The sequence below is a fragment of the Pipra filicauda genome, unplaced genomic scaffold, assembly GCF_003945595.2.
Source record: "Pipra filicauda isolate LSUMZ 115617 unplaced genomic scaffold, ASM394559v2 scaffold193_size2426894_pilon, whole genome shotgun sequence".
NCBI classification, from domain to species: domain Eukaryota; kingdom Metazoa; phylum Chordata; class Aves; order Passeriformes; family Pipridae; genus Pipra; species Pipra filicauda.
This window is the reverse complement of record NW_024104302.1, coordinates 78,929-200,795: the sequence shown is the minus strand read 5'-3', so window position 1 is coordinate 200,795 and position 121,867 is coordinate 78,929. Positions and strand designations below refer to the sequence as shown.

The following is a 121,867-nucleotide window of genomic DNA, read 5'->3' as shown; positions in this document are numbered from 1 at the left end:
TGTGAAAAGGAACCTCCAAAGTCTGAGGAGCAATAAGACACTGAAGGAGGTTTGTGCCTCTGCCACATCCCTGTGCTGGGCTGGGGCTGGAAGGTCGATGGATTGACTGGAAAATCACGGCTGGTTTGGGCTGGACTGAGAGTTCCAGCTCTCCCCCCCTTCCTGTGGCTGCAGCTGCTGGGGGTGATTCCCCTTCCTGCAGAGTCTTCCCCGAGGAGGGCTCAGGTTTCCTGAGGGGCACCTGTGGCACAGCTCGGAGTTCCCTGTGTCTCTCCTGGGCTGGTTTTCCCACCCAGCCGCAGCTTCCCAGCACATCCCTGGCAGGGAGGAGTCCGAGCAGCACCTCAGTAAGGTCTGGAGGCAGCACTTGTGGAGTGCCACTAATTAATGTGTTAATGGGCTTCCTTTTGGTTCCCAGCAGGTTTTCCAAAGCAGGAGGAAGCAGGTGCTATTCCCTTGTCCATAACCAATGCTGGTGTTTAGGTGGGGACCAGAGATCCAGGAATCTAAATGGCTTTTTCCTTTCTGTTTCCTAAAAAAATGAAGTAAAAGTTCCAACCCTCTGGAAAAAGCTCTTAATTGAGCTGGGATCTGACGAGGACATTCACATTACCTGCAGGATTTAACACATAAAACCATCCCTGGCTTTCCATGTACATCATACCTGGAAGGGATTTTCCTTTTTTCCCCAAGAATCCCAAGTCACATTTAGCCCTCGCTGCTATTTTACCTTCTAAGGAGAATCACAAGATTATTATTGAATGACTAAAATTTGGCTCTTTGAGGAGGGACAGGGAGGAAGAGTCCGAGCATGGAGGCACTGGCAGCCAGGTGAGAGCAAGTGTCCACTGAAAAGAATTAGGGAACTGTCATTTTCTTACAACAAAACTATGGAAAAAAAATGCAAAGTGTGGGTGTGGTGTTACTATTTGCATTGAAACAATGTAATTTGTCCTTTTTTTTTTTTTTTGGCTTTTCTTGACTTTTTATTTCAAAAATTGTACAGTCTTAGGGGGGAAAAAAAAAGTCTTTTCTGTTAATATATTTGCGATTCATTAAAGGATGTGGAAAATCCAAATAAACTACTTTTAAAAGCAGGTTTGGCCCCAGGTGCTTTGGGACGGGGGTGGGATTTGTCCTTCAGGAGGTGGAGAAGTGTGGCAGAGGTTGGGAAGGGTTTGAGGACACACCTCGGGGCACACGGGGGCTGGTTTCTGTCCTGTGGTACCTGGGGATCCACCTGTCACCTGGATCTGCCACAGGCTTCCAGTCAACTGGGCTGGGGTGGAATTTGGGGTGAGGGTGGGGGGGTTACACCTGAGGGAAGGACGTGGAGCTGCTGGAGAGAGTCCAGAGGAGGCCCCGGAGATGCTCCAAGGGCTGGATCTGGAGCCAGGCTGGGAGAGCTGGGGGGGTTCCCCTGGAGAAGGGAAGGCTCCAGGGAGAGCTGAGAGCCCCTTCCAGGGCCTAAAGGGGCTCCAGGAGAGCTGGAGAGGGACTGGGAACAAGGGGAATGGCTTCAAACTGCCAGAGGGCAGGGTTAGATGGGATATAGGGAAGGAATCTGAGGGTGGTGAGGCCCTGGCACAGCTGTGGCTGCCCCATCCCTGGAATTGTTGCTGCTTCCATCCTGCAGCGACAGGAGATTCAATAACCTGGGTAAGGAGCAGGTTATTTTTATTTTCACTTTCTCCTGCCTTCCGTAGCAGCTCCCGACACTGTGGCTGCAACTGCTGTCAGTCAGCAGAGGAGTCATTCCTCTCTTGTACTTCCAGAGCTTCCCAGGAAGGCTCGTGGCTCTGCAGGAATTCCTCCTGCTGCAAACAATCATCTCGGATTAAACCTCTCACCGCTCGTTTTCCCCCACGGTATCAACCTAATCCAGTGGGTTTTGAGCGCCGAGTTTGGCTGGAAAAGCGCCTCTGAACTAAACCCTTTCCCAGCTGCCTCCCGCTGTTTTCTCCCGCGTTTCGTTTGATCCCGGACATTTATTATTGTGTCTCACAGTTAAATTCTCCGGAGCCAACTTCCCGCCCGGCAGCAGGAGCCGAGTTGTTCTTCCTGTGTCTCGGTCGCAGCGTCCCCGTGTCGGCTGGAATTCGGGTGATATCGGCTGGAATTCGGGTGATGTCGGCTGGAATTCGGGTGATGTCGGCTGGAATTGGGGTGATGGAGCCGCGCGGAGCCGTTCGGAGCCGGACTCGTCCTGGCGGTGACCCGGAGCTTTGTTAAGCTGAGCTTGAGGTGCCTCCAGAGAAAGGCAAAGCGTTACTGGGATTGATTTATGAGCTGCAATACATCGTTCCGGGGCTGAATCCCAGCCATGCAGGGAACACCGGGAGTTGTTTGTACCTCAGGATTTCCAGCTCGGGGATGTTTTTGGGACCTTTATGGACACCCACAGCTTAGTGGGGCAGCACACTCTGTTCTGTTGTTCATCTCTAACTTTGCTGCTGCAGCATCTTCCTGCTTTCTGTCCCTCTGTCCAAGTCTGTGACTTTATTTGAGCATGAGCTGATCCAGGAGCAGGAACTGCTTCATCTCCATTTTTAATGGAGCAGAAGAACAGGGTTTCTAAGGCAGGGAGCTCTGTATTCCTGATCCTCCGAGGATCAGGGTTTAAACTTCTGTTAACACAGAAAATAAAACTTTCTCTGCTTCTTTTGCTGACCCGTTTTTCAAATCAGTGTTTGTGGAGCACTGGATTTGTCTGCTGGTTTGGGTCCAGCTGCTGTAGAAACCCTGGGAGATGCTTCTGGGTGAGCAGGGACAGGAGGGGACCCTGCCCCTTCCTTGGGGTCACAGCACTGGACCCCGACAGCAAACGCCTCTCCAGCCTCTGTGTCCTCCCTCCAGCTGGGCAGTCACAGAGCAAATCCATGATTTGGGAATGCCAGACCCAGAAAAGCCTGTGGAGGTGGAAACAGGACAGAGGAGGGTGAAGGACACTGAGGAGCTGCTGCAGCAGAGACGTGAGACTGATGAGAAGTGGGGGAGTGGGCACAGCAGTGACATGTGGGACCTGGCCTGGGGGAATGTCCCCTCTCCAGAGCCAGCTGGGCTGGTTTGAGGCTTTCCTGGGTTTCTCAGCACTTCAGCAGGAGCTGGGTCACCCCCAGTGCCTCTGCAGCCTCGTGAACATGGGCACCAACACCTTCCACGGCTCTGGCTGCATTTCTGGTCCATCCCTCAGGGTTCTGGGGTCCTGCCAGCCCCTCGTGTCATGTTCTGACCTGTTTCCATCTGGGATCTGCTCTCCTGGCCCAGACTGTTTGACTCAGCCTTAAATGATGGAAGGATTTCAAAAATCCTGATGGCACAATAAGGGAAAGTGTCAGAAACACCTCCCAGATCAGAAGAAAACCCCCCACAACATTCTCAAAGGTCATTCCATCAAAACTACCACAGAAAATCACATCCAGAAAAGAGCCACATGTTCCTTTCTGACATCCTTTGTTCAGTTAAAAATCTCCTGTTCCCAAATCCAGCAGTTCATATCCACCTATGTGTGGAACAACAGAAATCCTCTGTTGCCAGGACGTTTGGAAAACGAGCTGAGGGAGACAAGAGGATTAGTTGCTACTTTCTGCCTCTTTTGGATTCTCATGTGTCTCAACAGATTTAGAGAAGTCTCTCTGGCAGGTGTTTCTCCTCAGTCCCATCGCTCTGTGGGAGCAGTTCATCCACTCACCTGCTTTTAAACACTTTGTCACCTGCAGAATATCGTCATATTCTGGATTTTCCCGGATAACCAGGAAAAACCAACCTGGTTGCAGCCACCTTCTCTGGGGAGGGAGGGCAAGGACAGTGTGTGGGGATGGTGGATGAGGCTGTTCTGTGTGGGGCATCCACAACTTTAATTTAAATAGAGGAGTTCGGTCGCTACATTGAGTGGGGCCACAAGTTCCCCGTGTCCCCCCTGCACCAGAATTGGTGTGGAAAGTTCCTTTTGGCCCTGAAACAGAAAAGACTCTATCTAAGAACAAGTGTGATAAATCCTCTGCCAGGGAAGGAATTTTCCTGCCTCCCTACACCGGGTGAGTTCCCCACGTCCAACCCATCCCTTGTAAAGTCTCCAGGTGTGTTGGTGTCTCCCTCTCCATCATCACTGTCCAGTGGATGGACAGACCTGGACTTTGGGGAGGTTTGGGGGCAAGAAATCAGAGCTAAAACCTGACGCAGCTTGGCTTCCCAAGGAGACAAAAATGGGAATTTTCTCCTTTGGTCCACCCAGCAGAACTCTCCTCAGCTCAGTGCTGGGGATATTTTATGATGGTACAAACCATCCCAGGGATTCCTGAGCAGGGCTTTGAGGATCAGGGTGTCATCTGTAGAAATGTATTCAGAGCATCTCAAACATCCTTCTGGTCCTTAAATGGGCCTTACAAAAAGGAGGGAGAGTGATTTTTACACAGGCAGGCAGTGACAGGATAAGGTGGAACTGTTCTAAACTGAGATAGATTTAGATTAAACTTCATGAGGCAATTCTTTACTCCGAGTTTGGTGAGGCCCTGGCACAGGTTGCCCAGAGAAGTTGTGGCTGCTCCATCTCTGGAAGTGTCCAAGGCCAGGTTGGACAAGGCTTGGAGCAACCTGGGCTGGTGTCCCTGCCCGTGGCAGGGGGTGGAATGAGATGGGCTTTGAGGTCCCTTCCAAGCCAAACCATTCCATGATTCTCTGATCCTCCTCCCAGCTCTGCTGTCCCAAAGGGAAACAGCAACTCTGTTCTCACAGAAGGACCATCAGCGAAATGTGAAGGAGCTGAGCTGGTTTTCAGCCTGCAGGACGTGGAGTTGGGCCTTTAATTTCAGTTAAACCCTGCCTGTGACTTGGATAAAAACTAAAAGGCAATTGAAAAAATCAACAGTGGAAACAGATGAAGAGCTGCACCGCTGTGTCCCCCCGGCCATGGGCAGGAGGAGAAGCCATGGCAGGTTTTCCATGTCTGAGAGAAGAAGGTGACACTGAGATGATCCGGAATTCAGCAGCGTCTGGCTCACGAGGGACCGAGGGGCTGCTGGTGGGTGGTGTGGGTCGGATTCCGAGGGGCCCATGGCACAGTTTGGGGACAGCCTGGCACAGCCAGGGTGGGGGGCACACGGGGCAGTGGTCCACTGGTGTCCCCGCGGGGCAGAGGGGGGGACGGGGCGCTGCTGTCACCCACGGATGTCACACCTGCGTGACACCCGCCCGGTGTGATGTGTGGGACGGCGGGACACGGGGCACCCGCGGGACACGGGCCCGGTGCCACCGGCGGGACACGGGCCCGGTGCCACCGGCGGGACAGGACCCCCCGCGCCCCGGGGTCACCCCCGGCCCCTCCGCAGGTCCCTCCGGTGCTGCGGGACCCTCGCCCCGCACGGGGCGCGAGTGGCCTGCGGCCCGCGGGACACCCCGCGCGGCCCCCCGGCCCCGACCCGCTGCCACCCGCGGGACACCCCCCGCCCCGCGCCCCCCCCGCCGCCCCCACACCCGCACCCCTTCGCCCCCCGCCCCGCCGCTCCCGCGGCCCGGCCGGACCCTCGGCTGCCCCGGGGGGGCTGCGCAGCGCCCGGACCCCCCGGCGCGGCCTGTGCGGGTGCGCTCGGGGCTGGGGGGGGGTCCCGGCCGGGGGGGGGCCCGGGGCGGGGGGGGGGGCGCGGGGCAGGGGCCGAGCGGCGGCACCGCATCAATCACCGCCCGCCCCGCCCCCCCGGCCGTGATTGACGGGGCGGCGGCCAATGGGGCGCGCCCATGCCCCGCGCGCAGCCAATGGGCGCGCGGGGGGGGCGGAAGGTGCCCGCTTGAAGGCGGCGGAGCGGCGCAGGTACGGGCGGGCGCGGCGCGGGCGGGGGGCGCCGGGCGCCGGGCACGGCCCGGGGGTCGCCGCCCCCTCCCCACCCCGGGCAGAGCCGCCCCCGGACCCGCGGCCCCACCGTCCCGCAACTTGGCTGCGGGGGGCCGGGCCGCGGAGGGGCTGGGGAAAGGCGGGGAGGGAGGGAGGAAGGAGGTGGGGGGGGCGGGTCCCCCCTCCCCACGCAAGGGAGTTGCGGGTCGGGGGTCGCGGGGGGCGCAGGGCCCGGGGTGCGGGGGGAGCTCCGCCCCGCCGCGCTGCCCCCGGGGGGCCGGGCCCGGCCGGCTCCGTGCGGAGCGGGGACCCCCCCCCGCCCGCCCCGCGCCTCCATTTTAGCCCCGGGAAGCGAGGCCGGGCCCGGGGGGCTCCCAGGAGGAGCAGAGGGAGTGGGGGGCTCTCCCCCGGTGCCCCGCGCCCCCGGGCCGGCCTGCGAGCGCTGCCGGGCCCGGCCCCGCCGGCCGGCCCGGGGCGGGATGGAGGTAGCGGGGGAGAGGGGCTGCGGGGCCCCCCCGTGACAGCCCTTTCTCTCCCGCAGGTCCCGGGTTTTCCCACCCCCCGGAGTACAGAAATAAGGAACTTGTCCCCCGCTGCCCGGCGGAGGCTGGAAGGACCCCGAGGCCGCCCGTGTGCTGCCCACCTGGAGCGCAGGTGTGAGGATGGGCCCGGCCGCGATGCCCACCCAGGTACGTCCCGCCCGTGCCGGGCCCAGCTCGGCGCTGCCCGGACCCCGCTCCGGCCGGGCCGGGGGTGCCGGGGGGTGTCGGCAGGAGGGGATTTGGCTTCTGACCGTGCAGGATGAGCCTGGAGCCCTGCACGTAGTTTCTTGGGGGATGCAGAACTTTAAAATGGAGGTTTTGGGGTTTTGGCTGAGGGTGTGGATTCATCCCGTGGGGGTTTCTCTCTCCAAAACCATTTCAGTGCCCACATGTAGTGGAGAGATGTGTAGGCTCCTCTTGGGAGCTTGTGTGTGTGTGTTTACAGGTGTTACCTGTCCTTGTGTGCAGGAGTGTCGAGACATCAAGGTGTGACCTGCCCAGAAAAAGAAATATCTCCTACTTTTTTTCCTCCCTTTATTGTGTGCATCCTTAAACCCCAGGTTTACTTTGATCAGATCTCTTTAATTTGCTGATATTCTCTGGCTTACGTAGGTATTTATGGTGTCAAAAGAGTTTTTTGTGTGCACCTGTCAGAGGGGTCTTGCCTTTGTCCCATGAAAACCAAAGGTCTAAATGTGGGTTTTCCTCCTCACATTTCCATGTCTCTGGTTTCCTCATGTATGAGGCACCTGTAGGGCTTCTGGGTCTGGAGTGGAGCGTGGCGAGGGTTTGCTGATGCTTCTCTTGAAAAGTCACCTCTTGCCTTGCTGATGTTACAGGTTGAACTGTGTGTCCTAAACACTCAATCTAGTTCTGTGCAGCTGAATAAAACCTGAAGGGAAGTGCTGAAGGGAAGGATATTTCCCTCTTTTCGTAAATCTACAAGCCAAAGCAGCCTGACTTTAGGTCAATTATGGAGGCTGAATTTAGACAAATTCTCTTGTAATGGGAAAACCAAAAATATTTTCTCAATCCCTTCACACTGACCTTAGACAAATCTGCTGTGGTATCTGATCTCCTGTTGGCCAACACAGCAGCAAAGGCTCTTAGCCTTTGTACACAGAGTAACAGTGAGTTGTTCTGTGGGCTTTGAGAAAGGAATTAAACCCCTGTGTTGTGGGTTTTGGAGGTTATCAGTAAACATCTTGGAAATCTGTGTTCCTGCAGCCCCTGCCGACGCCGGTGGGAATCGTGAGAGAACTAATCTGGAGCCTGGTCCTGGTTTCCAGAGTGCCACAGGCTGCTGGGGTTTGGCTCGTGGCTGAGTGGAGCCTGGTACCCGTGTGGGTGCTCGTGTAGCCTGGGGTGAGTCCCGTGTGTGCCCAGCCAAGGAGGGGCACACGGCCCACAGCTCTGCCTGGCAGAATGTTCTGGTTCCCAGTGTGGCTCCTTGGCCTCTTACTGCAGCCTGGAAAACTCGGGAGGAGTAGAAAAGCAAGATGTAAGGGCGCTGAAGCCCTGGTGGAGTGGAGAGATGGTGCCAGTGGCCGGGGAGGCCGCGGGTGGTGCCTCTGTGTGCAGCCTGGGCACTGCAGAGAGACCCCAGCTTGGGGTTTGGGAGGCCCTGGAGGGTGTCTCTGATGGAGCAGATGAGGGAAGGGGACATGAGAGGATCACACCAGTCCTTTTTGCTTCGGCAGGAGCCGAGGGGAAAGAGCTGTGCCTGTGGGGGTGCTGAGGGGGGTCGTGTTGGGCTGTTGTGTCCACTCAGCATCTCCACTTAAGAGGCTTCTGCTTCTTGTGGTGAGGGTCTAGTTGGACCTTGATTTTTGGAGTGTGTGACTGTGTCATCTGTTCCTGTGCCAATTGCTTTACCTGTGTGATTAGGAGCTGTTTGAGGGCTGTCCTGGCCTTGAGTTGTGCTCAAGATCTACCACCCAATATTATTGTCAGAATTTATGATGCTTTATTATTACAGAAGAGACTGACTCCATTATAGCCCTTGAGTTTTGTAAAGCCTGTTACCTGCAGCTCCTCAAAGGGGAGGGAGGTTTCTGGGAGCAGAGGAGCAGGAAGGTCTGCCTGGTCCTTCCCAGGAACGTGCAGACTGTGCTGCTCCAGGGCTGGCTCTGCCATGGCCACAGGAACGGGGACTCCCTGCCTTCTCCTCAGCGTTGCCATTTCCCCGTGGTTGCCTGGGCACCGATTCTCCCGTGCTGGACCTGTGATAGGAAGTGCTGTTGGTAAGAAGAGCCTGTAGGGACGTGAGTTTTTCACCCGTGAGCTTTGATTTCTGGCTGTGTTGCTGAGGGTGTGAAGGCAGGTGGATTTGTCCGGGGCTGAGGAATTTGTGTGAAGCCCTGAAACTCAGGGCTCAGACTTGCAGGTTGTGTTATCTCTGGAACAGGAGGTCTCAGAGCACAGCCCTGATGTCAAGGGCTGGTTGATTCTTCAGCAAGACCAAAGGAATAAATAATCTAATACCCTGCTTATCAGCTCTGATTCAGTCTGGTGAAACTGCTGCTCCAGTTTAGGATTAAACTGAATCAGGAGCAGCTACCAACAGAGTGGTAATTTTCTCCCCCAAGTCTAGAAATCCAAACAGCAGTAGAAATGTTCCAAGTGCCCTACAGCAGAATTAGAAATTAATTCTGTTAGTGGATCTGAGGAAAGCCGTGTGAAAAAGATGACTGTGACATGAACCAACAAACAGACCCAAAACTGGTGTCAGTGTTGGTCGTGGCAGAGGGAGAGTTGTCACCTCCCGGGGTCAGCAGCGACTGGAGGCTGGATTTGGGAGTTTTGGGTTTGCTGTTGGCTCACTCAGGGAGCTTGAGGTGCAAGATTTGGTGCAGGTTGAATCCCTGGCGATGTTCTGTGAGCTTCAGCCATGGCTTGTGGATAGAGGAGAGTGGATCAGGACTTTCCAACTGGGAGAGGGAGAGAGGGTTGAGTTGTGCAGCAGGAATAAACCCAGTCTCCCTCTCAGCCCTGTGCTGGTAGCACACCAGTGCTTGTTAACCAGTTGCTGGGGTTTTGCCCAATTCTTCTAACTTTTATTTACATGAAAGCTTACTCTATTTGTCTATCACGTGGTGGACCCAAATATTACCCCAGCAGTGGGAACACAGTGTGAAATGTCTCTGCTGTAAATACACAAACCCATCAGGATTATTTCAGTGTTCAGGTTTGAAAGGGCTGTCCCCTAAAACTCCATTAGCCTCTGTCTCATGGTTTTATAAGACATGGGCTTTAAATGGTCAGTGCAAGTTAGATCACATTGCCCTTTCCTCTCCCATGATACAACTACCTGAAATGGGAGGAATGCAGCTTTTAAAGGTGAGCTGTCACCTTACTTACTCTGCTCTTCATTTCTGTTTAATGTTACTGCTTGCATCATTAAATGTCTGGGGTCACAGAGTGTGTTCTGCACAAATCATCCATAAAGTATTACCTCAGTTCCTGCCATCACAGTGTTTCCTGAGCAAATATCCATCAAACCTGGGATCTGAGGCTTATCCTTGCCCTTCTTGTGCAGTTTCATACCTGTGTTTTGGATGGATGGAAGCCAACATGTTAATATTTATGGCAGGTCACGGGCACCTACGTGATACATGATTGCAATTAAATGTAGATTTGGATGCTTTTCCCTCTGCAAGTTGATAAAACCCAGCTATCACTCCCCAGCTGGAGTAACAGCTTGAAAATTCTGGGTGTTTTATTGTGGGTACTCAGCCAGATGTTCTTCTTCAGGAAGTGTTTCTCTGTGTTCCCCAAACTGGAACAAATAGAAATTCCCATGAGGACTCTGTGAAGCCTCTTCTGCCCAATGTGCCTTGGTCTGATGCAACAGTGGGGAGTATTCCAGTGCTTTTTGGCAGGAGGAGACCAACGCCTTTGGCAGGGACTCAAACACACAGTGGTGAGGTTTGTTACCTTCATTAAACAGCCTGACATTCCCAGCCACTCATCCCTATGGAAACCATGGGAATACATTTCACAGCACAAACCATACATAGAAACATGCATGGAAACCTTCACTGGTTTAGAGTATCTCATTGGGGTATCACAGGAACAAATGCCCCTCGAGTTCACTGCAGTTTAAATAATTTCCCCCTCATCTGCTTATCCTGAAGTGACCTGGGTGACCTTGAGAGGTGCTGATGGTCTGGAGAGTAAATACTCCAATATGAAAACAAGCACTGAGTGACAGGACAAGAGGGAATGGCTTCCCACTGCCAGAGGGCAGGGATAGATGGGATATTGGGAAGGAATCCTTCCCTGGGAGGGTGGGGAGGCCCTGGCACAGGTTGCCCAGAGAAGCTGTGGCTGCCCCTGGATCCCTGGAAGTGTCCAAGGCCAGGTTGGACAAGGCTTGGAGCAACCTGGGCTGGTGGGAGGTGTCCCTGCCCGTGGCAGGGGGTGGAACTGGGTGGTGTTTAAGGTCCCTTCCAACCCAAACCATTCTGGGATTCTGTGTTGTCCTTGGAATTCTGTATCAAATCTAAATCATCAAGGGGGTTTTCAACAAGCAGTTTAACTTAGATCAATCACTCAGCTTTTTTGGCTGCATAGTAGTATACTCATTTCCTGTTCTTATCAAGGAAACTAAAATTCCATTGATCCAGAAGTCCCCAAGGAAGATCCAGGTTTGTAGCTCACCTTAGGATATGTTACTTGAACAGATACCTGCCTGATCAGGGAGGGGTTGCTGAGCTCTGCCAGCCTCTGTTTGCCTTCGGGTGCCTCCACTTTCTGTTTTTTAAGGACTTTGCCCTTTTTCTTTCCCTTTTAGTGAGCATTTTCAGAATGGGTGGCTGGCACATGCTAGGGAATGTCTTCCTTACCATGATTCTGGGGAAGGAGAATATCAGGAGAGCAGTGATCACTGCAAAGGTCTCTTGTTGCTGCAGCTTATCTATATTTAGCTTTAAACCAGGCAAGTCTTGCATCTTCTGAAGCCTCTGTGGCCACTGACATTTGAGCTTGCTTTTTGTTAGGATGAGGTTGCAAGTGAAGATGCAGAAGTTGTGGTGGTACCTGCAGGGTCTCATCGCTCTGTTCTTCGGTGGCCATCACCTTTTCCACCTCCAGGGTGTTTCCCAAACTGATTTAGCATCTCTGCAGGCTCAAAAGTCTTAAATATTATCACTTAAAAGTGTTAATATAGCTTTATGTACAACTGTGCACGTACTTATTGTGCAGAGACTGTTAAATTTCTGAGGCAGGTGCAATCGAAGCAAGTCATGAGGATTAATAGGTGGGAGAGATGAGGCAGCAATCAGGTTAGAGGAGCTGGGTACACAACTCTCACCAGATGTTGTGGTTTGTGTGTTCTGGATAGAGGGTGATTCATAGGAGGACTTAAAGGATGATGCAGTAAAAATGTGGATTCACTGGGGAGAGCTGTTCTTGTTCATGTGGAGCATCTCAAGAGCAGGAACAACCTGTGTGAGGGACTTGTGGGTGGGGGTGCCTGGTCCAGGAGTTGCCAGGTGACCTGGAGATGTTGTGGCACAATTTCGAGTGGGAAATGGAGCCTGGAAGGGCTGAAGGAAGGTACTTGTCAGAGGCCAAAGCTGTATAATTTTGGGCTGCACAGCAATTTTTGCTACATCATCTCCAGATCAGGCTGGACAACGGAAGCTGCAGCTGTGTCTGTGCTGCAGGAAGATCCAGACCTGTGCTGGACTGTCAGGCAGGAGATCTGGGCTCTTGGTCAGGTGCCTCAGCAGAAAACTCTGCACTGCAGAGTCAACAAAAGATCAGAAACTTTATTGCACAGGAAGTCCTTTTTAACTTCCTCCACAACAGATTGTCCCCTCTCTTCTGCTCCAGTATATAAAACCACATTTGCTGCTACTTCTGCTTTTTAGCTGAGCTGAATTCAAGGTACATAAAAAAAAAAAAAATCAGAAGTTTGCATGCCATTGTAGGGTCCTGTGTCCTGTGTTCCTAAAGAGCTCTGCAAGTGTGGTGAGCAGATCAGGAGGGTGTGTGGAGCTGCTTCTGAGTTCATCATGCAACTGTCTGTCAGAAATGGCATTTTTTTACCCTTAAGAATAGATTACATTCTCCATGTGACCCTGTTCTGTGCTGGATGTGGGGTTGCTGATAACACACTGCCCTGCTGCCCTCCTTGGCACTGTTTCATCACTGACTTAAAGCCCAGTTCAAGGTCCACACACTCTTTTTTTTTTTTTTTTTTTTTTTTTTTTTTAAGGTTCTGCATGAAAGTGCTGAGAATGGGGTAACTGCTGTGTTGGGATGGGGAATGGCCACGAGGGAGGGGACAACTGGGACTGCAAGGGACAGCACAGGAGTGGAGCTGGCTGTCTGTAGCTCCCTGCCAGGGCATAAAACCCAGCATTGGTCTTGCTGCTGTCCTTAGTTGGACATTTTTCTTAGAAAAAACACTTAGGTGTGAGCTGAGTTTTGAGCATTTGTATGGTGAGCAGTCACCTCTGGGGTGGTTCTGGCTGTGAGCCCAGGTGGCCACACAGGCCCGTAGAAAAATGATGAAATATGTTGCCTGTGCATTTCCTGACCCAAAAAAACCAGTGGTAGTGATGGTTCTGTGGTGATTTGTTAAGCAATGTGTTGGATTTTAAAGAGCAGCAGCAGTGTCTCGACCCTGTATCTCCAAATGCTTTTTAGAGGGGAGTGTTCAGGCACAGGGTGGGATTGTTGGGGTGTCCTGTGCAGGGCCTGGAGCTGGACTGGATGTTCCCTGTGGGTCCCTTCCTGCTCAAGATATTCTGTGGTTGCTTTTCCCCTTGAGTGGTGGTGGGATGTGAAGCAAGAGGAGGAAATAAATTTGCCTCTGTGTGCTGCATAATCCAGACCAGGATTGGCTGTACTGGCTATGGAGACAGGATTCATCCTTACCTAATCCTGCAGCCGAGCAGGACAGGTTTTGTTCTTCTCTTTAAACCCAACTCCCCGGGGCAGGTTCTCCTCTGTGACAGAGCACGGAGCTGGCACTGCTGGAGCTTTTTCCCTTTGCAGGCAAACGATGGTATAAAGCACTTTTTTTTATTGGCAGAGCTGCATTCCTGCTGTAGAGGCAGCACAGCTCTAGCGAGGGGAGAGCTGGGCGAGATCTCAAATCAAAACCGACGCCGGAGCAGGGGGAGGGCCTTTGCCTTTCCTGGCAGGAATATCGAGCGGGATGGTGGCACCCCGAGTGTGAGGGTGAAGGGCTTTGTCTGTGCTGGGGGACACTCGGTGTGACCCTCCTGCAGGCGGCCAGACCGAAGGTCAAAGCGGTGAAATGGTTGCTGCAGTCCCAAACTAATCGTTCGCTGCTCGTGGCGTGTCCTGCGTGTGGCCAGACGGAGTTTGGAGAGGAGGGGGGGCGGGAGGAACCCTCTTTGCTGGGCTGCAGACGTGCTCCTGAGGCTTCCAACCCCGCGTCTCCTCAGGACATTGGCCCAAAATCCTGTTTGTAGCATGGGGGGCGGCAGGTTTGGGGCTGTGGGAGCAGGGACAGCTCCGTCCGGAGCCCTTGTCCTGCGGGGACACCCCCAAATCCGGGCTGGATCGGGGTGTCGGGGAGCTTTGGAATTGCCATGGAATCTTTAGGCAGATTTTCTGGGAATAAAGCTGATATTCCCAGAACGGGAACGCGAGACGAGCCGGCAGAGATGTCCCGGTGCAGCGGGTGGAGACGGGAAGAGCACGGTGTGCTATTTTGGTGGGGGGGGGGGGAGAAACACTTGAAACAGTGCAAGTCGCTTTTTAAATTCTTCTTCCAGAGAGCGGCTTTTCGGTGAAAAACCCCACCCCGTGCAGTCTGTGTTTCGGGGAGGGGATGGTTATCCCGGCGAGGTCCCGGCCGGGCCGGGGTCTGTGTGTGCCGTGTGTGTCCCCCGGCAGGGGAGAGCCCGCACTACAACTCCCGGCGTGCCCCGCGCGGCGCCGCGCCGGCGGGCGCCCCCTGGCGGGCTCCGGCGGCAGGCGCAGCCTCCCGCAGCGGCGGGCGGACAAAAGGCGGCGGGTCCGCCCCTTCCCCTCCCTCCCCTCCCCTCCCCGGCGGCGGCGGCGCCCGATGCCCGCCCCTCCCTCTCCCTCTCCCCTCCCTCTCCCCCTCCCCTCCCTCTCCCCCTCCCCTCCCGCACTGCAGCTCCTCCGCGCGGCCGCGGCGGGCGCTCGGCGGGGCCCCCCGGGCTGCGGGCGGGCGGCGGGTTGCGCTGCGCGGCGCGGCCGCCGGGGGCGCTGCGGCGGCTCTTCCCCTCCCTCCCCCCCCCCCTTTACCCCCCCGCCTCCTCCCCGTCCTCCTCCTCCTCCTTCCCCCCGGTGCATTCTCCGGCTGACGGGAGGGGGAGGGCAGGGAAGGAGCCCGGCCGCCATTTTCGAGCCGCGCCGCCGCCGCCGCGCTCGCCCCGGAGCGCAGGGGGGGGAAAACCGGGGCGCGCCGACGAGAAGCGCCGCAGCGCCCGCTCCGCCCAGCGCTCCGACCCGGGGGCGGGGGGGCCCCGCTCCCCCCCTCCCCCCCCATCCCCCCCCCTCTCCACCAGCACTGCGGCCGCCGAGCGAGGAGAGCCGGGCGAGCCCATCCCCCGTTCCGCCGGGGCGGGCGGGGGGGGCCGCCGGGGGGTGGCGGCGGCGGCGCCGCGGCTGCCGCCCCTCGTCCCCGGAGAGGCGGGGGAAGCCCCGCTCGGGTTTGTTTTGCGAACTGCGCCCGTTTCGCCGCGGCCGAGCCCGCCCGGACCGCGCTCGCCGCTCGTCACGTGGTAAGTGCCGCTTTCGCCCCGCGCCCGCTTCGCCCCGCGCCCGCCGCGCCTCCCCCGCCGCCCCTTTGTTAGAGCCGCCGCGCCCCGCCGGGCCCCGCCGGCGCCGCGCCCCAACTTCTCCGCACCCCCTGCCTCCCTTTCCCCTCCCCCGGTGCGGCGGAAAGTGCGGGGGTCGCCGCGGGAGAACCACCCCCGCCCCCCCGCACCCCCCCCCTTACCCGCACACCCGCACCCCCCCCGCCCCGGGGAACCGCAGCACCGGGGGCGGCGGCGCCGCTTTAAATTGAAAATTCCACCCCCGGGGGTCCCGCAGGGTCGGGTCGGGGCCTCTCACGTGGCCGCGCTGCCCCCGGGGAGGGGAAGGGACGGGAGGGAGGGGAAGGTTGGGGGGGGGGGGGCACCGTTCCCTAACCTGGGGGAAAGGGGTTGGAGGGGAGGGTGGGGGGACACACACACACGCACACGCGAAGTTTTAAAAGTAAACAGAAAAAAAAAATTAAATTGCATAACCTCAAATCTTGCAAAACGCGTGGAAGGGAGCGGGTCCTCCCGCGGCCCCAAATCCGGCTGGAAAATAGGAGCGGAGCGGTGCCGGTAATCCCGGTGGGCTGTCACCGGCGGGAGCCGTGTCACCCGGGCGCTCTCCCTGCTCCCGGGGTGCACAATAGCGTCATTTTCCAGGTGGCTTCGAGCTCCAAAACCATTTCCCTCTATTTACTTTCCGGCCGCGTATTTTGTATTTTATTTATTTCGCACCGATCCAGAATTATTTTCCCCCAAACGAGCTGGAAGAGTCCGGCTATCCTGAAATGCTTGCTGTGATCCCTACGTGTGTTTACTTCCATCATGGGATTAGCATCTTCTAGTGCTTGATTACGGAGAAATTTCCGTCATTTGGGGTATAAATGGGGGTCATGTAGAAGGAAAAAGAAAGCGGTAATTATATCGGGAACTAACCTCGTTTTCTCCCCAAAGATCAGACCCTCCTTCCAAACGGAGGTGTCATCCCTTCGCTCCTTAAATTTGTGTCCAGGTGGAGCAGAAGGCAGGCACTCCATAGATTATATTCCCTGTTATGTAAAATGCACTTGAATGACAAACTGTAGTTTTCCATGAAACCGGTCAGGATATGGGAGGAACTGCAGGTTTTTTATTTGTTTTGACTGACCATTATATTTTGAACTGGTTTGGGCCACGGCCGTGGTGGTGGTTACATCATGTCATGTGTTGTGTACAGGGCGCTTTGTGCCTCTAAAAATAAGGTGAGGACAAGGCCCGTTTCTCCGGGGTGGGAAAGTCGGGAAGGACTTCTGTGTGGGTCGGTCCCGCTGCCAGCGGGGGGGATAAAACATTTTGGGGGGGGTGGTTGAGGTGTGACGTGTGTCCGTGCGTGAGACCGAACCTCTGCCGTGGGGAGGAATCCGGGGCTCTGTTTGTACAGAAGCGTTTTCGCTTTAAAACCATATTTGTCCTTTTTATAGCCTTTGTTTTCATGGAGGAACCTCCGATGCTCTTCCCTGCTTTAGCGTAGTCCTCTTGGATTTCCATTCTGGCACGGGAACAGCGACGCTGCTCAATCTGATTATATATATATATATATATATATTTTCTTTAATTGAGAAGTCAGCAGCCTTTTTAAACCAGCGAAGGGGGAAGTGCAACAGAGTTGACCTGGGGGCGGTGAAGGAGAAGCTGGGGGAACCCCCAGGTTGCTGCTGGGACCAGGATCCCGGGAGCTCAGTTTCCCTCCCCTTGGTGTCGGCCTTCGCCCGCCCTCGGAGACCAGATATGGGCGGCGTGTTTTTTGGCGCGGGAGGGACGGGGATGGTGGTTTTTTTTTTTTTTTTTCCCTGTAGCCACACTGCCAAGGTAGCACAGCTGTGTAGGGCTTAATGGATTGATATGCTGCAGGAGCAGTTAATTGTGGAACTTGGTTGTGGTCCTGTTATAGCTGATTTGTAATGATTTAGCAATGAGGATGACTTGTGTTCGTCGTCAGAGGTGATAAAGCAGCAGATGACCAGGCAGATGTGGCTGTGTGTGTTTCTCTTACGCCTTTTTTCCCCCCCTCTTTTGCCTTGTATTTGTTTTTTTTTTATGCTGTATTTCAGTCTCATTTGCTCTCGGAGATCATCCGGTAACCGGAGAGCTGGGGAGGTTCTGACATCACGCAAGGCAGGGGTGAAAACCGAGCAGTTCTGTGACCAAAGTCACTTCCTTTTGCCCTGTTTATAACTTGTGTTTTGGTGAAGGCCACTGCCATTATCTAAGGAACGCTTGGAACAAAGACTTGTCTCTGGAGTTCCAGCACTCCACCCTTCCCTGCTTGGGCTCCACTCGCCGCCTGTCCTTAGGAACCTCTAAAGGCTTTTCCAGGGAAGATGAGACTCAGTGTGCAGTGAGGTAAAGATAAGGCCTGAGGGTTCTTAGGCCCAGCCCAGGGGAAAGGCTAAAGCTTGGGGAGTGGGAGGAAAGGGCAAGCAGCACATATTTTGATTTATGGGCCTCCCCCCCACCCCCTTTCCGTATAATTTTCCTTTTCTGGAAAATTATATCTTTCTGTTTTTTGAGAATGGGTCAGTGCTATCTCTGCCCATCCTCATTTAGCCTGATCTTTTGCATTTTTTCTTTTTTTTTTACTGGACTGTGAGGGAAACAGGTGGGCCAACTTAGGCCTGAATGGGAATTTAATTCCTGGAAGGGTCTCAGGTGGATCACATAGCAATCAGACCAAATAATAAGTAAGTTCTGCACGCCTGCCTCTCTTCACAGTGTTTATCCTTCCATTAAAAAGAGCCTCTGGAATGGCAGGTGATCTGAGAAGCACCGTTTCCGCTGCTGCATTTTATAAATACCATGTCCCAGCTCATGACTTCCAGGAATACAATGTCTATCTGGAATGAAAAGCAGCAAAGGCTTGGTTTGAGAATCCTTCCCTGTAAACAGCGGTTTAACTGTGTCTTTGAGGATGCAGTTTTTCTGTGACAAATCGTTTAAATTGGAATAAAAGCTTTCTGTTCTTTCTCAGCTGGGCCAGGAGTTGTCATACCCAAATCACCAAGAGTCTGGGTGATGCAGGCCTTGAGTAAACATAATTCCATTAAACCCTGTGCGTGTCCTCATCAGCCCGAGTTCAGAGCCGTGTTTTTGGAAGAGGAGAGTTTGGATAAGGTCCCGTTCAGGTTTTTTTCAAAGAAGGTTAGAAAATCAGTCTGTATCTGCCCTGCCCCTGCTGTCAGCAGGTGACTGCCAAAGGAGAACTCGGTCTAGAGAGTGAGACAAATGGAGAAATGGGATATGTTAATAGCTGGGAGGACTGGAGAGCAGAGTTTTGCCAGCGCAGTGTCAGAATTTAGCAATGAAAGTGTGCTGTTTATCTGCTAAAACGAGGAAAAATGGTAACAAAATCGCTTCTCAGGAGGGGAAATGGGAGCAGCTGTCAGCCCAAACAGGCCTCATCCTCATCTGTGCCTGAGTTAATCTCTTGCTGCAAACTTATTATTTTTTTTAAGATTTGGTGGAAAGGAAAGTTTAATCGAAATACATATTTCTGTATCGGGAGCTGCTTCGGGCCTTAGCAGAAGGTGGGCCTGAAAGATTTCTCATTTTCAGCTCTATCAAACGTTGGGAAAGGTCTGTCTGAAATCTTTATAACTTCCTGTCGAGGTCTGCAGCGACAGAGGATGCGATGGGAAGGTGACTGGGAAGTCACCTCGCACTAAACAGCCAGCCAGGCTCAGCTGTAATTACGGCTGTGAGAAGGAACCTGGGAGGGGTGAGGGAACATCACCTTCTGTCAAACGAGTGCCTCGGTTCTGCAGCTCATCTTGTTTTTAGCTGCTGCCATGGCAGTCGTGGTGGGCTGGGAGCTGCAGTCAGCTGAGCTGTGTCGTGTCCTGGGGACCGGGAGCTGAACTCCAGGCAGAATGAAGTATTGAAACTCGGCTGGATTGGGCAGGGATCTGGTGATTTGGGACACTTAATTCTGCTGCTCTCTGGGCTGTTATTTCCTCTCCAGGACCTGGTCAGTTATCCCAAGGCACTCCAAAGGACTTTTTCTACTGACAGTCTATGCCCTGTTCTAAAGCATTAAGTATAAAATATGAAGTATGAAGTTGGTGCCACTTAGGAGGCGGGGAGGGGTGTTAAAAGTTTTGGGAACAATCATATGCTTTTGAGCAAAGGTTGGTATGGCTGCACCTACTGAATGAAAATGTGTCTTTAAATTTAAAAGGCAATTCTGTTTTTTGTTTAACTTGCTCCCTGAGTCCTGAGTTCAGTTTTTCATATTTCCTGGGCAACTTGCCCAGATTATGCGAAAGAAAAACAAAATCTCTCTGATACTGGATGGGGGAGACCCAGATTCCACAATTCAAGCTTTTTTATTTTATTTTTTATTTTTGACTCTTGACAGGCTGCTGCTTTCTGCAAATGTCCCATTGTTTTTAAAACCACATTCCTTTTGATTTGACTCTTAACAGCAACTTTGTTCTGTAGAGTAACTTAACAGCGATGGAGATTTTTATCTCCAGCTGCTTTGTTTTCCAGGTGAAGGTGTTTGTGCCTGTAATTATTCACCTTTCCAGACTCTTGTTTGGGGAGATGACAGTTAATGTTGTGTTGTGGCTTTTGTTTTTCTTTCTGACATCATATTGATGAAACCTCCTTTACCTCAGATGATGCAATTGATTTGGTTTATTTATATCCAGTGAGAATTCACAGGCATAAGAGGGAATTATTCTTGCAGAAGGAGACCTCAGTTGCTGCTCAGAGCTGACCAAACCCTGCCACTTGTGTGGACCAGCAAGTGGAAACAGCAGGTTTTAGTTTAATTTTGAGGGCTTCTGGTTGGAAACAAAATAAAGTGGAGCTCAGTAGCATTTCTTATTATTTCTGGCATGTTCTTACTATTAAAACTCTTATTGTCCCAGGGAGATTAGGTGCAAGTCTCTGGTGTTAATAGATATAGAAGGTACTCATGTTTATGTTGTAAAAATCTGTGGTTCTTGTGTATGTTCTTCACCTTTTTTTTAATTAATATTCAGAAAAAAAGCCTGTTTCTCAAATGTGGGTCACTGTAAGCACACAGTCTGCACGTGATAACTGGCTTATCAATAAGGTGATCGTCCTGTACTTGCCTGTCACGTTTCCTTAATTAAAGCTTTTGAGAGTTGCCTCTCATGTAAATCTCTTTCTAAATGGGTAAACATCTGTCCTGCAACTATAAAATGTTGGAAGGTGGTAACAAAAGGCAGGTAGAAGATCTGCTGTGTAGAATAGCTGTAACTTTTGGTGGGTGGACGTTGTGGATGTGGAAAATACTTGCAGGGCTCGGGGAGTGAGTTGTTGTGTGTTGTTACCTGCTGAGGTTAGAAGCACAAATGATGTGTTTTACTTGCAAAATGAAGTGTAGAGGGATTTTATTTCAGCAGGTTTGGGGTTTTTTTTGTGTTGTTTTTTTTTTTTTTTTTTTTACCGCTGAAACATCTTTGTAACCACACGAATTGAAGAGCTGGCTGCGCTCTCGGTTTGCAGTGGGGGAGGAGAGGGGAAGTGGGAATTGGTATAATACTCACTTCCTTCAGGGTAACTTTGCTTTTATTTGCTTTTAACAGCACCTTTGTGTACTTTGTACAGGAAATGGGTGTTGGGGAGGGCAGAGCTTTGGGGGTGAAGGGGTTTGAGGGTGTTGTGACCTGGGGGAGACTGGCACTGAACACGGAGGTTCTTTGTCCTTGTGTGTGTGTGTGTGTGTGTGTGTGTAAGTCCTCCCCACGACCATCCATAACCTCCTCTGCCTTCCTTTCTCGTGCCAGTTTTAGGAGAAGGAGAATGTGCCCAGGTGGGTTTGAGGGAGGGCCTGGCAGGAGGAGACCTGGGGAAGCAGAGAGGCCTGGCAGCAGCTCCGAGGAGCAGACCCAGTGTGGCTGGAAACTAGGCAGTAGGGACAGGAATTTGGGTATGATATCAGGGATTTAGGCTGTAATTCAGGGAATATAGGTACATTTTTGTGTGTCACCAGGCAGTGGAGGGGGGGGCTCGAAGGCAGAGGTGGGTGCAGAGCCCAGTGGTGGCCATGGTGGGATTGATGTCTGGGAGGAGACCTGCTGGTGGGAGAGCATGGAGAGCCCTTCCAGAGGGAAACTGGAGTGACTCTTGAGACTACTCAGAGCTCCCTGATCTTCTCATGAGCCTCACTGGAAGCACCAGGTGCCGGGTTTCTCCCCAAGAAACTCTGGGCACAAAGATTTCAGCAGGCCTAAACTTCCTATATTCGTTTCGGGCTTATTTTCTGAGGTATTGCACAAAATCATGTGCTTGGAAAGCCAGTTCTCCTTTCAAGGTCTAATTGTAAAATTGAGTTTTAAAAGCAGAGAGTCTTGAATAAGTCAGCACAGGGAAGGATTGTTTTCAGGGGTGTCATGACCCGGGGTATAGTGTGACTGGGCGTGCTCCTCGTGCCTCCTTCAGCATCCCATCGTTGCCTCGACCTTATTCCCAGTCTTCCCTCTGCTCTGTCTTGAAAAAGTTTGAATATTGGTGTAGTTGACGTGGAGTTGTGGGTGAAGCCTCCTGAGTAGTCCTGGTGCCTTTCCTCCCTCAGTGGCCTCCCGTGCACTCCTTGGGAAGCGAGGGAAGATGGGCTACCCTGGTTTTACCTGCTTTCTGGAGCCTTTCATCTCTGCTCTGTTAATTACTGCTAACTGCTCTGGCAGTGCTCTAGTTTTAAAGGGAAAATGAAGAACATTCATTCAGTATTATCCAAAGACACACCGTAAACACCGCGTTGGCCTTCCAGAAGCAGCTCCTCTTGGATCTTCCCAAGTGAAGTCCAGCACAAGGGTTGTGCCGTGGCTGCAGAAGGCAGGGCTGGAGTTGTACCATGGCAGATGTGGGGGTGGAACTGGAGCAGTATCCAGGTACTCTGGCAGTTGTCTCCCAGCAGGAATTGTGGCAGAGGAGAAGCCTCTTGGTCCTGCACGTGTCCCCTCGAGTGCTGGGAATTGTCCACCCTTGGCAGGGAAACACTGAAAAAAAGGGACCTGTGGGTGCTTACATTGATCTGCTGGTACTGATGGGTGGCAACAGTTTGGGTAGAACTTGCCCACAGGGTTTGGGTCCCAGAGGCGGACAAAAAATCTGGGAGAATTCCTGGAATTACTGTCAGAATTATCAGAAGGCTCTGAAAGGCCCTCAGACTGTGTGAATGGCCTTCTCTTTCCATTCTATAACCTTTCCAACTTCTTTTTGTTCTTCTTTCCTCAGAGATACCTCACCTCCCTCTCCAATTCCCTGTTAGGAAATTCCTGATAAGTGTAATATGGCTTTAATAACAACCCAAACTTATAAACAGAGGGAGGGAATGCGCTTACAAATGTTCCTTAATGTTTTTTCCAGGGGTTGCTCGTGAAAGTAGAGATTTAATTCAGTGTTAGAGAAGCCAGTGCTGTCCAGCACGCAGAGAGTTTATAAGGACCTAAATAAAATAAAAAAAATAGAGCCAATAACTTTTGGAGGTCATCTTTAAGCTACTAGAACAAAGCCTTATTCTTAGGGGAGGCTTTCCAGGCTTCCAAAGTATTTTAAATGCTGTCCACCCAACGAAAAGTGGAGCCAAGGAGGTTTGGAGTAGCTTAGCAGGAGGATTTTCTGTTTTCCAGTGAGTTTGGTAACCCGGAGGAAGAGGCATTGTCGAAGTTTTGCTTCCGTTTTCTACTTCTCTTAATTTAACTGAGCCGATGACCTGCAAATTTAGGTCATCGCCTAAAACTCTCCTCAGCCTGGGCAAACTCCTGAGTGACTGCAGTCCATGTGTGTGTGTTCAGAAAGAATCATTTAGCACCAAGTGGAGGATTTTCTGCACTTTTTGCAGTTGGGTGTTTCCAGAGCTGCTGTGGTGAAGAGCCCTGGTCCCGAGTTTCCTCTGGGAGGGAAACCCACGTGTTTCTGTGGAACTGGGAGAGCCCGTTAGGGACAGTCACTCCCAGTGTGTGTGTGTGTGTGTGTCTAGTGAAGGCCTTGGAAGGAGGCTGGAGTGGAGGAAGTCTTTATTCTGTCAGTCTTCCTCTCTGCTCTCCCAGGGGCGTCATAGCTACAAGTGGAAAGTTCCCTGCAAGTTCCTTTTTCTTCTTTTCTCCCTGAATAGTCATGTTCAGTTTTTACTTGTGGACCCAAGTGGTACCTAAGAGCCATTTTCACTGAGTGTGGCCTGAACTTTTAGGCAATGCAGACCCTTTCTCAGATCCAGAGCGTGGGCAGCAGGTGAAGGGGGTGAGGCTGCTCAGGTGAGACCCCCCTGCAGAGCTGCTCCAGCTCTGGGGGCCCAGCACAGGGAGGACATGGAGCTGCTGGAGAGAGTCCAGAGGAGGCATCAGGATGGTCAGAGGGCTGGAGCAGCTCTGCTGGGAGGAAAGGCTGGGAGAGCTGGGATTGTTCAGCCTGGGGAAGAGAAGCTTTGGGGTGACCTGATTGTGGCCTTCCAGGACCTGAAGGGGCTACAAGAAAGATGGAGAGAGACTGTTTCCAAGGGATGGAGGGACAGGACAAGGGGGAATGGCTTCAAACTGCCAGAGGGCAGGGTTAGATGGGATACTGGGAAGGAATCCTTCCCTGGGAGGGTGGGGAGGCCCTGGCACAGGTTGGGCAGAGAAGCTGGGGCTGCCCCTGGATCCCTGGAAGTGTCCAAGGCCAGGTTGGACGGGGCTTGGAGCAACCTGGGCTGGTGGAAGGTGTCCCTGCCCATGGCAGGGGGTGGCACTGGATGAGCTTTGAGGTCCCTCCCAACCCAAACCATTCTGGGATTCTCTGACTGTGGAAGGCCTGAGTTTTGGACCTGGTGAGGAGCCAGCCAGCTGGCCAACGTACACAATCATTGGAAGCCACACAGAGCAAATAATTTTGGGCATGTGCTGTGAGCCTTCCCCCCATGGGAACGTGGGTTTGTTTCTCTAACTCATCTCTGACTTTTCACAAAAATTGAGGGTTTAGTACTTAGTGTTTTTCAGCTCTAATGTCTTGCCTGTGGTCCCTGTTGTGGGGAAGCACCTGGGTCTGACGCTGGGGAGCAACTGTGGTGCAGCTGGATGAGGCTGGAAACAAAACTGGCTGGGAAATTTTCCTTGCTCAACATATTAAAACTTGAGATAGTCCTCGCTTTTCCTGTAAAGTGGTGTATTAATTTGGTCATTGGGATGTGTTAATGAACAGCTACAACAAGCTTATGCAAATTTATGTGAAATTAGAGAATTGGCATATCAGGCAGGAGATCAGGGCAACTTTTTATTATTAAATTGACATTGAAGTATCTTATGAAGATGCTAAATAACTTCAGCAGTAAAAAGAAAATAAAATAACTGTTGCTCTGGCAGCACAGCCTGTGCTGAGGGTTATTTGAATGCTATTTAAAAAGGCATTTAAAAACACTGACACCTTCAGTGGTAAAGAAAGAGGGTGAATGACCAGAAACTTGAAGGTGGGTGGAAGGTGGTTGCAGTGTACAGGAATGAAGTGTCTTGGGTTATTTCTCTTAATTTGTTTGCTCTAGTTGAGCTAAGCCCTGGTTTGCTCTGACAGTCAGTGTAGAACTGCTCTGTGTGTGGGTTAATTTTTATCCATGCTCTCGAAAGGGAAATGGGAATTGCTAACACTGGAAATCACCTGGCTCACTCGGAAATGTACTTCTGGGAAAGTAGGTTTCATATACGCCAGGGAAGCGCCTTTCTTCAAATCCAAGGTTTTCAGGGAAGCAGTGGGGTTTCTTTAGCTACTGGGAGTTTTAGCATATGGAGATTTGTTCCCATCAAGCCCTGTCTGTGTTCCATGTTATAGTTCTAATTTGTCATTTTTAACACCCCTGAGCTGGCAGTAGAAGCAATAAAAACTGTTTCATAGGTGTAGCTCGGGGATTGTAATGATGAAGTTGGTGAGCTGCTGGCACTGAGGAATAGGTGTTTTCAGGGCCAGGCCTTTCATGGAGGCCTGAAAGGATTCTGGTGTGCTCGTGGATATATTGAAAGATGGGAACAGCTGTTACAAACAGGCATTATAAGAAAGATATTAAGCTATTAGAGAGTGCCCAAAGGAGGGCAGTGAAGATGGTGAAGGGTCTTGAGGGGAAGCCGTGTGAGAAGTGGCTGAGGGCACTTTGTCTGGTCAGCTGGAGAAGAGGAGACTGAGGGGAGACCTCACTGCAGTTCCAGCTTCCTCAGGAGGGGCAGAGGAGGGGCAGGCCCTGAACTCTGCTCTGGGGAGACCAGGGACGGGACCCAGGGAATGGCTGGAGCTATGTCAGGGCAGGGTTAGGTTGGATCTCAGGGAAAGGTTCTTCCCCCAGAGGGTGGTTGGGCACTGAACAGGCTCCCCAGGGCAGTGAGCACAGCATCAAGGCTGCCAGAGCTCCAGGAGTGTTTGGAGGATCCTCTGGGGCACAGGGTGTGGCTCCTGGGGATGGTCCTGTGCAGGGCCAGGAGTTGGACTGGATGATCCTTTTGGGTCCCTTCCAACTTGGCATGTCCTGTGATTAACTTCAGGAGATCCTGAAGACCAGCTTGTGTGCTGCTGCTTCTGTTCCCACCCTCCTGGTGCCCGAGTGGCTCCACGGAGCTCCAGCCCGGGGCTCCCAGAGGAAGGCAGGGATCGCGTCCATAAGCCTCGCTGCCGTTGCCTGTCTTGTTCGGTTTATTTTCTCTCAAGTACAATTCCTAACTGTGTCTTTTCCCCTTCCCTCGTGCAGGCTGCCCTCGGGAGAGGCAGTGGGAGGCAGTGGAGCTGGCCTCGGCACCGGGAGAGGCTGGACTTCCCGTCTCTCTGTGCTGAATGGCTGCGATGGCGCCCGCTCTCACTGACGCAGCAGCCGAAGCTCACCACATCCGATTCAAGCTGGCTCCCCCGTCCTCCACCTTGTCGCCTGGCAGTGCCGAGAGCAACGGCAACGCCAACAACATCCTCCTGGCTGCCAACGGCACCAAAAGGAAAGCCATTGCTCCGGAGGATCCCAGTCTAGATTTCCGAAACAACCCAACGAAGGAAGAGCTGGGCAAGCTGCAGCCGCTGGTGGCCTCTTATCTCTGCTCGGATGTAACATCTGTCTCTTCAAAAGAGCCTCTGAAGCTGCAAGGAGTCTTCAACAAGCAGACAGTCCTTAAATCTCACTCTCTCTTATCTCAGTCCTTCTTGAAAACAAGTGATCTGTTGGGGAGGCAACCGGTGTTGGAATTCACTTTGGAGAATCTAAAAACAATGAGTACTAATAGCCAGCCACCTCTCCCACAAGCGCCTGTAAATGGCTTGGCCAAGAAATTGGCCAAAAGTACCAGTTCAGACCATGAAAACTCTAGTTCTCTGAATGGTGGGAAGTGTGCTCCTCCTTCTGCTGCCCTCCAGACTGTTGACTATAATACAGGAGGTTCCGAGTTGGGGGACTTGAAGACCGGGTTGACCAATTGCACTCTTCCACACAGAAGCCTTGATGCAGAGCACACGACTCCCTTTAGCAATAATAGCACTGCAAATAAATCTTCCCTTAATTCCACAGAGCAGCAGTGGGTGCTCGAGGGCGGCAGTGGAGAGACCCGGTTGCCCGGTGTCGCGAGTCGCTCCGACTTCGGGAGCAGCAAGTTGGAGGAGCAGAAACCTCTGTTGGCTGGTCACCACAGCGCCCTCGACTCCGAGATGAGGACGAGGGCGCTGCTCCGGCGGCAGGCAGACATCGAGAGCAGGGCCCGCAGGCTGCAGAAACGCTTGCAGGTGGTGCAGGCGAAGCAGGTGGAGAGACACATCCAGCAGCAGTTGGGTGGCTTCTTGGAGAAAACTCTGAGCAAGCTTCCAGCTTTGGACCCGCTGAGGCATCGGAGCCAGCTGATGTTGACCAGGAAAGCAGAAGCAGCCTTGAGGAAAGCTGCGAGCGAGACAGTTACTTCCGAAGGCCTGAGCAACTTCCTGAAGAGCGATTCGATCTCGGAGGAGCTGGAGAGATTCACGGCCAGTGGAATGGCCAACCTGAGGTGCAGCGAGCAGGCGTTTGACTCGGACGTCACCGAGAGCAGCTCGGGAGGAGAGTCGGACGTTGAGGAAGAGGAACTGACCAAAGCAGACCCAGAACAGCCCCACGTACCACTGTAAGTAGCGCTCGTGCTTGTTTACTTCTGCCGATGGGGAGCAAAGTAGATACATGGGGTTTGTAGGAACGCTGAATTTTGGATGGTCTCGGATCAAAGTATTGTTGGAGCTGGTGTGGTGTGATTTGCAGCACGTGCAGCACTGAAGATAAAATTCCTCGTGCATATTGGAAATAGCCTTTGGTGTTTGTGGAGCAGCAAGTCCTGGAAATACTGGCTGGCTGGGGTGGTGTGAGCTGCAGATACAAACCCAGAATGCCATAAACACATTCTCTCCAGGATGTGTTGGACCTGTCCTCTGAAATGAAATGTTTGCTGTTTTGCAGTGGGAATGTCTGTAGTAAATCTGTTGTGTAAAGTAAGGCCAGTCTGAATATCAGTACCTGGCAGCATATTTGTGACTGGGGAATTATTTTATTTGTTAAGTGAACTGGCTGGAAAAAAAAAAAAACAAACCTCTGAAAGGATTTGGCCCAAGTGCCAGGGGAAGTGTGAAGTGTGTTCTCCTCTTGAATGTGGGAAATTATTGCTGGGAATTTTCATCTTGTCTTGTGAGTTGCATTAAACGATGACAGCAGCTTCATAATTATGTTGTTAACTGGATGCTGTTTGCATAAGTATTAGGTGTCAGTTTGTGTGTGGAGGCGGAAGATCCTTGTCAAGGCAAAAGGTCTTGAGACAGGTCAAGGAAGAAGGGAAATTTTTCTTCCAAACCCCAGAATTTTCCAGTATTTCGCACAAATCTCTTAAAAGGCCGTATTCTGTGTGTAGTCTGTGTGAAATCTTGCTTGCATCAGTAGATGATCTCTTCCACCCTGATGGACCTATTGAACCGAGACCTCAGTCTGTGAAGTATCGCTACGGTCGACAAAAAGCTCCCTGCAGCAGGCACAGGGGTCCTGGTTGGAATGCTGATGGCTTTCCCATTGGGGCTGGAAATAGTCACCAGGGCTTTCACATTCCTGCTCTGCTCTGGGTTTGTTGAGGTCTCTGTGGAGAAATAACCGAGTGGATTCAGAGACCTGTTGTCCAGAGCGAGTTAATGGCTGCTCTGTGACACAGATTTTACTGAACTGGGGAGATGTGAACAGTGTGGGCACTTGGGAACTTCAGGGCCCTCTGAGCACACACTCATATGGATGAGTGCTGATAACCAGATGTTACAGCTCTTGGATATTAAATTCCCACTCAATGTCACATCGTGTTTTGGGATGGTGGCACAGGGTGAATTTCTGCATGTGAAGCCTTAGATGTGGTGTGAGTTCGGGTTTCTCCCGGTGCAAAGCTGGTAGCTGAACATGTGATCCCTCCTGGCTGGACATAAAGGGGTTCTTGTGCTGCTAGAAACAAGAGTTTAGTAACTTTATTCCTGATTTATAACATCCACAAACCTACCGTTGGGATTACTAGCAAAATTGCATTTATAAGTCTTGTAGTAGCTATTGGAGGAGACATTTGATTAAAAATCTGTTCAAAATAATATTGAATTTCCCCTATTTGTGGGTTTCACGGCTTCACGTGTTGTCTGGCAAAGTGAAATTTCTTTGCCACTCCTCTTAATCCCAAGAGGAAGTGTGGTATTCAGAGACACGATGCGTGAAATTCTTTGCTGACTTTTCCGCCCTCTGCGTTCGTCATGCCTTCACGTCCCCAGTACCCTTAAAAAGCCAAAGATTGGAAAGCTCATAAAAAGACTGATCCCTCTATTGTCTCTGGGTTCAGAAGCTGGTGTGTGTGCACGCTGGCATCTAGGCCAGGCCCACCAAACCTCGTTTAACGTTGGTGCCTGTGGGTATTTAGTAATTAGCAGCCCCGGCATTGACCGTCCTGTTGGATGAGTGCTGTGACACTGGGGCTCCAAGCTCTGCCACTGCCGGGGCTCAGTGCGTGTTGGTGCTTGTTAGAGACTCAGGTCGACCTTAAGAGCTGGTACAAGCCTCTGAGTGCATCTAAACCTCATTCTTTTCCAGTAGTGCTGAGAGGCAGGAAGGGGAAGAGCCGAGTTTTCCACTGGGAAGCCGCCCTGGGCCAGCTGATTGTACAGAGCCATTGTTGTCCATTGGTGTGAGTGCAAAGCCTGCTCAAGGAGGGCTGGATTTTGCATCTTGTAGAATTTACTTAGTAGAAGGAAGACTTGAACTCTGTTTTAATTTTGGTAGTGAGATGGAACATCTTAAGTGTGTAATGGAGATATTCCAAAGCACCTGGATGTGTTCCTGTGTAACCTAGGTTGGACTGGATGACCTCCAGAGGTCCCTTCCAACCCTGACTATTCTGTGATTCTGTAAACTTCTGTCTCATTCCACAGTCACCATCCCTTGGCTCTGTATTGCCTCTGGGTGCCTCTGCCTTCCCCCAAAAAACTGCTGCTTCCTCCTAGACCTTCAGTGACAGCTGTGCTGCAGTTTTCCAAGCCCACTGGCACTGAGGGGCCATGTCACCAACTGCCTCTGGGATTCCAGTAGGAGCAGGCAAAAGAAACAAAGACTGCTTACATCATGCTTAGATAAGAGCTGACCTTTGAGTTTTTCTGGCGTGGTGGCATTCCAGAATCAGTATCTGGTCAAGGACAGACTTTGAAGCCTTTGTACTGTTCTGACCTGCCTGATCTGGGCTATGGAGCAGCATCTCCCTGAGGAATTACATCTTCCCAGCAGCGTTAGGGGCGGATCAGAGCCTGGCAGGTCCTTTTAAAGCACTCCCAGATGTGCTGCCCAGGAAGGTGCATAACCAGGCCATCGTTAATGCATAAACAAAGCAGGGAGGTGTTTGTTACACCTTTGGGAAGCCCTGCCAGCCGTGGGCTGGGTTTAACAGGGTGCTGCTGGTTCTCAGGCAGCCGATGGGGAAGGCAGGTGTGTGCAGGCAGGGTTGGGCTGTGCTGTCCTTGGGTTTGTGTCCATCCAGCACCACCACGTTGCACTTCAGCTGCTCTGGGGTTGGTAACACAGCTCTGCCTCACGGCTGAGATCCTCCTCCATGCTGCTCCAACAGTGGGAGCGGTGCAGAGGAGGACTGGGAGGAGGCAGCTTTGCCTCTGCTCAGAGGTGAGGAGGGCAGGTTGGAGCCTTCCCTGTGGAGAATCCCAGCTTCTTTGGCTGGGTGTGACTGGAGGCAGGAGCTGTGACTGTGAAACCTGTGTGACTTTGAAAGGGCCCACGTGCCCTTTTGGGGTGGGCAGGCCCTGGCACAGGTTGCCCAGAGAAGCTGTGGCTGCCCCTGGATCCCTGCAAGTGTCCAAGGCCAGGTTGGATGGGGCTTGGAGCAACCTGGGCTAGTGGAAGGTGTCCCTGCCCGTGGCAGGGGGTGGGACTGGATGAGCTTTGAGGTCCCTTCCCACCCAAACCATTCCTTGGTTCTCTGCTGCTGTCAGTGTGGTGGGATCAGGAAGTGCTGTTTGTGAAAGGTGGCTTGGAGCAGGGCATGGAATTCCTCCCAGTGCCGGAGGGCTGCTGGCTGGAATCTGACTTGTGTGGCCAAGTGATGGTTTAGCAAGTCATCAGAGAGAGTCCTGGTGTTTCTGTGGCCCTGTGTTAATACATATAAGTAGGAAATATGTCATGGGACTGGTGCATCTTTACAGTAATTGGTTTTCTCAGGCTGGTTGTTTCTTTGGTGTTCTTGTGTTTGCCTGTAGACAAGTTTCATCAGAATTTGTCAGTTATTTTTGGCTGATTAGTTACCTGTGTCAAACAGCAACACAGGCATAAGCTGGTGAGAGGTGGGTGATTTAGTCTCTAATCCTCAACTTCAGTCTGTACCATGGAAAAATTTTCTGAAAAGGTAGTGAAACCAAATATTTAACTGGGACTTATCTTTTAGCTCAGGTTTCTTATCTGGAAAGTCACTGTTTGGTTGGCAGTTGCACCAGCCTGCTGAGAGGGAACTGAAGTTCCTGGTGACCAACTTCTCACACCTCTGACTTCCCACAGGACCTTTTCCAGGGGTCAGGCAGTACCTCCAGTGTTCACTTGTGGTTGTTACGATGCCTATGGCCACGATGCCTTTAATTATTCCCGTGCACTTTAATTATTCCCATTTACTGGTGGGAAATCCGAGCACCTTCTGCACTTTGGTGTTGCAGTGAATCATTTCACAGCCCATGTGTTGTCTCCTCCCTGTGCTGCGTCACGTTGTGCTGCCGGGATTTCAGAGTTGCTGGGCTTGGAGTAGTAATTAAGGTTTCTCACAAAGAAGTGCTTTTCCCAGCACTCATTTCCAAGGCCTGTGTTGGAGAGGGATGCACGTGGCGCTTGCATTGGGGGTTGTTTGAGGGGTGGTCACAGTTGGTGCATCAGCTGACTGAGAAATGGGGTTTAGAAATTCTGGGTTTTCTCCCTCAATTATGTTTTTGAAGCGAGAGCGTGATAATAAAGCCCATACCTCAAGGGCAATTAGATAGTATTTCTCAAATCTGTGACTTCATGGGACTGTAATTCAGATGGCAAATCCCACACTGTAATTCAGATGGCAAATCCCACGCCGTGGGGACTAAGGAAGCTTTTCCTGCTGGTCAGAACCACATTTTGCCGAATTATTTATGCAGAGCGATCCTAAAAGTTTACCTCTTACTCTTTATTTCTTTTTCAGTTACCTGCTTGATTTTTTGGGGGTGTTTTTCTTGTTTACTTCTATCTTTGCTCGTAGGTGCTGACGTCAGCACGGTGCTCAACTATATTTTTCAGCTGTTTATGAAAACTTGCATGTGCTGTCCCTGAATTGCTGTAATCCACGTGCTGGTCGGGAGAGATGTCCCTTAAGCCTCTTTCAGTTGGGAAGAGAGATGGAATCCTGAAGTGTTCTTGCTTTGCATTTGAAAGCAGAACAATAGAGCAGTTCATTGTTGAAAAATGCTTAATCAGGTATCAGGAAGTAGGACACTCCAAGTCCCTCTTGCTTTTAAGAAAAGAGGGCAAGTGAGGGTTGGTTATTTCTTGAAGAAGTGCTGGTCATAGTACACCTTTTATAGACATAGGGTGTCTGATAAGTTGTTCTGACTTTTATCAGAGCCTCGTGCAGCCCTCGCTGGAGCTGTGGCAGGGAGGTTCGGTGGGTTTGGGGTAGGTAGGTTGCTGTCCACAGAACTTTGGAAAAGGCAGTGTTGTTGTCTTTCATCCAAGAGAGAGTTTGATGGTTTGGTTTAAATTTATCTTTTTAGGCTGAAATCATATTTGTTTGTGGGAGAAGGGAACCATGTCCCAGCCCTGGAAGTGTTCCAGACCAGGTCAGACGGGGCTTGGAGCAACCTGGGCTAGTGAAAGGTGTCCCTGCCCATGGCAGGGGTGGAACTGGGTGGTCTTTAAAGTCCCTTCCCACCCAAACCAGTCTGTGATTCCGTGATCCATCACTCCATGTTGGGTCACACGTGCAAGGAGTAACGTTGGCTTTGGGTGCTGTGGTTCAAGAACACACTGGAATTTGGTGTGGGGGGTGTTGATGCAGACAGAGCATCTCTCTGGCAGATGCCCCTCGTGCTCTGGCAGGGTTTTGGGTCGTTCTGTTTGCAGTCAGGTCTTCTTTCCCTGTTTCTTGGGCTGTGCTGAGCTGGTGTATGGAAGATAATGTGGAGGACTGGGAATGATTTGGTGTCTGGCGCTGCCAATAAACTGCTCTTTGTCTCTGTAGCCCTCACCCAGTGGGGCAGCAAGTAAGAACAGGCTGTAGTTCAGATGTTTTTAGGACTTGTGGGTGACACTTTGGATAGGGTTGTATAAATATTTACTTTACTTTTCATTGGAAAAAGCCTGTCAGAGCATCTGAAGCAGCAGAAACAAATTTTTCTGTGAAGTTTGTGAATGTGAACTGACATTAAAAACCCGATGTGGTGCTTGTGTGTCTCCTGTGGAATTGGAGTTGGTGTTTGAGCGAGGGAAAGGGGCCCCGTTTAGAGCTGATCTCCAGTGTTGAAGGCTAATATACCACTGTGGGGGATGGGGAGAGACTTACATTGTGTTACACCAGGTCTGGGAGCAGCCACAGCTCAGAGCTGCGTTTTTATTCGTGCTAATACTACCACAAGACCAAAAATTACTGCATGGCTGAGATTAGAATTTCTGCGTGGCTGAGATTAAAACTCAAGCAATGGCAAACGTGGGATTCCTTAAAGAAGAGCTTGTAAGGGTACTCCCAGATGTCTTCCTGAAAGATTTGGGGTTCCATTCTGCAGTGAGATGGGCTTTCCCCCCCCTCCTTTGTTCTCTCCTCCAGCAGATCCGTTCTGGTTGCACTGGCTCGGCAGCACCAGGCTTCCAGCTGGGGGAAAATGTTTTCCTTGCTAAACTGGCACTACCCCAAGAGCTTTTTCCACGGAGCGTGTTTTGGGCACACCCTGGATGTGTGGGGCGTTCTGCAAGTGTCTTGTTTCAAAGGCTTGGAGAGCTTGGGTGGCTTTGCTGGGCCGTCCTCAGATAAAACGCTTTAGGTAGGAGAGAACTTGGAAAATTGACTTAGTTTTGCTTGCTGGATTTCAGAATGAAAGAAGGGACTTGAAAATGTAAATAGGTGAGGGCCTGTGTATTGACTGGGAATTCAGCTGGGAGATGGAAAGAGGAACATGAATTGCTGTCGGGTTTGCTGCAGTTGCCCTTCACATCTCTGGAGCCAAGTGGGGATGGTTCAGCTCCCCCCCTCACTCTGAGCTGTCTCTGGTTGTGGCTCTGCATTTGAAAGACTTGCTTTCACTTGAAGTACTGAAATGGTTTGCTTAAGTAACATCCAGCTCTTCTTTCTTCCTTTTAAATTTGTTTTCCCCCTATTTCTTCTCACCCCCCTCTGACCTTCCCTGTGATAGGGTTACTTTCTGGAATGCCTGCTCCAGCTTTGACCTCGGCACTGAGCGAGCTATTTATGGGCAGGGTACCTGGCACAGGCACTCCGAGTTAAGGATTTGCTCCTGGTGCCTGGGACTTTCCTGTAAACCTGTGATTTCCTTGCGTTGCATCAGCAGGCAGGGGGATGATGCTCTGGTGAGAGAGAATATTTAAAAGGGCACAGACAGTCAGAGTCTTGTGCTCTCGACACCTTCACTCTGCCGCTTTCACATCCACGTGATGATGACGGGGTGTCTCAAAAATTTCGCTGCAAATTGGTCGTGTCGAGGGTGGTTTCCCTGATTGCTGCCCCTCCCCAAAGCCAGCCTGCAGCTTTGTGCCCAGACCTGCCCGTCCCAGCCGCTGGCCGTGGCGGGGAGGTCACCCCGTGATGTGTTTCAAGCTCCTGTGTTGGTTGTGAGCCGCCAGGTTAGTGAAGGTGAACCCCTTGGCAGATGGCTGTTTGCTCCCTGATGCTCCTGTTGCAACCAGGATGTCTCAGCTGCAAAACGAGATGTTCCCCGTGATAGCGGTGGCAGAGCTGGGCTGGCACATCCCGTGACGCTCCCGCTTCGGAGGCACATTAATTTGTGCTGCCTTATGAATGAGCACAGGGTGCTCCCTCCACAAGTGTGTGATTCTCCAGGAGGCCCAGCCCATTTTAAAGAGTCAGAGCTCCCTTATCTCTTAAATCTGTGCGTCCTGACTGTAAAATACATTCACAGAGCCATAGAATGGTTTGGGTGGGAAGGGACCTTAAAGCTCATCCAATTCCACCCCCTGCCATGGACAGGGACACCTTCCACTAGCCCAGGTTGCTCCAAGCCCCGTCCAACCTGGCCTTGGACACTTGCAGGGATCCAGGGGCAGCCACAGCTTCTCTGGGCAACCTGTGCCAGGGCCTCCCCACCCTCACAGGGAAGAATTTTTTCCTAATCTCTAATCTAAACCTACTTTCTGTCAGTGTGAAGCCATTTCCCCTTGTCCCATCACTCCAGGCCCTTGGAAACAGTCTCTCTCCATCTTTCTTGTAGGCTCCTTCAGGTCCTGGAAGGCCACAGTCAGGTCACCCTGAACCTTCTCTTCTCCAGGCTGAACAATCCCAACTGTCCCAGCCTTTCCCCCCAGCAGAGCTGCTCCAGCCCTCTGACCATCTTGGTGCCTCCTCTGGACTTGCTCCAACAGCTCCATGTGCTGGGCTCCATGTGCTGTCCCCTGTGCTGGGGACCCAGAGCTGGAGCAGCTCTGCAGGGGGGTCTCACCTGAGCAGGGCAGAGGGGCAGAATCCCCCCTCCCCTGCTGCCTGTGCTGCTTTTGAGTTCTCTCCCACTTTTGCAGTGGAACAGTCAGAGGAGGGAGAGCAAAGGGGTAGTTTTGACACAGATTGGCTGCAGTTTCAGGTGTCTGCTCAGTCAGCACCGAGTTTCAGCGAGTTTTGAATGTCATTTCACTGCTTAAAAAGTGCCTCCTGGCTGGGTGGGTTTGTGAAAAACGACTTCATTTGGCTGCTGGCTTAATGAAACATTCAGTACTTTAAAACAGTGCAAAAGCTAAAATACACCTCCCACTATAATAGTGACCTTTTATTTATATTGGGCTCAAAACATTTGATCATCAAATTACCCAAATAGAGAACTAAGGAGGATCAGGGTTCTCCTTGTGCAGCAGAGCTTTAGGCTTTTGTGACATTTTAGCAGTTTCCATGGTAACACATAACGATGTTGTAAGAAATGTTGCAGGAATTTTATTTGTCTAAGGGAGGACTTTAAAATATTAATGGCAGGCAGTGTGAATCGGGGGGAAGTGAGCCTGATGTGAGGCAGAGGGAGGGGATTTGATGGAGTGCCCAGAGCGAGCAGCCGTCCGTGGATTGAATTGGTCTTGGCCAGCAAACAGGGGAAAAAAAGAGAGCTCTGGTCATCTCGGGAATATTTGCCACAATATTTCCTCTCTGCTGCTACAGGTGAAGCTTTGGGAATATTCTGCTGTTGTTTGTTCTTCGGGTCCAGGTAAAAAAATATTTTATCTCTGATAAAATCCAAAATGATTTGGAGTTGTTGCCCTGTTGACGTTCATGACGTTCTGAGCTTAGTTGAGATAAAATTGGATGTCTTCATTTAGAAGCCTTTGAGGCAGCTCACAGGCTCTACAGGCAATCTGCAATTCCTGAATTCCCTGGTGGTTCCCACTTAATGCCCGGTGTTGAGCTCGGGCTGATGATGTTGCATTGCATTAGCAAATTCAATCTGCTCTTGAGAGAGAACCAAAGGGGGTTTATGTAGAAGCAGTAGACCTAAATCACAAAAAAAAAAGAAAAAAAAAGAGAGGTTTTTTGGAGAAAAAGGGTTTAGAGAGGGATGTTTGTGTGCACATAATAAATATGTGGGTATATATTAAATATGAGTTGTGGGTCAGCAGCCGTGCTCCCAGCCCTGTATTCCCACCCTGTGACTGGAGGCCCTGGAGGGCAGTGAAAAGCACTGTGATTTAGATGACTTGGCAATTAAATCACCTGTAGAAACCCAGCAAGAAATTCCCACTTTCCAGACTGGCACGACTCTTACTTCCATATATCTTATCTGTGGTTTTTGGTTATTGAGATAGATACTTAATCTTTTTATTGTTAAGTTAGGAGTTAAGTCTTCTGAGCTTGTGGCAGCTCGTGACCAGGAAGCTGCCATGGGCCAGTCCCTGCCATGGACAGTGTCCTCTGGATGGAGCCCAGGGATGGCTGGAGGTCCAGAGGGTCCTGTGCCCTCTGGATGGAGCCCATGGATGGCTGGAATGTCCAGAGGGTCCTGTGCCCTCTGGATGGAGCCCAGGGATGGCTGGAGGTCCATAGGGTCTTGTGTCCTCTGGGGTGAACCCATGGATGGCCAGAGGGTGTGGAGGGTCCTGTGCCCTCTGGATGGAGCCCATGGATGGCCAGAGGGTGTGGAGGGTCCTGTGCCCTCTGGATGGAGCCCATGGATGGCTGGAGGGTGTGAGCAGTTGGGTGCTGGCTCTACACAGCTGTGCTCTGATTTTTCCCTGCCATAATTCCCAAGCTTGGGAGCAGTGACAGCCCATTCTGCCCTGCCCTTGTCCTCTGGCTGCTTCAGACCCTGACTAGTAGTTAACACATTTCTTGTGCCCATTTCACTTTGGAGAGGACCCCTTTTTTTTTCCTGCAGCAGTGGCTCCCAGTCCTGGCTCATTCCTGGGCCCAGAGATGTTGTTTTCCTGCTCCTCCCTCTCTGTGCTGGCACTGAGTGATGAGCAAGCTCCACTTCCAGGGATGTGTGTGCCTCAGGAAGTTGGTTCTCACTGGGTTGCAGGAGGAGTTATCAAATCATAAACTCAGTGCTTTGCACCCTGGATTTTTTTGGGATTCTGCATTCCAGGCGACCAAAGCCCAGTGTGCTGCTGTCCCCACAGTGCCTGAGCAGGAGGTTCCTGTGCTCAGAGGTGGCCCCTGTGTGCCTTGGGGACTTCCCTGAACCCTGGTAAGAAGCTGGAAAACAGGGCACATCCCTCTGTGTCCGCACAGGGAGCAGGGCAGGAGTGTGTCTGATGCAGAGGGGAGAGCTGAGCAGGGCACAGGTGGCTCTGAGGGTGCTTTGGTGCTCCAGGATCTTGGCTCTGCTCCGACAGAATTATTTCCTGTGGTCCCAGCTCGTGATCCGTGTGGTTTGATGTGGAGAGGTGATGGCTCTCCGTGTTCCTGGTGGCTTTTTTTCTGTGCTGGAATCCCACATCCCAGTGGCCAGGGGGAGATTATTTCTGTTCAGCAGCCGTTGCTATTCCTGGGCTGGGACAGTCGCAGGAATAAGAATTGCAGCAGCTAAATCTGCCCATTTTTGTGTGAATTGGAGCCCTTCTCCATGTGACTTCTGCTATTCCAGTGCTGGCTATTTCAAAAAAATGAGACAATCAGCCTTCTGTGGGTCTGCATTTTGAATGCAGAACACTTGCAGGGCTCTTGCTCCATGTATGCAACATTTTGTGGTGGTGGCTTTTTACTGCCTCAGACTAAAACAAGAAAATGATTCTCTCTCTGCTCCTTCCATGTTGTAGGGACCTCTCCTGCCATTAGCAGAGATTTCTCAAAGTCAAAGGCAAGGTGCTGTTTATACTGAGACAGCAGAAAATGTGAAGAAACCAACCACATTAGAAAATCTCTGAAGGCATTAACCACTTCTCCTGTGTCAGGGCGGATTAAATTGATACAGATTAATTTTCAAGCATTTTTCATTGTAATAGACACAGCTGAGTGTCATCTAATGACTTCTTCAAGGTTTGTTGTGCATATATTGGTCAAAACCTTCCCATTTTAAATCAAATAAATCTGTTTGAGTAGTAGCCAGCCACTTAAAGAAAATTCCTCAGTGTGATGATTCATATTGTGCCTAAAGACAGCTTTCCATATTCAGCCCTTGCTCACTCCCCCCCTACCATCCCCCTCTCCCTGCCTCTGGAAATGGGCAGGAAGCCCAAAACCAGCTTAACTCTTAGTTATTTAAACCTATTTTTAATAAGTGATACCTGTAGAAAAGTCTTACCTGAAGCCTTTAATTGACATGGTGTTGTGTATTAGATCTTAACTCGGTTTATGAAGTGTGTAACTGCTGGTTTTTCTTTTTTTATCTGCTTTTTTCTGAACATGAGCTGTTCTTTGAATTCTTACTAACGGGGTGAAATTACATCTGTCTCCAGTTACAGCAGTTCTGTGCTCCTTCACTCTTTTGTGTGAATCTCTGACTCCTCAGACGTGCCCTGGTGCCCCTCCTCTCCCTCTGCATCACCTCTCCTGTGTATTCATGGCCAGGCTTTTTAATAGAAAGAGTTCTAGTTCCTTTTGCAGCCAATTCTCCTGTGTGCTCACTGTTGAGGTAGTATTTATTTTCAAAACAGTATCCTCTGAGGATAGAGAGCTTTCATAACCCATCCCAGTTGTCATGGCACAGCTCTGCCTTTTTTTCCCCCCTCTTTTGCCCTCAGAACCAGCCGTGCTTTGGTTATGTTAAACTCCTGAAACCAAACGCCTTCCAGGCTGGGTACAGGTAAGCCCTGATCAGATTAACTGCTCTGCAAATTGAGTTGATTATTGCACAGATGTTTTCATGTGCTTGAGCAAGTGAATTTATGTACCAGGACAAGGTGCTCCTCTCTGATGAATTAAAGGGAAAATTACTTGATTCAGCCTTTCAGGGGCTTTGTGAGGAACAAGTGAAAACTGCCATAGAATCTCCTGAGTTGGAAGGAACCCACAAGGATCATCGAGTCCCAACCCCTGGCCTTACCCAGGACACCCCAACAATCCCACCCTGTCCCTCAGAGCGTTGTCCAAACCCTCCTGGAGCTCTGGCAGCCTTGGGGCCGTGCCCACTGCCCTGGGGAGCCTGGGCAGTGCCAACCACCCTCTGGGGGAAGAACCTTTCCCAAAATCCAGCCTAACCCTGCCCTGGCACAGCTCCAGCCATTTGTATCCCTGGGCACCAGAGAGCAGAGATCAGTGCTTGCCCCTCCACTGCCCTGAGGAGGAAGCTGCACACCCCAATGAGGTCTCCCCCCAGTCTTCTCTCAACTGGAATTTTGAACGTGCATATGAATTTTCTCCTGCTTATATCCAGAGTTTCTTTCCCCTTTGCTCCCTCCCTCTCCCCCAGGGGCAGTAGTTGTGTGTTTGCCTTCTCCTCTGCTCCATGTCCCGTGGGAATTCCTGCAGCAGGGCTGCTTCTGGACCAAGCTTTGCCCTCTGCTCGTGTTGATGGCTGGGGGGCACAGCAGCTCTAGTTGTCCTGCCCCCACTTCCCTTCCTTCCTTCCTTTTTCCATCCTTCCCACAACTTCAGAGGCTGCGATCCGAAAACTTGGTGGTGCCCAGCGATGCGGCTCCTGGAGAGGGGAAGATGAGTCGATTCTCAGAATTTTATGGGTGTTCCCTTCGTGGTTGTCACGTCTGGGAAGGCTCTGGTCATAAATTCCCAGCAGCTTTTAGCTGGGACACTTGGAGCAAGGGGTGAGTGCAGGACTCCAGAGGGGAGGGAACCTCTGCAGCCCTAATGAGGTGATCCCTGCTAATGAGGGGCTGGGGCTGGAGCTGAGTGTTACTGGTGAATCTGCTGGAGGAATCCTCCCTTTATTGTTTCCCTCTGATGTTGCAGCATTCCTCAAAACCCCTTTCATCTACTTCTTGTCTGCTTGTTAACAACCATCTGCATGCAGAGCACTTGGCTACTTTCAGTCTTTGCCTTATATAATTGAAACTTTTTCCCCTCCTCTTTTTGGAGCTTTCTAGTAGGATTTTTTTTTCCCTCTCTAATGTAGGTGTTTGAATTTTTCAGCCAGTCAAACTAGTACACAGAGTGAGCTTCCTGTTCTGGGCTTGCTGTAGTTGCCTTCCTGGAAAATAAAAATACTTAGTTTTACTTAGCTTTCTCCCTAACAGGCCTAATAAATTTTTCTTACCCTGAGAGGCTGTGGACTCTTCATCCCTGCAAGTGTCCAAGGCCAGGTTGGACAGGGCTTGGAGCAACCTGAACTAGTGGAAGGTGTCCCTGCCCATGGCAGGGGGTGGGACTGAAAGATCTTTATGTCCCTTCCAACCCAAGGCTGATGATCTTCAAGGTCCCTTCTGCAGTTCTATAAAACTCTGTAATTTTCCTTCCAGTTTGTGAGACTGCAACCAAAATTTTCAAGAAAACATATCCAGAAAATCCTCTTCTCCATTTTCCCCCCTTTTTTTTGTTGTTTGTGTTGGTGTGGGGTTTTTTTTTGGTTTTGTTTTTTTTTTTTACTCTCTGGTCCTACAGAGGTCAACTGGGAGTTTTAAAATGAGTTGGATGCTCGTGGCTCAGCAGTTGGGGATTTTTTCAGATGAGGAATAGTGGGATGTGTGTGCTCCTGTCCTCGTTGCCCTTGGGAACTGCTGACCTGGTACAAATGGGAGTATTAATTGAAGTAATGGAGCTCTCCTGGGTTTCACTTCATTTCTGAGAGTAACTTGTCCAAAAGCATCTTGGTTTATTTATTTAGCTGATGCTTGGTGAGATAAAGGAGGTTCTGAGAATCTGTGATTATCTACTTAGCCCTGGCTTATGCTGTTGTGTGAGTGCCTGGAGCAGACAGGTACCTCCCCTCCTCCTCCTCCCTGCCACGAGAGCAGCAGCTGCCCAGCTCCCCCCAGCATTAATCATCTCCATCGAACCCCTGAGCAGTTTTTAGGGCAGAGAGCTGAGTGGAAAAGTGTTGTCTTGCTTCACAGGGATGTCCTGGAGAATGTAGAAATCCATGCAGAAATCTCCCTTTTTCAAGCACTAGTTACCTGGTAAAGCTGTGTAGTGTCACTTTTAAAGTCCTGGCATCTAATGCAGGAGATTGTACAGTAATTTCAGAGGGATGTTTCCCCTTTGTACCAAGGTCTTTTTTTTTTTTATTCAGATTAAAACATCCCACCCTCTCTAGTACTCGTGAACTCCCTTCCAGCTGAGCTACAATGGCTGCATTATCATTCTAGTTCTTACCACAGCTTGTTCCAGCTCCTCTAATGAAAAAAATTTGTCATATCTCTTCCAAAGCTGGGAATCCTCGAGGTCTGGGGAGGTGCAAATGTGTCATAGTTTGGCTGCTGAGCCCACTTGGCCCCTCGGCCCCTCCGAGGCTGCGCGGGAATGGACTCGCGGCTCTTTGTTTCTGGTGCAGCTACTTTTGTGTTTGCTTTCGTTGTGAAACTCTTGGCTCCCGAGTTTTTGAATGTGTTTGAAAGCGTCCCATGTGTTCTGCTCTTCCTTCTGTCCCGTGCAAGTAAAGTTGGCACGAGGCAGGAAAGGTCCCAGAGCAGCAAAGTCTCCAGTGTAACTCGCTGGGATGAGGAACGATCCTCTCCGGGCTGTTTCTGTGCTTCATACCTTGGGTTGGTGAGTCCTGTCAGCCTGACAACGCTGTTTGCAGCAGATTTTAGAACTCTCAGTAGATTGAGAATCTCTATTCTGTTTTTTTGTGTGAACCTCTTTAAATTTTACTGAGCATTAAGGTCTGGAAGATGTCGCAACACTACGAACTGCTTCCATTTGCTGCCTTTGCTCAGGGATTGCTTGACTGGAAGTTACCCCAGCTCAGGTTTTTTTGGCTCTTGTCCTGGCTTTTAGACACACAAATATAATGTGCTTTGCTGCTGCTTGTAAATAAAAAATTAAATTATATATATATAAAAAAACCAGTCTAGTATTCGCTTCTCTAGAAAAGCCCAACTCCTGGAAAGTGGTGACTGCAGAGTGAGTAATGCTCCCTTCCCTCCCACTCCCTCTCCTCTAAAACAACAGGAAAACCCTCCTGAACACATCTGAGATTAAAAAATATTCCTCGTGAGGCTGATACCATGATATTTTGAGAGACTGAGGAGAGTTGGGATAATGATGGAAGCTCTGCCTCTTGGATGAGATGTCTCAATGCTGCCAATCAAAACATCTTCTAAAAATATCCCACCTTCTAGAAGAAACCATTCTTGTCAATCAAAGCCCAGTATTAAAGAGCATACTGTTGATTGCAAAAGGTCCAAATTAAAGAAGCAGGCCAATATTCCTCTGTTTTCTCCCTTCCCAACTCTGTATTAGATGGCTGGATATTTGTTGCAGGTTCACACAGGATGAAAATAAAATTAGTCTGAGCATGAGATCCTTCCAAAATGTGGTGCTTGAGCTGCAGGGGAGTTTACTCAGAAGGTGGAAACTGGCCTGATTTTCTCTGCAGATACTTTTATTTTGTCTCCTGCCTGGTGTCTTGGCATGAAGCAAACGTTATCTAGTCCTTGTGAAAAGTCCTGGAGTAGAGAGTGTGTCTTGGCTGAACCTCGTTGAAAGGGCTGGGGAAAATCTGTCCAAGAAAAATAAATTTCTGCTGGAGCAGCCAACAGTGTGTGTGTGTGTGACATGAACCACTTTTGGAGGGATGGGATTGGTACAAACAGGGGGCTTTGATTTGGCTCTGGGAAATCCAGATGAAATGGGAGGATAATGACCCTTTTTCTTACTGACACAGTTAAGATATAACCATCTCTGTTTATCCTAAAATAATTCAGTTCTTGATGTTTTCTCACCACTTCTTGTTCCCATGCCATTTCTTTCTACCTTTTACCCTGGACTTTCTGATCTTCTGTAGATCTTGCAGAAGAGCATCTCCCTTTCCTCCTTTGTGGATGCAGAGCTGGATATCTTGGATAAGTGTTGGCTTTCATCCAAGAGGGAGTTTGATGCACTGATTCATATTTCTCTTGCTAGGCTGAAGTCTCAGTTGGTTTTTTTGGGGGGCAGAAGGAAACTGTGCCCCATCCCTGGAAATGTTCAAGGCCAGGTCAGAATTATTTTAAACTAAAAGAGGAAAGATTGAGGTTGGATATATGGAAGAAATTCCTCCCTGGGAGGGTGGGGAGGCCCTGGCACAGGTTGCCCAGAGAAGCTGTGGATCCCTGGATTCCTGCAAGTGTCCAAGGCCAGGTTGGACGGGGCTTGGAGCAACCTGGGCTGGTGGAAGGTGTCCCTGCCCATGGCAGGGCATTGGAACAAGATGATTTTTAAGGTCCTTGCCCATCCCAACCATTCTGGGATTCCATATCTGCTGGCTCTGGTGTTTGGGATCGTTGTTCCTGTGGCAGTTCTGGCACCTGCCCCTGAAGGACTGAGTGTCCCAGAGCTCTGCTGGCGACACAAACCTCGTGGAGCTGCTGCTGTGGGTTCCTGAGGCTGTACAACCTCTGGGGTTATTAGTTTGCAGAGATACCTCATAGGGCTGTTTATTTAGGGAGGGAGAAGAGCTGAAAAACACACCTTGGTGACAGGGGGACATTTCCCTGGGTGCTCTCTGTCCTCTCTGCAGCCTGTGCAGAGTTGGAGTCGACTTTTCCAGCTTTGTGGTTGCTCCCTCTCCCCATCCAGCCCCTCTCTCCCAGTGTTGTGGTTCAGGAACTCCCCTGTTTGCACTTACAACAGGGAGGAGCTGTGTAGCAGTGGCAAACCTGCCACGTCTGCTTGATACAAACCCGCATTGTCCTTGACAAGGAAAGAGCCTTCCAGTAATTCACCTTGCCAGCAAGAAAGAGGATTTATTTTTTAATTTTTTTTTTTTTTTGTTATTAAGAGCAGCTGAGTTGCTTGGAATTAGTGCAGTGTTTAGTGACACCCAAGGAGGATGTACTTTTGTGAATAGAAAATGCTGCTTAATTGCTCGAGACGGCAGTTTATTCTTTCATATTAGGGAATTTCAGTCTGTGTGAACCCAGCAATGGGGCTGTGAACTCATTAGTTTGATTTCTTGCTCTCTGCCTCGACATAGTAGAAAGCATCTCTCCCTTGCAGAATGAAATACTGAATCTTTCTGTATCCAAATGAGATTAAATGAATACGGCATTCTGGGGAGCTCTTTTGTAAAGGATCAGCAGCATTCTGCTCTTTTGCAGGATTGTGTTAATCATCAGACACTTATGAGTTGAAGGACTGTGGCCACATAAAGCTGTGTAACAGGCCAGCCAAAAGCTGGGATGTGCTGTAGGATACCTCAGACAGGACTGGGATCAGGATCAGGCTGCAGGAACCCCCAGTCACAGAAATAAATGCAAGTGCTGCTGCATTTCCCAAACAGCAGCATAATCTGACTGCTCTGAAGTAAAAACGGGTTTGTTTTCCCTTTCACATGTGATGTGCAATCCTTTTTGAGCTGTTTGTGTGTTTTAAACTCCAGTGAATTGTGAATGACTTGTGTGAATATATGGTGAGTTTTGGAAGCATTTTGGAGGGTGTGTGTACACACTGTGTGCGTGGGGTACAACGTGCTTTTCTAAAAGAAGTCTCTGTGTTTACTGAGATCCAGCAGTTTGACTTAGAGGTTCTTGCTCTCATCTTTGTAGTTACAGATCTGGTTAAGTTTGTTGGCTGGGAGGAGGAATGCTGAAGTCTCTTTTTTTGATACAGTCTCAATATAATTTTATTAAAGCGGGGTTTAGGACGAGCAGGAGGTGAGGTTTGGGTCACTAAGTAAAAACAAGTGTGTTTTGAGGGTTTGAATGTGACATCTTGAGGCGTGTGACAAGTTTCTCATGGTACAGCTGAGTTACCAAAAATACCACTTGCTTTATTTCATGGAATCACAGAATAGTTTGGATTGGAAGGGACTTTAAAGCCCATCTAGTGCCACCCTCTGCCTCAGGCAGGGACACCTCCCACTAACCCAGGGTGCTCCAAGCCCCGTCCAACCTGGCCTTGGACACTTCCAGGGGCAGCCACAACTTCTCTGGGCAACCTGTGCCAGGGCCTCACCAGCCTCACAAGAAACTAGAATTTCTTCTTAATATCTGGTCTAAACCTGCCCAAACTCAGTCTGGCCCTTTCTTTGTGTGTCAGTAATTTTATTGCACAGAGATTTTGGTCTGGACCACATAACTCTGTTCCTGCAACAGCTTCTGTGTGCTTTAAAAGAAAACATAAAAAGTAAGTAGGAAGATCTGCTCTTTGTGGTAGGGTTCACTTGTGTTGGTTAGAGGTTGTTCTAAATTTTGAAACACAAGGTTTAACATCTCTTCTGAAGCTTGTTGTAACTTTATGTGGGTAACAGGATGCAAGGTACTTAACCATGGTTCAATTCTTGTAGCTTGGTGCCTTGTTTCTACCTCCTGCACCACCAGTGTTTTATCTTAGTGTTCCAACTTGCTGTGGCAAAGGCAGAGAGCTGTTAGTTAAGGAGCTTTAAAGATGAGACTTGTCAATAAGCAAAAGCCTGTAAGTTTGGCTTAGTCAGCCTTCAAATGGAATTTAGGGGTTGCAAGTTAATTTGTTCTTAATAACCTAAACTGAGTTCAGTTACCAGTTTGCCCAGGACTTTGTTTATAAGATCAGACAGACTTCTTGCAGCTTTCTTGTTGTTGTAAGTTCTGGTTGTATCTCCAAGGACATAAATCACGAGTTTGCTGCCTTATGAAGGTCAACGTCGGGATCCTCCTCTGTCAGTCTGGGCTGGTGACTCTGGGGAGGGAAGCTTTGCTCAAAACCAGTAACTGCAGCTTTTTAGCTCCCATGGGTTTTATTCTCCCCCCCTTTTTTTTTTTCTTCTAAACTGGAGACTCTGAAGGTATCTGCTGTCAGACTTTTAAATGGGATGGGATATTTTGCCTGTGCATGTTCTGTGTCTCAGGTTGCAGTTGTTACCAGCATTGCCTGTTGCCCAAGCTCTTCAAAGACGAGCCTTTTGCAGTCCCTTGGCAGGAATAATTGGCATAGTTTGCGTGCAGAGATTTGTTTTTGAAGTAAAAAAAAAAAAAAGCGTGTAGATAATCCTTGACCAAAGCCCAAGTGAGTTTTGCAGCATTTTGTGTTTTGCCTCAGAGAAATAAGGGGAAAGTGCTACTCTGGGAGGTAAGACTTTATCTATGGAATGTGGCTAAACATCCTCTTGCAGCTCTTCCCTGGTGAACACAAAGCATCTGTGCTGTCTCTGGAACTGTTGCCATCGAGTTGAGAAAGAGCAGGAGAGGGTTTGGATGAAAAAGAATCGTGGTGGCATCTGGAGCCTTGATCCCGGTGTCCTCCTCTTGCCTTGGCCTCCTGTAACTCTGGGGTTCACTGGGTCACTGTGGCCACCTCTGCTGTGCTCCATGAGCTCCTCTAGTCCTAACAGGTGTCTCCCTGAAAATATGTGCCAGTGTTTGCCGTCTGCTGGGGGAGAACAGTGTTCCTTTGTTGCTGTTTGGAGGGAGGAGGGAAGCCAGCCAAGTTCAGTGCTGCTCCATGGCAGAACACATCTCGCTGCTTTGAAGTTGGGTGCTTTTAAAAATAAGATCATCTAGACTGCAGCTCTGAAATTCTTTCTTGCAGTCACTGAAATATGTTCTTCTACTAAAATTTTTTTCTACTAAAATTCTGTCAATTTTTTAATTCTTTTTCTGTCACTGCTCTGATGTTTGGGAGAGAACTACTAGTTCTTCTCCATCCCTTTGGGAGACATACAGCAAACCCCAAATCCATCCAGTTAGTCGGATTCTTGGTCTCAGATGCCACTTCTGCCAAATACCTGGGCTCTAATTTTGGGCATAAAGACGTTTAAAGACTGGACATCCCTTTAATTCATAGGCGATAAAAGCAAATATCTTGATGCAAGAAATGTTGCCTGTCAAAATTGGAGTTAATAAAACTGTGGTATAGGTGGTATTTTCTGGAGGGTGTTCAGCTAAACTTGGTGATTTCCCCATTCCTTTCCTGGGAATCTCTGAATCTGGGTGCAGTTGGGAAGGACCAGGGTGTCCTGCGTGTGGCAGTGTCCTGTCAGTGGCAGTCGAGTGGTTTTTGTGAAGTTTTTTTGTGAAGTGGTTTTTCTTACAGGTCCTTGGAGACAGAATTCTTGGAAGATGCAGGAAAACATCTCCCTTTAGAGCAGCTGAGTTTCTCTGGGGGGATTTGTGCATCTCTCCATCCCCCTTTCTCAGGAGGAGCTTTGCTGTGGAGCCCAGCAGTACTTGGTGTGCTGGGCTGCTGGAGTTCAACAGCAGTGAATTTATTTTAACAAACCCCTCCCTGAGAGCCAAACCTCCTGAGAATTCCCAGCACAGATTGAGCTCCTTTCGCTCGATCCTTTCCCTTCTGCATCCGACTCTGGTCTAAATTCCCTCCTCCTGCAGGATGAGGAACTGCACCTTAGGGAGAGGCACTGAAGGCACGTGATGCTGGGTGTGAACACCCTTGTGGTGTCAAACCCTGTCAATCCCTGGGACTCCCTGTGTTTGCACTCCCACAGCTGTGCTCCCACTGACCTCCTTCTCAGGCCACTTGGTCACTGAAACAACTTTTGGTTCACTTACGAAATCTCGTCAGGTTTTGCCTTTTGAGGTGGTTTTTTTCAGCAGTGAGAGGTTTCACATGGGCTGCACAACAGCAGAGCTGAATGTACCAAAAGGCCCTTCTTTGAGCTTACATTGGAAATAAAAACCTTTGGAGGAAGGGGGGGTGTTAATGAGTTGTTTGATCAGGTGTTGGCTTCCTCCCCACCTTGGGCTGGAATCCTTTGGGTAAGAACAGCAGAGGGAGAAGGTTTAAACCCTCAGTGAACCTGTCCTGGTGCTGCTCTGACCCTCTGGTGGCCATGTGGGACTTCAAACAGCTGCTGCTTGTTCCTGAGGATGTCATGAACTCCATGGCTTTTCTTTTCCTTTAGGAAAACCTCTTGACTGAGTCTTAAATCACGTATATATGGTGAATTTAAACCACCCCTTAAACTCATATAATGTCTGTGTGGAAGAGTGTGCTCATGCATCCAGTGGGAATTTGTCTCCTGCAGGAAGCACGTGATTTGGATGCTGCCGTCGAGGGGATGATTTCTTATGGCTTAAAGTGCTTGTGATCACTCTTGAAATAAATTGCTTTTATTTCCTGCTCGTGTCTTGCCAAATATCCTAAAGCTGTATGTTCACCTCTCCCCAGCAGTGTTACTGAGAGCCAGTCCCCTGCTTCTGTTCCCGTTTCTCTGAAAGCTTTAATGGGTAGTTTTTAATTTCCTTATTAGACAGTTCAGGATCCATATGGGAGAAGAGCCTCTGTGATATCTGCATTCTTGCTGCGTGGGGAAGACTTCTTTACTTCACAGCTCTTCCCCTCTCAAATACCAAGGAGTCTGTAGTGAAGCTGGTTTTTAGGGAATGATGCTTAAGTGGTATCGTGAGCACTTGGATGCTCAGACTGTTACGTCTGCCTTGCACTTGGAAATGTCTAAAAGCTGTTATGTTCTTCACTGGTGCACACCTTCTCCAGGAAATCAGTGTTTAATATCTCAGTAATCTTGCAACTGTGGTTTGTGGCTTCAGCAACTATTTATTTTTGCTGTGATTGCAAATACTTGAACATCTCCTTGTTCTCATTAGGCCAAGGATGGCTCCTGCTGTCCACAGGGAGGGCTTGGATCGTGGACTTGGGATTCAAACATGCCAGACACTGGTGGTGAGATAACCTGGAGTGTGAGCTGCAGCCTGCCAGCTGCTGGGCTGTGCCCTGTTGCATTTTTGATGGAGGGATATAAGGCCTTGCTGTTGCTTTGGGACGAGGCAGGTGCTGTGTGTCACTGCCTGGGGCTTGGAGCAACCTGGGAGAGCGGAAGGTGTCCCTGCCCATGGCAGGGGGTGGGACTGGATGAGCTTTAAGGTCCCTTTAAGGGTCTGGAGGGGGTCAGTCCTATGAGGAGAGGCTGAGGGAACTGGGGGGGCTCAGCCTGGAGAAAAGGAGGCTCAGGGGGGACCTTCTGGCTCTGCAACCCCCTGACAGGAGGGGGGAGCCAGGGGGGGTCGGGCTCTGCTCCCAGGGAACAAGGGACAGGAGGAGAGGGAACGGCCTCCAGCTGTGCCAGGGGAGGGTCAGGTTGGACATCAGGAGGAATTTCTTCCTGGAAAGGGCTGTCAGGCACTGGAAGGGGCTGCCCAGGGAGGTGGTGGAGTCCCCATCCCTGGAGGTGTCCAAGGAAGGACTGGACATGGCACTGAGTGCTCTGGGCTGGGGGACAAGGTGGGGATGGAGCACAGGGTGGACTTGCAGGTTTTTTCCAACTTCAGTGTTTCTATGATTCCCACCCAGACTCTGTTCTGTGCTGAGCTGCTCAAGGGTCTGAGCTCCCCTGCTCCTCTGAGCAGTCCAGAGGCTCCAGCCTGAGCAGTGGAATTCCAAGGGTGAAAGTTGGCAAAGGGATGTGCAGGTACTGCTGATTCCTACTGTTAAATATAATCTTTCTCATGAACAGATTAATGCATAAAACCACTGGGCAGTTGCACACAGCACCTTCCTGTCTTCCTGGCACAGATAAATAAATCCTAATGGTGGATTTTGATCTCTTATTCCCAGAAAACTGCTCAGCTTGTGCTCGAGAGAGGTTGCTGCTGGATGGGGGCCTGGGCCACCCCTTGCTCTGCTCGTGAGCCCTTAGCAAGGGCTCAAACTGCTCCCAGCTGCCTCGCTGGCCTTTGTGTGGTGATTAGTTTATTTGAGAACTGGGAGTACGTTACAAAGCTTCTGTAATCAGCAAAATACTTGTCACTTAAAAACTGGACTTGTATTTTCTGTGTTATGATGTTCTAAGCTGAAAATTAAGGGACTAATGTTATTTTAGATATTTAGCTCCAGCAGAGCTTAATTTATATGTATCCCATATATATTAAAAATATCTGAGAAGAATATAGGAAAAATAAAGCATGGGGAAAGTAGTTGATTAACTTCCATCCCTGCTGGAACAGGAATGAAGTTAGGGCAGACTCTAGTTGATGGTGTTCAGTAAGAAGTTTTCTCTTTAAGGCCTCCTTTTTCTCTCCTGGATTTTCTCTGCTCCGGAGCCTGAAGTGTGTTCCAGGATGTGCTTGGCTCGTTCAGCACCTCCCTCCTCGTGCTCCCGCTCCGACTGTTGGACTCTGAGCCCAGGGTTGGTGTGGGTTTGATCGTGCCGGGTGTTATTTGGAGAGCTGGAGGTGCCAGGCGTGTCTCAGGGTGTGTTTGGCTTGTCAGTGTGCCGAGGATTCCTGCTCTCCAGCCGGACCTGCCCACGCTCACCTGCCTGTGCTGAGCTCCCTGTGCTCCCTGCCCCTGCCCACCCACACTCCAGGAGCTCCAGCGGTGCCCTTTGGAGTCCAGCTCGTCCCAGACTGCTCCTTGCTTCTCCAGCTGCTCATCATTAGTCAGCAAAGATTTTCATTCCGTGCTCCCCTGTGAGTCGGGCTGAGCTCGGCTCTGGCCACGGGAGTGTTTCCAGCCGGGCTGTGGCTGCAGTTCAGGCTCTGCTGCGGCCCATGGGGACAGAGCACAGGGAGAGAGGGAGCACAGGGAGAGAGGGAGCACAGGGAGAGAGGGGGAGTACAGGGAGAGAGAGGGAGCACAGGGAGAGAGGGGGAGCACAGGGAGAAAGGGGGGGGAGGAGAGGAGGGGGAGCACACAGGGGAGAGGGGGCGCACAGGGAGAGAGAGGGAGCACACGAGGGAGAGAGAGGGAGCACAGGGGGAGAGAGGGAGCACAGGGAGAGAGAGGGAGCACAGGGGGAGAGAGGGAGCACAGGGAGAGAGAGGGAGCACAGGGAGAGAGAGGGAGCACAGGGAGAGAGAGGGAGCACAGAGAGAGAGAGGGAGCACAGAGAGAGAGAGGGAGCACAGGGAGAGAGGCCCTTCGTGGTGGGCACCTTCTGGTAGAGACATTCCTTTCCTACTTTATTTCAAAAAAAAAAAGGGGGGAGCACTACACAGGACAGAACCCCTGTAAAACAGCAACCACCCTGATTCTTCCTTCCATGCCCAAAGCTCTTTGCCCCCTCCCACCCTCTTGCATTCGTGTTTGTTCCGGTGACAAACACATCCCTCCTGCTCTGTTGGTGTCTTGGCACGGGGTTTGTTTTACTCCCCTGCCCAAAATGCCCAGGAAAACAAGGGTGATGAAGTGCTGCTGCATGAGCTGGCTCAGCCCAGGCTCTGGTGCCAGGATGCTCCAGAGGGTTGGTCTGGCTGCAGGCACCGGGAGCAGCGATCCCGGATCCCCAGACTTGGAAATCACAGTAACAAGGACAATGTTCACAACTCCAACCAGGCTGTTTTTCATTAGGAGTAAGAAAAATGTGAAGCCTTAGGAATTTTGTCAAGGCTTTTGATATGTGAGTACTCAGTGTACTGCAAGAGGAAAATAAACTTCAATCAGAGACCAAACTCTGCTCCAGAAGCTCCCTGCACAATACTTTGGAGGCTTCTTCAGGTACAGGGAGTGAGACCTGGGCTTGGGTATTTAGTTGAAGCCACGTGCTGTGGTGTGCTGGTTTAAGAGTTAACCAGCAGGGGAAATGAACTCAACTCAAAGGAGAGATTATAAGTCAGAATAACAATTTACTAAAATAATACAGTAAGTACAATCATACAAACAAACAATTGGTCTTAACCCACAAAACCCAAATGTATAACCCAGTACCCTGGGGCATGAACAACGTGGTGTTCCTTGGGCCCCGCTTGAGTCCAAAGTAAAGGGAGAGGGGAAGAACCTGCTGGTGGGAGAGCTGTTGCAGTCTAGTCAAAAGTGGTGATTGCAGTGAGATGCTGGGGGGAGAGCTGTTGCAGTCTGGTCAAAGTGGTGATTGGAGTCCAGTATAGGGTGGTGGTCCACGTCTGTTTGAGAGCGATGAGCCGCAGTCCTTCTCTGGATCCCACAGAGTGGTTAAAAATGTTCCAAGACTCCAAGATTATATATCCTGCAGTTCAGGCAGGAATGCTCAGCACTTCCCTCAGGGCGGGGAGTTCCACAAAGGGTGTGAGGACAGGAGCATCCTCCTATCTCACAGGCCTCTTAACACCTAGTTTATAGCCTGAGGAGTCAGGCTCTATGGGCAGATGGTGTAAATGGTTCATTGATAACAGTTTCTGGGAAATGGCATGGAAGGCTATAGAATACACAGTTTTGGGTTACACCCATACCCTGATGAACTGGTCTCAGTTGTCCTAACTAGGACATTATCCACCCCTTATTCTATGCCATCCATGTCATGCCCAAATTAACCCCCTTTAAAAAAACTATATCCCTTTAAAACTATATACATCTATCTATCTATATATATATATACAATGAAACATTACAGACCATTCTCACTCAAAATTAGGTTCCCTTGTGGTACACAACGTGTCTCCCCATCTTTTTGCATTACCCACCAGGTGGAACCAGGTCCTTGAGCAAAAACAATCCCTCGGATGGGTTTGCCTTTGCTTGAGGTGGGACTAATCCATACAGTCTTCCCTAACATTCCTCTCATATGTACCACGGGGACTTTATCTCCATCTACAGTATGCAAAAGTTCTGATTGGGCAGGGCCAGCTCGATTGATGGAGCCTCGGGTGTTGACCAACCAGGTGGCCTTTGCTAAATGCAGCTCCCAGTGTTTGAGAGTCTCCCCACACAGTGCCTTCAGGGTGGTTTTCAGCAGTCCGTTGCACCGCTCAACTTTTCCAGCAGCTGGTGCATGGTAGGGGATATGATACACCCACTCAATGCCGTGCTCTTTGGCCCAGGTGTCTACGAGGCCATTCTTGAAATGGGTCCCATTATCAGACTCAATTCTCTCCGGGGTGCCGTGTCGCCACAGGACTTGTTTTTTCAAGGCCCAGGATGGTATTCCGGGCAGTGGCATGAGGCACGGGGTATGTCTCCAACCATCCAGTACTTCCTTCTACCATGGTCAGTACGTAGTGCTTGCCTTGGCGGGTTTTGGGGAGCGTGATGTAGTCAACTTGCCAGGCTTCCCCATACCTGTACTTTGACCACCGTCCACCATACCATAGAGGCTTCACCCGCTTGGCCTGCTTGATGGCAGCACACGTCTCGCAGTCATGGATGACCTGTGAGACAATGTCCTTGGTTAAGTCCACCCCTCGGTCACGAGCCCATCTGTATGTTGCATCTCTCCCCTGGTGACCAGAGGCGTCATGGGCCCATCGAGCCAGAAATAATTCTCCTTTGTGCTGCCAATCCAGATCTACCTGAGAGACTTTAATCCTGGCAGCTCGGTCCGCCTGCTCGTTGTTACGATGCTCCTCATTAGCCCGTTTCTTGCCTACATGAGCGTCTACGTGACGGACCTTCACACTCAGCTTCTCTACCCGGCCAGCGATGTCCTGCCACATCTCCGCCGCCCAGATGGGTTTCCCTTGGCGCTGCCAGTTGGCCTTTTTCCATCGCTCCAGCCATCCCCACAGAGCATTGGCCACCATCCATGAGTCGGTGTAGAGATAGAGTCTTGGCCACTTCTCTCGTTCAGCTATATCCAAAGCCAACTGAACGGCTTTAAGCTCTGCAAACTGACTTGACCCACCTTGTCCTTCGGTCGCTTCTGCAACTCGCCGTGTGGGACTCCATACAGCTGCCTTCCATTTTCGGTTTGTCCCTACAATGCGGCAGGAGCCATCCGTGAAGAGCACATATTGCCTTTCATCTGCTGGTAGCTTGTCATATGGTGGGGCCTCCTCAGCCCGTGTCACCTTCTCCTCCTCTTCTTCAGAGGATAGTCCGAAACTCTCACCTTCGGGCCAATTGGTGATAATTTCCAGAATCCCAGGGCGATTAGGGTTCCCTATCCGGGTTCGCTGCGTGATCAGAGCGATCCACTTACTCCACGTGGCATCGGTGGCGTGATGTGTGGAAGGAACTCTTCCCTTGAACATCCAGCCCAGCACTGGTAGTCGGGGTGCCAGGAGGAGCTGCGCTTCGGTGCCGATTACTTCTGAGGCAGCTCGAACTCCTTCATAGGCAGCCAGGATCTCTTTCTCAGTTGGTGTATAGCTGGCTTCAGATCCTTTGTATCCCCGACTCCAGAATCCCAGCGGTCGTCCTCGGGTCTCCCCAGGCACTTTCTGCCAGAGGCTCCAAGAAGGGCCATTCTCCCCGGCTGCGGTGTAGAGCACGTTCTTCACGTCCTGTCCTGTCCTTACTGGCCCAAGGGCTACCGCATGGGCAATCTCCTGTTTAATTTGTTCAAAGGCTTGTTGTTGTTCGGGGCCCCACTGGAAATCATTTTTCTTCCGTGTCACAAGGTAGAGAGGGCTTACAATCTGACTATACTCGGGGATATGCATCCTCCAAAAGCCCACAGCGCCTAGGAAAGCCTGTGTTTCCTTCTTGCTGGTTGGTGGGGACATGGCTGCTATTTTGTTAATCACCTCCATGGGAATTAGGCGGCGTCCATCTTGCCACTTCACTCCTAGGAACTGAATTTCCTGAGCAGGTCCCTTGACCTTACTCCGTTTAATGGCAAAACCGGCTCTTAGGAGAATCTGGATTATCTTCTCTCCTTTCTCGAAGACTTCGCCCGCCGTGTTCCCCCATACAATGATGTCGTCAATGTACTGTAGGTGCTCTGGAGCCTCACCCTTTTCCAGTGCAGTCTGGATCAGTCCATGGCAAATGCTGGGACTGTGTTTCCACCCCTGAGGCAGTCGATTCCAGGTGTACTGCACACCTCTCCAAGTGAAAGCAAATTGTGGCCTGCACTCAGCTGCCAAAGGAATGGAGAAAAAGGCATTGGCAATGTCAATGGTGGCATACCACTTGGCTTCCTTGGACTCCAGCTCGTACTGGAGCTCCAGCATGTCCGGCACAGCAGCACTCAGGGGTGGTGTGACTTCATTGAGTCCACGGTAATCCACCGTCAGCCTCCACTCCCCGCTGGACTTACGCACTGGCCATATAGGGCTATTAAAGGGTGAGCGAGTCTTGCTGACCACCCCCTGGGTCTCCAGTTCACGGATCATCTTATGTATAGGGGTCACAGAGTCTCGGTCGGTGCGGTATTGCCGACGGTGCACTGTTGCTGTGGCTATCGGTACCAATTGTTCTTCAACCTTCAGCAGTCCCACAGCAGAGGGGTCCTCTGAGAGACCAGGCAAGGTGTTCAACTGTCTAATTTCCTCCGTCTCCACAGCAGCTATGCCAAAAGCCCAACGAAGTCCTTTTGGGTCTTTGAAATACCCTCTCCTCAGGTAATCTATGCCAAGGATGCACGGGGCCTCTGGGCCAGTCACGATGGGGTGTCTGTGCCATTCCTTCCCAGTCAGGCTCACTTCAGCTTCCAGTACAGTCAGCTGTTGGGATCCCCCTGTCACCCCAGAAATGGAGATGGATTCTGCCCCTACGTATCTTGATGGCATTAAAGTACATTGTGCGCCGGTGTCCACTAAGGCCTTATACCTTTGTGGCTCTGATGTGCCAGGCCACCGAATCCACACTGTCCAATAAACTCGATTGTCCCTCTCCTCTACCTGGCTAGAGGCAGGGCACCCCTAGTCCTGGTCATGGTACTCATTGTGCTCTTCTTGTGGGTATGACCTGGAGGTCCCTTCAAGAGGATCAGACGTATCATCATTCCTGTACCGTCTGGAGTCTTGCCCACGAGAGACTGGAGCAACGTTTACCCTTGAAGAGTTCCTTGTGGTACTTGCAGCGTTTACCCTTGAAGAGTTCCTTGTGGTACTTGTTCCTCTTTTCAGTTCACGTACCCGGGCTGCTAAGGAAGGGGTGGGTTTCCCATCCCACTTCCTCATATCTTCTCCGTGCTCACGGAGGTAAAACCATAGATCGCCACGTGGAGTGTACCTTCTCTCCTTAGCTGGGGGACGCTGGCTCCTAATAGCAGAGACTCTTGTTTGTCCTGGTGAGATATGGAAGATCCCTTCCTTAATTTCCTCTCTTAGCTTCTGGTGTCCCTCTTCAATTTTCTCTTCCAGGCTTCTGACGTGTTCAGCCAGTTTGGTTTCCACAGATGAGACGTGGGCTCATAATGGGGCGGTGACAGTGTCTTCATACATCCTGAGTTTACTAACCAATGCTCCCACCTTGTCCTCTCCCTCCCTCCATTGCAGCGTTGCTAAGTAGCGGGAATACATTTCTGGCCCGAGTCGTGCAAACTTTAACCACATCTGGGAGGTGCACTGTACACCATCTGGGCTTTTAGGGAATCTTTCATCGTCTGAAAAGATTATCTCCAGTACAGCTAACTCCCTTAAGCACCGGATACCTTGTTCCATCGTGTTCCACTGTCCTTGCTGTACGTGGAGGTCCTCCTTGCCAAGGTATCTCTCCCTCACACTGCACAACAGTCGCCGCCAGAGGCTGAGAGTTTCCTGCCTCCTTCCAATCCCCTGATCAATGACTACATCTCGAGACAGGGACCCCAGCTGTCTGGCTTCACTCCCATCTAGGATTGTATCGTTAGCTGCGGCATCCCAGATTCGGAGCAGCCAGGTCAGAATGGACTCGTTCGCCTGTCGTGTGAACTCTCTCCGGAGCTCGCGTAGCTCACCCAGGGATAGGGACCGAGTGATTATTTCTGGCTCTGTCTCCTCCAGTGGATGTGAAGGTCCTGCCTCTCCGTCATCATTTGCTATACGGACTGATTTAGCCTTTGATTTCCTTTTCTGGACAGGGGCAACTGCTATTGGTTTTGGTTGTTCTTCTGGCTCCTCGATGGTTTGTGTGGACACGGTGCCGGTTGGTTTATTTCTTTCTCCCTCTGACTCAGCTGTGGTTTGGGTGGACGTGGTGCCTGCGGATTTGGTCCTTCTCTCCTCCCCCTGACACTGCTGTACCATGTCAAGTAGTGTCCGGTAGGCAGTGGCCAGGGCCCAGCAGGTTACTGTGAGCTGGCCATCTCTGGAGCTGCCAGAGCATTTTCCCTTCACCAGTCTTATCATGCTAACAGGATCCTGCAGTTGTTCAGGGGTGAATTTCCAGATCATTGGAGGAGAAAACTTCTCCAAATACTGGCCGATGTCCTCCCACTTCCCGTGCCACTCAGCATTATCTGCTCCCAGGGCAGGTGTCCAGACAACCTCCCTAGAAGGCCCTGTTCTGACCCTAAACATGGTGTAGACAGTACAGAGCAGACAGAGCAACACTAACAATAACATTATACTGTCCTTAACATCAAAAGGGAACTCAATATTTTCAAAAACTGTTGTAGCAGGTCTGAAGGGGAAGAAGGAGGTGAGAGGCTGGAAACAACCATCCCCCCTGTTCCCCCAAAGGGCTGGGTACGATTTTTAATGAAGCCCCAGAGGTAGCAACCCAAACCAGGACAGGCAAACAGGACTGAATACACATTTACAATGAAACTCATTGCTTCTGATGTTAGAATGACATAAACATAATATACTAATAAAGCAATTTGGATCCCTCTCCCTGGTCTTAAAGAGAGCATCAAAACAGGCAAATAGTGCCCCATCTGTGGAAATATGAACAGGCTCAAATACAACATCCATGTGAATGCATCAAACAACATGGTGATCAGGGAGTTTCTATATCCAAATAGACAAATGCTTAAAGTGAAATTGTGATTCTGACTTCTCTCTCTCTGCCCCACGTTGGGCGGCCAAAAAATGTGCTGGTTTAAGAGTTAACCAGCAGGGGAAATGAACTCAACTCAAAGGAGAGATTATAAGTCAGAATAACAATTTACTAAAATAATACAGTAAGTACAATCATACAAACAAACAATTGGTCTTAACCCACAAAACCCAAATGTATAACCCAGTACCCTGGGGCATGAACAACGTGGTGTTCCTTGGGCCCCGCTTGAGGCCAAAGTAAAGGGAGAGGGGAAGAACCTGCTGGTGGGAGAGCTGTTGCAGTCTAGTCAAAAGTGGTGATTGCAGTGAGATGCTGGGGGGAGAGCTGTTGCAGTCTGGTCAAAGTGGTGATTGGAGTCCAGTATAGGGTGGTGGTCCACGTCTGTTTGAGAGCGATGAGCCGCAGTCCTTCTCTGGATCCCACAGAGTGGTTAAAAATGTTCCAAGACTCCAAGATTATATATCCTGCAGTTCAGGCAGGAATGCTCAGCACTTCCCTCAGGGCGGGGAGTTCCACAAAGGGTGTGAGGACAGGAGCATCCTCCTATCTCACAGGCCTCTTAACACCTAGTTTATAGCCTGAGGAGTCAGGCTCTATGGGCAGATGGTGTAAATGGTTCATTGATAACAGTTTCTGGGAAATGGCATGGAAGGCTATAGAATACACAGTTTTGGGTTACACCCATACCCTGATGAACTGGTCTCAGTTGTCCTAACTAGGACATGTGGCTTTCCATGAGGTTGCCATGCTTTTTCTGGAAGCTTGGAAGCTTCTTTGCGTGTCGCCTGAGCCTCATTTTAGAACTTCCTACACGTAAATATTTATACAAACATGTAATGTAATTTATACAATAATTTGGTTGAACCTTTTAGAGCTTTTCTTTCACTGAAGTTTCTCGTGGAAGGGCTTTGCTGTCACACAGTTAAGGCCATAAAGTTGAGACTTCACAAGCTCTGTGGGTGTCCCATGACAAAAGCGAAGCTGCTTTTTTTTTCTTGTTTTAAGGATAATCATCTGCCATGCAGGAATAGGTGTCGATATTATTTAGTTTTAGGAACATGTCTGTGTGGATTTCCGTCCTGTGCCCCCAAAAACAGACATCTGGGGAGCTGTGTACTGACGAACAGAAAGACAAATTCGGAATGATCTGCTCTGGAAAGGATCCAAATGTTTTAATTTGTGTGTGTGTAATTCTAGTATCTCTCCTAGAGCCAAGTCTGCTCTCCTTAGACTTGATGATAATGCTTAGCAATGGAGTGTTTTCATCTTGAAAACACTACACAAACATGAACTAACCTGGCAGTTAAGCCTTAAACTTTCTTTTAGGTGACGTTTACTCGGGTCAGAGAGCTGACTGCCCTCTGCCTGGTCTGTAATGTTAAATATCTGCGTTGTCTGGAGTGTTAAACACAGCTCTGGGAGCACAGCACAGGCTCCCAGGCTCGGGCAAAGAGTGCTAAAAATAGAATCATAAAATCCCAGAATGATTTGGGTTGGAAGAGACCTGAAAGCCCATCCCATTCCACCCCCTGCCATGGGCAGGGATACCTCCCACTAAACCAGTTGTTCCAAACTCTGTCCGACCTGGCCTTGGACACTTCCAGGGATCCAGGGGCAGCCACAGCTTCTCTGGGAAACCTGGGCCAGGGCCTCCCCACCCTCCCAGGGAAGAATTTCTTCCTCATATTTCATCTAAACCTGCCCTCCTTCAGTTCAAGGCCATTTCCCGTTTATATATATACATATATATTTGTGTATGTGTGTGTGTATATATGTATATATATAAAATATAAATCCTCCTGTCTGATATATATAAATAGCTGATGATGGTTCCTCTGGGGGGGCGGAGGGAAACTCAAAAATCACTTTTGCATGTGAGTCACTTCACTGATCTGAGCAGAACCCCAGTGACCACACAGCACTGGATCGATGCTCCTGGCAGGAGGCTTTAAATTTTCATGGAGGGTGTAACTGATGTCATTGCTGTGCAAGGACCAGGCAGCAATGAGCTCTTGCTTCCACTTGCTCCACTCAGGGGCTGGATCTGAGTGCTTTTCCTGCATAATCCCGTGTTCCAGAGACCATGGAGCCGTCCTGCCGTGGTTACCATACTGCTGGTAATTATTTAATGGCAGTCAGCCAAAGGATGGAATTTGGTGAGCAAAGTAGTTGAAGGAAACACAATTACAGAATGAGATAAGGACAGGAAATGAATGTACCACTCACCAAAAAAGCTGAGTGATCGATAGGAGTTCCTGCTGCTTGTTGAAAACCCCCCTGATGATTTGGATCCATTTGATGCAGGCATTCGGAATTCCAAGGACAACACAGAATCCCAGAATGATTTGGGTTGGAAGGGACCTGAAAGCCCATCCAGTATCACCCCCTGCCATGGGCAGGGACACCTTCCACTAGCCCAGGTTGCTCCAAGCCCCGTCCAACCTGGCCTTGGACACTTCCAGGGATGAGACAGCCACAACTTTTAATTTTTATTACCTTTAAAATTATTCTTAAGTATTTTTTATTGCTTCTGTCAGGACCTCTGCAGGTCATACTGCTTTTTTTGTGCATGGGGGGGACTGGGTAGCTTAGAAATCTCTCATTCCCAGGGACAGGAGGCCACGTCACGGGGCGTTGAGTCCTTGAGAACCGTTCCTGGCTCGCTCGGATTGTGGTGCAGCTTTAAAAACCTTTATCTTTGTGCTTTTGCTGAGGGTTATTGTTGCTTCCTTTAGTTCCCTTAGCAGAACAGGTGGCCTTATTCTTTGGTGTCTTGGCAGATTTCCTCTTAAGTCTTATTTTAGCGAGTTGAAAGGGGAAGAGGGCACAGGGTGCTTTTTGAAGCCGTATTCACCGAGGATTTATTCCCACCAGCGTCGTGGAGTCTGGAATAGTTACTCCAGGATTCTTTGCTGTTTGGAAGCAATTACAGTTTCTTGGTTTCTTGATCTTGAAGTGGGAGATGTTGTCCTATAAAGGAAGAATATAACCAGGGGAAGCATTGAAACGTGGAAAGAAGGATCCCAGGTTTTATTCACTGCCCCAGGATTTACCCATTTTGTCTCAAGACATGCACAGGTTTTGCAGGAGCTTGTGAGGGGTTGGAAAGATGAAAACAAACGTGGCCAGCTCTTTTCTTCGTGGAATAGTAGGTGGTTGAAGAGAACTGCTGTGTGACGAGTTTAGACATTTATTAACCCCCTCATTCCTCCACCCTTGTCCCTCCTGTACCTTTGAGTGAAGCCTCACCCAAAGTACGTGGTGAGCAGATGTAGAGATGCTCCACTGCTGCAATTAAATAATGCTTTTCCTGCTTTTATGAATGTTTTCTGTAATAACAGCTGAAAATGGGTGCAGCCTGTTCCTTTCCTGCTCTGTGAAATCAATAGAAGCCTAATTTTTATTTTTTTTTTGTAATTTGGTTATTACTAAATACATTTAAAAAGCTTTGGGTTTTGTCACCAGTCTGAGCAGAAAGGGAGACAGCTGCTTGTGATGGGTCATTCTGTGTGTGTGCTGGAGCAAAAACTGAGCACTGCTGTTGCAGGTCTGGCTGTGTCACCTCTGTCACTCCGTGTCTCTGTTTCCATTAGCTGTGATCACATTCTCCAGTGACTCGGAGCTGGGACACTTTCCTTGTTTGCTCTTTTCTCGGTGTGTGATTCACTGAGTTTTGACTGGGGCTTTGGGAGGGTGACTGGAGCTGTGCTGAAGCCCTGGGATTGCTTATTAGGAGCAGCTGCAAGAAGACAAGAAGAGATGCTTGTTTCAAGTCTCTTCCACCTCCCTGTTTTCTAATTACGTGTTTGAATTTCTCCCTGCTCAACTCACCTATAATAAATCAGACACCCACAGGTTACATGACCCTGATCTCTGGCTCTTCTGATAAAGGTCTTTAAATGATGTTTCCATTAGTGTTTTTAGCAAACATCTGCTGGAGGATTGCTTTTAAAGGACCTGGCTGTGTTTGAACTTGGTTTTATTTCAAGTCTAACTCAGCCCAGGTATTTTAGGATGCCCTGTGCAGGTGCTGTAGGACTGTAACCCCGATCTCCTTGAAGCTCTCCTGGTAACACACTGGACATTGTGCTATAAATAACCAGTGACTTCCCAAACGTAATTAGTTTCCTTATTGTCCTCTGAATAATGTGTGAAGCAGGTGTGAGCTCCACATCCCCTTTCCAGCAGCATTTCCAGAGGCAGGTGGGCCTTGTGGCTGCACTGAGCTTTTCTTGCTTAAAGAGGGGAGGTATTTTGGGAGCAAACCCTCTTGCTGCCCCGGGGGTGAGGCTGGGGCAGAGCTGGGCTGGGCTGCCTTAGACAAGGCTTTGCCATCCCAGAGCACCACCCCTGCTCTGCAGTGCCTGCTGGGAATGGGTGATGGGGCAGGTTGCCACCAAGATGATCACAGGGATGGAGCACCTCCTACAAGAGAAGGCTGAGAGAACTGGGATTGTTCTGGAGAAGAGCAGGCACCAGGGAGACCTAATTGTGGCCTTCCAGTGCCTGAATTAGCCTACAAGAAACATGGAGAGAGACTGTTTATAAGGGCCTGGAGTGACAGGACAAGGGGGAATGGCTTCAAACTTCCAGAGATTAGATAGGATATTGGGAAGGAATCTTTGCTGTGAGGGTGGGGAGGCCCTGGCACAGGTTGCCCAGAGAAGCTGGGGCTGCCCCTGGATCCCTGGAAGTGTCCAAGCACAGGTTGGACGGAGCTTGGATCAACCTGCCCGTGGCAGGAGCTGGAACTGGAGGATCTCTAATGTCCCAACCCAAACTGGGATTTCCAGTCCTAAATTTTGGGATTCTGTGATTCTATGAATTGAGGAAAGTAGTAAATCCACATAAGGATTGGAGTCTTGCCTGCCAGTTCTCTTCCTTTCAGGCTTTCTTTGAAGGAGGTGGTGCAGGCTGGGTCGATGTCAGTGCTTTCTGCTGGATCTGCTCCACCTGGGGAGCTTTTATTTTCCATATGTGCCTTCAGGCAACCTGTAGTAACCAAAATTTGCTGTTCTTGATCCTCGTCCAGCCACCTTTCAAAGTCTCATTTCATTACTGGGCATGACTGTGAGTTGAGGGCATCTCAGCACTCTCTGCACCTTTTGGGGAGAATTTAATGAAAGCTGTAACTTGGATTATAATCCTTGGATTGAAGCCTGCACGATGGAACTGATTCCACGAAGGGATCCAAACACTTGGCTCTGTCTCTCAACCATGTCAAAATTAGCATGGCTGGGTGTTTGAATACTTGAAGTGCTTGGTGGGTGCTGGTGACGGGGACACATCGCTGGGACTGGAAATGTTTTCAGCTTGAATCCACCTGAACAAGCACCCGGCGTGTGGGGATGGTGCCCCTTCATCTTCCAGCTGCTGCCTGGAACGAGCAGGGCCAGACTGAGATGGATGGAGCAGTGCAGTGTGTTGGGCAGCGGGACAGAAAAGCTGCTGGAAGGAGACAAAATGATCCTGAGAGAACTGGCAGGAAAAAAAAGGCAAAGACAGCTCAGAGAAATGGTGTCAAGAATACTTGTTTTTGCCTTAGATCATGAGGCCAGATGAGATCATTTATGTAAGAGGAGATCACCGTGGAGGCCCTGTGGTTGAGCTGAGTAAAGTCTTGTTTGCTTGAGCTGGAATGAATTCTCAAAACCACTTTTCTTGCTTAGTTTGATCTTGTAGCCGTCAGTTCTTGTTTTCTCCCTCTCCTGTTAGTTGGGAAGCTGTGTTGCAAATACAAGTACTTGTGGATGTGATCTTGTTGCCTCTTGCCATCTGAAGAGAGCTCAGATTTGAACAGGAGATGTGATGGCTTTTCAAATCTGTTGTCATTTACTTAAAACTTTACTTAAGATTTTCTGGCTTGGGGATGCATCATTTACCCCCCCTCCCTTTTTTTTTAAACAAGGCTTCTTAGTGGTGTTCTAATTCCAACAGTGTCTTTCCTCAATGATCCGAAAGCATTTTTCTCTCTTTCTTTAAAAAAACCCCATAAGTCCCAATACTGTAATTCTGCCCTATATTCTTTTGTGTCTGCTCAATCTGGTCCAAGTGTGAAGTGTGTTTCCATGCTTCCCTTTGCTGTCAGTACCACTGAGCCATCTTGCTGTCACTGAGGCGTCTCACTACTTTTTGTTCCTTCAATCAAGGTTTATTTAGATTTTGGTTTCTGCAGAAACTGCTCAAAATGCCTCCTGTTCTTGGTGTGCCCTTTCAGTTGCTCATCATCTGGGACATGGTTTGTGTGCTCTGTGGGTGAGAACTGTGCTGATGGCTTGGTTTAAGAACCTGTTGAGTACCAAAGGTTTTTTCAAAAAGTTATCAATTTAAACACTAATTAAGTATTTAATTTTAATTTAGGCTTGGAAAAAACATAATATATACAGAAGATACTGAAGTGTATTGCAGTTCTGACATGCCTGACTCTGCCATGAGAGGGATTTATTGTGTCTTGCCCAGAGAAGCTGTGGCTGCCCCATGCCTGGAAGTGCTCAAGGCCAGGTTGGACGGGGCTTGGAGCAACCTGGGCTGGTGGAAGGTGTCCCTGCCCATGGCAGGGGGTGGCACTGGATGGGCTTTAAGGTCCCTTCCAACCCAGAGCAGTCTGTGGTTCTGTGATTCATTTGGGATTGTGTCAGCAGATGAGATGAGGTCTCCCTTTTTCAGACAGATCACTGAATGTGCTGGTAGAGTTCCCTTTGACCCACACAGGTGATATTTGTCTTGTGAAGTTTGCACAAAGGTTACGTTGATGCCAGTGGGAGTTCTGCTGAGATTGAAAGTGGTGTACCCTGAATTCGTGCTGTCCTTTAGACCCTAATTACCAGTGCACTTTGGCTCCATTCCCAGGAATGACACCTCTGAATTCGAGGTGCCAGAGGGTGAACAGCATCTTGTGCTTGGAGATGTGATTTCCACATAGGGGAGTCCTTGTCCAAAGTGAAATGGTCTTTCCATTTGTGTTTGCCTCTGGTAAACTTTGGAGCACGGGGCTGTGAAACCGAACTGGGATTTCATTGAAGGATTCCTTGGATGCCTCTTTCTTGGCTCAGATGCTCCTGCCCCTTCTTCCTTGTCTCCTTTCGCCGTGCCATCTGTCTGTCATCTGCTTTCTCGCTTCTCTGACCTATTTATGAAATATGTTTGCACAACCCCTTTCGCGGTGGCTGCAGAGGAGCGTTGGAATTGTGACCAGGCTCATTTCCTCTTCCTCTTTGTTCAGTTTGCCAGGTCTAGCCCATTGGATTCGGTGGGTATCTCTGCTCCTGTCCTAAATGCTGGTTTCAACCCGGGGCCATGCAGAGAATTTTCTGGTTGTGGCAGGGCAGGAAGGGGCAGCGGTGGAAGCGTCGGAGGTTGGGATTTGTCTGAGTCCTGGCGGGAGGTGGGGTCGGGTTTGGGTTGCAGCTCTTGCCTGTCGGAGTTCAACTCTCACAAAGAGGAACTTTATTTACGAAGCTTTGGACAGTGATTTCATTGTCCCAGGACTGCTGGGCATGAAGGGGAGCATTGAGGCTCTGTCACGGGGCCAGGTCTGAGTCCACACCTGTCGGTGGCAGCAGCAGCAACAACCACTCAGCTCTTGCAGTTGTGGTTCTCCCCTTTCTCACGTTGAAGGATTAAGGCTCAGCTCTGCTGCAGCTGGTCTTAAACTGAGCCCAGCAGCAGACTCTGGAAGCAGTAGGATCACTGTTAGCACACATGTTGTGGTGGGACACCACTGCAGCAGCAACCGGTGTGGGTGTGTTTGCTTTCATGGAATCACGGGATGGTTTGAGTTGAAAGGGACCTGAAAGCCCATCCAGTGCCACCCCCTGCCGTGGGCAGGGACACCTTCCACCAGCCCAGGTTGCTCCAAGCCCCGTCCAACCTGGCCTTGGACACTTGCAGGGATCCAGGGGCAGCCACAGCTTCTCTGGGCAACCTGTGCCAGGGCCCCCCACCCTCCCAGGGAAGGATTCCTTCCCAATATCTCATCTAACTCTGCCCTCCTTCAGCTTAAGGCCGTTTCTTCCTCTTCATATTCCAGAAAAATAGCAGTAAGTTGCCAACAGTCCCCCAGATCTCTCTGTAGTACATGTTCATGGTAAAGTAGGAGTTTAATAACTTGGCATGTTCCAGTCCAGGGCCCTGTGTCCCACCTGCCAACTCGTCTGGCAAGGAGGGAGTGCTTGAGCGGGGGGTATTTTCATGCCTTGTATAAATGGCTGAAAAGACCTTAATATAATTGGAGTTGGACGGTGCCATAGACCCAGGGAACAAAGCAGTAGGGTTGGATTTGTTCTGGAAAGGCTATTTTATTGTCCACGCTTTTCTGCTTGAGATAGCAGAGAAAAAAACCAGGGAGAGGGAGGAGGACGGAGCAGTGCTGATAAGGCGGCTCCCTTTTGGTTTCCTGCCTGCACAGTGGGAATGGATCTGTCCTGGCAGTGATGGATCTGAGGCTGAGGATCTCTGTTCACACATTTGTGTGCATTCAGTTCCAAATAATCATCAAATCTCAGGATGGTTTGGCTTGGAAGGGGCCTTAAAGCTCATCTCGTTCCACGCCCCTGCCGTGGGCAGGGACACCTTCCACTGGCCCAGGTTGCTCCAAGCCCCGTCCAACCTCATTTATTTTTGCCCTAATTGGATGTTCCATAGGCAGAGGAGGCTGTGAAGGAATGGCAGAATTTTCAGAACTTCCTGGATTTCCCTGCCCCCTCTGGGTAGGGGCTTTCTCAAACAAATATATCTGGGAAATTTTGCCATTTCCTTTGAAACTATTTCTCCAGTCTCAGATGCTGTGACATCAGAGCTTTGGGGGAATGGTGGATTAAAAAAACAAAACAACAAAAAGTCAAAAAAACCCCTTGATGCAGCCTGCTGTAGATCAGATCGTGTTTTCTTTTTTAACTCAGGCATGATAATAAATATATTCAGGATTACTAAAGGGGAGGAATAGCTGCAGCTTTTCGGGTTGTTTTGTTTGTGGGTTTTTTCTGGATTTTTTTATAGTTTTTTGAGACATTGAGGAAAGAAAAATGGAACACAAGGGGACAGAAAGATTTGCTGAACAAAGCACGTCCTTTGCCCAGCTTTAGGGAACAGCTGAAGTGTCTCTGGGAAGAACCTGAGCTGCAGGGAGGGGAGGAGGGAGCATCCAGGAGTGTGTAACCAGTTGTAACAGAGGGATGGCTGCACAGCCCTGCTCCCCAAATTCCCACAGAAGACACCTCGTGTAGCTGAACTAATAAAAAGCCCAAACAACAACTTGCCTATGAGTTACTACACGAGTGGATTGTTAACCTGTGGCTGACCCCGTTGCTTTTAATCTCAATAATTGAAATAAAGCCCATATAATCACTCCTAAACTTGTGTGTGTGCCTGTGACACAGATTTTGCTCCAGGAGAGCCTGGCAGTTGAGGTGGGGGGGAGGCAGCTGTAGGATCAGCAGTGCCACAGTGTGAAAACCCTCCCTTTATTCTGCTTTTCCTCACCCACCTCCCCTCTGCTCGGGAGGGAATGCTGGCCTGAGCAGAGGGAGCTTTTTTTGGCCTGTGTTAAATTAATTAAAAGAAAGAAGGTAGTAAATTGATGGTTACAGCAGAATGTCTTCTGTGATGCTGAAACCATTGCACTCTAAAGCCTGGGACAATAAATACACCCCAGATAACAGCTCCTCTTGACGGGGAGCCAGAACTCCGCTGGCCACGGGAGAGATGAGAAAAAGATGTCAAGCACCAGGGCCAGGATCAAATGGCACATCTGTGGTGGAGCAGGGAATTAGCAGATCTGGGACTGGAGGCCCAGCTTTTGGGCCTTTTAAACCACAAGAGCTGCTTCTTCCCCCCTTCCTGCTCTGCCACGTTACAGCAGGAGGATGGAGGCCCTCGCTCAGGGTTCCACACTGGTGGTGTCCTATTCCCTGAGGGAAGGAGTGGATAAATTCAAGGATTAGATTCCCACCATGGATACACAGACATGGACTCTGCTGTCAGCTTCTTGCCCTTCTTCCTTTTCTGTCTGTTCTTCACTTTTTTTCCTGGTCAGATGTGGATTTCCTTCTTGGAGCCTACCTGGAGTTAATCCCATATCTCTGCTCCCAGTGATAGCTCACATGTTCTATAAATCTCCTGGGCTGATGCTTTTTGTCTCTAGGAGAAGCTGCACACTTGTGATTTTATGCATTTGGACTCAGGAGTTCATCATTTATAGATACAAACGGGTCACAAGTCTGAGGAGTTTGAATCAAAATTACACATCAGCAAGGGGTTTGTACCCTGGTACCCCTTTGGGCTGTGACCTTAGTGGTGTAAGTGGTAACAAAATGGCAACAAAAATGAATATGGCATTTAGTGGGACACGGTGGGATGTTCATGTCTTGCCAGAAGAACTGGAGGGAAAACCCAGGAGCTGGTTCTCCAGCCTGGTAAGTTTTAAGCTGGTGTGTTCATCATCATGGCCGGGCTTCGCGAACGAAGGTTTGGGGAGGGCTCTGCCCACGTTTGTTGCAGGCGTGTTGGGGGCTAAAAAGGCCAATATGAGATAGGCATGTCCAGTTGCAAAAGGCACAGCAGAAAGACTCCTTAGGTGGTAAATTCTGCAAGGCACGATTCTTTCTGCGTTGTCTTTTCTCCTCAAGGGTGATCCTGCTGCGCTCTCAAAGGCATCAGCAGCGTTAGAGATGGGGTGTCTGCAGACCTCCCGATTGGAGGCCAGAGTAGACCAGTTATGGTGATCAATATGGCCAAGGCTGAGATGTTGTTTTAGGGAGTCCTTGTATCTCCTCTTCGGGGCTCCTCTCATGCGGCAGCCAGTGGCAAGTTCACCATAAAGCAGGATCTTAGGGAGGGGGTGGTTGGTCCTTCATCCTGGAGACGTGCCCTGCCCAGCACAGCTGTGTTCTCAGCAACATGGCCTCAATACCTGTGACTGCTGCCTGTTCTAGAACAGATGGATTGGTCACTTAATCTGACCAGTGGATGTTCAGGATTGTTCGGAGGCAGCGTTGATGGAAGCGCTCGAGGAGTCGCAGGTGGTGGCGGTGGATGACCCATGATTCAGACCCATATGAGAGAGTAGACAGCACAATGGCTCTGTAAACACTGACCTTGGTACTTTTCTTCAGGTGTTTATTCCGCCAAACTCTTTTATGAAGCTTTCCAAAGGCACTATATGCCTTTGCTAACCTGTTGTCTATCTCTCCATCAATCTCACCATCCGAGGAGATGAGGCTGCCCAGGTAATTAAACTGCTGGACTGATTTGAGCTCTGATTGGCCAATGGTGATGTGGGGATGATGGGGGACTTCCTGAGGTGCAGGTTGATGGAGAACTTCTGTCTTCTTTAGACTGACTTCCAGCCCAAAGAGCTCAGCAGCGTCTGCAAAGCAGGATGTTAAACACTGCAGAGCTGCTCCTGTGTGGGCAGCAAGGGCGGCGTCATCAGCATAAAGCAGCTCCTGGACAAGATGGTTTAAGGTCTTGGTGTGGGCCTTCAGCTGCCTCAGGTTGAAAAGGCTTCCATCAGTACGGTATCGAATGTGGATCCCGTCCTGATCCTCGAGGTCTGCTGTGGCCCTTTGGAGCATCCTGCTGGAAAAGACTGTGAATAGGGTAGGAGCGAGAACGCAGCCTTGTTTCACACCATTCTTTGTTAGAAAGGGCAACACATATATGGCAACACACTTTCTGAACCCTTTCTAATAAAGCTGGTGTGTGAAGCACTTGGAAATTACATCATTCATTTCTGTGCCCTTCCTAGCACCCCAGAGGGGCAGGGAGGTAAAGGTTAAATAAAAAAGGTTAAATGAAGGCTGTGTTTCATATGAAACTATTGTTATATACTAAGCTAAGGTCTCTGTGGCTCGTTTGTTAGTGTTGTCATGAAGAGCTGCAACCAGGCCAGGAGAAGCACAGGAATGTTTTGCTTTGTGTGGAGTTGGGGACGTGCTGGTGGGGCTGCTTTGCTCTGGCTGTGTGACCTCTATATGGTCCGAACAGAAGAGGAGGGAATATATTTTAATTTTAAACTGAAGCTCATATCATGGAATTCCTTTGTCTGAAGTACTGAAGTGAAACTTAAGTGGATTTTCTGAGGGAGGCAGGTTTGGGGAGAGAACAGGCAGCACTGAAGTGTCACATCTTAATGGTTGTTTCAGTGTTGAAGGTGCAAGCGTGCTGTAAATGGTGATTGTAGTCAAGAATTGTTTGTTTTCATGAAAATCTCTGGTTTCAAGAACCTGCTTCCTAACCCTTCCTTACCCTTCACATCTGATGATCTTGGAGGTCTTTTCCAACCTGGTTGATTCTGTGATTCTGTGATGTGAGCAAGGGGGGCCCTACAGGCTTTTGACTTTGTTTAAAGGAAAACTTGTGTCAGAAATTTGGTGCAACTTGGGGATGCTCAAGTGGAATAAACTCTTCATTTGAGGAGTCTTTGAGAACAGGGCACTGCACAGAGGTGGCAGGTTCTCCTTGGCACCTCTCACAGGAGTTCAGGGTCTCATGCACCAAACACAGTTTATTTGCAGCTTGAGTGGTTCCCATCAGAATGCCAGCATTCAGTTTTTGACCATCACCACCTCAGCTCTGCAGGCTCATCCAGATCCCGCTTCCTTCCCCCTCCAGGGCTCTCAGGGTTTGAATAACCCCGTGCTCTTTTTCAGGAGAGTAAATAGGGGATCTGTAAGTTCAGACATGAAGGCCTTTGTCAGCCCACAGCGAGTAGCAGAGGCCTCCTGTGGATCAAACTCTGTTTGGGGGAGGTCCTTGTTTCGCAGTGCATTGGGTTGTGCTGAAGGATGGAGGGTTGGCAGCCCAGGGCACAGGTGGAGCTCCGGCAAAGAGCCTGTTCCGCTTTTTCTCTCCCAGCCACTTGTGCTGAGAGTGTTTTGTCCTTGTCCCAAAGGGCAGTGCTTCAGCCAGGGTGGAGGGGAGGATGTGACCGACATGAGCAGCCCTCAGATGACTTGCCAAGTGGAGCCTTGGCTCCTTTTTGTCTCGACCATTTCCTAGTGGATCATCCAGATTCTGTTGTTCAGCTCCAGCATGTGCCACCTCTTACCTCTGCCGTGAGTTCAGGGAAATGTTCCTCCTTCTTGCTGTCCTGAACAGCTTGGCAGACCAAAATCAAAGTTTCTCCAGCACAGAGCACATATTCCTGGTTAGGTGCACAAACTGCCAACACCCCCTGCCCTCCTGAGCTCACCAGCTCCTGCTGGAGCTGGGGATGAACCTGCTTTGTAGTGACTTAAACGGAAAAGATGGATCACAGCTCAGCAGTGACACTTCTTCCCGAGGTATGGAACTGCATTGCCCTGCCAGGGGATGCACAAACAGCCACAGGGCACTGCCTGGCTCTGCTCTGGCTGGAAGCAGACTTTGTACCACTTAAATCAGCAATTTGTCGCAGACTTTAATTATTTCTGGCAAACACGTTCGGAAGATGGTAAGGGCTGAAATAGTGGTTCTTAAACAGTGCTCTGAGGGACCGTGCAGAGGGATTTGCAGACTCATTAAATGATCTTTTTGATGGAAAACTTGATAAAGGGGCCAGGAATGCCTGAGAAATTCATGGGTGTTGACAGACATCCTTGTGTGCGAAAGCTGTGGCGGGAGGAGGGAGGTGACACGATGTGTCGGTCGGTTGCATTCGGATGAGATGGGAAGCTCCCTGAAAACCCTTCATTAGTGACATTCATTAGTGGCCAGAGTTGCTCTTCTGGAAGATTCTTCGACCTGGTCAGAGCTCAGCCCTTTCTTGGAAAGCAGAGATGCTCTTTTGTGTCTCCCATTTGATGTTTGAATCCTGTGTTTCTTCAGTCCTTTGTACGCCCGAGCGTCGGCGATAAAAGGGGTTTCACGTGGCTGAACAATGCAGATTGTGCCTTTCTTCTCCTCATGGAAACAAAACTGGATTTTCACAGCCTCATTTTGTCCATCCTCAGCCACCCCCCGGGACAGCTCTGCCCAGAGCTCCTTCCTCCTGTGCCCCCCGTTCACCTGCCCCAAACCAGCAGCTTCCCCTGCATCCGCACAGGGATCCCGGTCTCAGCTTTGATCCAGTGCCATGAATCCTTTCTGCATCCTTCACTGTGGAACAGAATTGCTAAATTCATAATTTATCCCTTCTGATCTGCTGTCTCTGGTGCTGCCTGTCCGCAGTTCAGTAGCTGGGGGCAGCCACCCTTCTCCCTGTGCCATCCCGACGCTCCATGGCCGCGTCTCTGCCGTGTTTCTCTGTGGCTCCAGGCAAAACCCAGCATAGCGTGACTCACATCAGTCTCCTGTTGTTGTCCCTCTCCCTTTCCATTTCTCTCTGGACTTTTTCCACGCTCCTCTACTATATAGCAGCCCTTTAGCCAGGATTATTTCTTCCCATTTCTTAGATGAAGGGCTTGGAGGCCAGAAACGTGTTATTTCTGTGTTAACTGGAAGAGCTCTTTGGGTTGGGAGAGGAAACTTCTCTTGGATCGATGCCAGAAATAGCACGGCTGCCCCTTCCCTTGACTAAATGACCTTCAGATTTCATATTGATGTGTAGCTTTGTCGTTGCTCTATTTTAGACTAAAGAGGTGATCTTTGCTGGGGACCACGCTGGGAGAGGCCTGGGCAGGGACATGTGTTAGGGGCTGCAGAGGAACCAGGCATGGCACTACAAAGGGAATATCTGCAGCTCCAGTGGGTGTTCTCTTCCTCTAAAAGACCTGGTGTTCTTTTTACTTTGAGCAGGAATCACCTCCCTGCACTTCGAGCCCCCCCAAAAAAAAAAGCATTTTCATTTTTCCTTCAACTCTGAAACAGCTGGGATTGAAAGCCTGGAAATCAGGGCAAGCCCCTGAGTGAGTGGGCATGAGATGGGATGGCACCTGAGTGAGTGGGCATGAGATGGGATGGCACACGTGCACCTTGCTCCCGCTGCTCTCCTGGAAGGCTGGGAAGCAGATTGCTTCTCCCTGGAAGGCGGGAGCCTTGGGCTGCACCTGGTGGGTGAATGCAGTGCCACTGTGCTGTTGGCCATCGATGCTGCCCCTGCTGTTGCAGCATTCCATAAAATCCATCAGTTCTCCCCTGCTCCCTGCCCAGCCCAGCCCATCTCAGCCACGTTTGGCATTGAGGAGAACTTCTGCTTTGGCTGGAAATCCTCCTTGGCTACCTAATCCTACCTGGTTTGTCCTGATGTCACTGCGTGGTCCAAACAGTTGTATTTTTTAGAATCATAGAATGGTTTGGGTTGGAAGGGACCTTAAGGAGCACCCAGTTTCACCCCTCTGCCCCAGGCAGGGACACTTTGCACTAGACCAGGTTGCTCAGAGCTCCATCGAACCTGGCCTTGAACACTTCCAGGGATGAGGAGCCAAAACCTCTCTGGGCTTCTCGACTTTACCTGTGCATGAGCTTAAAATCCTCCTTTCTCTAATGAGCAGTGAAGAAGACTGGAAAAAAACTTTTTAAGAGATTTCTGTGAGGAGGGTTTAGGGCTTTGTTTGCCAGGTACAGAGCAGAGCCTGATTTTGGGATGCTCAGAGCTGTGTTTATAAGTGCAAACTTCGTGTTGGAATTCTGTGTTTGGAGATGTGTTTGCAAAGCTCCCTCCTCTTCCTCCCAGGACATGAAAGAGCAGATAAGGAGGGTGAGGTCATCCCAGTAGTGCAGAAATTTCCCAGGCCTTGAGCTGAGCCTGCTTCAGTGTAATCACTTATCCTGAAGCTTCATTTTGATCTTGGGCTGCAGAACCTGTGGAGTTAAACAAAAGCCCCCCCTTCCCTGTGAGCCATGACAGAACAGCCTTTGACCTCAGATCTTAACGGCTGCATAATGAGAAGTGAAGGGACTGAAGCTGCTTTTTCATCCCTGGAAGGATGGGAGTGTCCAGCACTGCTCCCTCCTGTCTGTTGGTACTCACTGGGTGCATTGGGTGGGGGAGAAGAGGAAGACTCCAAATCTCCTGTGAGCTGAACCAAGAGGGAAAGGAAAGCAGGTTTTATTTGTCCTGGATTGATGATGATGATCAGAACTTAGATGAAAACAATTTGGGCAGAAATCTGTTTCTGCATCCTGTGTCAGTCTGTGGAAAGCTCCATTGTTGGGAAGTTTGGTAAATGCTGAAGGAATAGTTGTCTTTTCCTCTTTCAAGGAGAGTAGAGCGTGGGGGTGCAAGGAGTTCTTCGCTTCAAGGGTAACTCCACTTTTTTCTTGGATATCCCATTTGGAGATTGTTTTGCTGGTGCTGCCTGAGTGGGAAGTCTTTGGGACACTGAGACAACTGTAGTGGCATTTGTTTAGATCAAGTTGAGAGTCAGGAAACAGCCTTGGGTGGTGCCTTTTTCTTCATGGCACGAGCTGGAAGGTTTGAAAGTCCTGGAGAATAATTCCATAAATTCTGCCCTCAGTAAACAAGGAAAAGCATGTCCCAAATAAGCCCTGTTCTGACACGGGTGCTGTGTTAAAGCTGTTCCCCAAAGCTCGGGGCTGCCATCCTCGCCCTGGCAATCATTTAACGTGGTTTCTGCATTATGGAATATTGATTTACTGTGGAGCATAAAAATGTGCCGTGCTCAGCAGAAGGGCCTCTCCAATTGTTCTGCTCCAGGAACACTGCTGCTCAGGAATGTGAAATAAATTTTCCCTTTTAACAATGGACCCTGATTTGCATAGTGTCTATTCTTGTGTCCCCAGGGATCGTGGCACTAATGGGCTGCAGCGAGCGCTCCCCCACTTGGACACCAAGCTCAAATCTTTGCACACATACAAAGGGCTTTGCTGTGGAACAAGTGTAATAACTTCTCAAACAGTTTACTCCAGGCCGTAATTGTCTCCTCTCTGCTGTGCACTTAGTTTTGTTTGAAGAACTCAGGACACTGAGCACCCCCTCCCTTCTCTTCTTTGATGTTTTACCGGCACTCGTTTCAGGGAAGCTTCTTCTCCAGTAATCCAGGAAGCCACATCATCCCGTGCTGCTGAGTGTGGGGTGATGTCTTGGTGCTGAAGGGACACCAGGAGCTGGGAAGGGGCTGGTTTGCTCAAGGATTACCTTCTTGGGAAATACTGGCAGTTGCTGCAAGTCCTGGCTGTCCCACCTGCACTGCTGGAAGGTGTCCCTGCCCATGGAACGAGAGGATCTTTAAGGCCCCTTCCAACCCAAACCATCCTGTGATTCTGTGACTGAGGGTGTCCCAGCAGCTTTTACTTATTTTATGGTGTTTCCTTGTGAAGATGCTGGTTTTTCCACAGGGATGTGTTGGCTTGTGGTCTTTGCTGGTAGATCCATCCCCACGTGCTCCTCTGGAGCTCTGGCCGCAAGCAGAGCTTTAGGGTGGAGTTGCAGTGTTTGCAATTTGTCTTATTTTAAAGAAATTCAAGAAAATGGCTCGTTGTGGTTGTTGCTGGTTGTGCTCGTGGTGCAGCAGTGAAGATCAAACCCAGCCTCTGTTATCACTTACTGTCTCCTCTTGGTGAACAGGAGTTGCTGGTCCTTCGCTACTGGTTTTGCCAAAGGAAGGTTCTAAATGTCTTGTTGAGATCCCACCTTTAGTGTGAAGAAGAGGGAAAAAAAAAAAAAGAAAAAAAGAACAGCAAAATTTCTGATGGCTTAAGTGCTTCTGCCACTTTCTACTTTCTGGTGGAAGAAGTTGAACCCTTAATGAGAAATACGGGTCTAAGAAGGTTAAAGATTGTCCTGTGCAACCCAGACCCAATGGGAAGCTGTAGTAAAATTACAATATATAATATATATTATAACATAATTATATATAACAAAATTATAATATTGATAAAGGAGGATATGCTCCTGGAAGATGTTTGTTGTGAGCTTCAGCAATTTTATTTTAGGCATTTTGAGGGGAAAGTGGGTATCTTGGTGCTTAGTTTGTAATGCTGAGAATGGCATCTTAACCAGATGATCTTAAGATGATCTTAACCAGAGCTCTAAGGGGAAAATTCCCAGTGGACTGACAGCACAGTCATGGCAGAAAGACCTTTGGTAGATGATGTGGTCTCACCTTCTCACTCCTGGATTTAGGTGTAAGAGACTGCCCTAATTTCTGGGATGATGCTGATGATCAGGCAGAATCTTCCCATTAGCAGTAGGAGCTGCTCTGCTGCGCCTGCCTCGGTGCCTGTGAGCGTGTGGAGAACTATACTGAAAAATGGGCCAATAAATTCTCTTAGAACATGGTATTTTTCAGCTGGCTGCTCTGCCGTGCCCCAGGAGAGTCATTTTTCCCAGTGTAACACCCAGCTCCTGGTGTCCACACTCTTCTAATCCCACCTCCTGTCCCCACCTTCCCCTTCTCTCCCCACACCTTGTTCGTGGGGGCCGAAACAGGATCCAGACGTGGCCCAAAGTACTTGCATTGGCAGCTGAAAGAATAAACTCCGAATTTTCAGCTATTGTCACAGAACAATTGTTGCTGCTGAGGGCTGAAGAGCAGCTCGAGCTGGGAATGGCTGTTTTTCAGACAGTCAGCTGAATAAGTGCTTGGGGCAGTGCATAAATGTCACGGTGTGAAGATCTGGGGCACTTGGATTTGAAACAGCGCAAAAGTTCAGACCTACCCCTGGCAAGCAGCGGGAAGAATTTCAGCAAAGATCTTAAAAGCATTCTGGAAACTAAGAAAGGAATCAACTAAACTCTGAGTGTGAGCAGAGCTTTCTGCTGAGCTGGGCTGGTTTGCTTCTGGCTGGTCCATGTGCTGCTGAATTCATGCCTTGGCCATGAACTCAGTGGAAAGTGAAATCACAAGTGATGGTCACTGTGTTGAAACCTCTCTCTAGTTAATGGTGCACCAGAGCATAGAACCCCTATGATTAGGGGCTTTCTGGATTCCAGGGACAATTAAGACTTATTTTCTTTCTTCTTTTACACAGATGACACCTCGGGGTAGCTGCAGAAGTTAAGTGAGCCTGGGGGGTGGTGATATGGCAGCGGAGGAGAGCAGGAGCTTCACAGGAACTGGGTGAAGTGGCATTTTGGGAGCAGAGGGCTGGAGCTGGCTCTGTATCCATGTTGAGCGTTTCAGGAAGATCCTTCTCTGCAGCAGTCTTTGGGAATAGATGAGATGGAGGAAGATAGGAAAAGTAGTGAGATGGAATAACATGCCTTCGAAGCTTAGGAAAAATAATGAAACAAAAACCCCAAACCAAGAGAACCTTGGCATGCTCTGCAGTGCTCAAGTGGTGGTTTCTGGTCTACGTATTTCCCCCTCACACTTCCATATCCCTGTGGATTTGCCCATTAATGGAAGGAAGCTGAATGGAGGCTGACAAGGCGGAGAATGCACATTTTTCATCCAGGCAGAGCTTACAGGAGGCTCCTCCTGGAGATCAGCCCTGAGCCAGCGGTGGCCTCTGCCATGATTTCCTTGCCTGGGAAGAGCCAGGAGTCACTGCAGCTTGTGCTGCAGGTAAACTGAGGCAGAGGAAGGAAAAATAGTGGGACTGCCTGTCCTAGGTGTGGCACAGCCTGAACTGCTGCGGGATCTGCTGGGCAGGGGTTTTCCTGCCTGGCAGGACCTGTGGGAATGGGAAGCTCTGCCAGGAAAGCATCACCCCTTATCACTTCCCACTCTCTGCCTGGTGTCTGAGTGGTGGCTCCTGTTGGGTTGGGACCTCGGGATGCAGTGCTGCCTGCTGGCCCAGAGTCCATCCCGGCCGGGGTTTGGTTCCTGTTGGCTTGGCCGTGGGTGAGATGGACACAGGGAGAGGGAATCGTGGTGGAGCTGCTGCTGTGTGAACAAAACATCCTGACCCTGTGTGGGAGCTGGTGCCTGAGATCCCACAGTTCCTTCTGGGTGGTCGGGCACTGGATCAGGGCAGTGGTCACAGCCTCAAATCTTCTAGAGCTCAAGGAGAGTTTGGACAACATTCTCAGGCACAGGGTGGGATTGTTGGAGTGTTCTGGGAAGGGCCTGGAGTTGGACTGTATGATCCTTGGGGGTCCCTCCCAACTCTGACATTCTGTGATTGTGCTCATGGTATTTTAGGGTCACCATCCAAACAGAAGATGTTTATTGTATCCTTCCAGCTTGTAAAACCAAAACCTCCTGAGGGATCCTCTCTGCTTTTGAGGCACCATTGTCCCACTTCCAGGCTTCGGGGAGAGCTGCCCCGTGTTCCTCTCGAGGTTCCCGTGTTCCCATTGGGATTGTGGATGGGGCTGGAGAAAGGGCCAGCGCAGACAAGGCGAGTGACTCAGCATCAGCAGCACGTTGTGAGTCACTGCTGCTGTGCACCACTGCAGGATCCAGCCCTGGAGGCTGTGGGCTCCGGGTGTTACACACCGGGATGAAATGCTGTGTCACAGTGTCCCAGACAGTGGGCCTGGTGTGACACCTGGGGCCATGGGGAGCTTCACCTTCGCAGAATCAGGGAGTCATTTAGGTTGGAAAAGGCCTCTAAGACCACCAAGTCCAGCCTTTGGATGGTGGTGCTCTGGAACTGCTGATTTGGGACCTTAACTCCATTCCTGGAGCACAGCCAGCCCCTGAGTGTGGCGTGGGGTGTGAGCACTGACGTTACAGTTTGTGCAGGTGGTGGTTCACCAGCCAGCAGGGTTGTTCTGAGCTCAGAACAGGAGGTAAATAAAATGGTGATTTTTAGTTTACTGATGAGAAACCAAGCACAGTTTGTTTGCTCCACGTGTCTGTGTGTGTGCTTCCATAGAATTCACTGGGTTATTCCTTCCTCTCAAGTGGCACATACTTTTCAAAATAGTACATTAAAGGGGATCAGACAATCCCAGAAGGGTTTGAGTTAGAGCAGATCTTAAAGATCCTGCAGTTCCACCCCCTGCCATGGGCAGGGACATCTTCCACTAGCCCAGGTTTCTCCAAGCCCCGTCCAACCTGGTCTTAAGGACAGTTTAAGGAAGAAGGCAGGTCAGTTTAGTAGAGGGCTTGTTTTTACTCCTTTTCTGAGGAGTAACTTCTTTGCACTCCAGAAGTTTAAATCTTGTGAAGGTGAGCCTGATCTCGAGGTATGTGGATAGTGGTGATTATGTTCAGCAATATAAACAATCCCCTGACGTTCCATTTCAGGGGGAAACTTTCTCAAGAGGTTGATCCCAATGTATTTTTGTTACAGAGCTTTTAAAGGAGTTAAAATTGTTGTGAATCCCAGCACAGTGTGTTCATGGGCAGGATGGGCTGAAGGTGGTTTGGTAGCTTTGGTATTTTCGGTGCCATGAGCAGGTTGGGGGGTGTCCCCTGCCCCTCCACCTTGGCAGTTGTTTCACTTTGGTATTTTTAATTTCCCTCTTTTGTTTCCCTGTCTCTAGGTCTGTTTGTGGATTGAGTTTTGTTCTCATCCGAGGGTTTTCTTGGATCCTTAGGCTGAATTTACCTTCCACTAGGAAGGGATTTGGGGATGTTTTGGGGAAAGATGCTGCCATGAGAGACTGGCCTGGGGCAAAGACTGCAGAGAGGGGAGAATGGGGAGAATGCCAAGAAATGAACTCTGGTCTGGAGCATTCCCTTGGGATGAGGGGCTGCTGGGACACGGGGCTCCATGCTGGTGTTGGGCTGTGGGCTGGGTACCATTTCTGCAACCGGTGTAGTGGAGATTTGGATTCTGTGATTTCTGGTCCTGCCAGGATCTCTGTGCAGCACTTCAGGCAGCTGGTAAGAGATGCCAATTTTTTTTTTTCTTCTTTTCCTTTTTTTTTCCCCCTTCTTTAATAGAAATGAACTAGAGATGCCAAACCAAACCTCTCATATCCTGATCCGAGCGATGGCTGCTGGGGTGGTGGAGTGGTTTGGATGGTTCCTCCTCACCAGAAGGAGGGCAGCTGTGCTGAGCTGTGTTTGGGTGCAGATCCTGCTGCTCCCTGAGGCCTCGAGCCTCTCCCTTGGGCAGGAGCTTGGCTTGGCCCTGCTCAGGCTTTCGGATTTGTGCTCCCAAATTTCCCTCGAGCAGTGGGGGTTTTCCAGTGGAAATAACTCTTTACTCCCAACCCCTGGAGGTCTCGGGTTTCTCTGGATCCGGGAATGAATGAACCGAGGGGAGGTTTGAAGGAGATCCAGCGGAGTGCCGAGCACATGCTGGGAATACAAGAGCTCTTCAAAGCTGATGGTTCTGTCCAGGGGTGGGGGCGGGTGTTCAGCTGAACAAATTGTTCACTTTGGCTTCTTCACAGGCAGAAATGTTACGATCAGCTAATGAGATTGTTCTCGAGCCTTGTGGGGTTTGCTCTCCCTCTCTCCGAGTTGTCATGAGAGTGTGTTTGGCAGAGCTTTAACTCTTGCTCCACCCATCGATCTGGTTTTGCATTGATCTAAAATAATACCAGAAAGAAGGGTAAAGGCTTGGTGGGCTGAGGAATGAACTCCGGGAATATATGAACTGCAGGAAAATAGCAGCTGAATTGGGTTCAAATCTCTTTCTTTAGTGAGGCACAGCTAAAGATTACAAGAGCAAATAAAAAAGTTGCATTTGTGCAGTGCTTGGAGATGATGCTTAGAATTGTCTGTGTGAGCAGAGCACGGGGTTTTTTTACTTGGGCACGTCATAGAGTCACAGAATCCCAGAATGGTTTGGGTTGGAAGGGACCTTAAAGTTCATCTCATTCCACCCCCTGCCATGGGCAGGGACACCTTCCACCAGCCCAGGTTGCTCCAAGCCCCATCCAACCTGGCCTTGGACACTTCCAGGGATCCAGGGGCAGCCACAGCTTCTCTGGGCAACCTGTGCCAGGGCCTCCCCACCCTCCCAGGGAAGGATTTCTTCCCAATAGCCCATCTAAATCTTTCCTCTTTTAGTTTAAAATAGTTCCCTTTTGTCCTGTCACTCCGGGCCCTTTTCCAGTCCCTCTCTTGGAGCCCCTTTAGGCCCTGGAAGGGTCTCTGAGGTCTCCCTGGAGCCTTCTCCAGGCTGAGCACCCCCAGCTCTCCCAGCCTGTTTCCATAGCAGAGGTGCTCCAGCCCTTGGAGCATCTTCATGACCTGGATTTCCAGGGTGTGTGAGCAGTGGTGGTGCTGTCCCTGCCATGAGCTCTAACAGCAAATATACCAGTATTTTACTTTATTTTTAGTACTGGCCTTTGAGCCCCTCAAAAATCATCAGAGAAAGGGGGTGGGAAACTTCTTTTAGCCTGATTTTAATGCTGATGTTTTCAGTCCCTGGTGAATCAACAGGAGTTGATTTAACCACGAGATTTCTCTTGGCACCTCCTTGTTGTTCAGGAGTCGGCATCGCACCAGTGCCAACATTCCCGCCTCTGACCTTCCCCACGGCCGGTGCCTCGGGGTGGTAACACAAGGAAAATACACATTGTTACTGGGGAGATTTGCCCTTTAATAGAGGTGATGGCTGAATGTGGTAAACTGTCATATTTGAAGCTGCTTTCAAAGGTGGGAGTGGGAGCTTGGCTCCGGTGTGTCCCTGTTGCTGGCAGCGAGATCCCAGTGCTGGTTCCCAGCAGGGAATTGCATCAGTGCTGGTGTTTGGGCAGCTCCAGGAAAGGCACAGAATGAACTTCTGAGCATTTTGGCAGGAATTTGGTGGAATGAGTTGAGTACAGAGCTGGGAAGAAGAAGAAAGCAGCTTGTGCAGAGATTTTGGAGCAGAATCAAAACTTGGGATGGGACTGTGGCTTCCTGCAGTTGCCAGTTGGCTGGTGCAGTCTGGGATGTGGAAGTGATGATGGGATCTCACACGTGGGTTTCTTCCCGGTTCCTCGGGGAGAGGACAAGTGTCTGAACGGCCACGTGAGGCCAAAACCAGGTTGTTATCAATCCACAGCCAAGCAGCTGGGTGCTGGGAGCAGGTCCTGGCAGACCAGCAGCATCCAGACAAAGCTCTGACAGACCCAAAGTCTGGCAGACCCACAAGGGATGAACAGGGACAACAGCTCTGGAGCAATCCCGGGGTTTCAGTGTGGGCCTTGCCTTTGGTGGGAAAGGGTGTGTGCTGAGGTGGGATTGGGCATGAGAAAAGGGGAATTTGGCCACAAGAGTGGATCAGGATGGAGCCTCCATGAAGAAGCAGCTCCAGGCAGTTGCAGCGGAAGCTCCGTGGACGTTGTTGTACAACCTCCACTCCCTTCCTTCCCCCTCAGATAGTGAAACACTGACCCAGCTCTGTCTCAGATGGGTGTTAGAGCCTCAATCCTTCTCCCCACAGCACGGTACGTTCAGGATTGTCAGAGTGGAGCCCCAGCTGAGGTCACCTGGCAGGCATCTCCTCGCTCCCAGTACTGCAGCCTCACGTGGTGGGCACAGACTGGTTGTCTGGTTCAAGAAACGTCCCATTGTGTCCCTCTTGGGCTCTGTCCTAATGCCCTGCTGAGGCTCCCACATGGGCTGTGCTAACACCTTCCCAGCTTGCCTCTGGCAGGTGAGAGAGGCTGAGGTTTGTGTCTCCAGGGAGATCTCAGAATCCAGAGCTTTGAACCCCTCTTGGGTGATTTTTTCCCATTGAAAGCTGTGTAGGAAAGGGGAGAGCAAACCCAGCGTGGCCTCTGTTGGTAGGTGACTGCATTCCAGGGGACAGCAAAGCCCCTGGGAATATGCCAGTAAATAGTGGAGGAGGGGAACCATATGGAAAGTGCCTGGAAAGCTGGAGCTTATGCCTCGTGTTGGGGCTTTAATCTGCCTCTGCACTGGATGGGAGGGGCCGGCAGAGAACATCCGAGGGCTCCCGGGTCCTGGGATGTGCTGGCTCCCTGGCACTGCTGCCAGAAGCATTCCCTGGTTCCCAGGGAACCCTCCCCTTGCTGTTCCAGCTCTCTCTCTTGGCTGCCTGCAGAGCTGCTCAGTGATTCTGCAGTGCAATTCTCTCTCCTGGTACCGACTCTTCCTTCCTTCCAGCATGACCTGCTGTTCCTCATTTCACATCCCGGTGATTTGGGTTTGCTCAGGTGCTCAGAGTGGCAGAAACCATCTCCCTGCAGACCCTGGCTGCTCCTCATCCATTCCTGCTGACTCCTACAGGTGGTTCAGATAGCAGAGTTCCCCTTCAGCCCGTGACTCTCCAGTCTGAGCTCAGTTCTCACTCCATCTCTGTGCTCTTCCATGTCATTATCAGGATGGTTTAGCAGCAGCTGGTGGATCTGCTCTGCTCACTTTGCAGCTGGGCCTTTAGTAGGGCAGTCTCCTGGTGAAAAATAAGTCTGCTAATCCCTAATTCCCTCAGTTTGTCTGGGCTGCCTCTGTCCTTCCTGTTGGAATTCAGCTGCACGGACTCAGCAGAAAGCAGGATGGACTGGTGGGTGGATGGGCTGAGTGATGGATTTGAAGCTGAGATTTAGATTGGATATTAGGAAGAAATCCCTCCCTGTGAGGGTGGGGAGGCCCTGGCACAGGTTGCCCAGAGCAGCCCTGGCTGCCCCTGGATCCCTGGAAGTGTCCAAGGCCAGGTTGGACGGGGCTTGGAGCAACCTGGGATAGTGGAAGGTGTCTCTTTTGTTCCTTGTCTGTTTAAATCAGGATATTTATCTGGCATGAGTGTATTTTCAACGTGGGAATGTGCAGATGGAAGGATTGTATCCCACCTGACTTTGTCCCTACATAGAATCACAGAATTACAGGAGGGTTTGGGTTGGAAGAGACCCTAAAAACCATCCAGTTTTACCCCCCTGCCATGGGCAGGGACACCTTCCACTAGCCCAGGTTGCTCCAAGCCCTGTCCAGCCTGGCCTTGGACACTTCCAGGGATCCAGGGGCAGCCACAGCTTCTCTGGGCAACCTGTGCCAGGGCCTCCCCACCCTCACAGGGAAGAATTTTTCCTAATATCCAGTCTAGACCTGCTCTCTGTCAGTTTGAAGCCATTCCCCCTTGTCCTGTCACTTCATACTCTTATAAAAAGTCCCTCTTTTCTTTTAGGCTCCCTTCAGGTAGTTCAGGCTTAGAAAGAAAGGAGTGGGTTTCCCTCTGCCCCAGAGCTGAGGTCTCAGATCCCCGGTGGTCACTGCAGACTCTGTGTGTTGTGCATGGTTGCTCCTTTCTAATGCTAGACAGGCAAATAATCATTTTCACAGAATATTTGCATAGCTATTAGAGCTGAGGCATGTACAGAGCTGGTTACCCAAGAGCTGATCCACATGAGGAGAACACACACGACATACATGTTGCTGACAGCACCTCCCAGTGCAGGGTGTGACTGAACAGGCTCTGAAAAGGCTCAGTTCTAAATATAGAGCCCACACTACGCTCGGTGCTGTTTTGGAAAGTGTGGCTGAGCCATCATTATGTTCCCCTCCTCCCCCTCTGCCGCAGGGTGTCAGAGGATGAAGTGTACGTTACTGTGTTTCGCTTCCTTGGGTTATTTTTGGTCTAAATCCAGTGGGCTTTTCTGGGGTAGGATGTGTCCTGATTTTAAGGTGAGGAGCGGGTTTGCTGCTGCTGCCATGTCGCTTTGGGGAACTAAATGGATGGAAGGTGGTTTGTTGGTTGTGTTTTTTTTCATACTTAATCTCAGTTTCTGTGTAATCTGAGCAAGAGAATGAGATGTATTTAACAGGCAGAGGTGCTTTGTAGTTTTTGCAGAGGCAGTCAAGGCAGGTGGCACTTGGAACGTGCTCTCAGCAGCGTTTGATTCTAAAAACTTACTTCTGAAAACAATGGGGCAGCCACAGCTTCTCTGGGCAACCTGTGCCAGGGCCTCCCCACCCTCCCAGGGAAGAATTTCTTCCCAGTGTCCCATCTAACCCTGCCCTCTGACAGTTTGAAGCCATTCCCCCTTGTCCTGTCCCTCCAGGCCCTTGGAAACAGTCTCTCTCCATGTTTCTTGTAGCCCCTTTGGGCACTGGAAGGATATAAAATACATATAAACTGATCTCTAAATTGGTCCTGATAAAGATCCTTCACTGAAAAGGGACACATGGCTGTGCCATCACCACTGCATCTGTCCTGGAAATGGAATTCTGTCCAGACTTGACTCTTAGAACAGCAGTGATGTTAGCAGTGGAAATCCTTAAAATCTGGAGGGGTAGCCCATCCACCAGCAGAGTTGGTTATTTGCAGGTGTACCTATTAAATATTGAATCAATGGGGCAGCCACAGCTTCTCTGGGCAACCTGGGCCAGGGCCTTCCCACCCTCCCAGGGAAGAATTTCTTCCCAGTGTCCCATCTAACCCTGCCCTCTGGCAGTTTGAAGCCATTCCCCCTTGTCCTGTCACTGTGCTGTTCGAGTCCCCCTCCAGCTTTCTCTTGGATATTCCCGGTGTTGTTGATGCAGGATTAAGATCTGGCCTTGCTGTGCCATCCAGCTGCAACAAATTGTAAAATTTCCACCAAACATAAGGTCAGCATCGATAAAAATAGAGCAGGCCCTTTACACAGGGAAATACTGCAGAGAGAAGGACTCAAATTCCTAAAGCTGTTCTGAAAATGGTCTTTGGGAGGGCTGTGGGCAGAGGATACTGTCGCCTGTTTTGGTGGGAATTTGTCCCTGTCTGTGTTGGCACTGCAGCCAAAAGGTCCAGCAGGAATATGGATAATGTGTCTTGCTCTAAATTCATGGGTTTCACTTGCAGTTCGAAGCAACCAACTCCTCCTATTCAAGGTATTTCTATTATCTGATTTGAAACTCGTAATAACCCTGGGACTTTTTTGTATCTCTTTCATTTTTAGCCGAGTGCACTTGGTACAGTTACAACTAAACCAGGGCAGAGGCTCAGGAGGAGCAGATTTTTCTAAGAACTTGGTGATTGCTGCTCCTTCCCTTCTCTGCAGCTGGGGCAGCCTCAGGACTGAACCTCATTCCCCACGTGGTGGTTCTGCTGCAGGGGCTGCTTTCGGCTCCGAAACGGGTTCATCCCAGCACAGGACTTTCTGGTTGGATTTTGGAGGAGACATCTGGACATTGCAGTGACTCCCCTGCCCCACATGCCAGGCTGGTTCAAAATTGCTGCAGAAGGAGGGAGGGGGAGAGGTGGGCAAAGGGAATTATTCTGTGATTAATTTCTTAATTGCCAAACATCCAGCTGTGGCGAAGGCTTTGTGCAGCGGCTCTGGATCTGTCAGCACATCCTGCTGGTGCTTTGTTTCTGCACCATGTCGGGGGTTTCCTCCTTTCTGGGCAGCCTTAATATTTATGCACTGGAACTGGGATGCTTAGGGTGTATTTTCATGATATTAAGGCTTTAATTGTGGGGAGTGGAGCCGTGGATTTATCCATGCCTTACCATCCTTGTGTTCCTTTCTGCCCTGGAGTGCAGCAGTAAAGATTAAGGGTGTTTTGATGACAGTCGATATTATTTCCTGGCTTCTTTATTTGCTTGGTCCTTCCATCAGATGCAGAAATCAGCTTTGCTGGTGCCTGTCCTTTGCAGCACCTTGTGCCAGGTGCTGTTGGCTCTGTCACTCCTCTCCAAGCAGTTACTCTTAAACCCCAACGATGGTGGTTGTGAAACCTGCCACTGAGGTTTGATTGTGGTGTTCAGGTGGATTTGACAGAGGGGTTTTTTTTATAGAGGAGGGAGGACAGATGGATTTTTTTCAACGAGGAGGGAGGGCAGATGGTTTGGTTTTCTCCAAGTCTTGGAAAAGTGGGTCTGGCAGTTGTGGCCAGGTAGGACTGGAGCTGCTGCTTCAGCTGAGCGTGGAATAAAATCTTAACGCTTGCATGGGCAGGACTTCAGTCATTGGGCACCAAAAGTTGTTTGAAAATTGTTCTGCAGAGACATGGCCCTTCCAGCATGTCTGGAGTTCATTGGTGATGATTAGCAGTGCTGAGGTGGTGTCAGTTGTGCCATCCAGGATGGAGCTTGTCATCTCTCCATCCGTTCTGCTTGGATTTTTGTGGCCTGGACCATTAAAACCGCGCTCCAAATAACCCCCCCGTGCCCTCTCTGTTTTCCCAGGAGGCGAAGGGCAGAGTGGAGATGGGCAGCAGACCGGGCAGCCATCGTCAGCCGCTGGAATTGGCTCCAAGCCCACGTCTCGGACCTGGAATACCGGATCCGGCAGCAAACGGACATCTACAAGCAGATCAGAGCCAATAAGGTGAGACCTGGATGCCTTTGGATGCCTGTGCTTCTGCTTTGCCTCCCAGTGGCTCTCTCCTGGTGCAGTGGAGAGTGTGGATGTGGAGTCTGATGCTTTTTTCCCCCCCTGCATCTCTCCCAAAGCAGCTGTGACTAATTGTGATGCAATTTGGCTCGGGCTGAGTGTAATTCCTGTCCCTGGTTCAACGTGATAACACGGAGGGAGCAGTACCTTGCTTTAAAGCCAGTCTCTGGTGCTGAACAGAGCTGTTGCTGTTGCACGTGTGATGCTGTTCCCCATCCCTCAGACCTTTCTCTTTTTTATTTGGCTTTTTTTTTCTTTTAAAACCTTCCCATTCTTTCTTTTTGGGAGTAGCTAAAGATGGGGATGAGGAACAACTTAACTGGGGAAGGGAGGGGACTGTAGAGGAAGTTAGTTCAGATGCTATCACACAGCACAGGCTTAAAATTGAGTCTGAATCATGAAAAAAGGCCATTTTTGGATGCTGACCTTTCTCTGTGGAAGGAGTTATTTTTTTCAGACTTGCTCTCAGATGGTGGGAGAGTGGAGGGGAGCAGAGAAGGGATGAGGGGAAGGAATTGTTACTGGGGCTTGTTCAGGCATGCACATCTAAATGTCAGGCCTTGGAGGGAGGAATGTCTGGAGTTTGTGGCAAGAAGGCTCATGGTATTGCATCAACTTAGAGATCCTCAGGAATTCAGCCTGGCAAATGCTTTTCCCAAGATGTGTGGTGCTCTGGGGGTGGTGGGGAGAGGCTTCCAGGGGGTAGAGAGCACAGGCAGGGGAGGGAGGCTGGACTTTAAGCAGCTGTGCAGAAAAACAGGCTCATTGAGTGAGTGAGGGCTCTGAATGAGGAGGTGGAAGAGCACGGCTTGTGAGCAGAATCCATTACTGAGATTAGACCAAAAGGCTGCTGGGAACTGGCTCTATGTCAAATCAGTGATTCTTCACAAAGAGTCATCTTCCTTCTGTCTTAAAGCCCATTTTGCAACATGATTTTTAAGTACAAAATACGAAATATCCGAACATTTATGTGCTAAAAGTTAAGTAATGGAGGAAATGAGAAAACTCATGAAGGTTCAGGGTTTTCACTGGGTGATGACAACGTGACAAGCTCATGGAATGGCCTGGTAATGGCTGCAAGCATCCCATGTGTTTTTATCTGAGGTTGCAGTCTCCAGGTCTGAAAGGACAGGCGAGAAATCCAGCGGAGGTTTTGGCAGACAGGATGTCACTCCTTTGATTTGTTCAAACAAAACCTCAACTGTGATAACCCAATACGTGGATTTAAGACAAAACACGTCCCTTCAGGTGAAGGGGAGGTCAGATGTTCAGAGTTTTGGGTAGTGGCTGTTCTGCCTGAACAAGAAAAAACAAGAACCACGAGTATCACACCCCCCATCTCTGACGGGGCTTGCTGGAGACACCTCTTGCACTCAGCTGTCATCGAGCTCTTGTACAACATCCTCTGTTTTCATCAATGAAAAACCCAGAGTGAGATTCAGAAAAGAGCTTGGGACAAGTGTAGGAAACTAGAAAAACAACCCCGTGTTTCACTAACATGGGCTTGTTGGAATGGATTTGGCTTCAGACTGTACAAGGAAAAACAATTAAAGAATTTGGAAACACCTTGTTTTTTCTATCAACATAACTGCAGCTTACTTGGCCATAAGGAGGTTAAAATGTTACTGCTGCAAGAATTCAAAGTTCTGCAAGTTCTGAAATTCGAAGAAACTCTATTTCAGCCTTTTTTTTTTTTTTTAGGTTAATTACTTTTAGATGTTAGAGTTTGCAGCCCAGCGTACCCTTCAAGAAAAACACATTGCTGCGTCAGATCAAAGCAAGGGAAGGACCAGGCAGTCAAAAATAACCTCATGTTTTGAGGGTGTGCTGCTGCCTGGGTGTCTCAGCAGGAGTTGTGTTCCAGGCACGTTGGGATCGGCTCAGCCAGAGCCTGGTGAGATGGGGAGGAGAACAACAAACCAGGGAACACGTGCTCAGGGTTGGTTGTAGGATACCCTGTTTTCAGGCACTCAGAAACAGCAGGCTGTTGTGCCTTTGGATTGGAAGGGTGTGTGCAGTTGATTTGAAGGTCTGGGTGTCACTGAAGGCAATCAGGAGGGTTTGTTTCTGTTCACAAACCTGCGTTTTTGGGCCGTGGTGTGGAGCTGGTCCCCCTTCACACCCAGCCTTTGCACCTCCCTGCCTGTGTGGGTGGCAGATGCTCCGTGTTTGGAGAGGAGCAAACAGCATTTTTCCTCTCTTTCTGTGCCTCTCACAAGCTTCACTCTTTGATGGACTAAGAGGTATTTTAAGATGAAGGGCTCCTGCAGGAATTCTGTGCAGTGGCAGACTTGGTCGACTGAAACCCCTTAAAAGCAGGGTTGTTTTGCACATCTCTGCAGACCTGGGCCCCACATGTTCCCAGACCATCCCAGATGGGTTCACTGTGTTCCCCCAGAGGATTTGGGATGCTCTGTGAGCCTCCTGTCCCCTGGGGGAGGGCTGTGCTCTGCTCTGCTCAAGCTGCTGAGTCAAGAGAACCTCGTGATGGGAAGGGTGGGGTGGGAGTGAGGAGGAGCCTCTTGCTGGAAGAATTTGAAGCTCTCACATGAGTTTCCTGTGTCTGCAGTGGTTGTGTTGGGCTTAGGGTGAGATAAGAGATGCTGCTGTCCCTCAGTGGGGCTGTTCAGGATGCTCAGTCCCTTCCTGGTGTGTTTTAATGTGTGTCAGTCCTTTTCTTCACCCTCTAGTCCCTGGGCAGAAGCTGCTGCTGATCCCAGGACTCTGAGACATCCAAAATCTACCTCAATATCTGTCTGTCTGAGATCTATATGATTGACTTCTCATTAGTACCATAATTAGTGATAAAAATGGGAGTAAAGAAGCAGCAAAGTCATCTATAAACATTGTAGGGGAACCTTCCTTTTTTCTTTGTTTTGAAGAATGCTGATGGAAAGTGGTTTTGGGACCTTGGAATAATTCAGATGCACTTTCCTTTCCTGAAAGGAAATTTGATGTTGCCCTTCTAATTCCCCTCTATTATTCAAAATGTGTGTAAATAATGGAGATTTAAAACTCTTAGAAGCAAAGCAGGGAAGGCTGTATTAAGCTTTGCCTCTGCTTCAGAGTCACCACTAAAGGGATGTGCTTCCAAACAAATACCCACAGCATGTAAAATGAATCACTGCTCCTTCCTGGGGCATGGAAGAGCTCCCTTCATCCTCTTCCTCCTCACAAGTCCTTGGTGGCAGTTTCTGTTCCTGATGCCCAGGCCCAAATGCTTTCTGGGGTGTCAAAGGGAAGCAGTTTCCTTGGTTCCAATTTTGCTCTCAGTCCCAGTTTCTCCCTTTTTTGGAGCTGGCTGAGCTCTCTGCTGCAGCAGGGCCTAGGGTGGCTCTAGAAGCTGTGGTGAAATGTTGCTTTCAGGGTGGAGGAAAATCCCAGCAGTGTTGGAGTTTAGACTTCCAGCCTCTCTCATCCCCTAAACGTCCTTCTGGGACGTCAGAAAATTCTAGAAAACCATCATCATGTTTATTCCAGGCTCTGGCTGCTTCCTCATTGCTGGTCAGAGGCCACCTACGGTTGTATTTAGTTTATGAACTGTTTTAAAATGAAGTGTCCCTGACCTGTGGGCTACAAGGATCCTCGTGGAACACCACGGATGTGCTGCACAGCACGTTGTGTCGAGGCAAAAGATCAGCATTGGAGTCATAAAACCCCAAACTGGTTTGGGTTGGAAGGGACTTTAAAGATCATCCAGTTCCAACCCTCTGCCACAGAATTACAGGCGACTTCCACGGCGTCCTGTGCCACTGGCCGTGTGAGATCTGACTTTGTGACTTTGAGGGAAGCCTTGGAGCTCTCTCCTCTCTCCAGATGACGTGTCCAGGTTCCCTTCCAGGCTCACTTTCTTGTGACACACCGTTCAACCTCCAGAATTGTTTCCAGATGACTGATCTGCCTGTTCTCGATCTGAGCAGCCCTTTCACAGTTCTCTGTTTGACCAAATGCAAACTTGTTGGGGCTTGTCTTTGTCCTGGACCGTGTTCATGGCCTGTAGGTTCTACCAACTCCCTAATCCCTTGTGCATTTTGCCCTGCTTTGTTTAATATAGCTCAGAATATGCATCATTACAATGATTTTCTTTCACTTTGTGTTTTTCAAAGGGCAAAGCAGTCCTGCCTTAAGATTAAACTTCACTTAGAGTGAAACATGAACAGGACAACATCTGTTAAGCCTGATATAGCAGTGCTCTGCCACTGTGCTTTGTCCCACTGGTTCAGAGCAATGCCTTGTTTATCAGTGCTTTTCTTGCCTTGCTGAATTTTGTGAACATCATTTCTTTGGTGGGGGGGGGAGGGGATGCCTGCTCAGAGTAATGAGTTTGACTGTAGATTTTTGGCACCCACTCAAAATTGTTTGCTTGGCTGAGGTGGCGAGTTCCACTTTGCACGATGAGAGCAGTCGCTTCCTGCTCTGTGCTCCAGCAGAACGTTCCCTTTGGCTTGGCTGGCACGTGGCTCCCCGGAGTTCCTGCGGGAGCAGGGGGAGGGAGCGGTGGGAAGAGGGACACAAGCGGTGGTTCAGCAGTTTTGCCCGAGGGAGCTAAACGTGCCCCATTAATGGGCTGAAGGCACGTGATCTGGCTCCAGCCACTGTCCTCCCCTCCCTGAGTTCAGCTGCGATGTCAGGAAAATCCAGGCAGCAGGGACTGGCTTTGGCATCACATCTGAAAATCGCGGCGGTCGGAGTTTTGGCGGGAGGGGGGATGAGGGATGAGGGATGTGCAGTTTCCCTGTGGAGACCGAAGGCCCCGCAGTTAATTCCTGTTCCCTTCCCTCTCTTCCAGGGGCTGATAGTTCTCGGTGAAGCGTCACCCCCTGATCCTGCAGCAGATGATTCGTCCCGTTCCGTTAGAGCCGAAGTGAAGCTGGAGCCTGGGGCTGACCGGCTGGTAAGTGCCAGCAGCGGGACTGACCGAGTCCAGATGCTTCACCTGCACAAATTTTGGGAAGGGAAGGGTCATCCCTAAAGCTGTGGGGGAGAGGGATGCTCCAACGGTGGGACTGTCCTCCTGGAGCAGCCCCTCTCCCTGAGTCCGCGTGGGAATCGCTGCTCTGTCGCTCTGCAGCTCGCCCCTTCCCACGTTATCTTGGTGTTAATAAGCAATAGGGTTTAAACACCTTTTAGAACAGAGTTCCTGGGGGCACCTTTGTAATATGCATTAGCATTTTGTGAAGCTTTAAAATCCCAACTAATCCTTTCCCTCCAGCAAAAAAAGTACCTCAAACTGGGAGCACCATGATTAGCAAAGACTGCTAAAGATGTGGCTATTAATATCTGCCTGAGCGTTCCCCCTTGGAAAGGGCACTAATGATTGCAGTGAGATGCACTGGAAACTATGCAGAGTGCCAGGTATTTATTATTTAATGCAGAAATGTAGGGCACAGACTAAAGGCTTGCTCAGCCTGCCTGTGATTACTTTTGATCCTGTGGGACACGTCGACGTATGAAAATGGAAGATTTGGAAGTTGTCAAGTAGTACGAAGAGAAGGGTGGTCCCTGCGTGGCTCAAACTTCTGCTGCCAAGCTGCAGCATTCCTGCTTTTCTGTCCCAAGCTGCAGCATTCCTGCTTTTCTGTCCCAAGCTGCAGCATTCCTGCTTTTCTGTCCCAAGCTGCAGCATTCCTGCTTTTCTCTCCCAATCCCACGTCTGGGGAGAAACAGAGCATCCCTGCAGTGGGAGTGCTGGAGGTTCATGTTCAGTGTAGTTGACACAGGTAAAAAAATTTAACTAGAAGGGACCATAAAACTGTACTTGGAGTTTTTTCCTCTGTCCCTGGTAAGACTTTGTCCAGGATTTCCTGGTGCTGAGTGATAACATGAAATACAGTGAAATTTGTTATTAACCCCGGGCCGCAGAGGGGTTATGACAAGTGATTGGAATAAAACCCCTCCTTGCTCGACACTGGCTTTCGGGTGTGTGTTTGGGGTTTAAGTCTTTAATTAGCAGATTAGCTGAGCCCAAAACTGCCGGGGAGTTTGGTACAAAGGGCAGGTTTTGCTCACGACTGAAGCAGTGGATGGTGGTTGTGATGGGAACAGAGCTGGGGAGCAGGGACAGGGCCTGAGGAGCCGTGACTGAGTCACGAGCATTACGCAGTGTCTGGGTTGGAACAGTGGGGTCCGTCTGTTGTGGGCTCCCCCCCTCTCCTTTTCATGCTTTAACCCAAAAAGCACTTGGAGAGTAATAAACGAGCACAGTGACAGCGAGCTCCGATTCGCCTCGGAAGCAGCTCCTGCACTGATGGATTGGCTGTTGTTTGGGAGCTAATCTGGAATGGCAGGCTGATAACGGAGAAAAATGAGCAAATTTATCAGTGATAGGAAGAATATTTTCTTCCTTGTCTGTTTAAATCAGGATGTTTATCTGATGTGAGTGTATTTTCAACCTGGGAAGCTACAGGTGGAAGGGCTGTGTCCCACCTGACTTTGTCCCTACATGGAATCATGGAATCACAGGATGGTTTGGGTTGGAAGGGACCATAAAGACCATCCAGTTCCACCCCCTGCCATGGGCAGGGACACCTTCCACCAGCCCAGGTTGCTCCAAGCCCCATCCAACACTTCCAGGGATGGGGCAGCCACAGCTTCTCTGGGCAACCTGTGCCAGGGCCTCCCCACCCTCACAGGGAAGCATTTTTCCTAAAACCTGCTCTAAATCTGCCCTCCTTCAGCTTAAGGCCAAGTAGCATTAATACATAGTAAAGGCATTTTCCATCCGCTTACAAAATCATCACATTGTCCTTTTTTAGACTGTCTTAGGCAATCTTGGAATGTTTGGAACAGAAGGTGTAGATTCCTGGTGAATGGAAAAGAAGCTGCTCGCTTCTCTTTTGCTGCTCGCAGCCACCTCCCTGTTGCTGTGTTTACTCATTTCCTGCTTTTTCCCTTTTCTCATCCCTTTCACTCGGGTCTGAGCTCTCCAGTCAGACTTTTATTACTGCAGGGCTCGCTCTGGCAGGTCTGGAGGTACCAATGACACAAATCATAGACACTGAGAGCAGTGAAAAACAACATTTTCAGCGTAACACAGGCTGCAGGTTCCCACCTGGCACTTTCTTATGGCTACTCCTGCAGCCCTGCAGCCCTGCAGCCTGCTCCTGGAAAAGGTGTTTTATTCCCTTTCCACGGGGACACACATGTCATTCCACACTCTCAGCTCCTCTGTGGTGGTGCTGGAGGTGTCAGCCACCAGAATCCTGCCTGGAGGGTTCCTGCTTAATTAGAGCAGCTCGTTAGGGCGGGGTGTTGAGTCAGAGCCTTGATCTGCTCGAGCCAGAGATTAGCCCCTTTCCCGGGTTTGGACACTTACTGGAATGGTATCTCTGGGGCCTCTCCTGGAGAGGTGCTTATCATTCTGGCACTCTCCAGGCTGTGAGAATTAGGGGCTTTCCCCTCCCCCCCAAACTGGCAGAGTTAGAGACCCATCTGCAACGTGGAATAAGGGGAGGAATCCATCCTGTCTCATCCCCAGCTCCCTTTGGATCTCAGCCTCTCCTGAGTGCCTCCCTTGGCCGGATGCGTGTCCTTGGGCATCGGCTTCCTACGTGGGATGTGGCTGATAATCCCTGGGAGGAACTAATCCTATCGCCAGTGGAGGGAAGGGCTTTGCAAATAAGGCCTGGGAATATCTGTTGGGAACTGGAAGCTCAGTAGGTGAATAAATATTTTTGCCTGAAGATGGAAATAACACGAAGCCCTGAAGACATAACTTGGCTGTTGAGATTGATTCCTTGCTTGGATTGCTCGTCTGGCGAGGGGGTGCACTCAAAATAGTCAGTTAGGGGGTTGTATCTATTAATAGGATAAGGTCTGACCCTGCCTGGTTTTGTTTGGGATTTTTTGGGAATACGGGGAACATTCCTGGTGTTGGCTCATGACTCCCTGCCCACACACAGCTGCTTTCCTGCCCTGAGGGCCCCTGATAGTCTGCTGGTTTCATGTGCAATGAGCAGATGTGCTACAGCTCAATGTTTGACGCCCCTCCAAGAGTCCTGTGGATCCTCAAGACCTGGAGTTCCAGCCCCAAAACACAGAGAAGAGCTCAGTCAGGAGCATGGATGTGATCCTGAACGCTGCTCTGGATCCCAGCCTCGGTGCCCAGCCAGCCCTGGAGGATGGCACGGAGTTGGGCAGTGCATCCAGGAGGAGCTGCTGTGGGAGCTCTGAGTGCAGGAGGTGTTGGCTCTCGTGGGCCACGTTGGTGCACACCCATCTCGGGGTGATAAGCTGAGCCTGGGCTGCTCCTGATAAATACACGTTGGATTGATGCTTCCCAGCTCCTCCACGGGAAGCAGCCAGGTCACCCTCTATCCCTGTCTTTAACCACTGAGCCGGAGCCAGCTCTTGGAGAAGAAGTTCCTCCTTTAAGACCCTTTGTGGAGAAGCAAATAAATACCCGATTTCAAAAGAGCTTATGAGTCATGTGTCCCCGCCCTGCTGAACCGGGGCTGCCTCCGGCGGAGCCGTCACGTGAAGGCTCAGCCGTGCCAAGCCTCTGGAAAGCAGAGGGAAAGTGTTCAGCTGCTGCCCTGCCCTCACCTCCCCGGGGTGCCGGGTTTACCTGTGTCTCAGGTGGGATCTGATCTTGCTCAGCCCAGGTGGCGGATGAGCCGGTCGGTCCCATCCCGTCGGATTCCGTCTCTGCTCCCCCGTGGAAGAAACGTCTTTTTCAGCAGAAGTGTAGAAACCCCAGCAGAGTTCCTCAAACAGGCCCAGGCAGAAGTTGTCTGTGTTGTTGGAAATGGCCCTTCCCTGGGTGACTCAGGTCTCTGCTCTTCTGGAAACCGTTAATCCAGCGCTGCCCTGGCCTGGTTTAGTTGCTCATTGAGTTGGGGGTGATTGCAGGGAGGATTTAATCAGTGCAATCTGGATGGATTTGGGATGGAGTCAGGGACAAGTCTGGACATCTGTATGGGGGTCAGAGCTCTGCTTTTGCCTTTTTTATTAGTACTTGAGTTGCACCACTGGTGTGTGCACAGAGGGGGAACCCCAGCTGCAGACAGGGCAGGGAGTGTGGGAAGTGCTGCAGGAAGGAAGAAATGAAGTTTAGCCCAGGGAGGAGCATGTCTGACACCAAAACCGAGGGACTGCAAGGCTGAGACTGGGGGTGTTGAGTGCCAGGGATGTGGTACAGCTGGACCAAGCTGTCACCTGCTGGGATGGGGAGCAGGAATGCCACTGGTGGGAGGCACCAAGCTGGTGTGTCCTTGGAGGCTTGGACAGTCCTGCTGCTCCCTGCAGAGCCAGGCAGTTCGTGTTTCAAACTGAAGGCAGAAGGGATTGTAGAGCACAGTGTCTTTAACTCAGTGTTTGCTTACTTTCCTCTGCCAAAAAGGTGTTTCCAGCTTTGTGTTTATCTGGCACTTTTAGCATTACACACTTGCCCTGCTTGCATCCCAACCCCACAGTTAAAACACTTTCTAAAGTGCTTTTGGGACCGTGTTTGCACAGGCAGTGAGTTAAAATGCAAATTCAGTTTTGCAAGTCTGTTCTCCTCTCCCTCCCCTCCCATTTTCCCCCAAAGTGCTTGGACGGGACCTTTCAGCACAAACCAAACTGCAGGAGAGCCTGCGAGGTTTACAGGTGGTGGTGATGAACTTGTTTGCACCACGGAGACAAAATGCTAAAATCTCCTTAAAGCCCTCAGCCTTTCATGCTCCTGGTTGCCTGAGGGGAATTAAAGTCCTTTGGATCTTGGAATGAAAGCGCTGCCGTGTATCCGTCCTCTTGCTGCTCCCTAAGAACTCCTTGTGTCCCTGGTCTCATGTTCACACAGTGACTCCTGAACCCTGGTTTGAAGTCCTCTGTGGAAATCCATGGCTACAGTGCAGAATCCTCAACTAGAATCCGGGAGTAAGAAAGTTTGTGGTTGTTTAAGAAGCTTTTTTTTTTTTATTAATTTATATTTTTCCCATCCTTCCTTAGAGTGTTTCTGGATCCCAGCCACTAGAAAACTTGGGTATTTCTGCTGCAAATACTCCTGAATCCCATCCCACCAAGCCCTGTGGAGCACCAAGACCCGTCAATGGAGTTATTAACACGTAAGCTGCTGGGATATTATGGGAAGAGTGTGATTTTTATGGTCTTGACAACATCCCATCGGAAACCAGCCTGTAACTGGGTTGGCGATGGTATAAAATGGTCTCTTTTTTTTCCAAAAGCACGGTGGTGCATCGTGCTTGGAAACATTTTGGAGGAGATTGCTTGCTTGAGGTTTTCTGCTGCATTGTTTTGCTGAAAATGGAATTAAGCTGAGCTGTGTTTACACGAACAGGCCCCGCAGGCAGCCGAGCACCGAGCACGGGCAGGACTGGTTTCTTTACGAGTAGTTTTAATACACTTTGCAAATGGTGTGATTCAAAGGTACCAGTGCCCCACTTGCAGAATTACCTGTAACCACTGACCCACTTTTCTGGAGTTACCGGGGATCGCGAATCCCGCTGATCTGGGGAGTAAAACTTCCCAAAGTCTTGGTTTTCTCCAGGCTGGTTCTGTTGGGTAAATGCAAACAAGTGGAAGACATTCCACGATGCTGCAGGGTCGAACCACTTGAAACCCCTTGAAAACCATTGCACTCGCTCAGTTCCTTGAGGGAGGTAGGAAAAAAGAGAGGGAAAACGGGAAGGAGAGAGGGCTGGATCCTGCACCGATGGAGCGCGAGGAAGCGTAGGAATCACGGATCAAGGAACCCGTGGCTGCAGCTGGAACACTGCAGGCTGTAACAGAGCCCTTTGTATCCCTGTAGCCTTTGAACTGCACAGCCTTAGACCACAGGGCTTTCATGTTTTGCATTTTTAGAAATGAAACACTTGCAGAAAAGACATGAAAAGGTTCCGTAGATGAGGCGCTGCTGTGCTGGGATCTGGCCGGGGCACGGGGGCATTGATGCCGGGGATGCTGCGTCCTTTGTGTGTGAGGAAAGAGGTTAATCTTAACACTGCACCTCTCTGCTGAGAGTTGTTACAGGTAGAGATCTCAGATATTCATCAGAATCAACTTTACATCAGGGTTAAATATTTTTTTAATAAAATTATGTGTTCTCTGGCATTTAGACTCATGCAAACCTGTTGTCTTAAGGTTCCCTGAGCTGTAATTCTGGAGGAAGCTGAATTCTGAGATTAAAGCTGTTCGGGTCTAGAGTGGCTTTTGCTCTGTTGACTGGCTTTAAATAATATTTTTTGTTCGGGAGCTTCCAGAGGTGTTTTGTCAAAGGTTCAATGGTGGGAAAGTGGAAGGTGACCGAAGTAAAAGCAGAAATTAGAGTTGGTTTAATAAAAGCTGTCACCTTGTGAACTGCAAGGCTTTAAACTCAGCTTGCAGTGTTTGCTCAGGTGTGAGCCGCCAACCTGCCTGAGTGAGTAACGGGATCTCATTCTCCTCCCTTCTGGGCCAGTCTTCAGCCTGGCCTGGCAGAACACGCTCAGGGAGATGGCCAGGAAGCTGAGGAGCTCCTGCATAAAAAGCAACGCCTGAACCTGGTTCCTGCCCCCTCGGACGGGACGTGCGTGGCCGCGCGCACCCGCCCCGTCCTCAGCTGCAAGAAGCGACGGCTCGTCCGACCCAGCACCATCATGCCCCTCTCCAAAAAGGTCAGTTTGGCTTTTTCTGATATTATTTTTGTTATAAAAGGGAAAAAAAAAAATAACGGGGGAGAAGAGCGGGACAGTGAGGCTTGAAAGGCTGCCGGAGAAATAAAGGAGGAGCTTAATTTGTTGAGAGATTTTTTTCTCTGCTGACGCTGGGGAGGGAAGATGCTGAACTCTTGAGTTTTCTTATCCAAAACCAACCAGCCTGAGGTGAACTCAAGGCCAAGTAGTTCAGTGTGGCACAGTCTGAGCAGTTAAAAGAAACCCTGTGAAGTCAAGTATCAGGAAACCTGAACTCTGACACAGGAATTAACACAGCCCCAAGAAGTCCCTGCTGCTGCTCACAGAAAAACCACAGTTGTCTGCCCAGGCACAAATGGCATGTCCTGCTTAGGTGATTGTGTTTGCTTCCAGTGCTTAAATTTGGAAGTCACTGAATGCCCTGACTGTTTCTGGTTTTGTTATCTGGATTTTCAAAAATTTATTTTATACTCTTCTCCCTTATGCAGAATTCATTCAGTGGAAATACAGTTTATTGCCTGTATGAGGAAGGGCTGTGCTTCATACTTTTTAATTTCTCTTAGGAACACCCTAAACTACCAGTTGGAAGGAATAGAGTGAGAAATTGAGGAAATGAGGACCTTTTTTTGTGCATACGGAACCATAGATGGCAAAAATCCACTTACCTTTGAGTCAGAGGGTTTCAAGTCAAACTTTCCCACAAGGGTTCGGGGGGGTTTTCACTCTGTTTTAAAGAGAAGCTCAGAAAGCAGCATTTTTCTGAGCAAAACAGATTCTTGCTCAGCTGAGTCAGCTTTAACTGATCCCTCATTTGCAGTTTTATCTGGGGTGTTTCTGGGAGAGCTCTGCAGTGATTACTGGCAACATCTTCAGTGGTTTGGAAGTGTAGGAACTGTCTCAGGGATGATGCTGAATCGTGCCCTCGGTGTCTGAAGAATTGGCCGTTGATTCTGTGTTAGATCTTCGTTGTAATCACCAAATACATTTGATAATCAAGGATGGTTCAGGAGAGCAGTCCCAAGGATGGAAGAAGTGCCAGATATCAGGGGGTTTCTGTGGACTCCTCCAGTTATTCCAGAGAAAGCTGAGTCATGGCTGAGTCCTGCTCCAGAAATACCGTGTTGTCCAGTTGACCACACTCTCCTGTCTGGCACAAAATGGTTGTGGATTGGTGGGACCAGAAATAACAACCAGGAGAGACCAAAGTTTCAACAGAGATCATCCATCATCACTTGAAATGTTGAAGTTGGGAGATGTCCTGTAGGAAAGAAAAGTGATGTAAAGGTTGAGTGTGTGTAGCCTGCGTTGGTAACAGTGGCAGGATTACCTCACTCCTGGCACAGCCACCCTGGTTAGAAAGCCCTGTGGGGTTAATTTTTATTATTGTTTTAATTAATTCTCGGCAGTGGTACAACACTGCTGGTTCAGGCTCATTTTGGGATCCATCACAACATCCCCTGGGCAGAGCAGAGGAACTGCTCAGTTACCTCTTCCTCCTCCTCACTGGGCACTGAAGTGGCTGCCTGTTGCATTTGCCCTCAGTGAATTATATTTGATTTATTTTAGATACTTTTTCTTCATTTATGACATGAATGGGTTTCCAGCTCTTTCCTTCAAGGTGTTTGTAGCCCTCCCAGTCGAGAGTTTTTTGCTGTGGATATTCTCTTCCATCATTCAAGTCATTCATGGAAATGATTTGACTAATTCTGCCTCAGAACAGGTTTCTGCAGGATCCAGTTTGAGCCATTCTCCCATTTTGATGTGGAATTGTGGGTTGTTGTCTCTGCATGGGATTTACATCCAGTTGTGTGTCTGCCTGCAGTGGTTTAATATAAATGAAGTCTGTATAAAGCCTATAAATCTGTGAATTGAGAGCCTGTCCTGGATTAGGGAACAAGGTTGAAAAACACCTTTGTCACTCTGTAGATGTCCCTGTAAGTGTCAGCTCTTGGCATATAATGATGGCTCTGACCCATCTGAACTAAAAATGGTGCTTTTTTCCCGCTCTCTGACAACTGAATTGTGCTGCCTCATGATTTTTATAAATGAGGTTTCAACCTAGATAAAATTAAACACTTTTAGTCAAATTTAGCAGCTGTTAAACTGTCTGTGCTGGTGAGCCGTAGTTTTCAGTTGTGTTTATGCAAAGTGAAATGGTCCTCTCGTGAGGCCGCACTAAATTCACAGGTTTTATAGAATGCACATTAAAAAAAAGTGTGTGTATGTAATATATACCTTTTAATATCATTTTATATACATACATATATAGAGAGAGAGACACAAGGTATCTTAAAACAAACAAACAAAAAAAGCAATGACCTTTGGGATGTTTCTAATGAGCTGTCAAGTGGGAGTGTGTGAAGAGAGCCCTTAGACACGTTGACCTCTGATGTGTTGAGCCCGTTTCTTGTCCCTTTTCCAGGTCCACCGTAACACCCTGGCCCGTTGTAGCTGTGACGTGAACCCCTCCTGTGCCCTGTGTGGCACTCGGAGCTCCACGGCTCTGGAAATCCAGTATGATGCCCCTTTGCTGGAGCGCCTCTCCCAGCTGGACTCCTGTATCCATCCTGTCCTGTCATTCCCAGATGGTAAGTGCAGCACCCACGGGTCAAACTGGGGCCTGAGGTGGGTTACAAGGGATGCTTGGAGGTGCTCCAGAGCCTGCTCCTCCATCCTGGCCTTCCAGGGGAGGTGCAGATCCCTTGGCTACAACCAAACTTGTCCATCTGCTGGTATTTTTAGGATTAGAGCATCTGATCTGCTCTGAACATGTGTTTTGGGAATCTGACCTGGAGCCTCACTGGTGGTGGAGGAGCCAGGCAGTGCCTGGGAGTCTGTCCTGGGCTGGGGCCTTTGGTGTTCTAAACCACTTGTGAAATGTTTGCTTCTGCAGAGTTTATTCACCCAGATAAAATGATTTGTGGATTGGTTGGTCACAGGAAATTCTTTTGACCTTGTAAGGAATTGTAAATGCTCTTCCATGGTTCAGAGGGTACAGAAAGCAGGGATGTTCCCATTAAGACACTCGTTTCCCAGTGTTACAGCATCAGGGTTAATCATCATTAAGAGGAATAATTAACCAGCCCTGTCTGGGGGTATTCACAGATTTCATGTGCAGGGACTTTTCCCAAGGGAAAAATAGTTTCCAGAGTCTTTTGCTTCCTAAGCTGCCAAATTAAATACAAGCCTGTTCTTTGACCAAAAACTGTTGGCTTGGATGAGATTGGTGTCCATCTGTCATCTTATCCCTCTGATCCCAAAATACAGGACCCCGAGGGATAGGAACTGATACTTTTATCAGGAGAGCTGGGCAGTGCATGGATCAGAGTGGTTCCTTCCCCTGGGATCAGTTCATGGCTGCCTGAGGTGTAAAACACCTCTGCCAGAGCAGTTGTGGCTGCCCCTGGATCCCTGGAAGTGTCCAAGGCCAGGTTGGACGGGGCTTGGAGCAACCTGGGCTGGTGGAAGGTGTCCCTGCCCATGGCAGGGGGTGGCACTGGGTGATCTTTAAGGTCCCTCCCAACCAAAACCATTCTGGGATTCTAATCCTGGCAGGAAGGTGTGTGGCCCTGCTTCCCATGGGGATGTCAGATGGTAGGTGCAGGTTAAGTCACTGGGCTAATGTGTGGGTTTGGGGTTTAAACTCCAGCTTTTCACAAACTTTGTGTGACATAGAAAGTGCAGGGAGTGTCTGGGAGCAATTAATCTGGCATCTTTCACTAGCACTATATTTAAACCAGACTAAAATAGTAAATTGGTGCTATTTTTAAAAACTAGATCCCTCCCCTCCCAGAGAAACAGCTCTGCTCAGGAGTGCTCAAGGAACTGAACAAAATCCTGAAGCAGGAATTTATTTCCTGGTTTGACAGCACTTGGGATCCTCTGTCCATAGGGTTAAATCAAATATCCTGGGAAGTGGGGAGAGGACCTGTTGGGTTTTATTGCACCACAGCCACCAGGCAAATAATCTCATCCCATGTTCTTCCCGTTGTTAGGGTCCCCTGCAGCCAACTCACAGGGTAAAAATCTGCTCTGGCTGCATGAGATTAAAAAAACTTCGGGTTTAAAACTAATTGCTGTAAAGCTTAAAGCACCTTACACAGAAATACCCATTTCCTGCTGCAAGATTAACTTTGATTATTCACTAATGCTCAGTGCAGTTCTCCAGGGTTGATTTTTGGGATGAGGGTGCTTTTCTATCCCAAAAAGAGCCAGGTGTGACTTGTTCAGGGGGGGAATTGCCCTGCCTGATGCTGTCAGTGGGCAGTGAGGTGTCTCCCTGCCCGTGAGCATTAATCCAGGACGGGGTTGGGGCTCCTCCGTGGTGGTTTTGGGGTTGGGTGGGTGTCCAGAGGCTGGGCCAGGATTCCTGGCTCGCTGGAGCCTGGCTGGGAGCTGGGAGCATGTGCTGACTTTCACTTTGAGCCTCTCTCCGGGCTCTGCCAGCAGCCGGGATCTCCGGAGCAGTTTGCCAAGGGCAAAATTGCCAGGAGGCTGCGGGAGGAAAAAGATCATTTATTCATTTATTCCTCTGGCAGCCAGCGAGGCTTTTAACCCCTGCACTTGTGCTCCGTCAGCGCTTTGTCCCCTTTTGTCCCCTGCCTTGCAGGGTGGTGTGGTGGTGGTTGGTTTTTTTTTCTGGTTCATCTGATTCCTCGCTGGGAATTTTCGGATGATGTAATAACCTTGGTGGGAGGATGAGCGCTGGGCTCAGTGTGGTTGCCATCTGCTGGTCCCTGGGAGCCCTGCACTGCTGCCCGAGGAGGAAGAGGAGGGAGCGATGGTGTCACTTGCTACGCGGTCCCTGCTGCCAGCAGGGCAGTGCCAAACCACCAAATAACTCATTTTCTGCTGACAACTTTCTCTCTTGGCGTGTTTTCTCTCCCTTCAGCCTCTCCCCTCCTTCCACAGATGTGTGGGATGTGAATTTTGAGGAGAAAGCAAAATATTAGCAAAGAGCAGAGGCCATTTTCCCAAAGTCTGACCACTCCAGTGGCTGGCATCATCCCTAAAGGACTGGACCCTTTCTTTTTTTTGGTGCATGTCCCCATAAACCAGCAGTGGTGACCTGAGAGCTGCCACCACTCTGTGACAGCCCTCCTTTAGCAAAGGGTTGGGGTTAAACCATCAAGGTACTTGGAGTGCAACTGTCTTGGTTTTTTCCAGGAAACCTGGTCCCCACTGATTCCATCCCGTACCCTGCCAGCTCCCTCCATCCTGTTTGCCTGCCTGGATCTGCTGGGGCTTTCCAGTCCTTAAAATTAGGAGGGAAATACTGGGAGAGGTTCAGATGTCAGCCAGCAGGGCTCGAGTCTCTGCCACTCGCCCTCTGAGGTGAAAAGGGAAGAGCTTTATTCCTTGTGCCAGGGCCTGGGAAGGTTCATCCCTGCTCAGGCCAGCTTCAAAGTCCCTGTGAAAATGTCACATGAGCTTGAGAGATGTGGGGGAGGGATATTGGTGCTCCTGATGCTCATCTTGGTGCTTTTAACTCCCACTTGTGCGTGTCCTGGTCCGTACTGGGGAGGAGAGGCAGAGGGGTGACCTGTCACACCACAAATCCTGGTGTATACCTCCTGGATGTAGATGGAGAAGATAAATTCACATCTCAGTAGTTTTCTTGATAACCCTGAAGGGTTTAAGGCTTTTCCCAACCAGGATTTTGGCTCTTGGGAATATAAAAGGGAGATGGGTCTTAAAAGAGACTTAGGCAGTGGTGTTTGGTGCTCACGTCTGGAGTGTGAAGCTCTGAGTGTGAAAAGAAGTGAGGCTGGAGTAGTTTGCTGCTCCAGTTATTGGTTTTTATTCCCTACCTTAGCCTGTCTGCACAAGGAATACACAGAATAATCTCATCAGTGTTCCCTCTTTTGGCTGAGGTCAGAGACAGGTTGTGTGGGATTTGAGAGAAACAAAGCTTGAGGAAGGTGAGCAGGGATAGAGCCTGCCGGGGTTCACAGCAGCACAGCACACTTGTGCTCCTTGGAGGTGGGAGGATCAAACCCTGGATTACTGTGATCCATGAAAGCACAGGAATTCAGGCTCCAAATGCATCAGCTTCCCAGGTAATTATGTGAGTTTATTCTCGGGTGGCTCCGTGCCCCAGGCAGGGCAGTTACTCCTGCTCTTGGAGCCTCTCAGTTGTGCTCACTCACACAACTTCCCGGGACTGAGGTGCCACATCAGGCAGATTAACATCCTACAGTACCTGGTTGGCTTTTGGCTTGACCTGAAATGGAGGATTTAAGCTGAATTTCTCTCTCCCAGCCCAGATTTGATGTGCTGAGATACCTCAGATTGTTGGAAGTCAGATCTGAGGTAGCAGCACTGAGCGTGGCAGCACATGAGAGACCTCAGGGGTGAAGACACATAGTTTTTCTGACAAAGGCTTCCTTCTCCTGCCAGGATATACTTGGGCTGTGAATCCTGTAGAAAAGTCCTTTTCTCAAAGAGCTGCAGATCAGAAATGTTGGGTCCTATTGCAGATCCTTTCTGACCATGAGGAGGTTGTAGGCAACCCTGGGTCTTACAGTCAGTGCCTGTATGTTCACCTGTATGTTCAGGCTGTTCTTACTGGGGGGACCGGGAGAGGGTGATGGGACCACAGCTTTTGGTTGCACCTTTAATTTGGATTCCGTGTCCTGTGTCCCCCTGCAGATGTGCCGACGAGCCTGCACTTCCAGAGCATGTTGAAATCTCAGTGGCAGAACAAACCCTACGAGAAAACTAAACCTCCCAAAAAGCTGTCGCTCAAGCACAGAGCCCCCATGCCCACCAGCCTGGCAGACCCTGCCCGCAAGGACCGCCACAAGCTGGTCAACTCCTTCTTCACCGCAGCCAGTAAGTGTTGTCCCTGCCCAGCCTGGTACCCGACGGTCTGGGTGGAGAGAGGAGGAGGAGGAGGACACCCTTCAAATTCCACTCTTGGGGTTGAGGCAGTCCAGGGCTGAAGGTGAAGTGTGTGCAGGCAGTGCAGTTCAGGTTCGTAGGGGCCTTTTCTTGCTTGATGTGACCCGGGCAGTGCCACAGCTCGCTCAGCCCTGAGCACACCCCTCCAGCACCCCGAGGGTGTGTGGAGCCTGACCTATCTGGATTCAAGGAGCTGGTAAACTCTGCCTGAGCCTCCCGTGCCAACAGAAAGAGAGGTGAAAACAGGCGTTTCATAGCTCTTTCTCTGTTCCCCTCCTCAGAGCGCTCACATCAAAAATCCCAACCAGACAAGGCACACAGGCCGCCTTTAGACGATTTTTCGGCCATGGCCAAGGCCGAGAGAGCGCCAGAGCGCTCTGCCCAGCCTGCTGCCCATGACAAAAAGAGATTGCGAGACTGCTCATCTGAGAGGAGTGAAGGTAGGCCCCCACGGGCAGGTGTCTCGGGGGGAGCTTGGGCTTTGCTGCACACCCAGCCTCTGTGGGGGCACGCACTGCTTTGGGCCGTGTCGCCACCGCAGCGACGCCTCGTGTGCTCTAACTGCTTCTTCCCCAGGGCCTGCCAGCCTGGAAGGTGCTTCTCTTTCCTGCAAAGAGCTCCTCAGCACTGGCCGTTTCTGGTGCACATGGTCCTCTTCTCTCCACCGCCGCCCACCCCCCTGGGTGGGTTTTTGTTTCTGGCTAATGTTGTTCTTCCCTCTCTCCCGCCCTCCCCGTGCAGTGTTGAAGCACCACCCGGACGTCGGCGGCCCGAGCTACTTGTCGGCAGCTGTGACCCCCACCCCTCACAGCCCCATAGCTCGGCAACTGTCCACCTCCTCAGAGGGCTCAGCTCCTGCCAGCTCCACTTCCCAGGGCACCTCCAGCACCGCCGTGAGTATCCACTGCCTTTCCGGAGGGGTTTCTGAGCTCAGCTCCATCACAGGGGCTCGGCCTTTGAGCAGTTCTTAGGCTGGACACTGCTTAGTGCTTCTCTTGCCGTGCTGGACCTGTCGGTTCAGCTGATGGTGGGGTTGCTCTGACGTTGGGTCTGCAGGCGTTCCTGGACGGATGTTGGCTGTGCAGAGCCAGTGAGCTGCAATTACAGGTTCACCATCAGCTCAGGAACTGCTGGTGAATGTTCCTGTTCCCAGCAGTCTCTTGGCTTTGCTCCACGTCCAGGTTCTGGTTTCTGGAGTTGTGTGGGGATGCCAGGAGGAGAAGAGCTGAGCAGCAGCAGTGCTGCTGCTGGAACAGGGAGGCTCCCACTGGGACAGCTTCCCTGGGCTGTAAGTGAGGTTGGGGTCACAAGTCCATGGTACAACATAATCTACATAATATTTCAATTATACACAGGCTTCAGCAGTTGCTTAACTCAGACCATCTTCTGAGGCACGCTCAGCCTCCCAAAATGCTCAAGGAAATCAGGGTTTGGGACCTTTGTGCAGCTGTGTGGGTGAGCAGGACCCCTCCCATGTGCCCAGGACAGATCGATAGCAGAGCTCCTCCACCAGAGCCTGACCTGAGCCTGACCCTCGTTAGCAGAAGCTCTTGATTGAAGGATTGAATTCTGCTGAGCTCACAAGTGTCCCAGTGAAGATTTTAATTCTGTCTGGCCACCCCAGTTGGTAGTTTGGGCCACAGCAGGGACAGTGGAGCAGGACTCCTTGAACCCTGACAGGGAAACCAGGGTGTCTGTCCCTGGCAGAGCTGAGGCACCACTTCCAGCTCAGTCCCTTTGTCCCTGCTCCAAGCTTGTTGCTGTGGGGTTCCAGGACCCGGCTGGGTTCCTTCCCTGTGGAATTCAGTTGTTGCATCACCAGCTGTGACACCAGGGAAGCACCAGGGTGTGAGAAGAACCCAGAAGAGCAGCAGTGGTTCAGCTGGAGTGTGCTCGGTGTTTTTGGGACAGCTCTCCTCAGCAGCTCGAGCGCATCAAGGAGGCCTTTCCTTGGTTTCACACACCCACCTTGGTCTTCTCTCGCTGCTTTTTTTGCTGCATTTTTACGAGCTCCTTCAGAAATGCAAAATGAAGAGACTCCCATTCCCCGGCCGAGTCCTACAAGAGCATTCCAGGCTCCCTGCAGTGAACCAGATGAGGAGACTTCCCTTCCCCAGCCGAGTCCCACAGGAGGATTCCAGGCCCTGGGCTCCAGGCTCTGGGCTCAGGGGCAGAGGTCCCGTGTTCAGGCGTCGCAGGCGGCCGCAGGTTTGCGTGTGCTCCCCAGCTGATGGGTCAGTCCCTGCTCCTGGCAGTGACACACTGGGATTTGGATTCCCTTGCTGCTGTGGCAGTAGCTACCCACCCACTGCTTCCTCATCCAGCTTCATGCCAGCCCTGGGATTTGGCTGTGGCAGGTTCCCAACAGTTGGGTTCCCACATGTTCCTACACTGAGAGCCACAGGGATCTGAGGAGTCGGAGGATGTGGTGACTCACAGGTGACTCCTTGAGGAAGAGGGGCCCTTTGCATATCAGGGTGGCCCATGAGGATTCTTGTGACTGAACCATCAGCGCTGCTGTCACAGGTTTTTGAAGGAGCCAAGTGGTGGAAGAGCACCCAGCATTCAACCAGGTTTAAACAGATCAATGAGGAGCTTCTTTCTCTCTTGGAACATTTATTCCAGTTGGAAGCACAGTGCAGATGGAGCTGTTGGGCTCCTGGTACAGCTGTCAGGACCAGAGATGAGCTCCTGTCTGATTGCTCTGCTCCTCCTCTGTCACAGGGTCACCTGGGGTGGGCCCAGACCCTGAGCAGGGCAGCCATTCCCAAACATGATGGTCCTTCCTTGATGGTTTCTCACCTTCTGGCAGTAGAGAATTGGATTATATGGGACACTTTTCCTCTTGCAGGGTCAGTTTATCAGCTGGATCAGTGTCCTGACCCACCTGGCTGTGCAGCAACTGGTGCCAGTGTGGGGGTGGTGGCTGGAGCTCGGCAGCCCTGGCTCACCTTTATTTGGTGCCTGCAGAGACCAAAGCCCTTGTTTGGGCTTTCCAAGTGAAGGATTTTGGGATGGGAAGGGGACTTGGAGCAAGCAGTAGGTGACCTCCGTTCTGATGCAAATTGCTCTTGGTTCTGAAGTGTCCATAGGTTGTACAAGGTCCTTTTTCCAGCAATGACTCCCAGTGACTTCCATGAATGACTTTCTAACGTGACAAAACCTGCATCCCTTTCTCACGTGGTTCTTGTCTTCCCGTTGCAGCAGCCAAGGAGGAGGAGAGGAGAAAGTTCCTTCGATATCAACAACATCGTCATCCCGATGTCCGTGGCTGCGACGACCCGGGTGGAGAAGCTGCAGTACAAAGAGATCCTCACACCCAGGTACTGCCTGGTCCCCCCTGGGGCTGTGGGGAAGGGCCTTGCTTTATTTATTCCTTGGGAATAAGGGAAAGTTTGGAAAACTGACCATCGATGGAGACTGGCTAAGTTAGGGAATGTTTTGTTTGAGTGTCCCTGAGCACCAAGGTCAGTGGTCTCTCTGTTCAGTTTAAAGTCATCCTGGTTGTCCTCTTGTCCTGCTGCTGAGCCAGAGGTCCTGGAGGTTTCACAGCTCTGCAGGTGCCTGGGCTGGGTTAACCTTGCATTGCAGTCTCTTCCCAACTTCCCTCTTTCTTCCTCCTGGTCCTCCATGCTCTCCCCAGGCCCGATTCAGAGCAGGGAGGGAGGGAACCTGTCGCTGAGCCAGAGGAAGAGGAGGAAATGCTGCAACCTCTGCTCTGCTTCCTCTGCCCTTGGCTTCAGCCACACTGCAGACCAGCGAGGTCTGGTGCTTAAAACTGAGCCTAAGTGTGATGCTCTTTGTCAGAGGGTTGTGTTTTCCCTTTCCCACGAGCCCGTGTTGGTGGTGGGGGGGGTGTGTGCTGCTGGTTCTGGCTGTGCCCTGACTGTGCCCCTGGTGTTGTTGCAGCTGGCGTGAGGTGGATATCAGTGCTCTGAAGGCCAGCCCTGAGGAGGACAACGACGAGGTGAGAAGGATTTCGTTTCCCAGTTGGTGGTGGCTGAACAGTGTCCCCCGAGGGAGCAGACATGGGGACCTCGGCAGGGAACCAGCTGGTGTTGGTTCCTTTACAGGGAAGGCATGAGAAGCTGGGTTAACTGGCTGGGTACAGCTGGATCCAAGGTCTGATTGCTGTCAGGAGACCTCTCTGGGCACCAATCTTTTTGTGGAACAGTCTCATGAAGAAATCATGACCAGCCACTATAGTTATTATTAGTCACTATTTTAGTTAAATTGATAATGATATTTCTTTAAACCTCTGTGTGAGCACTTCCATTCTAGGATAAATGGCTTTCCTTTGCTTTTTAGTTCTTAATCTCTTCCTAAGTAGTGCTGACTCAGTTTAACAAGGTGCTCTCACACTCTCTTTAAGGATATGCCTCCCTCCAGGCACTGATCTCTTTTCAGGCACCATCCCTTCTCTGTGGTGACCAGTGACAGGACATGGGGGAACAGATGAAGCTGTGTCAGGGCAGGGTTAGGCTGGATTTTGGGAAAGGTTCTTCCCCCAGAGGGTGGTTGGCACTGACCAGGCTCCCCAGGGCAGTGGGCACGGCCCCAAGGCTGCCAGAGCTCCAGGAGGGTTTGGACAACGCTCTGAGGGACAGGGGGGGATTGTTGGGGTGTCTGTGCAGGGCAGGAGTTGGACCGGATGGTCCTTGTGGGTCCCTTCCAACTTGGAACATTCTGTGATTCAGTGATAAACATTTAAACCCTCGTTGTAGCTCACGCTGGCAAAACTGCACTTAGATGGTTGTTTGATGGCAGAAAGCTCTGACCAAGCCCTGTGCCCTTCCCTTTCCAGGTTGAGGACTTGTCTGATTCGGCCTTCGCGGCCCGGCACGGGAAGTGTGAGGAGATGGAGCGGGCGCGGTGGCTCTGGAGCACGAGCGTCCCCCCGCAGCGCCGGGGCAGCAGGTACGGCACCGTTCCCTCCAGGGGGTGCTCCTGGGGGGCTTTGTTGGATCAGCTGATCCATAAAAACGGTTTAAAGCTTGTGCTGCTGTTGGAAATTTTGGCCCCATCCAGCTCGAGGAGGGGCACAGTCCTGCTGGGGCGGGGGTGAGGTTACACCCTGGTTTGGTTGCCGACAGCTCCTGCACCAGCTGTCAGGATTCTGCTTTCTCAAGCACTTGGCTCCAGAAGCGTGGGAGCTGCTGTGCCAGCTTGGGAGTCCAGAGGAGAGCACAAGGGCTGCGGTGGGCATCGTTCCAGAGCAGGGAGCAGGGGCTGTGCTCACCCTGTCCCATTTACACACACCTTAAGTTCCCCTGGTCGTGGGACACTCAATTCCCTCTCCAGAGTGTCTTTGTGAGTGAGTGTCTAAAACCTCCCATGGATCTCATCAGAAACGTGCACTAGAAGAGATGGGCTTTTCTCCATCCCATTTTCAGTGGTTTGGTTGGTTGGTACCGCTCTGTCCTGGGGCAGAAGTGCTGCTGATTCCCAGCTGGGTGTGACTGCACTGCCTCAGCCCCGCGGGGGTTTCGGTTTCTCTCGGTCGTTGGGGTTTCTGCAGGAACTTCTGCAGGTGCCAGAGTGGCCTTTGTCAGACCCCCCTGGTGCTGCTGCTGCCCCATTTCCTCTGTGTGATTCCAGCTGCGGTTCCCGGTGCTCCTGGAGTGGGTGGGATGTTTTGGTGTTTCTTTGCAAACTTCTTCAGCCCATGTCTTACATCTGATAGCGCTTCCCCACGGCTTTGTTCCTCTGGAGACCCTTTTTGTGAGGAAGGATGTTGGTAGAAGGTGCCACATTGAGTTCTGGCTTGCTCACTGTGGTGGATTGAAGCTTCAGCTCGTAGCTTTAGGAATGCTGGGGGGAAAGGACTTGCAGAGGTCTCTGGTCCAGCAGGAAACCATGTTGGCCGTGGCTTTGGCCATGGGATGAACACTTCCAAGGAGGGAGATTCCCCCGAGCTGGGGCCAGTATTCCCACTGTAGCTTCCCAGCAGGGAGAGACGGGGACGAGAGCAAACCTGGGATGTGGTTTGCTGTGTTTGTGCCAAGAGTCTGGCTGAGTTCAGCTTGGTGTCATCACATCCTGAGCTCCACCTTGGCAGGGTCCTTGCTCAGGTCCCATCCTGGAGTTGCTGGTTGTTCTCTGCAGTTGCTTTAGTCCTTCTTTAGAAATCTTTGGAGCCTCTCAAGGCCTGGCAACTTCTTGTTGCTGTGATTGAGCCTGTACCTTGCTCCTTGCCTATGGAGCACCTGGGCCAGGAAAGGCCAGTAATCACTGGGGTAAACTCACTTAGTCTCCCTTAAACTTCCCTCTCTCTGTGACCTTCTCCAGCAGATCTGTTGGACCTCCTGTGCTCCTCCTGCCTCGTGGACATTCGCAGATTGGTTTGGGTTTTTTTGTGCAGCAGCTTTTGAGTTGCATCTCAGTTCAGCACAACTCGGTCTGGCTTGGTGCAGTGCAGCTCTTTAATTAGCCTAATTTGGTCTGTGCTTGTATGTTCTGATGGACATTCTGGCCAAGATCGGGAGTCTGATCCTCGGCGGTCCTCAGTGCCCTCTTACCTTTGCAGTTCATCTTGGATGTGGGGACTCAGTTACGTTTCTGTGTTTGCAGCCTGTGGGTTTTTATCTGGAAATCTGTGTCGGGGCTCAAACTTTGTTAATTCTTGGTTAAAATCTGAAGTCTTGGGGTTTCACTGTGCTCCTCCTACCCCCAGCTGCTGAATCGCTGCGTTTCCAGCGTTGCTGATTCCCCACACTCGGTCCCTGAGCTGCTGCCGGGGGTCACGTGGTTGTGTGGAGATGGGAAATACTTGGGAAAACCAATTTTGAAGTGTCTCAATTTCATAGGGAGCTTCTCGTCGTGGTGTTTATGCAGCACTGGGAGTGTAGGAGGCGTGTGGGACACGGGACCTCAGGAGAGCAGCATCAGTGGTGCAAAGCTGCACCAGGACGGAGCTGGGCCTGGGTGGGTTTGACCTCTGGGCTGTGGCATTCCCTGCTCCTGTGCTGCATCCCTGGGCTGTTCCCAGCGGGGTGGAAGGGATCATGGGGCGGCAGCGGGGGAGCACAGCTGTGCCTGGGTCAGGCTCTCATCCCTGCTCCTGTCTCAGGTCCTACAGATCCACGGACGGACGGACAACCCCCCAGCTGGGGAACCCCTCGACTCCCCAGCCGGCTTCCCCCGAGGTGGGCAGCTACCACCCCCACTTGGAGCTGTCCCACAGCCACTCACCACGCAGCCCCATCAGCCCCGAACTGCTCTGTGCCCCCCTGACCCCCCTCTCCCGGGACTCCCTGCGGCTCCTGTCCAGCGAGGACACGCGTTGCTCCACGCCCGAGGCCGGCCTGGACGAGCAGGTGGGTTCTGGCTCCGCCCGGGGCAGGGGCAGCCTCAGGGCCGAACCCGGTGCTGGGATGTGGCCGTGGGGAGGCAGCTTGGAAAACCTGCCCGTGGGAAATGCCGTGGGAATGCCGGGCCGGGTGGGATGCAGAGCGTGGTGTTGGTCGGCACGGGCAGCGGGAGGCTTTTCCAGCAGCTGGCTCTGTTTGGAGCTGCGTGTTTGGAGCTTCCCAGGTGCTGTTCCCGGGGCTGGGACACGGCACCAGGGAGCTGCTGCTCCCTGGAATCGCTCCAGGAGCACGGGCACCAAAGCTTTTCCAGCGGATTCCCCAATGCCTCGGTTCTCTCCCCTCCAGGCCGTGCAGCCCTGGGAGCGACGGACCTTCCCGCTCTCCTACGACCCCCGGACAGAGTGCGAGGACCAATCCGACCCCCAGGACCGGTTGTCGCGCTGCACCCGCCGCACGTCGGGCAGTAAATCCTCCCGGGAATCCGATGGCACTTCGGCTTCGCCCAGCCTGGCCAGCCTCAAGAACCGAACCCCGCTGGCCCCCCCTCCCTCCTCCTCCTCTTCCTCCTCCTCCTCTTCCTCCTCCTCTTCCTCCTCCTCCTCCTCCTGCTCCGCAGTCCTGCGGCCAGCGCACAGATAGAGACACACGGGGAGACATGAGCAAACCAACACACAGAACTAACTCTTGGCATTAAAGCTTCCAAAATCTGCGTTTGATATTCAAACATCCTGCCGGGAATTTTCACAGTTTTTAGTGAATTTAAGGAGTTTAGAAACTGTTTTTTGTTTTCTTTTTTTTTTTGTTTTGTTTTCTCTTATTTCTTTTTTTTTCTTTCTTTTTTTTTTTTTTTTTTTTTCCTTCTCCATGTTTCCTCGTCACATGAATGAGCCCCCAGATTCCTCCCAGCGGAGTGAAGCCTCGGGAGGGGAGCAGCCCACCAGACCCCCTCCCCTTCCCTCCCCCCCTTAGGTGTATAAAACTAGAGCACAGGATTTAGCTGACTAGCAGATTTCGGGGATAGTTTTTCCCAACAAAAGGGTGTTGTTTTCTCTTAACCTGCTCCTCCCTCCCACCCCCCTCCCTGAAAGGTTTTAGTGGAGTGAAATTAGTGGTGAAAAGTGATGTCTTGGGATTGCAACCTTCACTGTCTGGCTGTGCCCACCTGCACTTCCACCCTCCCGCGTTTCCCTCCCCCAGGTTGTAGTTCCAGGTATCCCGAGGGCGGAATTCTGCCCCTCCCTGATCCCCCCTCTGCCCCCGGGGCCGCCTCCCCCTTCCTTCTCCCCAGCTTTGGAGCAGCCCTTGCTGTGCCCAAAGGGGGGGAAAGGAGGGACCTCACGGCTGCTCCAGCTCTGCATGGAAAGAGTGGGATTTGGGAAGCAGTTTGTGTCCACCTGGCGTGTTTCGAGGGCAGGGAGGGGAAGAGTCCTCAATGCTTTGAGCAGGAGCAGAATTCCCGGGGCGCTTGGATGCCCTTTGGGGACGAGGCTGATCCAGCTGGAACCGCGGGGCTGCGGCCGGGGTTGGGAGGGCGGGAGGAGGCAGGGAGGAGGCAGGGAGGAGGCAGGGATGTGCAGGGATGTGCAGGGAGGAGCCGCCGGGAGCGCGGGATGAGGCAGGGCCGGGGTGGTTCCCGCAGGGGGGAGATGGGAGAGGGAAGGGCAGGAGGCGGCTCCGGGGGGTCGGGGGGGGGTCACCACAGCTTCGCTCCACTCCCGCCCGGCCCCGGCTCAGGGGTCGGTTCCGTTTCATTCCCGGGGGGTCCGGGGGGTCCCCTCTGACAGGTGTTGGAGTTTGAACCCGAGTTCGCTGTCGTCCCTGCCCCGCCCGGTTCCGCACCCGCAGTGACTCCCGGATCCCGCACACCGTCCCCATCTGTAACGCTCTCCCATCCCGACGGTGTGGCTCCTGGTCCCTGTCCTGTTGCTATAGCATTGTGCCTGTCTTATGTATAATCACATCACCAAAAAAAAAAAACCAAAAAAAAAAAAAAAAAAAAAAAAAAAAAACGGGAAAAAAATTACAAAGGACTTTTTTTTTTTTTTTTTTTTTCCATTTTGTAATCGTAAAGAAATAGTCGCTGAACTGCTTCATGGTCGGGGTTTTCACAATTTTCAACATTATCTCGTGGTTTTGGTTCTGTTCTAGTTTAAAAGGATCCGTCATCGTTTCTTTAAAACAAACAAACAAACAAAAAAACCCAACAAACAACGGCGCTACCATATCCCTCTGCAGAAGTGCTTTTCTATTTATAAGGTTGAAAATTCTGAATAACCCTTTTAGCATTATAAAAACCACACACACACACACACAAAAAAAAAAAAAACCAACCCACCTTGTATTTTGTAAATATTTTCTTTTCCTGCTTTGAGCTGTGTAATGTCCTTGTTATATAGAAATGCTTTTCTTCCGAGAAGCTGATCTTTGTTAATGTCTTGATTCTGTTGGCAAAGCACAAATGTGCTTATAAAAAAAAAAAAAGAAGAAAAGATTAAAAAAAAAAATTAAAACGGAATATTCCATGTGATGAGTGTGCAATACCAGGCTGGGATGGGGAAGGGGCCCTTCGGCGCTCTCAGATCAGCCCCTTCCCTCCCACGCCACTTTTCAGTGGCCTCTTTTTCCCTCTGTGATGTTATTTCCCAACCATTGCTCTCAGTGAGAGGAGGAATTGTCTGGATTTGGGCTTTGCTCTGGGGCAGGTGATGGAGCAGGACCAGGGCTCAGTGGTGCCTCCCTGGGACCGAGCTCTGCTTCCCATTGCTCCGTCCAAACACCCAGGCTGGGGTTTAATTTTCGTTTTTGGGGTTAACTCAGTGCTGCTGGTTCACACCCAGGGACTGTTGGTGGGGAGTATTTGCCCCCTGTGGTGGGATTGGTGTGAGTTCAGTGTTTGCAGGAGGTGAGTGGGGGGAGGCAACTTTGTGGGTGCTCCTATAGTCCCAAAATAAGGGAATTATACTCTGTGCCTCGTTATTCCCACAGATGGGAAATGGGAAGGTGCCATTTGATTATTAGCCAGGAGATCAAAGTATGGGCATCGCCAGGTTCAGTACAAGGCATTAACAGGGCAGGAAGAATCCAATTGGAAAAGCAAACAGTGGCAGGAGCAGCTGTGCCAGGCTGGAAAGTTCTCCCACCTGCAGGCGAGTCCTGAGGAAGGTGCAGAGTGAAGGGACCTTGTGGTGGCTCCTGGACTGCAAGTGGTTGATTGGGCACGGTGGAATTTGGTAAAAGATCCTGGAGGTCTTTTCCAGCCTTAATGATTCTGTGATTCTATGAAAGCTGCAGCCCTGAGGGGCTGGATGGGGCTGGAGTTGGGGAATGTGGCGCTGCCAGGACCCAAAGCAGCCCCTGGCTGTGGGGGCAGAGCAGGGTTTGGTCTTGTTCCACCATCTGAGAATGTCCTGTCCACGGTCAGGGACCAAAAATAACACAACACTTGGGCTTCCTGGCTGCTGGGGCTCTGCCCTGCCCACCAGACACCCCCTCCACTTCCTGCACCCCCCCGTGCCCCAGGGAGAAGGGTGGGAACTGGTACTTCAAAAGTGAAAACTAGTCCCTGCCTATCCCTGCTGCTCCCCACCAGCTGATCCTCCAGCCCCGAGGGATCAACCCACGAGCAGGGACCTCCCCCCCTCCCCTGTCCCTGCTCCCCCACCGAAAAGAGGCGCCCGTTGTCGTTATCGTAGTAATGACTTTATTTCCAAATTCACTTTTACGGCAACAGTGTAAACCAGTTGTTAAACACACGATACACTATGGACACCCACAGACAGAAGCTAAGCTAGAATGATACACTGAGATCAAACCTTCCCTCCCTGCCCCGGCGCAGCGCGGGGGCAACGGAGCTGCCAACGCCACACAGGCTGGCACCGACCTTCGCTAACAACCAGATCCTTTTTGGAGTGCAGAAATAGGTTTGTTTTTTTTTATTTTTTTTTTAACCAGTGCCGGTTTTAACCCTTTTCAGACCAAGATGTGTGTGGAGTAAAGGAAAAGCTGGGGGTCAGGCTGCTCACGGGGACCCTCAGGCCTGGGTCTGAACGCAGGGTCAGGGCTGGGGACGTGGCTCGGGTTGGTGGAGGGGACAGCGGGCGACGAGGTGGATGGAAAGGGCTGTCCTGGGACTCCCCCAGCCCCCGGGAGGGGGACGGCAGACGGGGCTGAGGACACTCGCAGCGGGAAGGGGCTGCTCACTGGAGCTCGGCGCACGCGAAGGGCGTCCCTGTCCCTGGGTGCTGCACAGAGGGGCTGGGGTGGCACAGGGCAGGGGCAGGGTGGGCCAGCTCAGCTACACCGTCCTGCAGCCCAAAAGGGATAAAGGGGGTGATGCTTTCGGGGTTCTCCCACTTGCTCGTTTTACAGAGGACAAAAACCGCGGCGGCTCCTACAGCGCTACAGAGTCGGGGACAGAGCACGGCTACAATCATGGAGTCAACTGAACGGAGAGAGACGAGCTGGACGTGGTGGTGCTGCTGGACCAGCCTCTCCCCAGCAGTAAAGCAGCTCCTGGGGCTGCAGAGAGGAGGGTTGAACCCCCCGAAACAGCCATCCCCAAGCCCCAGCCAGGCATCCAGCGGCCCCCCGAGGCACAGGGCGCACGAAGGCGGGTCTGCAGCTCCTGCAGGGTGGGAGTGAGTCCTGTCCTGGGAGGAATCGCTGCTCTGCCCGGGAACAGCTGCTCTGGCAGCCTCGGTGGCACCCAGCCACCTCCCCAAGGACAACCAGGGCCCCACGCCCCAGCATGACCCTCTGCCAGCCCCATCAGACCAGGATTCCGGCCCTTGCTGGGAAAGCGTGGCTTTCCCTGCAGCACAGCCCTTGGGGTGCACGGCCTGGGGCCCACGCGGTGCCCCCTCTGCCCTCACCTCTGCCAGCTGTGCCCCCGGAGCTCGGCTGGTGCCTCTGGGGGACACAGGGTGGGAGGACACACACAGAGCTGCACTGGTGGCATCTCAGCCTCTTTGGTTGTAGAGGGAAGGGGCAGTCGGGGACGGCCACAGGACCCCCTCGTGCTCCCCAGGGAGCCACAGGAACAAAAGTAGCAAAAGAAATAAGCGGCTCCTGTCCCTGAGCGGTGCCGGGGGCGGTCAGTGCTGCGTGAGGGGACACTGGGAGGGGTGACACGCTGCCAACTCAAACCCGGGGAGCGCCCGGAAAGGGGGTTCAGTGCCAGGGAGCAGCCGCTGGGCCCCGAGCTCAGGCTGGGGGAGCTGCTGCACCTCCCTCGCGCCTTCCCCGCGTCCTCCCGGGGGTCTCCTACGGCTGCCACCGGCACAGCAGGGCCACGGAGCTGCCACCTCCGCCATCGCTGAGCTGACCTTGCAGGGAAAGAAAGAGAACAACCCAAAAATGTCACAAGCTGCACCCAAAATCCAGGAGCCATCCCAGCCCTGGAGCTGTGAGTGCCCCTCACCCAACACCCCGGGGGGCTGGGAGGAGGTGCCCGGCCCCGGGGAGCCCAAGGCAGCCCCCGGCCCTCCCCGGGGCGTGGGGCAGCGGCTCTGTGCCCACCTCCCACCCGGCAGACATGCAGTGCCGGGCTGCCCCGGCACAACCCGGGGCTGGCACAACCCAGAGCCCGGCCGAGCTGCCCGGACCCCCCCGGCTGGGCTGCGGCGGAGCCGGCGCGGGGCAGCTCAAAACTACTTACAGCATTTATTATTTTTTTTTTTTTTTTAAACACATGCTCGTTTATGAAAACAATCACCCTGGCACGGTCCAAGCATATACAGACAAATCTACTCTACGACACGAGGGGCTGCCAAAGGAATGGGGAAAAGCCTCTACTCATCCACTCAGCGGTTCCAGCACAGCCACGGAGAGGGGAACGGCCGTCGGGGCCCCTCCGCAGCGGGTACCCCGGGGTCGCCTGTACTCCAGCTGCCGGAGCTGAGAGCGGGGTTGGGGGGTACCTGGCCGTTATCTTCAGACACATCTCGGCTTTCGGAGATAAAAACAAAAGGTTTCTTCCAAATCAGCAGGCAAATTTAAGGCAGGGAGGGAGGGCACCTCCCCGCAGTCCCTGGCTGTGCACCCAGGACGCGCCCGGCCCTCAGGCCAGCCCGGCCATCCTCAGGGGGGCGAGGGTGGGAAGGTCACAGCCCCTTCCCTGAGGGCCACCCGCTGCCCCGTGCCGGTGTGGGGTGCTCGGGTCAGCGCCGTGCGGGGGCCGTCCCCTCGGGCCCCCTCCCCGGGTGGTCCCGGGCAGGGCTGGGACAGCGAGGGACGCGGCAGGGAATGAGGGGGAGCGTGGGGACAGGGACGGGCTGTGCGCTCCGAGGAGCAGGGGGAGAGGAGGTTTTGTACCTCATAGTGTCACTGATTTTGAAGTCCTGGAGCTAGAGCTGAATGAACAGTAAAAGCAGGTTAAATCATTAACCAGTTAGGGACGGGGAAGCAGCTGTAAAAGGAACAGAGGAAGAAGGCCAGATTATTATTTTTGTTTCTTTTCTTTTTTTTTTTTTTTTTTTTTTTTTTTTTGTTTCCTTTCCTTGTCTTCTCTCCTGGTCGCCGTCGTGCCCCGATCACAAGCCCTGCTTGGCCAGCGAGGCAGACACCTCGTCGGCTAGCGTGGCCAGCTGGGGGGAGTCCACCAGGTTGATGCTGCCGGTGGAGGAGACGTTGCTAAGGCGGCGCGGGGAGGCATCTCCGGAGATGGTGGGGGACTTGTAGACGATTTCGGCGCCGTGGTCGGTCTTGGCTTTGGCGTTCTCGCGGAAGGTCAGCTTGTGGGTCTCAATCTGCGAGGAGAGGGGAGGGCGGTGAGGGGGGCACGGCCGGGGGGGCTGCCGGGACCTGCCACGTGCCTGCTCCAGCACGGCCGCTGAGAGGTGGGAGCAAAGCTCAGAGCACTGAACCAGTGCCCCCAGTCCTCAGGGATGTCCCTTCCAGTCCTCAGGGATGTCCCTTCCAGTGGCCTGCACAGGGAACGGGCACAGCCGGAGGGGATCGCAGGACCGGAGCATCTCGGGATGCTGCAAGATCCTCCCCAGGTGTGGTGGTGGGTCCCAGGACTCCAAGGGCACAGCCTGGGTTGCTCTCACTCCCCCAGCAGAGATTTTGGGGGGGGGTAGAATTCCCATATGGCTCATGAAGCTTCCCCTTAACCCACAGAGCTGCTCTCAGAAGCCAAACCCCTCTCCCGGCGAGCGGAGGTGAACTGGACGGGGTTTGCTACTTACTGGTGCCCTCCCCAGCCGAGTGCAAGGCTGGGAGCTGGCTCTCCATGAGGGTGGGCGGCTCCAGCACCAGGGCCTGGAGCCCAGCAGGGTCTGGGCTCGGGGTCCAGGTCTTGTCTTCCTTGCCTTTCTCTCTCTACAGGTGAAGAAACCCGCCCAGGGAGGTGGGGGGGCAAAAAACGCATCAGCAACAAAAACCACGACCCAATAAATGTCAGCCAGAAGGAAAAAAGACCAAAAATATAGAAAAGAAATAGAAAATTGTGGAGAAAAAGATCTGAAAAACAGGGTCATTCACTGACTCATAGGAAGAAGAGTGGCTGCCTTTGGAGCTGGGGAGGAAAACTCTCCAGGTGTGCCAAGGGAGAGCACAGGCACTGTGGCACAGCACGGAGCACCCCGGCTCCCCAGAGAACCCCCACTGCCAGAGCAGCACAGGAACCAGAGTTCAGCTTGAGGAGCTGTGGACTGCAAGTCCAAGCCTGGATCTGTGTGTCACACAGCAAAGAGGGGACTTGGGGACACAGGAAAGGCTGGGGAAGGGGCAGCAGAGCCGCCCACAGCTGCTCTGTGTGGAGGGTTGGTGGGGCTCAGCTGTGTCCCGTCCCCTCCCTGTGTTCCACCTTGGAGCAACACTGCCCCAGGATGATTCTGGTGTGGATAGGAGTGGGCTGGAGAAGGGAAGCAATCTGAGGCAGCACCTGAACTCGGTTACAACCACAACCTCCTCCAGGTGTGGGTATAGGCTGAGGTGGTGATGACACTGCTGGGTCACATCTTTGCAGAGAAATCCCTCTACAAAGGGCAAGCCCTTCAAACTATGGCCCAGTGAATGTGCTGGGATGTGACAGAACTGCCACAGTAACCACAAAACCCATGGCAGAGGGCTCAGGGAAGCACAGGGAGGCTGATGCGCAGCAGAGAGAAGGGTAAGGAAGTCAAGTGGTCCCGCAGTCAGAGGCCGGCTGGAGGTGAGAGCTGGGGGTGCACAGAGAACACGTGGCCAAGAACAAAGTGCCAAAATACAGGAGCTGAAACAGAACCTTCCCCTCCCACTGAGAAAAAAGTGCTCGAAAAACAAGCAAGATAAAAGTGCTTTTTTTTCCCCCGGGGAGATCGACCCCTGTCTGTCCCCAGGCTGGAGTCTCAGCTCTGTGCTTACCTGATGTCCTCACTCCCTGGCCTGCTGGGGACTTGGTGGCCTTGAAGCCAAGCTGTGGGGGTTGTTTTACTCAGCTAAGACTCACTGAAGTTGCCATCAAAGCCTCAGTGGGAACAGCTCACCCCAAATTCATTGTTTCCCTGACCTGAGTGGCTTTTGTGTTTCAATTTAAGTCCCCCACAAGCACCCCCTCCCTACACAGAGCCCTTGGCTAGGAAGGAGAGATCACCTTCTGAAGGGCCAGACTGCTGCAAAGTCACCTGTTCTAAATAAAGCCGAGCTTTAAATGCTCCACTTGCACTGGGATCCAACACCTCTGCAGCTCCCTGAGCTGCCACTGCACCAACCCAGAGTGCACAGGAGCTGCTGCTGGTGACACTCCTTCGTGAGAAAGGTTTGAGACACAAACACGAACTTCAGAGACGGCAGAAAGAGCAGGAAACCACAGCAGAGGCTGTCACTGACACCCGAACTCATCCGTGTGGCCACGGGCCAGGAAGGGCCCGGCCTGGAGTCCTGGCAGCTCTGCCACAGCTCTGCTCCAGCAAACGTCCCCTGGGTTGGGACAGGCAGCCCAGGAGCCCTGAGCAGGACCCTCTCCAAGCCCAGACTCCCACCCATCTTCACTTGCACGCCTGCTCACAGCCAGACACAGCAGAAGGTGCCTGTTCCCAGCCCAGTGCCCCTTTACCTTTTTATTCCCTCCTCCAGGGACGTGGCTGATGTTATCTAAGGACCCGATTTTCGATTGCACCTTATCTTTGAAGTCCAGTTTCTCAGATTTCACCTCCACCTGGCCACCACCTGGAGTGAAGAGCAGGGGCTG

General features: G+C 50.9%; 2 protein-coding genes across 18 annotated transcripts in view; one reads left to right on the top strand and one right to left on the bottom strand.

Moving 5' to 3' along the window:
* The first annotated feature begins 6,093 nt into the window (after positions 1-6,093).
* Positions 6,094-113,419, top strand: KANSL1 (KAT8 regulatory NSL complex subunit 1). Of its 3 annotated transcripts, none has more exons than XM_039380365.1 (15): positions 6,094-6,516; positions 25,837-27,220; positions 86,663-86,804; positions 91,660-91,764; positions 96,801-96,916; positions 98,269-98,464; positions 100,905-101,070; positions 105,134-105,316; positions 105,667-105,825; positions 106,127-106,278; positions 108,590-108,708; positions 109,295-109,352; positions 110,190-110,302; positions 112,455-112,701; positions 113,041-113,419. In XM_039380365.1, the coding sequence occupies exons 2-15, from the start codon at positions 25,920-25,922 to the stop codon at positions 113,332-113,334; spliced, it is 3,351 nt and encodes a 1,116-aa protein (XP_039236299.1). In that variant the 5' UTR covers positions 6,094-6,516; positions 25,837-25,919; the 3' UTR covers positions 113,335-113,419. The 3 variants fall into 3 exon arrangements, with proteins under 3 accessions (XP_039236299.1, XP_039236301.1, XP_039236300.1); XM_039380366.1 differs by lacking the exon at positions 6,094-6,516 and adding an exon at positions 14,759-15,104; XM_039380367.1 differs by lacking the exon at positions 105,667-105,825 and having other exon boundaries at positions 6,095-6,516.
* A 2,953-nt stretch (positions 113,420-116,372) lies between these two features.
* MAPT (microtubule associated protein tau) overlaps positions 116,373-121,867 on the bottom strand; it is a 49,677-nt gene continuing 44,182 nt past the window's right edge. For 14 of the 15 annotated variants that reach the window (XM_027731189.2, XM_027731187.2, XM_027731186.2 and 11 more), the window contains 2 exons: positions 121,733-121,845; positions 116,373-119,441 (listed from right to left, as the gene is read on the bottom strand). In XM_027731189.2, the coding sequence (XP_027586990.1) occupies positions 119,226-119,441; positions 121,733-121,845 (329 nt within the window). In that variant the 3' untranslated portion in view covers positions 116,373-119,225. Of the gene's footprint in view, positions 119,442-119,882; positions 120,016-121,732; positions 121,846-121,867 lie in introns of all 15 variants that reach the window. The other variant, XM_027731181.2, reaches the window with a different exon arrangement.

Coding starts and splice junctions, on each gene's coding strand:
- KANSL1 (XM_039380365.1), top strand. CDS start 25,920: ATGGCTGCGATGGCGCCCGCTCTCACTGACGCAGCAGCCGAAGCTCAC. Junction 105,826..106,126: donor CTCATCTGAGAGGAGTGAAG/GTAGGCCCCCAC, acceptor CTCCCCGTGCAG/TGTTGAAGCACCACCCGGAC. Junction 106,279..108,589: donor AGGGCACCTCCAGCACCGCC/GTGAGTATCCAC, acceptor TTCCCGTTGCAG/CAGCCAAGGAGGAGGAGAGG.